Consider the following 130,819-nt stretch of genomic DNA (forward strand, 5'->3'; position numbering starts at 1 on the left):
CCCTCTGTTTCTCGCCCTCTGTTTCAGCCTCTCTGTTTCTCGCCCTCTGTTTCAGCCCCTCTGTTTCTCGCCCTCTGTTTCAGCCCCTCTGTTTCAGCCCCTCTGTTTCAGCCCATCTGTTTCTCGCCCTCTGTTTCAGCCCCTCTGTTTCTCGCCCTCTGTTTCAGCCCCTCTGTTTCAGTCCCTCTGTTTCTGCCCCTCTGTTTCAGCCCCTCTGTTTCTCGCCCTCTGTTTCAGCCCCTCTGTTTCAGCCCCTCTGTTTCAGCACATCCGATTCAGCCCCTCTGTTTCAGCACCCTCTGTTTCAGCCCCTCTGTTTCAGCCCCTCTGTTTCTCGCCCTCTGTTTCAGCCCCTCTGTTTCTCGCCCGCTGTTTCAGCCCCTCTGTTTCTCGCCCTCTGTTTCAGCCCCTCTGTTTCAGCCCCTCTGTTTCAGCCCCTCTGTTTCTCGCCCTCTGTTTCAGCCCCTCTGTTTCTCGCCCTCTGTTTCAGCCCCTCTGTTTCAGCCCCTCTGTATCTCGCCTTCTGTTTCTGCCCCTCTGTTTCTCGCCCTCTGTTTCAGCCCCTCTGTTTCTCGCCCTCTGTTTCAGCCCCTCTGTTTCTCGCCCTCTGTTTCAGCCCCTCTGTTTCAGCCCCTCTGTTTCAGCCCCTCTGTTTCTCGCCCTCTGTTTCAGCCCCTCTGTTTCTCGCCCTCTGTTTCAGCCCCTCTGTTTCAGCCCCTCAGTTTCAGGATCTCTGTTTCAGCCCGTCTGTTTCAGCCCGTCTGTTTCAGCCCCTCTGTTTCTCTCACTCTGTTTCTCGCCTGCTGTTTCAGTCCCTTAGTTTCTCGCCGACTGTTTCAGCCCCTCTGTTTCAGCCATTCTGATTCAGCCCCTCTGATTCAGCCCCTCTGTTTCTTGCTCTCTGTTTCAGCCCCTCTGTTTCAGCCCCTCTGATTCAGCCCCTCTGATTCAGCCCCTCTGTTTCTTGCTCTCTGTTTCAGCCCCTCTGTTTCAGCCCCTCTGTTTCAGCCCCTCCGATTCAGCCCCTCTGTTTCAGCCCCTCTGGTTCAGCCCCTCTGTTTCAGCCCCTCTGTTTCTCGCCCTCTGTTTCAGCCTCTCTGTTTGTAGCACTCTGTTTCAGCCCCTCTGTTTCTCGCCCTCTGTTTCAGCCCCTCTGTTTCAGCCCACAGTGTCAGCCCCTCTGTTTCAGCCCCTCTGTTTCTCACCCTCTGTTTCAGCCCCTCTGTTTCTCGCCCTCTGTTTCAGCCCCTCTGTTTCTCGCCCTCTGTTTCAGCCCCTCTGTTTCAGCTCCACTGTTTCAGTCCCTCTGTTTCTCGCCCTCTGTTTCTCGCCCTCTGTTTCAGCCCCTCTGTTTCTCGCCCTCTGTTTCAGCCCCTCTGTTTCTCGCCCTCTGTTTCAGCCCCTCTGTTTCAGCCCCTCTGTTTCTCGCCCTCTGTTTCAGCCCCTCTGTTTCTTGCCCTCTGTTTCAGCCCCTCTGTTTCAGCCCCTCTGTTTCAGCCCCTCTGTTTCAGCCCCTCTGTTTCTCGCCCTCTGTTTCAGCCCCTCTGTTACTCGCCCTCTGTTTCAGCCCCTCTGTTTCTCACCCTCTGTTTCAGCCCCTCTGATTCTGCCCCTCTGTTTCAGCCCCTCTGATTCATCCCGTCTGTTTCAGCCCATCTATTTCAGCCCCTCTGTTTCAGCCCTTCTGATTCAGCCCCTCTGTTTCAGGCTCTCTGTTTCAGCCCGTCTGTTTCAGCCCCTCTGTTTCAGCCCCTCTGTTTCTCGCACTCTGTTTCTCGCCCGCTGTTTCAGTCCCTTAGATTCTCGCCCACTGTTTCAGCCCCTCTGTTTCAGCCCCTCTGATTCAGCCCCTCTGATTCAGCCCCTCTGTTTCTCGCCCTCTGTTTCAGCCCCTCTGTTTCAGCCCCTCTGTTTCTGCCCCTCTGTTTCAGCCCCTCTGTTTCTCGCGCTCTGTTTCAGCCCCTCTGTTTCAGCCCCTCTGTTTCAGCCCCTCTGTTTCTCGCCCTCTGTTTCAGCCCCTCTGTTTCAGCCCCTCTGTTTCAGCCCCTCTGTTTCAGCACCTCCGATTCAGCCCCTCTGTTTCAGCCCCTCTGTTTCAGCCCCTCTGTTTCAGCCCCTCTGTTTCTCGCCCTCTGTTTCAGCCCCTCTGTTTCTCGCCCTCTGTTTCAGCCCCTCTGTTTCTCGCCCTCTGTTTCAGCCCCTCTGTTTCAGCCCCTCTGTTTCAGCCCCTCTGATTCAGCCCCTCTGATTCAGCCCCTTTCTTTCTCGCCCTCTGTTTCAGCCCCTCTGTTTCAGCCCTTCTGTTTCAGCCCCTATGTTTCAGCCCCTCTGTTTCTCGCCTTCTGTTTCTGCCCCTCTGTTTCTCGCCCTCTGTTTCAGCCTCTCTGTTTCTCGCCTTCTGTTTCAGCCCCTCTGATTCAGCCCCTCTGTTTCAGCCCCTCTGATTCAGCCCCTCTGATTCAGCCCCTTTCTTTCTCGCCCTCTGTTTCAGCCCCTCTGTTTCAGCCCTTCTGTTTCAGCCACTCTGTTTCAGCCCCTCTGTTTCTTGCTCTCTTTTTCAGCCCCTCTGATTCTCGCCTTCTGTTTCAGCCCCTCTGTTTCTCGCCCTCTGTTTCAGCCCCTCTGATTCACACTCTCTGTTTCAGCACCTCTTTTTCAGCCCCTCTGTTTCAGCCCCTCTGTTTCTCGCCCTCTGTTTCAGCCCCTCTGTTTCTTGCCCTCTGTTTCAGCCCCTCTGTTTCAGCCCCTCTGTTTCAGCCTCTCTGTTTCAGCCCCTCTGTTTCTCGCCCTCTGTTTCAGCCCCTCTGTTTCTCGCCCTCTGTTTCAGCCCCTCTGATTCAGCCCCTCTGTTTCAGCCCCTCTGATTCATCCCTCTGTTTCAGCCCATCTATTTCAGCCCCTCTGTTTCAGCCCTTCTGATTCAGCCCCTCTGTTTCAGGCTCTCTGTTTCAGCCCGTCTGTTTCAGCCCCTCTGTTTCAGCCCCTCTGTTTCTCGCACTCTGTTTCTCGACCGCTGTTTCAGTCCCTTAGTTTCTCGCCCACTGTTTCAGCCCCTCTGTTTCAGCCCCTCTGATTCAGCCCCTCTGATTCAGCCCCTCTGTTTCTCGCCCTCTGTTTCAGCCCCTCTGTTTCAGCCCCTCTGTTTCTGCCCCTCTGTTTCAGCACCTCTGTTTCTCGCCCTCTGTTTCAGCCATCTGTTTCAGCCCCTCTGTTTCAGCCCCTCCGATTCAGCCCCTCTGATTCAGCCCCTCTGTTTCAGCCCATCTGTTTCAGCCCCTCTGTTTCTCGCCCTCTGTTTCAGCCTCTCTGTTTCTCGCCCTCTGTTTCAGCCCCTCTGTTTCTCGCCCTCTGTTTCAGCCCCTCTGTTTCAGCCCCTCTGTTTCAGCCCCTCTGTTTCTCGCCCACTGTTTCAGCCCCTCTGTTTCTCGCCCTCTGTTTCAGCCCCTCTGTTTCAGTCCCTCTGTTTCTGCCCCTCTGTTTCAGCCCCTCTGTTTCTCACCCTCTGTTTCAGCCCCTCTGTTTCAGCCCCTCTGTTTCAGCACATCCGATTCAGCCCCTCTGTTTCAGCACCCTCTGTTTCAGCCCCTCTGTTTCAGCCCCTCTGTTTCTCGCCCTCTGTTTCAGCCCCTCTGTTTCTCGCCCTCTGTTTCAGCCCCTCTGTTTCAGCCCCTCTGTTTCAGCCCCTCTGTTTCTCGCCCTCTGTTTCAGCCCCTCTGTTTCTCGCCCTCTGTTTCAGCCCCTCTGTTTCAGCCCCTCTGTATCTCGCCTTCTGTTTCTGCCCCTCTGTTTCTCGCCCTCTGTTTCAGCCTCTCTGTTTCTCGCCTTCTGTTTCAGCCCCTCTGATTCAGCCCCTCTGTTTCAGCCCCTCTGATTCAGCCCCTCTGATTCAGCCCCACTATTTCTCGCCCTCTGTTTCAGCCCCTCTGTTTCAGCCCTTCTGTTTCAGCCACTCTGTTTCAGCCCCTCTGTTTCTTGCCCTCTGTTTCAGCCCCTCTGTTTCTCACCCTCTGTTTCAGCCCCTCTGTTTCTCGCCCTCTGTTTCAGCCCCTCTGTTTCTCGCCCTCTGTTTCAGCCCCTCTGTTTCAGCTCCACTGTTTCAGTCCCTCTGTTTCTCGCCCTCTGTTTCTCGCCCTCTGTTTCAGCCCCTCTGTTTCTCGCCCTCTGTTTCAGCCCCTCTGTTTCTCGCCCTCTGTTTCAGCCCCTCTGTTTCGGCCCCTCTGTTTCTCGCCCTCTGTTTCAGCCCCTCTGTTTCTTGCCCTCTGTTTCAGCCCCTCTGTTTCAGCCCCTCTGTTTCAGCCCCTCTGTTTCAGCCCCTCTGTTTCTCGCCCTCTGTTTCAGCCCCTCTGTTACTCGCCCTCTGTTTCAGCCCCTCTGTTTCTCACCCTCTGTTTCAGCCCCTCTGATTCTGCCCCTCTGTTTCAGCCCCTCTGATTCATCCCGTCTGTTTCAGCCCATCTATTTCAGCCCCTCTGTTTCAGCCCTTCTGATTCAGCCCCTCTGTTTCAGGCTCTCTGTTTCAGCCCGTCTGTTTCAGCCCCTCTGTTTCAGCCCCTCTGTTTCTCGCACTCTGTTTCTCGCCCGCTGTTTCAGTCCCTTAGATTCTCGCCCACTGTTTCAGCCCCTCTGTTTCAGCCCCTCTGATTCAGCCCCTCTGATTCAGCCCCTCTGTTTCTCGCCCTCTGTTTCAGCCCCTCTGTTTCAGCCCCTCTGTTTCTGCCCCTCTGTTTCAGCCCCTCTGTTTCTCGCCCTCTGTTTCAGCCCCTCTGTTTCAGCCCCTCTGTTTCAGCCCCTCTGTTTCTCGCCCTCTGTTTCAGCCCCTCTGTTTCAGCCCCTCTGTTTCAGCCCCTCTGTTTCAGCACCTCCGATTCAGCCCCTCTGTTTCAGCCCCTCTGTTTCAGCCCCTCTGTTTCAGCCCCTCTGTTTCTCGCCCTCTGTTTCAGCCCCTCTGTTTCTCGCCCTCTGTTTCAGCCCGTCTGTTTCTCGCCCTCTGTTTCAGCCCCTCTGTTTCAGCCCCTCTGTTTCAGCCCCTCTGATTCAGCCCCTCTGATTCAGCCCCTTTCTTTCTCGCCCTCTGTTTCAGCCCCTCTGTTTCAGCCCTTCTGTTTCAGCCCCTATGTTTCAGCCCCTCTGTTTCTCGCCTTCTGTTTCTGCCCCTCTGTTTCTCGCCCTCTGTTTCAGCCTCTCTGTTTCTCGCCTTCTGTTTCAGCCCCTCTGATTCAGCCCCTCTGTTTCAGCCCCTCTGATTCAGCCCCTCTGATTCAGCCCCTTTCTTTCTCGCCCTCTGTTTCAGCCCCTCTGTTTCAGCCCTTCTGTTTCAGCCACTCTGTTTCAGCCCCTCTGTTTCTTGCTCTCTTTTTCAGCCCCTCTGATTCTCGCCTTCTGTTTCAGCCCCTCTGTTTCTCGCCCTCTGTTTCAGCCCCTCTGATTCACACTCTCTGTTTCAGCACCTCTTTTTCAGCCCCTCTGTTTCAGCCCCTCTGTTTCTCGCCCTCTGTTTCAGCCCCTCTGTTTCTTGCCCTCTGTTTCAGCCCCTCTGTTTCAGCCCCTCTGTTTCAGCCTCTCTGTTTCAGCCCCTCTGTTTCTCGCCCTCTGTTTCAGCCCCTCTGTTTCTCGCCCTCTGTTTCAGCCCCTCTGTTTCTCGCCCTCTGTTTCAGCCCCTCTGATTCAGCCCCTCTGTTTCAGCCCCTCTGATTCATCCCTCTGTTTCAGCCCATCTATTTCAGCCCCTCTGTTTCAGCCCTTCTGATTCAGCCCCTCTGTTTCAGGCTCTCTGTTTCAGCCCGTCTGTTTCAGCCCCTCTGTTTCAGCCCCTCTGTTTCTCGCACTCTGTTTCTCGACCGCTGTTTCAGTCCCTTAGTTTCTCGCCCACTGTTTCAGCCCCTCTGTTTCAGCCCCTCTGATTCAGCCCCTCTGATTCAGCCCCTCTGTTTCTCGCCCTCTGTTTCAGCCCCTCTGTTTCAGCCCCTCTGTTTCTGCCCCTCTGTTTCAGCACCTCTGTTTCTCGCCCTCTGTTTCAGCCATCTGTTTCAGCCCCTCTGTTTCAGCCCCTCCGATTCAGCCCCTCTGATTCAGCCCCTCTGTTTCAGCCCATCTGTTTCAGCCCCTCTGTTTCTCGCCCTCTGTTTCAGCCTCTCTGTTTCTCGCCCTCTGTTTCAGCCCCTCTGTTTCTCGCCCTCTGTTTCAGCCCCTCTGTTTCAGCCCCTCTGTTTCAGCCCCTCTGTTTCTCGCCCACTGTTTCAGCCCCTCTGTTTCTCGCCCTCTGTTTCAGCCCCTCTGTTTCAGTCCCTCTGTTTCTGCCCCTCTGTTTCAGCCCCTCTGTTTCTCACCCTCTGTTTCAGCCCCTCTGTTTCAGCCCCTCTGTTTCAGCACATCCGATTCAGCCCCTCTGTTTCAGCACCCTCTGTTTCAGCCCCTCTGTTTCAGCCCCTCTGTTTCTCGCCCTCTGTTTCAGCCCCTCTGTTTCTCGCCCTCTGTTTCAGCCCCTCTGTTTCTCGCCCTCTGTTTCAGCCCCTCTGTTTCAGCCCCTCTGTTTCAGCCCCTCTGTTTCTCGCCCTCTGTTTCAGCCCCTCTGTTTCTCGCCCTCTGTTTCAGCCCCTCTGTTTCAGCCCCTCTGTATCTCGCCTTCTGTTTCTGCCCCTCTGTTTCTCGCCCTCTGTTTCAGCCTCTCTGTTTCTCGCCTTCTGTTTCAGCCCCTCTGATTCAGCCCCTCTGTTTCAGCCCCTCTGATTCAGCCCCTCTGATTCAGCCCCACTATTTCTCGCCCTCTGTTTCAGCCCCTCTGTTTCAGCCCTTCTGTTTCAGCCACTCTGTTTCAGCCCCTCTGTTTCTTGCCCTCTGTTTCAGCCCCTCTGTTTCTCGCCCTCTGTTTCAGCCCCTCTGTTTCTCGCCCTCTGTTTTAGCCCCTCTGATTCACACTCTCTGTTTCAGCCCCTCTGTTTCAGCCCCTCTGTTTCTGCCCGTCTGTCTCTCGCCCTCTGTTTCAACCCCTCTGTATCTCAACCTCTGTTTCAGCCCATCTGTTTCAGCCCCTCTGATTCATCCCTCTGTTTCAGCCCATCTATTTCAGCCCCTCTGTTTCAGCCCTTCTGATTCAGCCCCTCTGTTTCAGGCTCTCTGTTTCAGACGGTCTGTTTCAGCCCCTCTGTTTCAGCCCCTCTGTTTCTCGCACTCTGTTTCTCGCCCGCTGTTTCAGTCCCTTAGTTTCTCGCCCACTGTTTCAGCCCCTCTGATTCAGCCCCTCTGATTCAGCCCCTCTGTTTCAGCCCCTCTGTTTCAGCCCCTCTGTTTCTGCCCCTCTGTTTCAGCCCCTCTGTTTCTCGCCCTCTGTTTCAGCCCCTCTGTTTCAGCCCCTCTGTTTCAGCCCCTCCGATTCAGCCCCTCTGATTCAGCCCCTCTGTTTCAGCCCCTCTGTTTCAGCCCCTCTGTTTCTCGCCCTCTGTTTCAGCCTCTCTGTTTCTCGCCCTCTGTTTCAGCCCCTCTGTTTCTCACCCTCTGTTTCAACCCCTCTGTTTCAGCCCCTCTGTTTCAGCCCCTCTGTTTCTCGCCCTCTGTTTCAGCCCCTCTGTTTCTCGCCCTCTGTTTCAGCCCCTCTGTTTCAGTCCCTCTGTTTCTGCCCCTCTGTTTCAGCCCCTCTGTTTCTCGCCCTCTGTTTCAGCCCCTCTGATTCTGCCCCTCTGTTTCAGCCCCTCTGATTCATCCCGTCTGTTTCAGCCCATCTATTTCAGCCCCTCTGTTTCAGCCCTTCTGATTCAGCCCCTCTGTTTCAGCCCCTCTGTTTCTGCCCCTCTGTTTCAGCCCCTCTGTTTCTTGCCCTCTGTTTCAGCCCCTCTGTTTCAGCCCCTCTGTTTCAGCCCCTCCGATTCAGCCCCTCTGATTCAGCCCATCTGTTTCAGCCCCTCTGTTTCAGCCCCTCTGATTCTCGCCCTCTGTTTCAGCCTCTCTGTTTCTCGCCCTCTGTTTCAGCCCCTCTGTTTCTCGCCCTCTGTTTCAGCCCCTCTGTTTCAGCCCCTCTGTTTCTCGCCCTCTGTTTCAGCCCCTCTGTTTCTCGCCCTCTGTTTCAGCCCCTCTGTTTCTGCCCCTCTGTTTCTGCCCCTCTGTTTCAGCCCCTCTGTTTCTCGCCCTCTGTTTCAGCCCCTCTGTTTCAGCCCCTCTGTTTCAGCACATCCGATTCAGCCCCTCTGTTTCAGCCCCTCTGTTTCAGCCCCTCTGTTTCTCGCCCTCTGTTTCAGCCCCTCTGTTTCTCGCCCTCTGTTTCAGCCTCTCTGTTTCTCGCCCTCTGTTTCAGCCCCTCTGTTTCAGCCCCTCTGTTTCAGCCCCTCTGATTCAGCCCCTCTGATTCAGCCCCTTTCTTTCTCGCCCTCTGTTTCAGCCCCTCTGTTTCAGCCCTTCTGTTTCAGCCCCTCTGTTTCAGCCCCTCTGTTTCTCGCCTTCTGTTTCTGCCCCTCTGTTTCTCGCCCTCTGTTTCAGCCTCTCTGTTTCTCGCCTTCTGTTTCAGCCCCTCTGATTCAGCCCCTCTGTTTCAGCCCCACTGATTCAGCCCCTCTGATTCAGCCCCTCTGTTTCTCGCCCTCTGTTTCAGCCCCTCTATTTCAGCCCTTCTGTTTCAGCCACTCTGTTTCAGCCCCTCTGTTTCTTGCACTCTGTTTCAGCCCCTCTGATTCTCGCCTTCTGTTTCAGCCCCTCTGTTTCTCGCCCTCTGTTTCAGACCCTCTGATTCACACTCTCTGTTTCAGCACCTCTTTTTCAGCCCCTCTGTTTCAGCCCCTCTGTTTCTCGCACTCTGTTTCAGCCCCTCTGTTTCTTGCCCTCTGTTTCAGCCCCTCTGTTTCAGCCCTTCTGTTTCAGCCCCTCTGTTTCAGCCCCTCTGTTTCTCGCCCTCTGTTTCAGCCCCTCTGTTTCTCACCCTCTGGTTCAGCCCCTCTGTTTCAGCCCCTCTGTTTCAGCCCCTCTGTTTCTCGCCCTCTGTTTCAGCCCCTCTGTTTCTCGCCCTCTGTTTCAGCCCCTCTGTTTCAGTCCCTCTGTTTCTGCCCCTCTGTTTCAGCCCCTCTGTTTCTCGCCCTCTGTTTCAGCCCCTCTGTTTCAGCCCCTCTGTTTCAGCACATCCGATTCAGCCCCTCTGTTTCAGCACCCTCTGTTTCAGCCCCTCTGTTTCAGCCCCTCTGTTTCTCGCCCTCTGTTTCAGCCCCTCTGTTTCTCGCCCTCTGTTTCAGCCCCTCTGTTTCTCGCCCTCTGTTTCAGCCTCTCTGTTTCAGCCACTCTGTTTCAGCCCCTCTGTTTCTCGCCCTCTGTTTCAGCCCCTCTGTTTCTCGCCCTCTGTTTCAGCCCCTCTGTTTCAGCCCCTCTGTATCTCGCCTTCTGTTTCTGCCCCTCTGTTTCTCGCCCTCTGTTTCAGCCTCTCTGTTTCTCGCCTTCTGTTTCAGCCCGTCTGATTCAGTCCCACTGTTTCAGCCCCTCTGATTCAGCCCCTCTGATTCAGCCCCACTGTTTCTCGCCCTCTGTTTCAGCCCCTCAGTTTCAGCCCTTCTGTTTCAGCCACTCTGTTTCAGCCCCTCTGTTTCTTGCCCTCTGTTTCAGCCCCTCTGATTCTCGCCCTCTGTTTCAGCCCCTCTGTTTCTCGCCCTCTGTTTCAGCCCCTCTGATTCACACTCTCTGTTTCAGCCCCTCTGTTTCAGCCCCTCTGTTTCTGCCCCTCTGTCTCTCGCTCTCTGTTTCAACCCCTCTGTATCTCGCCCTCTGTTTCAGCCCGTCTGATCCAGCCCCTCTGTTTCAGCCCCTCTGATTCAGCCCCTCTGTTTCAGCCACTCTGTTTCAGCCCCTCTGTTTCTCGCCCTCTATTTCAGCCCCTCTGTTTCTCACCCTCTGTTTCAGCCCCTCTGTTTCAGCCCCTCTGTTTCTCGCCCTCTGTTTCAGCCCCTCTGTTTCTCGCCCTCTGTTTCAGCCCCTCTGATTCAGCCCCTCTGATTCAGCCCATCTGTTTCTACCCCTCTGTTTCAGCCTCTTTGTTTCTCGCCCTCTGTTTCAGCCCCTCTGTTTCTCGCCCTCTGTTTCAGCCCCTCTGTTTCAGCCCCTCTGTTTCAGCCCCTCTGTTTCTCGCCCTCTGTTTCAGCCCCTCTGTTTCCCGCCCTCTGTTTCAGCCCCTCTGTTTCTGCCCCTCTGTTTCTGCCCCTCTGTTTCAGCCCCTCTGTTTCTCGCCCTCTGTTTCAGCCCCTCTGTTTCAGCCCCTCTGTTTCAGCACCTCGGATTCAGCCCCTCTGTTTCAGCCCCTCTGTTTCAGCCCCTCTGTTTCTCGCCCTCTGTTTCAGCCCCTCTGTTTCTCGCCCTCTGTTTCAGCCCCTCTGTTTCTCGCCCTCTGTTTCAGCCCCTCTGTTTCAGCCCCTCTGTTTCAGCCCCTCTGTTTCTTGCCCTCTGTTTCAGCCACTCTGTTTCTCGCCCTCTGTTTCAGCCCCTCTGTTTCAGCCCCTCTGTTTCTCGCCTTCTGTTTCTGCACCTCTGTTTCTCGCCCTCTGTTTCAGCCTCTCTGTTTCTCGCCTTCTGTTTCAGCCCCTCTGATTCAGCCCCTCTGTTTCAGCCCCTCTGATTCAGCCCCTCTGATTCAGCCCCTCTGTTTCTCGCCCTCTGTTTCAGCCCCTCTGTTTCAGCCCTTCTGTTTCAGCCACTCTGCTTCAGCCCCTCTGTTTCTTGCCCTCTGTTTCAGACCCTCTGATTCTCGCCTTCTGTTTCAGCCCCTCTGTTTCTCGCCCTCTGTTTCAGCCCCTCTGATTCACACTCTCTGTTTCAGCACCTCTTTTTCAGCCCCTCTGTTTCAGCCCCTCTGTTTCTCGCCCTCTGTTTCAGCCCCTCTGTTTCTTGCCCTCTGTTTCAGCCCCTCTGTTTCAGCCCCTCTGTTTCAGCCTCTCTGTTTCAGCCCCTCTGTTTCTCACCCTCTGGTTCAGCCCCTCTGTTTCAGCCCCTCTGTTTCAGCCCCTCTGTTTCTCGCCCTCTGTTTCAGCCCCTCTGTTTCTCGCCCTCTGTTTCAGCCCCTCTGTTTCAGTCCCTCTGTTTCTGCCCCTCTGTTTCAGCCCCTCTGTTTCTCGCCCTCTGTTTCAGCCCCTCTGTTTCAGCCCCTCTGTTTCAGCACATCCGATTCAGCCCCTCTGTTTCAGCACCCTCTGTTTCAGCCCCTCTGTTTCAGCCCCTCTGTTTCTCGCCCTCTGTTTCAGCCCCTCTGTTTCTCGCCCTCTGTTTCAGCCCCTCTGTTTCTCGCCCTCTGTTTCAGCCCCTCTGTTTCAGCCACTCTGTTTCAGCCCCTCTGTTTCTCGCCCTCTGTTTCAGCCCCTCTGTTTCTCGCCCTCTGTTTCAGCCCCTCTGTTTCAGCCCCTCTGTATCTCGCCTTCTGTTTCTGCCCCTCTGTTTCTCGCCCTCTGTTTCAGCCTCTCTGTTTCTCGCCTTCTGTTTCAGCCCGTCTGATTCAGTCCCACTGTTTCAGCCCCTCTGATTCAGCCCCTCTGATTCAGCCCCACTGTTTCTCGCCCTCTGTTTCAGCCCCTCAGTTTCAGCCCTTCTGTTTCAGCCACTCTGTTTCAGCCCCTCTGTTTCTTGCCCTCTGTTTCAGCCCCTCTGATTCTCGCCCTCTGTTTCAGCCCCTCTGTTTCTCGCCCTCTGTTTCAGCCCCTCTGATTCACACTCTCTGTTTCAGCCCCTCTGTTTCAGCCCCTCTGTTTCTGCCCCTCTGTCTCTCGCTCTCTGTTTCAACCCCTCTGTATCTCGCCCTCTGTTTCAGCCCGTCTGATCCAGCCCCTCTGTTTCAGCCCCTCTGATTCAGCCCCTCTGTTTCAGCCCCTCTGTTTCAGCCCCTCTGTTTCTCGCCCTCTGTTTCAGCCCCTCTGTTTCTCACCCTCTGTTTCAGCCCCTCTGTTTCAGCCCCTCTGTTTCTCGCCCTCTGTTTCAGCCCCTCTGTTTCTCGCCCTCTGTTTCAGCCCCTCTGATTCAGCCCCTCTGATTCAGCCCATCTGTTTCTACCCCTCTGTTTCAGCCTCTTTGTTTCTCGCCCTCTGTTTCAGCCCCTCTGTTTCTCGCCCTCTGTTTCAGCCCCTCTGTTTCAGCCCCTCTGTTTCAGCCCCTCTGTTTCTCGCCCTCTGTTTCAGCCCCTCTGTTTCCCGCCCTCTGTTTCAGCCCCTCTGTTTCTGCCCCTCTGTTTCTGCCCCTCTGTTTCAGCCCCTCTGTTTCTCGCCCTCTGTTTCAGCCCCTCTGTTTCAGCCCCTCTGTTTCAGCACCTCGGATTCAGCCCCTCTGTTTCAGCCCCTCTGTTTCAGCCCCTCTGTTTCTCGCCCTCTGTTTCAGCCCCTCTGTTTCTCGCCCTCTGTTTCAGCCCCTCTGTTTCTCGCCCTCTGTTTCAGCCCCTCTGTTTCAGCCCCTCTGTTTCAGCCCCTCTGTTTCTTGCCCTCTGTTTCAGCCCCTCTGTTTCTCGCCCTCTGTTTCAGCCCCTCTGTTTCAGCCCCTCTGTTTCTCGCCTTCTGTTTCTGCCCCTCTGTTTCTCGCCCTCTGTTTCAGCCTCTCTGTTTCTCGCCTTCTGTTTCAGCCCCTCTGATTCAGCCCCTCTGTTTCAGCCCCTCTGATTCAGCCCCTCTGATTCAGCCCCTCTGTTTCTCGCCCTCTGTTTCAGCCCCTCTGTTTCAGCCCTTCTGTTTCAGCCACTCTGCTTCAGCCCCTCTGTTTCTTGCCCTCTGTTTCAGACCCTCTGATTCTCGCCTTCTGTTTCAGCCCCTCTGTTTCTCGCCCTCTGTTTCAGCCCCTCTGATTCACACTCTCTGTTTCAGCACCTCTTTTTCAGCCCCTCTGTTTCAGCCCCTCTGTTTCTCGCCCTCTGTTTCAGCCCCTCTGTTTCTTGCCCTCTGTTTCAGCCCCTCTGTTTCAGCCCCTCTGTTTCAGCCTCTCTGTTTCAGCCCCTCTGTTTCTCGCCCTCTGTTTCAGCCCCTCTGTTTCTCGCCCTCTGTTTCAGCCCCTCTGTTTCTCGCCCTCTGTTTCAGCCCCTCAGAATCAGCCCCTCTGTTTCAGCCCCTCTGATTCATCCCTCTGTTTCAGCCCATCTATTTCAGACCCTCTGTTTCAGCCCTTCTGATTCAGCCCCTCTGTTTCAGGCTCTCTGTTTCAGCCCGTCTGTTTCAGCCCCTCTGTTTCAGCCCCTTTGTTTCTCGCACTCTGTTTCTCGCCCGCTGTTTCAGTCCCTTAGTTTCTGGCCTACTGTTTCAGCCCCTCTGTTTCAGCCCCTCTGATTCAGCCCCTCTGATCAGCCCCTCTGTTTCAGCCCCTCTGTTTCTGCCCCTCTGTTTCAGCCCCTCTGTTTCTCGCCCTCTGTTTCAGCCCCTCTGTTTCAGCCCCTCTGTTTCAGCCCCTCCGATTCAGCCCCTCTGATTCAGCCCCTCTGTTTCAGCCCCTCTGTTTCAGCCCCTCTGTTTCTCGCCCTCTGTTTCAGCCTCTCTGTTTCTCGCCCTCTGTTTCAGCCCCTCTGTTTCTCACCCTCTGTTTCAGCCCCTCTGTTTCAGCCGCTCTGTTTCAGCCCCTCTGTTTCTCGCCCTCTGTTTCAGCCCCTCTGTTTCTCGCCCTCTGTTTCAGCCCCTCTGTTTCAGTCCCTCCGTTTCTGCCCCTCTGTTTCAGCCCCTCTGTTTCTCGCCCTCTGTTTCAGCCCCTCTGGTTCAGCCCCTCTGTTTCAGCACATCCGATTCAGCCCCTCTGTTTCAGCACGCTCCGTTTCAGCCCCTCTGTATCAGCCCCTCTGTTTCTCGCCCTCTGTTTCTGCCCCTCTGTTTCTCGCCCTCTGTTTCAGCCCCTCTGTTTCTCGCCCTCTGTTTCAGCCCCTCTGTTTCAGCCCCTCTGTTCAGCCCCTCTGTTTCTCGCCCTCTGTTTCAGCCCCTCTGATTCATCCCTCTGTTTCAGCCCATCTATTTCAGCCCCTCTGTTTCAGCCCTTCTGATTCAGCCCCTCTGTTTCAGGCTCTCTGTTTCAGCCCGTCTGTTTCAGCCCCTCTGTTTCAGCCCCTCTGTTTCTCGCACTCTGTTTCTCGCCCGCTGTTTCAGTCCCTTAGTTTCTCGCCCACTGTTTCAGCCCCTCTGTTTCAGCCCCTCTGATTCAGCCCCTCTGATTCAGCCCCTCTGTTTCTCGCCCTCTGTTTCAGCCCCTCTGTTTCAGCCCCTCTGTTTCTGCCCCTCTGTTTCAGCCCCTCTGTTTCTCGCCCTCTGTTTCAGCCCCTCTGTTTCAGCCCCTCTGTTTCAGCCCCTCCGATTCAGCCCCTCTGATTCAGCCCCTCTGTTTCAGCCCCTCTGTTTCAGCCCCTCTGTTTCTCGCCCTCTGTTTCAGCCTCTCTGTTTCTCGCCCTCTGTTTCAGCCCCTCTGTTTCAGCCCCTCTGTTTCAGCCCCTCTGTTTCTCGCCCTCTGTTTCAGCCCCTCTGTTTCTCGCCCTCTGTTTCAGCCCCTCTGTTTCAGTCCCTCTGTTTCTGCCCCTCTGTTTCAGCCCCTCTGTTTCTCACCCTCTGTTTCAGCCCCTCTGTTTCAGCACATCCGATTCAGCCCCTCTGTTTCAGCACCCTCTGTTTCAGCCCCTCTGTTTCAGCCCCTCTGTTTCTCGCCCTCTGTTTCAGCCCCTCTGTTTCTCGCCCTCTGTTTCAGCCCCTCTGTTTCTCGCCCTCTGTTTCAGCCCCTCTGTTTCAGCCCCTCTGTTTCAGCCCCTCTGTTTCTCGCCCTCTGTTTCAGCCCCTCTGTTTCTCGCCCTCTGTTTCAGCCCCTCTGTTTCAGCCCCTCTGTATCTCGCCTTCTGTTTCTGCCCCTCTGTTTCTCGCCCTCTGTTTCAGCCTCTCTGTTTCTCGCCTTCTGTTTCAGCCCCTCTGATTCAGCCCCTCTGTTTCAGCCCCTCTGATTCAGCCCCTCTGATTCAGCCCCACTATTTCTCGCCCTCTGTTTCAGCCCCTCTGTTTCAGCCCTTCTGTTTCAGCCACTCTGTTTCAGCCCCTCTGTTTCTTGCCCTCTGTTTCAGCCCCTCTGTTTCTCGCCCTCTGTTTCAGCCCCTCTGTTTCTCGCCCTCTGTTTTAGCCCCTCTGATTCACACTCTCTGTTTCAGCCCCTCTGTTTCAGCCCCTCTGTTTCTGCCCGTCTGTCTCTCGCCCTCTGTTTCAACCCCTCTGTATCTCAACCTCTGTTTCAGCCCATCTGTTTCAGCCCCTCTGATTCATCCCTCTGTTTCAGCCCATCTATTTCAGCCCCTCTGTTTCAGTCCCTCTGTTTCAGCCCCTCTGTTTCTCGCACTCTGTTTCTCGCCCGCTGTTTCAGTCCCTTAGTTTCTCGCCCACTGTTTCAGCCCCTCTGTTTCAGCCCCTCTGATTCAGCCCCTCTGATTCAGCCCCTCTGTTTCTGCCCCTCTGTTTCAGCCCCTCTGTTTCTCGCCCTCTGTTTCAGCCCCTCTGTTTCAGCCCCTCTGTTTCAGCCCCTCCGATTCAGCCCCTCTGATTCAGCCCCTCTGTTTCAGCCACTCTGTTTCAGCCCCTCTGTTTCTCGCCCTCTGTTTCAGCCTCTCTGTTTCTCGCCCTCTGTTTCAGCCCCTCTGTTTCTCACCCTCTGTTTCAGCCCCTCTGTTTCAGCCCCTCTGTTTCAGCCCCTCTGTTCCTCGCCCTCTGTTTCAGCCCCTCTGTTTCTCGCCCTCTGTTTCAGCCCCTCTGTTTCAGTCCCTCTGTTTCTGCCCCTCTGTTTCAGCCCCTCTGTTTCTCGCCCTCTGTTTCAGCCCCTCTGATTCTGCCCCTCTGTTTCAGCCCCTCTGATTCATCCCGTCTGTTTCAGCCCATCTATTTCAGCCCCTCTGTTTCAGCCCTTCTGATTCAGCCCCTCTGTTTCAGGCTCTCTGTTTCAGCCCGTCTGTTTCAGCCCCTCTGTTTCAGCCCCTCTGTTTCTCGCACTCTGTTTCTCGCCCGCTGTTTCAGTCCCTTAGTTTCTCGCCCACTGTTTCAGCCCCTCTGTTTCAGCCCCTCTGATTCAGCCCCTCTGATTCAGCCCCTCTGTTTCTCGCCCTCTGTTTCAGCCCCTCTGTTTCAGCCCCTCTGTTTCTGCCCCTCTGTTTCAGCCCCTCTGTTTCTCGCCCTCTGTTTCAGCCCCTCTGTTTCAGCCCCTCTGTTTCAGCCCCTCCGATTCAGCCCCTCTGATTCAGCCCATCTGTTTCAGCCCCTCTGTTTCAGCCCCTCTGTTTCTCGCCCTCTGTTTCAGCCTCTCTGTTTCTCGCCCTCTGTTTCAGCCCCTCTGTTTCTCGCCCTCTGTTTCAGCCCCTCTGTTTCAGCCCCTCTGTTTCTCGCCCTCTGTTTCAGCCCCTCTGTTTCTCGCCCTCTGTTTCAGCCCCTCTGTTTCTGCCCCTCTGTTTCTGCCCGTCTGTTTCAGCCCCTCTGTTTCTCGCCCTCTGTTTCAGCCCCTCTGTTTCAGCCCCTCTGTTTCAGCACATCCGATTCAGCCCCTCTGTTTCAGCCCCTCTGTTTCAGCCCCTCTGTTTCAGCCCCTCTGTTTCTCGCCCACTGTTTCAGCCCCTCTGTTTCTCGCCCTCTGTTTCAGCCCCTCTGTTTCTCGCCCTCTGTTTCAGCCCCTCTGTTTCAGCCCCTCTGTTTCAGCCCCTCTGATTCAGCCCCTCTGATTCAGCCCCTTTCTTTCTCGCACTCTGTTTCAGCCCCTCTGTTTCAGCCCTTCTGTTTCAGCCCCTCTGTTTCAGCCCCTTTCTGTTTCTCGCCTTCTGTTTCTGCCCCTCTGTTTCTCGCCCTCTGTTTCAGCCTCTCTGTTTCTCGCCTTCTGTTTCAGCCCCTCTGATTCAGCCCCTCTGTTTCAGCCCCTCTGATTCAGCCCCTCTGATTCAGCCCCTTTCTTTCTCGCCCTCTGTTTCAGCCCCTCTGTTTCAGCCCTTCTGTTTCAGCCACTCTGTTTCAGCCCCCCCGGTTTCTTGCACTCTGTTTTAGCCCCTCTGATTCTCGCCTTCTGTTTCAGCCCCTCTGTTTCTCGCCCTCTGTTTCAGCCCCTCTGATTCACACTCTCTGTTTCAGCACCTCTTTTTCAGCCCCTCTGTTTCAGCCCCTCTGTTTCTCGCCCTCTGTTTCAGCCCCTCTGTTTCTTGCCCTCTGTTTCAGCCCCTCTGTTTCAGCCCTTCTGTTTCAGCCCCTCTGTTTCAGCCCCTCTGTTTCAGCCCCTCTGTTTCTCGCCCTCTGTTTCAGCCTCTCTGTTTCTCGCCCTCTGTTTCAGCCCCTCTGTTTCTCACCCTCTGGTTCAGCCCCTCTGTTTCAGCCCCTCTGTTTCAGCCCCTCTGTTTCTCGCCCTCTGTTTCAGCCCCTCTGTTTCTCGCCCTCTGTTTCAGCCCCTCTGTTTCAGTCCCTCTGTTTCTGCCCCTCTGTTTCAGCCCCTCTGTTTCTCGCCCTCTGTTTCAGCCCCTCTGTTTCAGCCCCTCTGTTTCAGCACATCCGATTCAGCCCCTCTGTTTCAGCCCCTCTGTTTCTCGCCCTCTGTTTCAGCCCCTCTGTTTCTCGCCCTCTGTTTCAGCCCCTCTGTTTCAGTCCCTCTGTTTCTGCCCCTCTGTTTCAGCCCCTCTGTTTCTCGCCCTCTGTTTCAGCCCCTCTGTTTCAGCCCTTCTGTTTCAGCCCCTCTGTTTCTGCCCCTGTGTTTCAGCCCCTCTGTTTCTCGCCCTCTGTTTCAGCCCCTCTGTTTCTCGCCCTCTGTTTCAGCCCCTCTGTTTCTCGCCCTCTGTTTCAGCCCCTCTGTTTCAGCCACTCTGTTTCAGCCCCTCTGTTTCTCGCCCTCTGTTTCAGCCCCTAAGTTTCTCGCCCTCTGTTTCAGCCCCTCTGTTTCAGCCCCTCTGTATCTCGCCTTCTGTTTCTGCCCCTCTGTTTCTCGCCCTCTGTTTCAGCCTCTCTGTTTCTCGCCTTCTGTTTCAGCCCGTCTGATTCAGTCCCACTGTTTCAGCCCCTCTGATTCAGCCCCTCTGATTCAGCCCCACTGTTTCTCTCCCTCTGTTTCAGCCCCTCAGTTTCAGCCCTTCTGTTTCAGCCACTCTGTTTCAGCCCCTCTGTTTCTTGCCCTCTGTTTCAGCCCCTCTGATTCTCGCCCTCTGTTTCAGCCCCTCTGTTTCTCGCCCTCTGTTTCAGCCCCTCTGATTCACACTCTCTGTTTCAGCCCCTCTGTTTCAGCCCCTCTGTTTCTGCCCCTCTGTCTCTCGCCCTCTGTTTCAACCCCTCTGTATCTCGCCCTCTGTTTCAGCCCGTCTGATCCAGCCCCTCTGTTTCAGCCCCTCTGATTCAGCCCCTCTGTTTCAGCCCCTCTGTTTCAGCCCCTCTGTTTCTCGCCCTCTGTTTCAGCCCCTCTGTTTCTCACCCTCTGTTTCAGCCCCTCTGTTTCAGCCCCTCTGTTTCTCGCCCTCTGTTTCAGCCCCTCTGTTTCTCGCCCTCTGTTTCAGCCCCTCTGATTCAGCCCCTCTGATTCAGCCCATCTGTTTCAACCCCTCTGTTTCAGCCCCTCTGTTTCTCGCCCTCTGTTTCAGCCTCTCTGTTTCTCGCCCTCTGTTTCAGCCCCTCTGTTTCTCGCACTCTGTTTCAGCCCCTCTGTTTCAGCCCCTCTGTTTCAGCCCCTCTGTTTCTCGCCCTCTGTTTCAGCCCCTCTGTTTCTCGCCCTCTGTTTCAGCCCCTCTGTTTCTGCCCCTCTGTTTCTGCCCCTCTGTTTCAGCCCCTCTGTTTCTCGCCCTCTGTTTTCGCCCCTCTGTTTCAGCCCCTCTGTTTCAGCACCTCCGATTCAGCCCCTCTGTTTCAGCCCCTCTGTTTCAGCCCCTCTGTTTCTCGCCCTCTGTTTCAGCCCCTCTGTTTCTCGCCCTCTGTTTCAGCCCCTCTGTTTCTCGCCCTCTGTTTCAGCCCCTCTGTTTCAGCCCCTCTGTTTCAGCCCCTCTGTTTCTTGCCCTCTGTTTCAGCCCCTCTGTTTCTCGCCCTCTGTTTCAGCCCCTCTGTTTCAGCCCCTCTGTTTCTCGCCTTCTGTTTCTGCCCCTCTGTTTCTCGCCCTCTGTTTCAGCCTCTCTGTTTCTCGCCTTCTGTTTCAGCCCCTCTGATTCAGCCCCTCTGTTTCAGCCCCTCTGATTCAGCCCCTCTGATTCAGCCCCTCTGTTTCTCGCCCTCTGTTTCAGCCCCTCTGTTTCAGCCCCTCTGTTTCTCGCACTCTGTTTCTCGCCCGCTGTTTCAGTCCCTTAGTTTCTCGCCCACTGTTTCAGCCCCTCTGTTTCAGCCCCTCTGATTCAGCCCCTCTGATTCAGCCCCTCTGTTTCTCGCCCTCTGTTTCAGCCCCTCTGTTTCAGCACCTCTGTTTCTGCCCCTCTGTTTCAGCCCCTCTGTTTCTCGCCCTCTGTTTCAGCCCCTCTGTTTCAGCCCCTCTGTTTCAGCCCCTCCGATTCAGCCCCTCTGATTCAGCCCATCTGTTTCAGCCCCTCTGTTTCAGCCCCTCTGTTTCTCGCCCTCTGTTTCAGCCTCTCTGTTTCTCGCCCTCTGTTTCAGCCCCTCTGTTTCTCGCCCTCTGTTTCAGCCCCTCTGTTTCAGCCCCTCTGTTTCTCACCCTCTGTTTCAGCCCCTCTGTTTCTCGCCCTCTGTTTCAGCCCCTCTGTTTCTGCCCCTCTGTTTCTGCCCCTCTGTTTCAGCCCCTCTGTTTCTCGCCCTCTGTTTCAGCCCCTCTGTTTCAGCCCCTCTGTTTCAGCACATCCGATTCAGCCCCTCTGTTTCAGCCCCTCTGTTTCAGCCCCTCTGTTTCAGCCCCTCTGTTTCTCGCCCACTGTTTCAGCCCCTCTGTTTCTCGCCCTCTGTTTAAGCCCCTCTGTTTCTCGCCCTCTGTTTCAGCCCCTCTGTTTCAGCCCCTCTGTTTCAGCCCCTCTGATTCAGCCCCTCTGATTCAGCCCCTTTCTTTCTCGCCCTCTGTTTCAGCCCCTCTGTTTCAGCCCTTCTGTTTCAGCCCCTCTGTTTCAGCCCCTCTGTTTCTCGCCTTCTGTTTCTGCCCCTCTGTTTCTCGCCCTCTGTTTCAGCCTCTCTGTTTCTCGCCTTCTGTTTCAGCCCCTCTGATTCAGCCCCTCTGTTTCAGCCCCTCTGATTCAGCCCCTCTGATTCAGCCCCTTTCTTTCTCGCCCTCTGTTTCAGCCCCTCTGTTTCAGCCCTTCTGTTTCAGCCACTCTGTTTCAGTCCCCCCGGTTTCTTGCACTCTGTTTCAGCCCCTCTGATTCTCGCCTTCTGTTTCAGCCCCTCTGTTTCTCGCCCTCTGTTTCAGCCCCTCTGATTCACACTCTCTGTTTCAGCACCTCTTTTTCAGCCCCTCTGTTTCAGCCCCTCTGTTTCTCGCCCTCTGTTTCAGCCCCTCTGTTTCTTGCCCTCTGTTTCAGCCCCTCTGTTTCAGCCCTTCTGTTTCAGCCCCTCTGTTTCAGCCCCTCTGTTTCAGCCCCTCTGTTTCTCGCCCTCTGTTTCAGCCTCTCTGTTTCTCGCCCTCTGTTTCAGCCCCTCTGTTTCTCACCCTCTGGTTCAGCCCCTCTGTTTCAGCCCCTCTGTTTCAGCCCCTCTGTTTCTCGCCCTCTGTTTCAGCCCCTCTGTTTCTCGCCCTCTGTTTCAGCCCCTCTGTTTCAGTCCCTCTGTTTCTGCCCCTCTGTTTCAGCCCCTCTGTTTCTCGCCCTCTGTTTCAGCCCCTCTGTTTCAGCCCCTCTGTTTCAGCACATCCGATTCAGCCCCTCTGTTTCAGCACCCTCTGTTTCAGCCCCTCTGTTTCAGCCCCTCTGTTTCTCGCCCTCTGTTTCAGCCCCTCTGTTTCTCGCCCTCTGTTTCAGCCCCTCTGTTTCTCGCCCTCTGTTTCAGCCCCTCTGTTTCAGCCACTCTGTTTCAGCCCCTCTGTTTCTCGCCCTCTGTTTCAGCCCCTCTGTTTCTCGCCCTCTGTTTCAGCCCCTCTGTTTCAGCCCCTCTGTATCTCGCCTTCTGTTTCTGCCCCTCTGTTTCTCGCCCTCTGTTTCAGCCTCTCTGTTTCTCGCCTTCTGTTTCAGCCCGTCTGATTCAGTCCCACTGTTTCAGCCCCTCTGATTCAGCCCCTCTGATTCAGCCCCACTGTTTCTCTCCCTCTGTTTCAGCCCCTCAGTTTCAGCCCTTCTGTTTCAGCCACTCTGTTTCAGCCCCTCTGTTTCTTGCCCTCTGTTTCAGCCCCTCTGATTCTCGCCCTCTGTTTCAGCCCCTCTGTTTCTCGCCCTCTGTTTCAGCCCCTCTGATTCACACTCTCTGTTTCAGCCCCTCTGTTTCAGCCCCTCTGTTTCTGCCCCTCTGTCTCTCGCCCTCTGTTTCAACCCCTCTGTATCTCGCCCTCTGTTTCAGCCCGTCTGATCCAGCCCCTCTGTTTCAGCCCCTCTGATTCAGCCCCTCTGTTTCAGCCCCTCTGTTTCAGCCCCTCTGTTTCTCGCCCTCTGTTTCAGCCCCTCTGTTTCTCACCCTCTGTTTCAGCCCCTCTGTTTCAGCCCCTCTGTTTCTCGCCCTCTGTTTCAGCCCCTCTGTTTCTCGCCCTCTGTTTCAGCCCCTCTGATTCAGCCCCTCTGATTCAGCCCATCTGTTTCAACCCCACTGTTTCAGCCCCTCTGTTTCTCGCCCTCTGTTTCAGCCTCTCTGTTTCTCGCCCTCTGTTTCAGCCCCTCTGTTTCTCGCCCTCTGTTTCAGCCCCTCTGTTTCAGCCCCTCTGTTTCAGCCCCTCTGTTTCTCGCCCTCTGTTTCAGCCCCTCTGTTTCTCGCCCTCTGTTTCAGCCCCTCTGTTTCTGCCCCTCTGTTTCTGCCCCTCTGTTTCAGCCCCTCTGTTTCTCGCCCTCTGTTTTAGCCCCTCTGTTTCAGCCCCTCTGTTTCAGCACCTCCGATTCAGCCCCTCTGTTTCAGCCCCTCTGTTTCAGCCCCTCTGTTTCTCGCCCTCTGTTTCAGCCCCTCTGTTTCTCGCCCTCTGTTTCAGCCCCTCTGTTTCTCGCCCTCTGTTTCAGCCCCTCTGTTTCAGCCCCTCTGTTTCAGCCCCTCTGTTTCTTGCCCTCTGTTTCAGCCCCTCTGTTTGTCGCCCTCTGTTTCAGCCCCTCTGTTTCAGCCCCTCTGTTTCTCGCCTTCTGTTTCTGCCCCTCTGTTTCTCGCCCTCTGTTTCAGCCTCTCTGTTTCTCGCCTTCTGTTTCAGCCCCTCTGATTCAGCCCCTCTGTTTCAGCCCCTCTGATTCAGCCCCTCTGATTCAGCCCCTCTGTTTCTCGCCCTCTGTTTCAGCCCCTCTGTTTCAGCCCTTCTGTTTCAGCCACTCTGCTTCAGCCCCTCTGTTTCTTGCCCTCTGTTTCTGCCCCTCTGATTCTCGCCTTCTGTTTCAGCCCCTCTGTTTCTCGCCCTCTGTTTCAGCCCCTCTGATTCACACTCTCTGTTTCAGCACCTCTTTTTCAGCCACTCTGTTTCAGCCCCTCTGTTTCTCGCCCTCTGTTTCAGCCCCTCTGTTTCTTGCCCTCTGTTTCAGCCCCTCTGTTTCAGCCCCTCTGTTTCAGCCTCGCTGTTTCAGCCCCTCTGTTTCTCGCCCTCTGTTTCAGCCCCTCTGTTTCAGCCCCTCTGTTTCTCGCCTTCTGTTTCTGCCCCTCTGTTTCTCGCCCTCTGTTTCAGCCTCTCTGTTTCTCGCCTTCTGTTTCAGCCCCTCTGATTCAGCCCCTCTGTTTCAGCCCCTCTGATTCAGCCCCTCTGATTCAGCCCCTCTGTTTCTCGCCCTCTGTTTCAGCCCCTCTGATTCTCGCCCTCTGTTTCAGCCCCTCTGTTTCTCGCCCTCTGTTTCAGCCCCTCTGATTCACACTCTCTGTTTCAGCCCCTCTGTTTCAGCCCCTCTGTTTCTGCCCCTCTGTCTCTCGCCCTCTGTTTCAACCCCTCTGTATCTCGCCCTCTGTTTCAGCCCGTCTGATCCAGCCCCTCTGTTTCAGCCCCTCTGATTCTGCCCCTCTGTTTCAGCCCCTCTGTTTCTCACCCTCTGTTTCAGCCCCTCTGTTTCAGCCCCTCTGTTTCTCGCCCTCTGTTTCAGCCCCTCTGTTTCTCGCCCTCTGTTTCAGCCCCTCTGATTCAGCCCCTCTGATTCAGCCCATCTGTTTCAACCCCTCTGTTTCAGCCCCTCTGTTTCTCGCCCTCTGTTTCAGCCTCTCTGTTTCTCGCCCTCTGTTTCAGCCCCTCTGTTTCTCGCCCTCTGTTTCAGCCCCTCTGTTTCAGCCCCTCTGTTTCAGCCCCTCTGTTTCTCGCCCTCTGTTTCAGCCCCTCTGTTTCCCGCCCTCTGTTTCAGCCCCTCTGTTTCTGCCCCTCTGTTTCTGCCCCTCTGTTTCAGCCCCTCTGTTTCTCGCCCTCTGTTTTAGCCCCTCTGTTTCAGCCCCTCTGTTTCAGCACCTCCGATTCAGCCCCTCTGTTTCAGCCCCTCTGTTTCAGCCCCTCTGTTTCTCGCCCTCTGTTTCAGCCCCTCTGTTTCTCGCCCTCTGTTTCAGCCCCTCTGTTTCTCGCCCTCTGTTTCAGCCCCTCTGTTTCAGCCCCTCTGTTTCAGCCCCTCTGTTTCTTGCCCTCTGTTTCAGCCCCTCTGTTTCTCGCCCTCTGTTTCAGCCCCTCTGTTTCAGCCCCTCTGTTTCTCGCCTTCTGTTTCTGCCCCTCTGTTTCTCGCCCTCTGTTTCAGCCTCTCTGTTTCTCGCCTTCTGTTTCAGCCCCTCTGATTCAGCCCCTCTGTTTCAGCCCCTCTGATTCAGCCCCTCTGATTCAGCCCCTCTGTTTCTCGCCCTCTGTTTCAGCCCCTCTGTTTCAGCCCTTCTGTTTCAGCCACTCTGCTTCAGCCCCTCTGTTTCTTGCCCTCTGTTTCAGCCCCTCTGATTCTCGCCTTCTGTTTCAGCCCCTCTGTTTCTCGCCCTCTGTTTCAGCCCCTCTGATTCACACTCTCTGTTTCAGCACCTCTTTTTCAGCCCCTCTGTTTCAGCCCCTCTGTTTCTCGCCCTCTGTTTCAGCCCCTCTGTTTCTTGCCCTCTGTTTCAGCCCCTCTGTTTCAGCCCCTCTGTTTCAGCCTCTCTGTTTCAGCCCCTCTGTTTCTCGCCCTCTGTTTCAGCCCCTCTGTTTCTCGCCTTCTGTTTCTGCCCCTCTGTTTCTCGCCCTCTGTTTCAGCCTCTCTGTTTCTCGCCTTCTGTTTCAGCCCCTCTGATTCAGCCCCTCTGTTTCAGCCCCTCTGATTCAGCCCCTCTGATTCAGCCCCTCTGTTTCTCGCCCTCTGTTTCAGCCCCTCTGTTTCAGCCCTTCTGTTTCAGCCACTCTGCTTCAGCCCCTCTGTTTCTTGCCCTCTGTTTCAGCCCCTCTGATTCTCGCCTTCTGTTTCAGCCCCTCTGTTTCTCGCCCTCTGTTTCAGCCCCTCTGATTCACACTCTCTGTTTCAGCACCTCTTTTTCAGCCCCTCTGTTTCAGCCCCTCTGTTTCTCGCCCTCTGTTTCAGCCCCTCTGTTTCTTGCCCTCTGTTTCAGCCCCTCTGTTTCAGCCCCTCTGTTTCAGCCTCTCTGTTTCAGCCCCTCTGTTTCTCGCCCTCTGTTTCAGCCCCTCTGTTTCTCGCCCTCTGTTTCAGCCCCTCTGTTTCTCGCCCTCTGTTTCAGCCCCTCTGAATCAGCCCCTCTGTTTCAGCCCCTCTGATTCATCTTTCTGTTTCAGCCCATCTATTTCAGCCCCTCTGTTTCAGCCCTTCTGATTCAGCCCCTCTGTTTCAGGCTCTCTGTTTCAGCCCGTCTGTTTCAGCCACTCTGTTTCAGCCCCTTTGTTTCTCGCACTCTGTTTCTCGCCCGCTGTTTCAGTCCCTTAGTTTCTCGCCTACTGTTTCAGCCCATCTGTTTCAGCCCCTCTGATTCAGCCCCTCTGATCAGCCCCTCTGTTTCTTGCCCTCTGTTTCAGCCCCTCTGTTTCAGCCCCTCTGTTTCTGCCCCTCTGTTTCAGCCCCTCTGTTTCTCGCCCTCTGTTTCAGCCCCTCTGTTTCAGCCCCTCTGTTTCAGCCCCTCCGATTCAGCCCCTCTGATTCAGCCCCTCTGTTTCTCGCCCTCTGTTTCAGCCCCTCTGTTTCAGTCCCTCTGTTTCTGCCCCTCTGTTTCAGCCCCTCTGTTTCTCGCCCTCTGTTTCAGCCCCTCTGGTTCAGCCCCTCTGTTTCAGCACATCCGATTCAGCCCCTCTGTTTGAGCACGCTCCGTTTCAGCCCCTCTGTATCAGCCCCTCTGTTTCTCGCCCTCTGTTTCTGCCCCTCTGTTTCTCGCCCTCTGTTTCAGCCCCTCTGTTTCTCGCCCTCTGTTTCAGCCCCTCTGTTTCAGCCCCTCTGTTTCAGCCCCTCTGTTTCTCGCCCTCTGTTTCAGACCCTCTGTTTCTCGCCCTCTGTTTCAGCCCCTCTGTTTCAGCCCCTCTGTATCTCGCCTTCTGTTTCTGCCCCTCTGTTTCTCGCCCTCTGTTTCAGCCTCTCTGTTTCTCGCCTTCTGTTTCAGCCCCTCTGATTCAGCCCCTCTGTTTCAGCCCCTCTGATTCAGCCCCTCTGATTCAGCCCCACTGTTTCTCGCCCTCTGTTTCAGCCCCTCTGTTTCAGCCCTTCTGTTTCAGCCACTCTGTTTCAGCCCCTCTGTTTCTTGCCCTCTGTTTCAGCCCCTCTGATTCTCGCCCTCTGTTTCAGCCCCTCTGTTTCTCGCCCTCTGTTTCAGCCCCTCAGATTCACACTCTCTGTTTCAGCCCCTCTGTTTCTCGCCCTCTGTTTCAGCCCCTCTGTTTCAGCCCCTCTGTTTCAGCACATCCGATTCAGCCCCTCTGTTTCAGCACCCTCTGTTTCAGCCCCTCTGTTTCAGCCCCTCTGTTTCTCGCCCTCTGTTTCAGCCCCTCTGTTTCTCGCCCTCTGTTTCAGCCCCTCTGTTTCTCGCCCTCTGTTTCAGCCCCTCTGTTTCAGCCCCTCTGTTTCAGCCCCTCTGTTTCTCGCCCTCTGTTTCAGCCCCTCTGTTTCTCGCCCTCTGTTTCAGCCCCTCTGTTTCAGCCCCTCTCTTTCTCGCCCCCTGTTTCAGCCCCTCTGTTTCTCGCCCTCTGTTTCAGCCCCTCTGTTTCAGCCCCTCTGTATCTCGCCTTCTGTTTCTGCCCATCTGTTTCTCGCCCTCTGTTTCAGCCTCTCTGTTTCTCGCCTTCTGTTTCAGCCCCTCTGATTCAGCCCCTCTGTTTCAGCCCCTCTGATTCAGCCCCTCTGATTCAGCCCCACTGTTTCTCGCCCTCTGTTTCAGCCCCTCTGTTTCAGCCCTTCTGTTTCAGCCACTCTGTTTCAGCCCCTTTGTTTCTTGCCCTCTGTTTCAGCCCCTCTGATTCTCGCCCTCTGTTTCAGCCCCTCTGTTTCTCGCCCTCTGTTTCAGCCCCTCAGATTCACACTCTCTGTTTCAGCCCCTCTGTTTCAGCCCCTCTGTTTCTGCCCCTCTGTCTCTCGCCCTCTGTTTCAACCCCTCTGTATCTCGCCCTCTGTTTCCGCCCCTCTGTTTCAGCCCCTCTGATTCAGCCCCTCTGTTTCAGCCCCTCTGATTCAGCCCCTCTGTTTCAGCCCCTCTGTTTCAGCCCCTCTGTTTCTCGCCCTCTGTTTCAGCCCCTCTGTTTCTCACCCTCTGTTTCAGCCCCTCTGTTTCAGCCCCTCTGTTTCTCGCCCTCTGTTTCAGCCCCTCTGATTCAGCCCCTCTGTTTCTCGCCCTCTGTTTCAGCCCCTCTGTTTCTCGCCCTCTGTTTCAGCCCCTCTGTTTCTCGCCCTCAGTTTCAGCCCCTCTGTTTCAGCCCCTCTGTTTCAGCCCCTCTGTTTCTCGCCCTCTGTTTCAGCCCCTCTGTTTCTCGCCCTCTGTTTCAGCCCCTCTATTCCTCGCCCTCTGTTTCAGCCCCTCTGTTTCAGCCCCACTGTTTCAGCCCCTTTGTTTCAGCCCCGCTGTTTCTCGCCCTCTGTTTCAGCCGCTCTGTTTCACGCCCTCTGTTTCAGAACCTCTGTTTCAGCCCCTCTGTTTCAGTCCCTCTGTTTCTCGCCCTCTGTTTCTGGCCCTCTGTTTCAGCCCCTCTGTTTCTCGCCCTCTGTTTCAGCCCTTCTGGTTCAGCCCCTCTGTTTCAGCCCCTCTGTTTCAGCCCCTCTGTTTCAGCCCCTCTGTTTCTCGCCCTCTGTTTCAGCCCCTCTGTTTCTTGCCCTCTGTTTCAGCCACTCTGTTTCTCGCCCTCTGTTTCAGCCTCTCTGTTTCTCGCCCTCTGTTTCAGCTCCTCTGTTTCAGCCCCTCTGTTTCAGCCCCTCTGTTTCTCGCCCTCTGTTTCAGCCGCTCTGTTTCAGCCCCTCTGTTTCAGCCCCTCTGTTTCTCGCCCTCTGTTTCAGCCCCTCTGTTTCTCGCCCTCTCTTTCAGCCTCTCTGTTACTCGCCCTCTGTTTCAGCTCCTCTGTTTCAGCCCTGCTGTTTCAGCCCCTCTGTTTCTCGCCCTCTGTTTCAGCCCCTCTGTTTCAGCTCCTCTGTTTCAGCCCCTCTGTTTCAACCCCTCTGTTTCTCGCCCTCTGTTTCAGCCCCTCTGTTTCAGCCCCTCTATTTCTCGCCCTCTGTTTCAGCCCCTCTGTTTCTCGCCCTCTGTCTCTCGCCCACTGTTTCAGCCCCTCTGTTTCTCGCCCTCTGTTTCAGCCCCTCTGTTTCTCGCTCTCGGTTTCAGCCCCTCTGTTTCAGCCCCTCTGATTCAGCCCCTCTCATTCAGCCCCTCTGTTTCTCGCCCTCTGTTTCAGCCCCTTTGTTTCAGCCCTTCTGTTTCAGCCACTCTGCTTCAGCCCCTCTGTTTCTTGCCCTCTGTTTCAGCCCCTCTGATTCTCGCCTTCTGTTTCAGCCCCTCTGTTTCTCGCCCTCTGTTTCAGCCCCTCTGATTCACACTCTCTGTTTCAGCACCTCTTTTTCAGCCCCTCTGTTTCAGCCCCTCTGTTTCTCGCCCTCTGTTTCAGCCCCTCTGTTTCTTGCCCTCTGTTTCAGCCCCTCTGTTTCAGCCCCTCTGTTTCAGCCTCTCTGTTTCAGCCCCTCTGTTTCTCGCCCACTGTTTCAGCCCCTCTGTTTCTCGCCCTCTGTTTCAGCCCCTCTGTTTCTCGCCCTCTGTTTCAGCCCCTCTGATTCAGCCCCTCTGTTTCAGCCCCTCTGATTCATCCCTCTGTTTCAGCCCATCTATTTCAGCCCCTCTGTTTCAGCCCTTCTGATTCAGCCCCTCTGTTTCAGGCTCTCTGTTTCAGCCCGTCTGTTTCAGCCACTCTGTTTCAGCTCCTTTGTTTCTCGCACTCTGTTTCTCGCCCGCTGTTTCAGTCCCTTAGTTTCTGGCCTACTGTTTCAGCCCCTCTGTTTCAGCCCCTCTGATTCAGCCCCTCTGATCAGCCCCTCTGTTTCTTGCCCTCTGTTTCAGCCCCTCTGTTTCAGCCCCTCTGTTTCTGCCCCTCTGTTTCAGCCCCTCTGTTTCTCGCCCTCTGTTTCAGCCCCTCTGTTTCAGCCCCTCTGTTTCAGCCCCTCCGATTCAGCCCCTCTGATTCAGCCCCTCTGTTTCTCGCCCTCTGTTTCAGCCCCTCTGTTTCAGTCCCTCTGTTTCTGCCCCTCTGTTTCAGCCCCTCTGTTTCTCGCCCTCTGTTTCAGCCCCTCTGGTTCAGCCCCTCTGTTTCAGCACATCCGATTCAGCCCCTCTGTTTGAGCACGCTCCGTTTCAGCCCCTCTGTATCAGCCCCTCTGTTTCTCGCCCTCTGTTTCTGCCCCTCTGTTTCTCGCCCTCTGTTTCAGCCCCTCTGTTTCTCGCCCTCTGTTTCAGCCCCTCTGTTTCAGCCCCTCTGTTTCAGCCCCTCTGTTTCTCGCCCTCTGTTTCAGCCCCTCTGTTTCTCGCCCTCTGTTTCAGCCCCTCTGTTTCAGCCCCTCTGTATCTCGCCTTCTGTTTCTGCCCCTCTGTTTCTCGCCCTCTGTTTCAGCCTCTCTGTTTCTCGCCTTCTGTTTCAGCCCCTCTGATTCAGCCCCTCTGTTTCAGCCCCTCTGATTCAGCCCCTCTGATTCAGCCCCACTGTTTCTCGCCCTCTGTTTCAGCCCCTCTGTTTCAGCCCTTCTGTTTCAGCCACTCTGTTTCAGCCCCTCTGTTTCTTGCCCTCTGTTTCAGCCCCTCTGATTCTCGCCCTCTGTTTCAGCCCCTCTGTTTCTCGCCCTCTGTTTCAGCCCCTCAGATTCACACTCTCTGTTTCAGCCCCTCTGTTTCTCGCCCTCTGTTTCAGCCCCTCTGTTTCAGCCCCTCTGTTTCAGCACATCCGATTCAGCCCCTCTGTTTCAGCACCCTCTGTTTCAGCCCCTCTGTTTCAGCCCCTCTGTTTCTCGCCCTCTGTTTCAGCCCCTCTGTTTCTCGCCCTCTGTTTCAGCCCCTCTGTTTCTCGCCCTCTGTTTCAGCCCCTCTGTTTCAGCCCCTCTGTTTCAGCCCCTCTGTTTCTCGCCCTCTGTTTCAGCCCCTCTGTTTCTCGCCCCCTGTTTCAGCCCCTCTGTTTCTCGCCCTCTGTTTCAGCCCCTCTGTTTCTCGCCCTCTGTTTCAGCCCCTCTGTTTCAGCCCCTCTGTATCTCGCCTTCTGTTTCTGGCCATCTGTTTCTCGCCCTCTGTTTCAGCCTCTCTGTTTCTCGCCTTCTGTTTCAGCCCCTCTGATTCAGCCCCTCTGTTTCAGCCCCTCTGATTCAGCCCCTCTGATTCAGCCCCACTGTTTCTCGCCCTCTGTTTCAGCCCCTCTGTTTCAGCCCTTCTGTTTCAGCCACTCTGTTTCAGCCCCTTTGTTTCTTGCCCTCTGTTTCAGCCCCTCTGATTCTCGCCCTCTGTTTCAGCCCCTCTGTTTCTCGCCCTCTGTTTCAGCCCCTCAGATTCACACTCTCTGTTTCAGCCCCTCTGTTTCAGCCCCTCTGTTTCTGCCCCTCTGTCTCCCCCCTCTGTTTCAACCCCTCTGTATCTCGCCCTCTGTTTCAGCCCCTCTGTTTCAGCCCCTCTGATTCAGCCCCTCTGTTTCAGCCCCTCTGATTCAGCCCCTCTGTTTCAGCCCCTCTGTTTCTCGCCCTCTGTTTCAGCCCCTCTGTTTCTCGCCCTCTGTTTCAGCCCCTCTATTCCTCGCCCTCTGTTTCAGCCCCTCTGTTTCAGCCCCACTGTTTCAGCCCCTTTGTTTCAGCCCCGCTGTTTCTCGCCCTCTGTTTCAGCCGCTCTGTTTCACGCCCTCTGTTTCAGAACCTCTGTTTCAGCCCCTCTGTTTCAGTCCCTCTGTTTCTCGCCCTCTGTTTCTGGCCCTCTGTTTCAGCCCCTCTGTTTCTCGCCCTCTGTTTCAGCCCTTCTGGTTCAGCCCCTCTGTTTCAGCCCCTCTGTTTCAGCCCCTCTGTTTCAGCCCCTCTGTTTCTCGCCCTCTGTTTCAGCCCCTCTGTTTCTTGCCCTCTGTTTCAGCCACTCTGTTTCTCGCCCTCTGTTTCAGCCTCTCTGTTTCTCGCCCTCTGTTTCAGCTCCTCTGTTTCAGCCCCTCTGTTTCAGCCCCTCTGTTTCTCGCCCTCTGTTTCAGCCGCTCTGTTTCAGCCCCTCTGTTTCAGCCCCTCTGTTTCTCGCCCTCTGTTTCAGCCCCTCTGTTTCTCGCCCTCTCTTTCAGCCTCTCTGTTACTCGCCCTCTGTTTCAGCTCCTCTGTTTCAGCCCTGCTGTTTCAGCCCCTCTGTTTCTCGCCCTCTGTTTCAGCCCCTCTGTTTCAGCTCCTCTGTTTCAGCCCCTCTGTTTCAACCCCTCTGTTTCTCGCCCTCTGTTTCAGCCCCTCTGTTTCAGCCCCTCTATTTCTCGCCCTCTGTTTCAGCCCCTCTGTTTCTCGCCCTCTGTCTCTCGCCCACTGTTTCAGCCCCTCTGTTTCTCGCCCTCTGTTTCAGCCCCTCTGTTTCTCGCTCTCGGTTTCAGCCCCTCTGTTTCAGCCCCTCTGATTCAGCCCCTCTCATTCAGCCCCTCTGTTTCTCGCCCTCTGTTTCAGCCCCTTTGTTTCAGCCCTTCTGTTTCAGCCACTCTGCTTCAGCCCCTCTGTTTCTTGCCCTCTGTTTCAGCCCCTCTGATTCTCGCCTTCTGTTTCAGCCCCTCTGTTTCTCGCCCTCTGTTTCAGCCCCTCTGATTCACACTCTCTGTTTCAGCACCTCTTTTTCAGCCCCTCTGTTTCAGCCCCTCTGTTTCTCGCCCTCTGTTTCAGCCCCTCTGTTTCTTGCCCTCTGTTTCAGCCCCTCTGTTTCAGCCCCTCTGTTTCAGCCTCTCTGTTTCAGCCCCTCTGTTTCTCGCCCACTGTTTCAGCCCCTCTGTTTCTCGCCCTCTGTTTCAGCCCCTCTGTTTCTCGCCCTCTGTTTCAGCCCCTCTGATTCAGCCCCTCTGTTTCAGCCCCTCTGATTCATCCCTCTGTTTCAGCCCATCTATTTCAGCCCCTCTGTTTCAGCCCTTCTGATTCAGCCCCTCTGTTTCAGGCTCTCTGTTTCAGCCCGTCTGTTTCAGCCACTCTGTTTCAGCTCCTTTGTTTCTCGCACTCTGTTTCTCGCCCGCTGTTTCAGTCCCTTAGTTTCTGGCCTACTGTTTCAGCCCCTCTGTTTCAGCCCCTCTGATTCAGCCCCTCTGATCAGCCCCTCTGTTTCTTGCCCTCTGTTTCAGCCCCTCTGTTTCAGCCCCTCTGTTTCTGCCCCTCTGTTTCAGCCCCTCTGTTTCTCGCCCTCTGTTTCAGCCCCTCTGTTTCAGCCCCTCTGTTTCAGCCCCTCCGATTCAGCCCCTCTGATTCAGCCCCTCTGTTTCTCGCCCTCTGTTTCAGCCCCTCTGTTTCAGTCCCTCTGTTTCTGCCCCTCTGTTTCAGCCCCTCTGTTTCTCGCCCTCTGTTTCAGCCCCTCTGGTTCAGCCCCTCTGTTTCAGCACATCCGATTCAGCCCCTCTGTTTGAGCACGCTCCGTTTCAGCCCCTCTGTATCAGCCCCTCTGTTTCTCGCCCTCTGTTTCTGCCCCTCTGTTTCTCGCCCTCTGTTTCAGCCCCTCTGTTTCTCGCCCTCTGTTTCAGCCCCTCTGTTTCAGCCCCTCTGTTTCAGCCCCTCTGTTTCTCGCCCTCTGTTTCAGCCCCTCTGTTTCTCGCCCTCTGTTTCAGCCCCTCTGTTTCAGCCCCTCTGTATCTCGCCTTCTGTTTCTGCCCCTCTGTTTCTCGCCCTCTGTTTCAGCCTCTCTGTTTCTCGCCTTCTGTTTCAGCCCCTCTGATTCAGCCCCTCTGTTTCAGCCCCTCTGATTCAGCCCCTCTGATTCAGCCCCACTGTTTCTCGCCCTCTGTTTCAGCCCCTCTGTTTCAGCCCTTCTGTTTCAGCCACTCTGTTTCAGCCCCTCTGTTTCTTGCCCTCTGTTTCAGCCCCTCTGATTCTCGCCCTCTGTTTCAGCCCCTCTGTTTCTCGCCCTCTGTTTCAGCCCCTCAGATTCACACTCTCTGTTTCAGCCCCTCTGTTTCTCGCCCTCTGTTTCAGCCCCTCTGTTTCAGCCCCTCTGTTTCAGCACATCCGATTCAGCCCCTCTGTTTCAGCACCCTCTGTTTCAGCCCCTCTGTTTCAGCCCCTCTGTTTCTCGCCCTCTGTTTCAGCCCCTCTGTTTCTCGCCCTCTGTTTCAGCCCCTCTGTTTCTCGCCCTCTGTTTCAGCCCCTCTGTTTCAGCCCCTCTGTTTCAGCCCCTCTGTTTCTCGCCCTCTGTTTCAGCCCCTCTGTTTCTCGCCCCCTGTTTCAGCCCCTCTGTTTCTCGCCCTCTGTTTCAGCCCCTCTGTTTCTCGCCCTCTGTTTCAGCCCCTCTGTTTCAGCCCCTCTGTATCTCGCCTTCTGTTTCTGGCCATCTGTTTCTCGCCCTCTGTTTCAGCCTCTCTGTTTCTCGCCTTCTGTTTCAGCCCCTCTGATTCAGCCCCTCTGTTTCAGCCCCTCTGATTCAGCCCCTCTGATTCAGCCCCACTGTTTCTCGCCCTCTGTTTCAGCCCCTCTGTTTCAGCCCTTCTGTTTCAGCCACTCTGTTTCAGCCCCTTTGTTTCTTGCCCTCTGTTTCAGCCCCTCTGATTCTCGCCCTCTGTTTCAGCCCCTCTGTTTCTCGCCCTCTGTTTCAGCCCCTCAGATTCACACTCTCTGTTTCAGCCCCTCTGTTTCAGCCCCTCTGTTTCTGCCCCTCTGTCTCCCCCCTCTGTTTCAACCCCTCTGTATCTCGCCCTCTGTTTCAGCCCCTCTGTTTCAGCCCCTCTGATTCAGCCCCTCTGTTTCAGCCCCTCTGATTCAGCCCCTCTGTTTCAGCCCCTCTGTTTCAGCCCCTCTGTTTCTCGCCCTCTGTTTCAGCCCCTCTGTTTCTCACCCTCTGTTAAGGCCCCTCTGTTTCAGCCCCTCTGTTTCTCGCCCTCTGTTTCAGCCCCTCTGTTTCTCGCCCTCTGTTTCAGCCCCTCTGATTCAGCCCCTCTGTTTCTCGCCCTCTGTTTCTGCCCCTCTGTTTCTCGCCCTCTGTTTCAGCCCCTCTGTTTCTCGCCCTCAGTTTCAGCCCCTCTGTTTCAGCCCCTCTGTTTCAGCCCCTCTGTTTCTCGCCCTCTGTTTCAGCCCCTCTGTTTCTCGCCCTCTGTTTCACCCCTCTATTCCTCGCCCTCTGTTTCAGCCCCTCTGTTTCAGCCCCACTGTTTCAGCCCCTTTGTTTCAGCCCCGCTGTTTCTCGCCCTCTGTTTCAGCCGCTCTGTTTCACGCCCTCTGTTTCAGAACCTCTGTTTCAGCCCCTCTGTTTCAGTCCCTCTGTTTCTCGCCCTCTGTTTCTGGCCCTCTGTTTCAGCCCCTCTGTTTCTCGCCCTCTGTTTCAGCCCTTCTGGTTCAGCCCCTCTGTTTCAGCCCCTCTGTTTCAGCCCCTCTGTTTCAGCCCCTCTGTTTCTCGCCCTCTGTTTCAGCCCCTCTGTTTCTTGCCCTCTGTTTCAGCCACTCTGTTTCTCGCCCTCTGTTTCAGCCTCTCTGTTTCTCGCCCTCTGTTTCAGCTCCTCTGTTTCAGCCCCTCTGTTTCAGCCCCTCTGTTTCTCGCCCTCTGTTTCAGCCGCTCTGTTTCAGCCCCTCTGTTTCAGCCCCTCTGTTTCTCGCCCTCTGTTTCAGCCCCTCTGTTTCTCGCCCTCTCTTTCAGCCTCTCTGTTACTCGCACTCTGTTTCAGCTCCTCTGTTTCAGCCCTGCTGTTTCAGCCCCTCTGTTTCTCGCCCTCTGTTTCAGCCCCTCTGTTTCAGCTCCTCTGTTTCAGCCCCTCTGTTTCAACCCCTCTGTTTCTCGCCCTCTGTTTCAGCCCCTCTGTTTCAGCCCCTCTATTTCTCGCCCTCTGTTTCAGCCCCTCTGTTTCTCGCCCTCTGTCTCTCGCCCACTGTTTCAGCCCCTCTGTTTCTCGCCCTCTGTTTCAGCCCCTCTGTTTCTCGCTCTCGGTTTCAGCCCCTCTGTTTCAGCCCTTCTGTTTCAGACCCTCCGATTCAGCCCCTCTGTTTCAGCCCCTCTGTTTCAGCCCCTCTGTTTCAGCCCCTCTGTTTCAGCCCCTCTGTTTCTCGCCCTCTGTTTCAGCCCCTCTGTTTCTCGCCCTCTGTTTCAGCCCCTCTGGTTCAGCCCCTCTGTTTCGGCCCCTCTGTTTCTCGCCCTCTGTTTCAGCCCCTCTGTTTCTCGCCCTCTGTTTCAGCCCCTCTGCTTCAGCCCCTCTGTTTCTCGCCTTCTGTTTCTGCCCCTCTGTTTCTTGCCCACTGTTTCAGCCCCTCTGTTTCTCGCCTTCTGTTTCAGCCCCTCTGATTCAGCCCCTCTGTTTCAGCCCCTCTGATTCAGCCCCTCCGTTTCAGCCCCTCTGATTCACACTCTCTGTTTCAGCCCCTCTGTTTCTGCCCCTCTGTCTCTCGCCCTCTGTTTCAGCTCCTCTGTTTCTCGCCCTCTGTCTCTCACCCTCTGTTTCAGCCTCTCTCTTTCTCGCCCTCTGTTTCAGCCCCTCTGTTTCTCGCCCTCTGTTTCAGCCCCTCTGTTTCTCGCCCTCTGTTTCAGCCCCTCTGTTTCAGCCCCTCTGTTTCAGCCCCTCTGTTTCTCGCCCTCTGTTTCAGCCCCTCTGTTTCTCGCCCTCTGTTTCAGCCCCTCTGTTTCTTGCCCTCTGTTTCAGCCACTCTGTTTCTCGCCCTCTGTTTCAGCCTCTCTCTTTCTCGCCCTCTGTTTCAGCCCCTCTGTTTCAGCCCCTCTGTTTCAGCCCCTCTGTTTCTCGCCCTCTGTTTCAGCCCCTCTGTTTCTCGCCCTCTGTTTCAGCCCCTCTGTTTCTCGCCCTCTGTTTCAACCCCTCTGTTTCTTGCCCTCTGTTTCTTGCCCTCTGTTTCAGCCCCTGTTTTTCAGCCCCTCTGTTTCAGCCCTTCTGTTTCAGCCCCTCTGTTTCTCGCCATGTTTCAGCGACTCTGTTTCTCGCCCTCTGTTTCAGCCCCTCTGTTTCTCGCCCTCTGTTTCAGCCCCTCTGTTTCAGCTCCTCTGATTCAGCCCCTCTGATTCAGCCCCTCTGTTTCTCGCCCTCGGTTTCAGCCCCTCTGTTTCAGCCCCTCTGTTTCTCGCCCTCTGTTTCAGCCCCTCTGTTTCTCGCCGTCTGTTTCAGCCCCTCTGTTTCTCGCCCTCTGTTTCAGTCCCTCTGTTTTGCGCTCTCTGTGTCAGCCCCTCTGTTTCAGCCCCTCTGTTTCTCGCCCTCTGTTTCTGCCCGTCTGTTTCTCGCCCTCTGTTTCAGCCACTCTGTTTCTCGCCCTCTGTTTCAGCCCCTCTGATTCAGCCCCTCTGTTTCAGCCCCTCTGAATCAGCCCCTCTGATTCAGCCCCTCTGTTTCAGCCCCTCTGTTTCAGCCCCTCTGTTTCTCGCCCTCTGTTTAATCCCCTCTGTTTCTCACCATCTGTTTCAGCCCCTCTGTTTCAGCCCCTCTGTTTATCTCCCTCTGTTTCAGCCCCTCTGATTCAGCCCCTCTGTTTCTCGCCCTCTGTTTCAGCCCCTCTGATTCTCGCCCTCTGTTTCAGCCCCTCAGTTTCTCGCCCTCTTTTTCAGCACCTATGTTTCAGCCACTCTGTTTCAGCCCCTCTGTTTCGCGCCCTCTGTTTCAGCCCCTCTGTTTCTCGCGCTCTGTTTCAACCCCTCTGTTTCTCGCCCTCTGTTTCAGCCCCTCTATTTCTCGCCCTCTGTTTCAGCCCCTCTGTTTCAGCCCCTCTGTTTCAGCCCCTCTGTTTCAGCCCCACTGTTTCTCGCTCTCTGTTTCAGTCCCTCTGTTTCTCGCCCTCTGTTTCAGCCCCTCTGTTTCTCGCCCGCTGTTTCAGCCCCTCTGTTTCAGCCCCTCTGTTTCAGTCCCTCTGTTTCTCGCCCTCTGTTTCTCGCCCTCCGTTTCAGCCCCTCTGTTTCTCGCCCTCTGTTTCAGCCCCTCTGTTTCTCGCCCTCTGTTTCAACCCCTCTGTTTCTTGCCCTCTGTTTCTTGCCCTCTGTTTCAGCCCCTGTTTTTCAGCCCCTCTGTTTCAGCCCTTCTGTTTCAGCCCCTCTGTTTCTCGCCATGTTTCAGCGACTCTGTTTCTCGCCCTCTGTTTCAGCCTCTCTGTTTCTCACCCTCTGTATCAGCCGCTTTGTTTCAGCCTCTCTGTATCTCGCCCTCTGTTTCTCGCCCTCTGTTTCAGCCCCTCTGTTTCTCGCCCTCTGTTTCAGCCCCTCTGTTTCAGCTCCTCTGATTCAGCCCCTCTGATTCAGCCCCTCTGTTTCTCGCCCTCTGTTTCAGCCCCTCTGTTTCAGCCCTTCTGTTTCAGCCACTCAGTTTCAGCCCCTCTGTTTCTTGCCCTCTGTTTCAGCCCCTCTGTTTCTCGCCCTCTGTTTCAGCCCCTCTGTTTCTCGCCGTCTGTTTCAGCCCCTCTGTTTCTCGCCCTCTGTTTCAGTCCCTCTGTTTTGCGCTCTCTGTGTCAGCCCCTCTGTTTCAGCCCCACTGTTTCTCGCCCTCTGTTTCTGCCCGTCTGTTTCTCGCCCTCTGTTTCAGCCACTCTGTTTCTCGCCCTCTGTTTCAGCCCCTCTGATTCAGCCCCTCTGTTTCTGCCCCTCTGAATCAGCCCCTCTGATTCAGCCCCTCTGTTTCAGCCCCTCTGTTTCAGCCCCTCTGTTTCTCGCCCTCTGTTTAATCCCCTCTGTTTCTCACCATCTGTTTCAGCCCCTCTGTTTCAGCCCCTCTGTTTCTCGCCCTCTGTTTCAGCCTTTCTGTTTCTCGCCCTCTGTTTCAGCCCCTCTGATTCAGCCCCTCTGTTTCTCGCCCTCTGTTTCAGCCCCTCTGATTCTCGCCCTCTGTTTCAGCCCCTCAGTTTCTCGCCCTCTTTTTCAGCACCTCTGTTTCAGCCACTCTGTTTCAGCCCCTCTGTTTCGCGCCCTCTGTTTCAGCGCCTCTGTTTCTCGCGCTCTGTTTCAGCCCCTCTGTTTCTCGCCCTCTGTTTCAGCCCCTCTATTTCTCGCCCTCTGTTTCAGCCCCTCTGTTTCAGCCCCACTGTTTCAGCCCCTCTGTTTCAGCCCCTCTGTTTCAGCCCCTCTGTTTCTCGCCCTCTGTTTCAGCCCCTCTGTTTCAGCTCCTCTGATTCAGCCCCTCTGATTCAGCCCCTCTGTTTCTCGCCCTCTGTTTCAGCCCCTCTGTTTCAGCCCTTCTGTTTCAGCCACTCAGTTTCAGCCCCTCTGTTTCTTGCCCTCTGTTTCAGCCCCTCTGTTTCTCGCCCTCTGTTTCAGCCCCTCTGTTTCTCGCCGTCTGTTTCAGCCCCTCTGTTTCTCGCCCTCTGTTTCAGTCCCTCTGTTTTGCGCTCTCTGTGTCAGCCCCTCTGTTTCAGCCCCTCTGTTTCAGCCCACAGTGTCAGCCCCTCTGTTTCAGCCCCTCCGTTTCTCGCCCTCTGTTTAAGCCCCTCTGTTTCTCGCCCTCTGTTTCAGCCCCTCTGTTTCTCGCCCTCTGTTTCAGCCCCTCTGTTTCTTGCCCTCTGTTTCAGCCACTCTGTTTCTCGCCCTCTGTTTCAGCCTCTCTCTTTCTCGCCCTCTGTTTCAGCCCCTCTGTTTCAGCCCCTCTGTTTCTCGCCCTCTGTTTCAGCCCCTCTGTTTCTCGCCCTCTGTTTCAGCCCCTCTGTTTCTCGCCCTCTGTTTCAACCCCTCTGTTTCTTGCCCTCTGTTTCTTGCCCTCTGTTTCAGCCCCTGTTTTTCAGCCCCTCTGTTTCAGCCCTTCTGTTTCAGCCCCTCTGTTTCTCGCCATGTTTCAGCGACTCTGTTTCTCGCCCTCTGTTTCAGCCCCTCTGTTTCTCGCCCTCTGTTTCAGCCCCTCTGTTTCAGCTCCTCTGATTCAGCCCCTCTGATTCAGCCCCTCTGTTTCTCGCCCTCGGTTTCAGCCCCTCTGTTTCAGCCCTTCTGTTTCAGCCACGCAGTTTCAGCCCCTCTGTTTCTTGCCCTCTGTTTCAGCCCCTCTATTTCTCGCCCTCTGTTTCAGCCCCTCTGTTTCTCGCCGTCTGTTTCAGCCCCTCTGTTTCTCGCCCTCTGTTTCAGTCCCTCTGTTTTGCGCTCTCTGTGTCAGCCCCTCTGTTTCAGCCCCTCTGTTTCTCGCCCTCTGTTTCTGCCCGTCTGTTTCTCGCCCTCTGTTTCAGCCACTCTGTTTCTCGCCCTCTGTTTCAGCCCCTCTGATTCAGCCCCTCTGTTTCAGCCCCTCTGAATCAGCCCCTCTGATTCAGCCCCTCTGTTTCAGCCCCTCTGTTTCAGCCCCTCTGTTTCTCGCCCTCTGTTTAATCCCCTCTGTTTCTCACCATCTGTTTCAGCCCCTCTGTTTCAGCCCCTCTGTTTATCTCCCTCTGTTTCAGCCCCTCTGATTCAGCCCCTCTGTTTCTCGCCCTCTGTTTCAGCCCCTCTGATTCTCGCCCTCTGTTTCAGCCCCTCAGTTTCTCGCCCTCTTTTTCAGCACCTATGTTTCAGCCACTCTGTTTCAGCCCCTCTGTTTCGCGCCCTCTGTTTCAGCCCCTCTGTTTCTCGCGCTCTGTTTCAGCCCCTCTGTTTCTCGCCCTCTGTTTCAGCCCCTCTATTTCTCGCCCTCTGTTTCAGCCCCTCTGTTTCAGCCCCACTGTTTCAGCCCCTCTGTTTCAGCCCCTCTGTTTCTCGCTCTCTGTTTCAGTCCCTCTGTTTCACGCCCTCTGTTTCAGCCCCTCTGTTTCTCGCCCGCTGTTTCAGCCCCTCTGTTTCAGCCCCTCTGTTTCAGTCCCTCTGTTTCTCGCCCTCTGTTTCTCGCCCTCCGTTTCAGCCCCTCTGTTTCTCGCCCTCTGTTTCAGCCCCTCTGTTTCTCGCCCTCTGTTTCAACCCCTCTGTTTCTTGCCCTCTGTTTCTTGCCCTCTGTTTCAGCCCCTGTTTTTCAGCCCCTCTGTTTCAGCCCTTCTGTTTCAGCCCCTCTGTTTCTCGCCATGTTTCAGCGACTCTGTTTCTCGCCCTCTGTTTCAGCCTCTCTGTTTCTCACCCTCTGTATCAGCCGCTTTGTTTCAGCCTCTCTGTTTCTCGCCCTCTGTTTCTCGCCCTCTGTTTCAGCCCCTCTGTTTCTCGCCCTCTGTTTCAGCCCCTCTGTTTCAGCTCCTCTGATTCAGCCCCTCTGATTCAGCCCCTCTGTTTCTCGCCCTCTGTTTCAGCCCCTCTGTTTCAGCCCTTCTGTTTCAGCCCCTCTGTTTCTCGCCGTCTGTTTCAGCCCCTCTGTTTCTCGCCCTCTGTTTCAGTCCCTCTGTTTTGCGCTCTCTGTGTCAGCCCCTCTGTTTCAGCCCCTCTGTTTCTCGCCCTCTGTTTCTGCCCGTCTGTTTCTCGCCCTCTGTTTCAGCCACTCTGTTTCTCGCCCTCTGTTTCAGCCCCTCTGATTCAGCCCCTCTGTTTCTGCCCCTCTGAATCAGCCCCTCTGATTCAGCCCCTCTGTTTCAGCCCCTCTGTTTCAGCCCCTCTGTTTCTCGCCCTCTGTTTAATCCCCTCTGTTTCTCACCATCTGTTTCAGCCCCTCTGTTTCAGCCCCTCTGTTTCTCGCCCTCTGTTTCAGCCTTTCTGTTTCTCGCCCTCTGTTTCAGCCCCTCTGATTCAGCCCCTCTGATTCTCGCCCTCTGTTTCAGCCCCTCAGTTTCTCGCCCTCTTTTTCAGCTCCTCTGTTTCAGCCACTCTGTTTCAGCCCCTCTGTTTCGCGCCCTCTGTTTCAGCCCCTCTGTTTCTCGCGCTCTGTTTCAGCCCCTCTGTTTCTCGCCCTCTGTTTCAGCCCCTCTATTTCTCGCCCTCTGTTTCAGCCCCTCTGTTTCAGCCCCACTGTTTCAGCCCCTCTGTTTCAGCCCCTCTGTTTCAGCCCCTCTGTTTCTCGCCCTCTGTTTCAGCCCCTCTGTTTCAGCTCCTCTGATTCAGCCCCTCTGATTCAGCCCCTCTGTTTCTCGCCCTCTGTTTCAGCCCCTCTGTTTCAGCCCTTCTGTTTCAGCCACTCAGTTTCAGCCCCTCTGTTTCTTGCCCTCTGTTTCAGCCCCTCAGTTTCTCGCCCTCTGTTTCAGCCCCTCTGTTTCTCGCCGTCTGTTTCAGCCCCTCTGTTTCTCGCCCTCTGTTTCAGTCCCTCTGTTTTGCGCTCTCTGTGTCAGCCCCTCTGTTTCAGCCCCTCTGTTTCTCGCCCTCTGTTTCTGCCCGTCTGTTTCTCGCCCTCTGTTTCAGCCACTCTGTTTCTCGCCCTCTGTTTCAGCCCCTCTGATTCAGCCCCTCTGTTTCAGCCCCTCTGTTTCAGCCCCTCTGTTTCTCGCCCTCTGTTTAATCCCCTCTGTTTCTCACCATCTGTTTCAGCCCCTCTGTTTCAGCCCCTCTGTTTCTCGCCCTCTGTTTCAGCCTTTCTGTTTCTCGCCCTCTGTTTCAGCCCCTCTGATTCAGCCCCTCTGTTTCTCACCCTCTGTTTCAGCCCCTCTGATTCTCGCCCTCTGTTTCAGCCCCTCAGTTTCTCGCCCTCTTTTTCAGCACCTCTGTTTCAGCCACTCTGTTTCAGCCCCTCTGTTTCGCGCCCTCTGTTTCAGCCCCTCTGTTTCTCGCGCTCTGTTTCAGCCCCTCTGTTTCTCGCCCTCTGTTTCAGCCCCTCTATTTCTCGCCCTCTGTTTCAGCCCCTCTGTTTCAGCCCCACTGTTTCAGCCCCTCTGTTTCAGCCCCTCTGTTTCTCGCTCTCTGTTTCAGTCCCTCTGTTTCTCGCCCTCTGTTTCAGCCCCTCTGTTTCTCGCCCTCTGTTTCAGCCCCTCTGTTTCAGCCCCTCTGTTTCAGTCCCTCTGTTTCTCGCCCTCTGTTTCTCGCCCTCCGTTTCAGCCCCTCTGTTTCTCGCCCTCTGTTTCAGCCCCTCTGTTTCTCGCCCTCTGTTTCAGCCCCTCTGTTTCATCAACCCTGTTTCTCGCCCTCTGTTTAAGCCCCTCTGTTTTTCGCCCTCTGTTTCAGCCCCTCTGTTTCTCGCCCACTGTTTCAGGCTCTCTGTTTCAGCCCGTCTGTTTCAGCCCCTCTGTTTCAGCCCCTCTGTTTCTGGCCCTCTGTTTCTCGCTCGCTGTTTCAGCCCCTTTGTTTCTCGCTCTCTGTTTCAGCCCATCTGTTTCAGCCCCTCTGATTCAGCCCCTCTGATTCAGCCCCTCTGTTTCTTGCCCTCTGTTTCAGCCCCTCTGTTTCTCGCCCTCTGTTTCAGCCCCTCTGTTTCACGCCCTCTGTTTCAGCCCCTCCGTTTCAGCACCTCTGTTTCAGCCACTCTGTTTCAGCCACCCTGTTTCAGCCCCTCTGTTTCAGCCCCTCTGTTTCAGCCCCTCTGTTTCACCCCCTCTGTTTCTCGCCCACTGTTTCAGCCCCTCTGTTTTTCGCCCTCTTTTTCAGCCCCTCTGTTTCAGCCCTCTGTTTCAGCCCCTCTGTTTCTCACCCTCTGTTTCAGCCCCTCTGATTCAGCCCCTCTGTTTCTCGCCCTCTGTTTCAGCCACTCTGTTTCGCGCCCTCTGTTTCAGCCCCCCTGTTTCTCGCCCTCTGTTTCAGCCCCACTGTTTCAGCCCCTCTGTTTCAGCCCCTCTGTTTCAACCCCTCTGTTTCAGCCCCTCTGTTTCTAGCCCTCTGTTTCAGCCACTCTGTTTCTCGCCCTCTGTTTCAGCCCCTCTGTTTCCGCCCCTCAGTTTCTAGCCCTCTGTTTCAACCCCGCTGATTCAGCCCCTCTGTTTCAGCCCCTCTGATTCATCCCCTCTGTTTCAGCCCCTCTATTTCAGCCCCTCTGTTTCAGCCCCTCTGATTCAGCCCCTCTGTTTCAGGCTCTCTGTTTCAGCCCGTCTGTTTCAGCCCCTCTGTTTCAGCCCCTCTATTTCTCGCAATCTGTTTCTCGCCCGCTGTTTCAGTCCCTTAGTTTCTCGCCGACTGTTTCAGCCCCTCTGTTTCAGCCCCTCTGATTCAGCCCCTCTGATTCAGCCCCTCTGTTTCTCGCTCTCTGTTTCAGCCCCTCTGTTTCAGCCCCTCTGTTTCAGCCCCTCCGATTCAGCCCCTCTGTTTCAGCCCCTCTGTTTCAGCCCCTCTGTTTCAGCCCCTCTGTTTCTCGCCCTCTGTTTCAGCCCCTCTGTTTCTCGCCCTCTGTTTCAGCCCCTCTGTTTCTCACCCTCTGTTTCAGCCCCTCTGTTTCAGCCCCACTGTGTCAGCCCCTCTGTTTCAGCCCCTCTGTTTCTCGCCCCCTGTTTCAGCCCCTCTGTTTCTCACCCTCTGTTTCAGCCCCTCTGTTACAGCCCCTCTGTTTCAGTCCCTCTGTTTCTCGCACTCTGTTTCTCGCCCTCCGTTTCAGCCCCTCTGTTTCTCGCCCTCTGTTTCAGCCCCTCTGTTTCTCGCCCTCTGTTTCAGCCCCTCTGTTTCATCCCCTCTGTTTCATGCCCTCTGTTTCAGCCCGTCTGTTTTTCGCCCTCTGTTTCAGCCCCTCTGTTTCTCGCCCTCTGTTTCAGCCCCTCCGATTCAGACCCTCTGTTTCAGCCCCTCTGTTTCTCGTCCTCTGTTTCAGCCCCTCTGTTTCAGCTCCACTGTTTCAGTCCCTCTGTTTCTCACCCTCTGTTTCTCGCCCTTTGTTTCAGCCCCTCTGTTTCAGCCCCTCTGTTTCTGGCCCTCTGTTTCTCGCCCGCTGTTTCAGCCCCTTTGTTTCTCGCCCTCTGTTTCAGCCCATCTGTTTCAGCCCCTCTGATTCAGCCCCTCTGTTTCAGCCCCTCTGTTTCAGCCCCTCTGTTTCAGCCCCTCTGTTTCTCGCCCTCTGTTTCAGCCCCTCTGTTTCTCGCCCTCTGTTTCAGACCCTCTGTTTCTCGCCCTCTGTTTCAGCCCCTCTGTTTCAGCCCCACTGTGTCAGCCCCTCTGTTTCAGCCCCTCTGTTTCTCGCCCTCTGTTTCAGCCCCTCCGATTCAGACCCTCTGTTTCAGCCCCTCTGTTTCTCGCCCTCTGTTTCAGCCACTCTGTTTCAGCCCCTCTGTTTCGCGCCCTCTGTTTCAGCCCCTCTGTTTCTCGAGCTCTGTTTCAGCCCCTCTGTTTCTCGCCCTCTGTTTCAGCCCCTCTATTTCTCGCCCTCTGTTTCAGCCCCTCTGTTTCAGCCCCACTGTTTCAGCCCCTCTGTTTCAGCCCCTCTGTTTCTCGCTCTCTGTTTCAGTCCCTCTGTTTCTCGCCCTCTGTTTCAGCCCCTCTGTTTCTCGCCCGCTGTTTCAGCCCCTCTGTTTCAGCCCCTCTGTTTCAGTCCCTCTGTTTCTCGCCCTCTGTTTCTCGCCCTCCGTTTCAGCCCCTCTGTTTCTCGCCCTCTGTTTCAGCCCCTCTGTTTCTCGCCCTCTGTTTCAACCCCTCTGTTTCTTGCCCTCTGTTTCTTGCCCTCTGTTTCAGCCCCTGTTTTTCAGCCCCTCTGTTTCAGCCCTTCTGTTTCAGCCCCTCTGTTTCTCGCCATGTTTCAGCGACTCTGTTTCTCGCCCTCTGTTTCAGCCTCTCTGTTTCTCACCCTCTGTATCAGCCGCTTTGTTTCAGCCTCTCTGTTTCTCGCCCTCTGTTTCTCGCCCTCTGTTTCAGCCCCTCTGTTTCTCGCCCTCTGTTTCAGCCCCTCTGTTTCAGCTCCTCTGATTCAGCCCCTCTGATTCAGCCCCTCTGTTTCTCGCCCTCTGTTTCAGCCCCTCTGTTTCAGCCCTTCTGTTTCAGCCACTCAGTTTCAGCCCCTCTGTTTCTTGCCCTCTGTTTCAGCCCCTCTGTTTCTCGCCCTCTGTTTCAGCCCCTCTGTTTCTCGCCGTCTGTTTCAGCCCCTCTGTTTCTCGCCCTCTGTTTCAGTCCCTCTGTTTTGCGCTCTCTGTGTCAGCCCCTCTGTTTCAGCCCCTCTATTTCAGCCCCTCTGTTTCAGCCCCTCTGATTCAGCCCCTCTGTTTCAGGCTCTCTGTTTCAGCCCGTCTGTTTCAGCCCCTCTGTTTCAGCCCCTCTATTTCTCGCAATCTGTTTCTCGCCCGCTGTTTCAGTCCCTTAGTTTCTCGCCGACTGTTTCAGCCCCTCTGTTTCAGCCCCTCTGATTCAGCCCCTCTGATTCAGCCCCTCTGTTTCTCGCTCTCTGTTTCAGCCCCTCTGTTTCAGCCCCTCTGTTTCAGCCCCTCCGATTCAGCCCCTCTGTTTCAGCCCCTCTGTTTCAGCCCCTCTGTTTCAGCCCCTCTGTTTCTCGCCCTCTGTTTCAGCCCCTCTGTTTCTCGCCCTCTGTTTCAGCCCCTCTGTTTCTCACCCTCTGTTTCAGCCCCTCTGTTTCAGCCCCACTGTGTCAGCCCCTCTGTTTCAGCCCCTCTGTTTCTCGCCCCCTGTTTCAGCCCCTCTGTTTCTCACCCTCTGTTTCAGCCCCTCTGTTACAGCCCCTCTGTTTCAGTCCCTCTGTTTCTCGCACTCTGTTTCTCGCCCTCCGTTTCAGCCCCTCTGTTTCTCGCCCTCTGTTTCAGCCCCTCTGTTTCTCGCCCTCTGTTTCAGCCCCTCTGTTTCATCCCCTCTGTTTCATGCCCTCTGTTTCAGCCCGTCTGTTTTTCGCCCTCTGTTTCAGCCCCTCTGTTTCTCGCCCTCTGTTTCAGCCCCTCCGATTCAGACCCTCTGTTTCAGCCCCTCTGTTTCTCGTCCTCTGTTTCAGCCCCTCTGTTTCAGCTCCACTGTTTCAGTCCCTCTGTTTCTCACCCTCTGTTTCTCGCCCTTTGTTTCAGCCCCTCTGTTTCAGCCCCTCTGTTTCTGGCCCTCTGTTTCTCGCCCGCTGTTTCAGCCCCTTTGTTTCTCGCCCTCTGTTTCAGCCCATCTGTTTCAGCCCCTCTGATTCAGCCCCTCTGTTTCAGCCCCTCTGTTTCAGCCCCTCTGTTTCAGCCCCTCTGTTTCTCGCCCTCTGTTTCAGCCCCTCTGTTTCTCGCCCTCTGTTTCAGACCCTCTGTTTCTCGCCCTCTGTTTCAGCCCCTCTGTTTCAGCCCCACTGTGTCAGCCCCTCTGTTTCAGCCCCTCTGTTTCTCGCCCTCTGTTTCAGCCCCTCCGATTCAGACCCTCTGTTTCAGCCCCTCTGTTTCTCGCCCTCTGTTTCAGCCACTCTGTTTCAGCCCCTCTGTTTCGCGCCCTCTGTTTCAGCCCCTCTGTTTCTCGAGCTCTGTTTCAGCCCCTCTGTTTCTCGCCCTCTGTTTCAGCCCCTCTATTTCTCGCCCTCTGTTTCAGCCCCTCTGTTTCAGCCCCACTGTTTCAGCCCCTCTGTTTCAGCCCCTCTGTTTCTCGCTCTCTGTTTCAGTCCCTCTGTTTCTCGCCCTCTGTTTCAGCCCCTCTGTTTCTCGCCCGCTGTTTCAGCCCCTCTGTTTCAGCCCCTCTGTTTCAGTCCCTCTGTTTCTCGCCCTCTGTTTCTCGCCCTCCGTTTCAGCCCCTCTGTTTCTCGCCCTCTGTTTCAGCCCCTCTGTTTCTCGCCCTCTGTTTCAACCCCTCTGTTTCTTGCCCTCTGTTTCTTGCCCTCTGTTTCAGCCCCTGTTTTTCAGCCCCTCTGTTTCAGCCCTTCTGTTTCAGCCCCTCTGTTTCTCGCCATGTTTCAGCGACTCTGTTTCTCGCCCTCTGTTTCAGCCTCTCTGTTTCTCACCCTCTGTATCAGCCGCTTTGTTTCAGCCTCTCTGTTTCTCGCCCTCTGTTTCTCGCCCTCTGTTTCAGCCCCTCTGTTTCTCGCCCTCTGTTTCAGCCCCTCTGTTTCAGCTCCTCTGATTCAGCCCCTCTGATTCAGCCCCTCTGTTTCTCGCCCTCTGTTTCAGCCCCTCTGTTTCAGCCCTTCTGTTTCAGCCACTCAGTTTCAGCCCCTCTGTTTCTTGCCCTCTGTTTCAGCCCCTCTGTTTCTCGCCCTCTGTTTCAGCCCCTCTGTTTCTCGCCGTCTGTTTCAGCCCCTCTGTTTCTCGCCCTCTGTTTCAGTCCCTCTGTTTTGCGCTCTCTGTGTCAGCCCCTCTGTTTCAGCCCCTCTGTTTCTCGCCCTCTGTTTCTGCCCGTCTGTTTCTCGCCCTCTGTTTCAGCCACTCTGTTTCTCGCCCTCTGTTTCAGCCCCTCTGATTCAGCCCCTCTGTTTCTGCCCCTCTGAATCAGCCCCTCTGATTCAGCCCCTCTGTTTCAGCCCCTCTGTTTCAGCCCCTCTGTTTCTCGCCCTCTGTTTAATCCCCTCTGTTTCTCACCATCTGTTTCAGCCCCTCTGTTTCAGCCCCTCTGTTTCTCGCCCTCTGTTTCAGCCTTTCTGTTTCTCGCCCTCTGTTTCAGCCCCTCTGATTCAGCCCCTCTGTTTCTCGCCCTCTGTTTCAGCCCCTCTGTTTCTCGCCCTCTGTTTCAGCCCCTCTGTTTCTCGCCCTCTGTTTCAGCCCCTCTATTCCTCGCCCTCTGTTTCAGCCCCTCTGTTTCAGCCCCACTGTTTCAGCCCCTTTGTTTCAGCCCCGCTGTTTCTCGCCCTCTGTTTCAGCCGCTCTGTTTCACGCCCTCTGTTTCAGAACCTCTGTTTCAGCCCCTCTGTTTCAGTCCCTCTGTTTCTCGCCCTTTGTTTCTGGCCCTCTGTTTCAGCCCCTCTGTTTCTCGCCCTCTGTTTCAGCCCTTCTGGTTCAGCCCCTCTGTTTCAGCCCCTCTGTTTCAGCCCCTCTGTTTCAGCCCCTCTGTTTCTCGCCCTCTGTTTCAGCCACTCTGTTTCTCGCCCTCTGTTTCAGCCTCTCTGTTTCTCGCCCTCTGTTTCAGCTCCTCTGTTTCAGCCCCTCTGTTTCAGCCCCTCTGTTTCTCGCCCTCTGTTTCAGCCGCTCTGTTTCAGCCCCTCTGTTTCAGCCCCTCTGTTTCTCGCCCTCTGTTTCAGCCCCTCTGTTTCTCGCCCTCTCTTTCAGCCTCTCTGTTACTCGCCCTCTGTTTCAGCTCCTCTGTTTCAGCCCTGCTGTTTCAGCCCCTCTGTTTCTCGCCCACTGTGTCAGCCCCTCTGTTTCAGCCCCTCTGTTTCTCGCCCCCTGTTTCAGCCCCTCTGTTTCTCACCCTCTGTTTCAGCCCCTCTGTTACAGCCCCTCTGTTTCAGTCCCTCTGTTTCTCGCACTCTGTTTCTCGCCCTCCGTTTCAGCCCCTCTGTTTCTCGCCCTCTGTTTCAGCCCCTCTGTTTCTCGCCCTCTGTTTCAGCCCCTCTGTTTCATCCCCTCTGTTTCATGCCCTCTGTTTCAGCCCGTCTGTTTTTCGCCCTCTGTTTCAGCCCCTCTGTTTCTCGCCCTCTGTTTCAGCCCCTCTGTTTCTCGCCCTCTGTTTCAGCCCCTCTGTTTCTCGCCCTCTGTTTCAGCCCCTCTGGTTCAGCCCCTCTGTTTCGGCCCCTCTGTTTCTCGCCCTCTGTTTCAGCCCCTCTGTTTCTCGCCCTCTGTTTCAGCCCCTCTGCTTCAGCCCCTCTGTTTCTCGCCTTCTGTTTCTGCCCCTCTGTTTCTTGCCCACTGTTTCAGCCCCTCTGTTTCTCGCCTTCTGTTTCAGCCCCTCTGATTCAGCCCCTCTGTTTCAGCCCCTCTGATTCAGCCCCTCCGTTTCAGCCCCTCTGATTCACACTCTCTGTTTCAGCCCCTCTGTTTCAGCCCCTCTGTTTCTCGCCCTCTGTTTCTGCCCCTCTGTCTCTCGCCCTCTGTTTCAGCTCCTCTGTTTCTCGCCCTCTGTCTCTCGCCCTCTGTTTCAGCCTCTCTCTTTCTCGCCCTCTGTTTCAGCCCCTCTGTTTCTCGCCCTCTGTTTCAGCCCCTCTGTTTCAGCCCCTCTGTTTCAGCCCCTCCGTTTCTCGCCTCTGTTTCAGCCCCTCTGTTTCTCGCCCTCTGTTTCAGCCCCTCTGTTTCTCGCCCTCTGTTTCAGCCCCTCTGTTTCTTGCCCTCTGTTTCAGCCACTCTGTTTCTCGCCCTCTGTTTCAGCCTCTCTCTTTCTCGCCCTCTTTTTCTGCCCCTCTGTTTCAGCCCCTCTGTTTCAGCCCCTCTGTTTCTCGCCCTCTGTTTCAGCCCCTCTGTTTCTCGCCCTCTGTTTCAGCCCCTCTGTTTCTCGCCCTCTGTTTCAACCCCTCTGTTTCTTGCCCTCTGTTTCTTGCCCTCTGTTTCAGCCCCTGTTTTTCAGCCCCTCTGTTTCAGCCCTTCTGTTTCAGCCCCTCTGTTTCTCGCCATGTTTCAGCGACTCTGTTTCTCGCCCTCTGTTTCAGCCCCTCTGTTTCTCGCCCTCTGTTTCAGCCCCTCTGTTTCAGCTCCTCTGATTCAGCCCCTCTGATTCAGCCCCTCTGTTTCTCGCCCTCTGTTTCAGCCCCTCTGTTTCAGCCCTTCTGTTTCAGCCACTCAGTTTCAGCCCCTCTGTTTCTTGCCCTCTGTTTCAGCCCCTCTGTTTCTCGCCCTCTGTTTCAGCCCCTCTGTTTCTCGCCGTCTGTTTCAGCCCCTCTGTTTCTCGCCCTCTGTTTCAGTCCCTCTGTTTTGCGCTCTCTGTGTCAGCCCCTCTGTTTCAGCCCCTCTGTTTCTCGCCCTCTGTTTCTGCCCGTCTGTTTCTCGCCCTCTGTTTCAGCCACTCTGTTTCTCGCCCTCTGTTTCAGCCCCTCTGATTCAGCCCCTCTGTTTCAGCCCCTCTGAATCAGCCCCTCTGATTCAGCCCCTCTGTTTCAGCCCCTCTGTTTCAGCCCCTCTGTTTCTCGCCCTCTGTTTAATCCCCTCTGTTTCTCACCATCTGTTTCAGCCCCTCTGTTTCAGCCCCTCTGTTTATCTCCCTCTGTTTCAGCCCCTCTGATTCAGCCCCTCTGTTTCTCGCCCTCTGTTTCAGCCCCTCTGATTCTCGCCCTCTGTTTCAGCCCCTCAGTTTCTCGCCCTCTTTTTCAGCACCTATGTTTCAGCCACTCTGTTTCAGCCCCTCTGTTTCGCGCCCTCTGTTTCAGCCCCTCTGTTTCTCGCGCTCTGTTTCAACCCCTCTGTTTCTCGCCCTCTGTTTCAGCCCCTCTATTTCTCGCCCTCTGTTTCAGCCCCTCTGTTTCAGCCCCTCTGTTTCAGCCCCTCTGTTTCAGCCCCACTGTTTCTCGCTCTCTGTTTCAGTCCCTCTGTTTCTCGCCCTCTGTTTCAGCCCCTCTGTTTCTCGCCCGCTGTTTCAGCCCCTCTGTTTCAGCCCCTCTGTTTCAGTCCCTCTGTTTCTCGCCCTCTGTTTCTCGCCCTCCGTTTCAGCCCCTCTGTTTCTCGCCCTCTGTTTCAGCCCCTCTGTTTCTCGCCCTCTGTTTCAACCCCTCTGTTTCTTGCCCTCTGTTTCTTGCCCTCTGTTTCAGCCCCTGTTTTTCAGCCCCTCTGTTTCAGCCCTTCTGTTTCAGCCCCTCTGTTTCTCGCCATGTTTCAGCGACTCTGTTTCTCGCCCTCTGTTTCAGCCTCTCTGTTTCTCACCCTCTGTATCAGCCGCTTTGTTTCAGCCTCTCTGTATCTCGCCCTCTGTTTCTCGCCCTCTGTTTCAGCCCCTCTGTTTCTCGCCCTCTGTTTCAGCCCCTCTGTTTCAGCTCCTCTGATTCAGCCCCTCTGATTCAGCCCCTCTGTTTCTCGCCCTCTGTTTCAGCCCCTCTGTTTCAGCCCTTCTGTTTCAGCCACTCAGTTTCAGCCCCTCTGTTTCTTGCCCTCTGTTTCAGCCCCTCTGTTTCTCGCCCTCTGTTTCAGCCCCTCTGTTTCTCGCCGTCTGTTTCAGCCCCTCTGTTTCTCGCCCTCTGTTTCAGTCCCTCTGTTTTGCGCTCTCTGTGTCAGCCCCTCTGTTTCAGCCCCTCTGTTTCTCGCCCTCTGTTTCTGCCCGTCTGTTTCTCGCCCTCTGTTTCAGCCACTCTGTTTCTCGCCCTCTGTTTCAGCCCCTCTGATTCAGCCCCTCTGTTTCTGCCCCTCTGAATCAGCCCCTCTGATTCAGCCCCTCTGTTTCAGCCCCTCTGTTTCAGCCCCTCTGTTTCTCGCCCTCTGTTTAATCCCCTCTGTTTCTCACCATCTGTTTCAGCCCCTCTGTTTCAGCCCCTCTGTTTCTCGCCCTCTGTTTCAGCCTTTCTGTTTCTCGCCCTCTGTTTCAGCCCCTCTGATTCAGCCCCTCTGTTTCTCGCCCTCAGTTTCAGCCCCTCTGATTCTCGCCCTCTGTTTCAGCCCCTCAGTTTCTCGCCCTCTTTTTCAGCACCTCTGTTTCAGCCACTCTGTTTCAGCCCCTCTGTTTCGCGCCCTCTGTTTCAGCCCCTCTGTTTCTCGCGCTCTGTTTCAGCCCCTCTGTTTCTCGCCCTCTGTTTCAGCCCCTCTATTTCTCGCCCTCTGTTTCAGCCCCTCTGTTTCAGCCCCACTGTTTCAGCCCCTCTGTTTCAGCCCCTCTGTTTCAGCCCCTCTGTTTCTCGCCCTCTGTTTCAGCCCCTCTGTTTCAGCTCCTCTGATTCAGCCCCTCTGATTCAGCCCCTCTGTTTCTCGCCCTCTGTTTCAGCCCCTCTGTTTCAGCCCTTCTGTTTCAGCCACTCAGTTTCAGCCCCTCTGTTTCTTGCCCTCTGTTTCAGCCCCTCTGTTTCTCGCCCTCTGTTTCAGCCCCTCTGTTTCTCGCCGTCTGTTTCAGCCCCTCTGTTTCTCGCCCTCTGTTTCAGTCCCTCTGTTTTGCGCTCTCTGTGTCAGCCCCTCTGTTTCAGCCCCTCTGTTTCAGCCCACAGTGTCAGCCCCTCTGTTTCAGCCCCTCCGTTTCTCGCCCTCTGTTTCAGCCCCTCTGTTTCTCGCCCTCTGTTTCAGCCCCTCTGTTTCTCGCCCTCTGTTTCAGCCCCTCTGTTTCTTGCCCTCTGTTTCAGCCACTCTGTTTCTCGCCCTCTGTTTCAGCCTCTCTCTTTCTCGCCCTCTGTTTCAGCCCCTCTGTTTCAGCCCCTCTGTTTCAGCCCCTCTGTTTCTCGCCCTCTGTTTCAGCCCCTCTGTTTCTCGCCCTCTGTTTCAGCCCCTCTGTTTCTCGCCCTCTGTTTCAACCCCTCTGTTTCTTGCCCTCTGTTTCTTGCCCTCTGTTTCAGCCCCTGTTTTTCAGCCCCTATGTTTCAGCCCTTCTGTTTCAGCCCCTCTGTTTCTCACCATGTTTCAGCGACTCTGTTTCTCGCCCTCTGTTTCAGCCCCTCTGTTTCTCGCCCTCTGTTTCAGCCCCTCTGTTTCAGCTCCTCTGATTCAGCCCCTCTGATTCAGCCCCTCTGTTTCTCGCCCTCGGTTTCAGCCCCTCTGTTTCAGCCCTTCTGTTTCAGCCACTCAGTTTCAGCCCCTCTGTTTCTTGCCCTCTGTTTCAGCCCCTCTGTTTCTCGCCCTCTGTTTCAGCCCCTCTGTTTCTCGCCGTCTGTTTCAGCCCCTCTGTTTCTCGCCCTCTGTTTCAGTCCCTCTGTTTTGCGCTCTCTGTGTCAGCCCCTCTGTTTCAGCCCCTCTGTTTCTCGCCCTCTGTTTCAGCCCGTCTGTTTCAGCCCCTCTGTTTCAGCCACTCTGTTTCTCGCCCTCTGTTTCAGCCCCTCTTATTCAGCCCCTCTGTTTCAGCCCCTCTGAATCAGCCCCTCTGATTCAGCCCCTCTGTTTCAGCCCCTCTGTTTCAGCCCCTCTGTTTCTCGCCCTCTGTTTAATCCCCTCTGTTTCTCACCATCTGTTTCAGCCCCTCTGTTTCAGCCCCTCTGTTTATCTCCCTCTGTTTCAGCCCCTCTGATTCAGCCCCTCTGTTTCTCGCCCTCTGTTTCAGCCCCATTGATTCTCGCCCTCTGTTTCAGCCCCTCAGTTTCTCGCCCTCTTTTTCAGCACCTATGTTTCAGCCACTCTGTTTCAGCCCCTCTGTTTCGCGCCCTCTGTTTCAGCCCCTCTGTTTCTCGCGCTCTGTTTCAGCCCCTCTGTTTCTCGCCCTCTGTTTCAGCCCCTCTATTTCTCGCCCTCTGTTTCAGCCCCTCTGTTTCAGCCCCACTGTTTCAGCCCCTCTGTTTCAGCCCCTCTGTTTCTCGCTCTCTCTTTCAGTCCCTCTGTTTCTCGCCCTCTGTTTCAGCCCCTCTGTTTCTCGCCCGCTGTTTCAGCCCCTCTGTTTCAGCCCCTCTGTTTCAGTCCCTCTGTTTCTCGCCCTCTGTTTCTCGCCCTCCGTTTCAGCCCCTCTGTTTCTCGCCCTCTGTTTCAGCCCCTCTGTTTCTCGCCCTCTGTTTCAACCCCTCTGTTTCTTGCCCTCTGTTTCTTGCCCTCTGTTTCAGCCCCTGTTTTTCAGCCCCTCTGTTTCAGCCCTTCTGTTTCAGCCCCTCTGTTTCTCGCCATGTTTCAGCGACTCTGTTTCTCGCTCTCTGTTTCAGCCTCTCTGTTTCTCACCCTCTGTATCAGCCGCTTTGTTTCAGCCTCTCTGTTTCTCGCCCTCTGTTTCTCGCCCTCTGTTTCAGCCCCTCTGTTTCTCGCCCTCTGTTTCAGCCCCTCTGTTTCAGCTCCTCTGATTCAGCCCCTCTGATTCAGCCCCTCTGTTTCTCGCCCTCTGTTTCAGCCCCTCTGTTTCAGCCCTTCTGTTTCAGCCACTCAGTTTCAGCCCCTCTGTTTCTTGCCCTCTGTTTCAGCCCCTCTGTTTCTCGCCCTCTGTTTCAGCCCCTCTGTTTCTCGCCCTCTGTTTCAGTCCCTCTGTTTTGCGCTCTCTGTGTCAGCCCCTCTGTTTCAGCCCCTCTGTTTCTCGCCCTCTGTTTCTGCCCGTCTGTTTCTCGCCCTCTGTTTCAGCCACTCTGTTTCTCGCCCTCTGTTTCAGCCCCTCTGATTCAGCCCCTCTGTTTCTGCCCCTCTGAATCAGCCCCTCTGATTCAGCCCCTCTGTTTCAGCCCCTCTGTTTCAGCCCCTCTGTTTCTCGCCCTCTGTTTAATCCCCTCTGTTTCTCACCATCTGTTTCAGCCCCTCTGTTTCAGCCCCTCTGTTTCTCGCCCTCTGTTTCAGCCTTTCTGTTTCTCGCCCTCTGTTTCAGCCCCTCTGATTCAACCCCTCTGATTCTCGCCCTCTGTTTCAGCCCCTCAGTTTCTCGCCCTCTTTTTCAGCACCTCTGTTTCAGCCACTCTGTTTCAGCCCCTCTGTTTCGCGCCCTCTGTTTCAGCCCCTCTGTTTCTCGCGCTCTGTTTCAGCCCCTCTGTTTCTCGCCCTCTGTTTCAGCCCCTCTATTTCTCGCCCTCTGTTTCAGCCCCTCTGTTTCAGCCCCACTGTTTCAGCCCCTCTGTTTCAGCCCCTCTGTTTCAGCCCCTCTGTTTCTCGCCCTCTGTTTCAGCCCCTCTGTTTCAGCTCCTCTGATTCAGCCCCTCTGATTCAGCCCCTCTGTTTCTCGCCCTCTGTTTCAGCCCCTCTGTTTCAGCCCTTCTGTTTCAGCCACTCAGTTTCAGCCCCTCTGTTTCTTGCCCTCTGTTTCAGCCCCTCTGTTTCTCGCCCTCTGTTTCAGCCCCTCTGTTTCTCGCCGTCTGTTTCAGCCCCTCTGTTTCTCGCCCTCTGTTTCAGTCCCTCTGTTTTGCGCTCTCTGTGTCAGCCCCTCTGTTTCAGCCCCTCTGTTTCTCGCCCTCTGTTTCTGCCCGTCTGTTTCTCGCCCTCTGTTTCAGCCCCTCTGATTCAGCCCCTCTGTTTCTGCCCCTCTGAATCAGCCCCTCTGATTCAGCCCCTCTGTTTCAGCTCCTCTGTTTCAGCCCCTCTGTTTCTCGCCCTCTGTTTAATCCCCTCTGTTTCTCACCATCTGTTTCAGCCCCTCTGTTTCAGCCCCTCTGTTTCTCGCCCTCTGTTTCAGCCTTTCTGTTTCTCGCCCTCTGTTTCAGCCCCTCTGATTCAGCCCCTCTGTTTCTCGCCCTCTGTTTCAGCCCCTCTGATTCTCGCCCTCTGTTTCAGCCCCTCAGTTTCTCGCCCTCTTTTTCAGCACCTCTGTTTCAGCCACTCTGTTTCAGCCCCTCTGTTTCGCGCCCTCTGTTTCAGCCCCTCTGTTTCTCGCGCTCTGTTTCAGACCCTCTGTTTCTCGCCCTCTGTTTCAGCCCCTCTATTTCTCGCCCTCTGTTTCAGCCCCTCTGTTTCAGCCCCACTGTTTCAGCCCCTCTGTTTCAGCCCCTCTGTTTCTCGCTCTCTGTTTCAGTCCCTCTGTTTCTCGCCCTCTGTTTCAGCCCCTCTGTTTCTCGCCCTCTGTTTCAGCCCCTCTGTTTCAGCCCCTCTGTTTCAGTCCCTCTGTTTCTCGCCCTCTGTTTCTCGCCCTCCGTTTCAGCCCCTCTGTTTCTCGCCCTCTGTTTCAGCCCCTCTGTTTCTCGCCCTCTGTTTCAGCCCCTCTGTTTCATCAACCCTGTTTCTCGCCCTCTGTTTCAGCCCCTCTGTTTTTCGCCCTCTGTTTCAGCCCCTCTGTTTCTCGCCCTCTGTTTCTCGCTCTCTGTTTCAGCCCATCTGTTTCAGCCCCTCTGATTCAGCCCCTCTGATTCAGCCCCTCTGTTTCTTGCCCTCTGTTTCAGCCCCTCTGTTTCTCGCCCTCTGTTTCAGCCCCTCTGTTTCTCGCCCTCTGTTTCAGCCCCTCTGTTTCAGCACCTCTGTTTCAGCCACTCTGTTTCAGCCACCCTGTTTCAGCCCCTCTGTTTCAGCCCCTCTGTTTCAGCCCCTCTGTTTCACCCCCTCTGTTTCTCGCCCTCTGTTTCAGCCCCTCTGTTTTTCGCCCTCTTTTTCAGCCCCTCTGTTTCAGCCCTCTGTTTCAGCCCCTCTGTTTCTCACCCTCTGTTTCAGCCCCTCTGATTCAGCCCCTCTGTTTCTCGCCCTCTGTTTCAGCCACTCTGTTTCGCGCCCTCTGTTTCAGCCCCCCTGTTTCTCGCCCTCTGTTTCAGCCCCACTGTTTCAGCCCCTCTGTTTCAGCCCCTCTGTTTCAACCCCTCTGTTTCAGCCCCTCTGTTTCTAGCCCTCTGTTTCAGCCACTCTGTTTCTCGCCCTCTGTTTCAGCCCCTCTGTTTCCGCCCCTCAGTTTCTAGCCCTCTGTTTCAACCCCGCTGATTCAGCCCCTCTGTTTCAGCCCCTCTGATTCATCCCCTCTGTTTCAGCCCCTCTATTTCAGCCCCTCTGTTTCAGCCCCTCTGATTCAGCCCCTCTGTTTCAGGCTCTCTGTTTCAGCCCGTCTGTTTCAGCCCCTCTGTTTCAGCCCCTCTATTTCTCGCAATCTGTTTCTCGCCCGCTGTTTCAGTCCCTTAGTTTCTCGCCGACTGTTTCAGCCCCTCTGTTTCAGCCCCTCTGATTCAGCCCCTCTGATTCAGCCCCTCTGTTTCTCGCTCTCTGTTTCAGCCCCTCTGTTTCAGCCCCTCTGTTTCAGCCCCTCCGATTCAGCCCCTCTGTTTCAGCCCCTCTGTTTCAGCCCCTCTGTTTCAGCCCCTCTGTTTCTCGCCCTCTGTTTCAGCCCCTCTGTTTCTCGCCCTCTGTTTCAGCCCCTCTGTTTCTCACCCTCTGTTTCAGCCCCTCTGTTTCAGCCCCACTGTGTCAGCCCCTCTGTTTCAGCCCCTCTGTTTCTCGCCCCCTGTTTCAGCCCCTCTGTTTCTCACCCTCTGTTTCAGCGCCTCTGTTTCAGCCCCTCTGTTTCAGTCCCTCTGTTTCTCGCACTCTGTTTCTCGCCCTCCGTTTCAGCCCCTCTGTTTCTCGCCCTCTGTTTCAGCCCCTCTGTTTCTCGCCCTCTGTTTCAGCCCCTCTGTTTCATCCCCTCTGTTTCATGCCCTCTGTTTCAGCCCCTCTGTTTTTCGCCCTCTGTTTCAGCCCCTCTGTTTCTCGCCCTCTGTTTCAGCCCCTCCGATTCAGACCCTCTGTTTCAGCCCCTCTGTTTCTCGCCCTCTGTTTCAGCCCCTCTGTTTCAGCTCCACTGTTTCAGTCCCTCTGTTTCTCACCCTCTGTTTCTCGCCCTCTGTTTCAGCCCCTCTGTTTCAGCCCCTCTGTTTCTGGCCCTCTGTTTCTCGCACGCTGTTTCAGCCCCTTTGTTTCTCGCCCTCTGTTTCAGCCCATCTGTTTCAGTCCCTCTGATTCAGCCCCTCTGTTTCAGCCCCTCTGTTTCAGCCCCTCTGTTTCAGCCCCTCTGTTTCTCGCCCTCTGTTTCAGCCCCTCTGTTTCTCGCCCTCTGTTTCAGACCCTCTGTTTCTCGCCCTCTGTTTCAGCCCCTCTGTTTCAGCCCCACTGTGTCAGCCCCTCTGTTTCAGCCCCTCTGTTTCTCGCCCTCTGTTTCAGCCCCTCCGATTCAGACCCTCTGTTTCAGCCCCTCTGTTTCTCGCCCTCTGTTTCAGCCACTCTGTTTCAGCCCCTCTGTTTCGCACCCTCTGTTTCAGCCCCTCTGTTTCTCGAGCTCTGTTTCAGCCCCTCTGTTTCTCGCCCTCTGTTTCAGCCCCTCTATTTCTCGCCCTCTGTTTCAGCCCCTCTGTTTCAGCCCCACTGTTTCAGCCCCTCTGTTTCAGCCCCTCTGTTTCTCGCTCTCTGTTTCAGTCCCTCTGTTTCTCGCCCTCTGTTTCAGCCCCTCTGTTTCTCGCCCGCTGTTTCAGCCCCTCTGTTTCAGCCCCTCTGTTTCAGTCCCTCTGTTTCTCGCCCTCTGTTTCTCGCCCTCCGTTTCAGCCCCTCTGTTTCTCGCCCTCTGTTTCAGCCCCTCTGTTTCTCGCCCTCTGTTTCAACCCCTCTGTTTCTTGCCCTCTGTTTCTTGCCCTCTGTTTCAGCCCCTGTTTTTCAGCCCCTCTGTTTCAGCCCTTCTGTTTCAGCCCCTCTGTTTCTCGCCATGTTTCAGCGACTCTGTTTCTCGCCCTCTGTTTCAGCCTCTCTGTTTCTCACCCTCTGTATCAGCCGCTTTGTTTCAGCCTCTCTGTTTCTCGCCCTCTGTTTCTCGCCCTCTGTTTCAGCCCCTCTGTTTCTCGCCCTCTGTTTCAGCCCCTCTGTTTCAGCTCCTCTGATTCAGCCCCTCTGATTCAGCCCCTCTGTTTCTCGCCCTCTGTTTCAGCCCCTCTGTTTCAGCCCTTCTGTTTCAGCCACTCAGTTTCAGCCCCTCTGTTTCTTGCCCTCTGTTTCAGCCCCTCTGTTTCTCGCCCTCTGTTTCAGCCCCTCTGTTTCTCGCCGTCTGTTTCAGCCCCTCTGTTTCTCGCCCTCTGTTTCAGACCCTCTGTTTTGCGCTCTCTGTGTCAGCCCCTCTGTTTCAGCCCCTCTGTTTCTCGCCCTCTGTTTCTGCCCGTCTGTTTCTCGCCCTCTGTTTCAGCCACTCTGTTTCTCGCCCTCTGTTTCAGCCCCTCTGATTCAGCCCCTCTGTTTCTGCCCCTCTGAATCAGCCCCTCTGATTCAGCCCCTCTGTTTCAGCCCCTCTGTTTCAGCCCCTCTGTTTCTCGCCCTCTGTTTAATCCCCTCTGTTTCTCACCATCTGTTTCAGCCCCTCTGTTTCAGCCCCTCTGTTTCTCGCCCTCTGTTTCAGCCTTTCTGTTTCTCGCCCTCTGTTTCAGCCCCTCTGATTCAGCCCCTCTGTTTCTCGCCCTCTGTTTCAGCCCCTCTGATTCTCGCCCTCTGTTTCAGCCCCTCAGTTTCTCGCCCTCTTTTTCAGCACCTCTGTTTCAGCCACTCTGTTTCAGCCCCTCTGTTTCGCGCACTCTGTTTCAGCCCCTCTGTTTCTCGCGCTCTGTTTCAGCCCCTCTATTTCTCGCCCTCTGTTTCAGCCCCTGTGTTTCAGCCCCACTGTTTCAGCCCCTCTGTTTCAGCCCCTCTGTTTCAGCCCCTCTGTTTCTCGCCCTCTGTTTCAGCCCCTCTGTTTCAGCTCCTCTGATTCAGCCCCTCTGATTCAGCCCCTCTGTTTCTCGCCCTCTGTTTCAGCCCCTCTGTTTCAGCCCTTCTGTTTCAGCCACTCAGTTTCAGCCCCTCTGTTTCTTGCCCTCTGTTTCAGCCCCTCTGTTTCTCGCCCTCTGTTTCAGCCCCTCTGTTTCTCGCCGTCTGTTTCAGCCCCTCTGTTTCTCGCCCTCTGTTTCAGTCCCTCTGTTTTGCGCTCTCTGTGTCAGCCTCTCTGTTTCAGCCCCTCTGTTTCTCGCCCTCTGTTTCTGCCCGTCTGTTTCTCGCCCTCTGTTTCAGCCACTCTGTTTCTCGCCCTCTGTTTCAGCCCCTCTGATTCAGCCCCTCTGTTTCTGCCCCTCTGAATCAGCCCCTCTGATTCAGCCCCTCTGTTTCAGCCCCTCTGTTTCAGCCCCTCTGTTTCTCGCCCTCTGTTTAATCCCCTCTGTTTCTCACCATCTGTTTCAGCCCCTCTGTTTCAGCCCCTCTGTTTCTCGCCCTCTGTTTCAGCCTTTCTGTTTCTCGCCCTCTGTTTCAGCCCCTCTGATTCAGCCCCTCTGTTTCTCGCCCTCTGTTTCAGCCCCTCTGATTCTCGCCCTCTGTTTCAGCCCCTCAGTTTCTCGCCCTCTTTTTCAGCACCTCTGTTTCAGCCACTCTGTTTCAGCCCCTCTGTTTCGCGCCCTCTGTTTCAGCCCCTCTGTTTCTCGCGCTCTGTTTCAGCCCCGGTGTTTCTCGCCCTCTGTTTCAGCCCCTCTATTTCTCGCCCTCTGTTTCAGCCCCTCTGTTTCAGCCCCACTGTTTCAGCCCCTCTGTTTCAGCCCCTCTGTTTCTCGCTCTCTGTTTCAGTCCCTCTGTTTCTCGCCCTCTGTTTCAGCCCCTCTGTTTCTCGCCCTCTGTTTCAGCCCCTCTGTTTCAGCCCCTCTGTTTCAGTCCCTCTGTTTCTCGCCCTCCGTTTCAGCCCCTCTGTTTCTCGCCCTCTGTTTCAGCCCCTCTGTTTCTCGCCCTCTGTTTCAGCCCCTCTGTTTCATCAACCCTGTTTCTCGCCCTCTGTTTCAGCCCCTCTGTTTTTCGCCCTCTGTTTCAGCCCCTCTGTTTCTCGCCCTCTGTTTCAGGCTCTCTGTTTCAGCCCGTCTGTTTCAGCCCCTCTGTTTCAGCCCCTCTGTTTCTGGCCCTCTGTTTCTCGCCCGCTGTTTCAGCCCCTTTGTTTCTCGCTCTCTGTTTCAGCCCATCTGTTTCAGCCCCTCTGATTCAGCCCCTCTGATTCAGCCCCTCTGTTTCTTGCCCTCTGTTTCAGCCCCTCTGTTTCTCGCCCTCTGTTTCAGCCCCTCTGTTTCTCCCCCTCTGTTTCAGCCCCTCTGTTTCAGCACCTCTGTTTCAGCCACTCTGTTTCAGACACCCTGTTTCAGCCCCTCTGTTTCAGCCCCTCTGTTTCACCCCCTCTGTTTCTCGCCCTCTGTTTCAGCCCCTCTGTTTTTCGCCCTCTTTTTCAGCCCCTCTGTTTCAGCCCTCTGTTTCAGCCCCTCTGTTTCTCACCCTCTGATTCAGCCCCTCTGTTTCTCGCCCTCTGTTTCAGCCACTCTGTTTCGCGCCCTCTGTTTCAGCCCCCCTGTTTCTCGCCCTCTGTTTCAGCCCCACTGTTTCAGCCCCTCTGTTTCAGCCCCTCTGTTTCAACCCCTCTGTTTCAGCCCCTCTGTTTCTAGCCCTCTGTTTCAGCCACTCTGTTTCTCGCCCTCTGTTTCAGCCCCTCTGTTTCCGCCCCTCAGTTTCTAGCCCTCTGTTTCAACCCCGCTGATTCAGCCCCTCTGTTTCAGCCCCTCTGATTCATCCCCTCTGTTTCAGCCCCTCTATTTCAGCCCCTCTGTTTCAGCCCCTCTGATTCAGCCCCTCTGTTTCAGGCTCTCTGTTTCAGCCCGTCTGTTTCAGCCCCTCTGTTTCAGCCCCTCTATTTCTCGCAATCTGTTTCTCGCCCGCTGTTTCAGTCCCTTAGTTTCTCGCCGACTGTTTCAGCCCCTCTGTTTCAGCCCCTCTGATTCAGCCCCTCTGATTCAGCCCCTCTGTTTCTCGCTCTCTGTTTCAGCCCCTCTGTTTCAGCCCCTCTGTTTCAGCCCCTCCGATTCAGCCCCTCTGTTTCAGCCCCTCTGTTTCAGCCCCTCTGTTTCAGCCCCTCTGTTTCTCGCCCTCTGTTTCAGCCCCTCTGTTTCTCGCCCTCTGTTTCAGCCCCTCTGTTTCTCACCCTCTGTTTCAGCCCCTCTGTTTCAGCCCCACTGTGTCAGCCCCTCTGTTTCAGCCCCTCTGTTTCTCGCCCTCTGTTTCAGCCCCTCTGTTTCTCACCCTCTGTTTCAGCCCCTCTGTTTCAGCCCCTCTGTTTCAGTCCCTCTGTTTCTCGCACTCTGTTTCTCGCCCTCCGTTTCAGCCCCTCTGTTTCTCGCCCTCTGTTTCAGCCCCTCTGTTTCTCGCCCTCTGTTTCAGCCCCTCTGTTTCATCCCCTCTGTTTCATGCCCTCTGTTTCAGCCCGTCTGTTTTTCGCCCTCTGTTTCAGCCCCTCTGTTTCTCGCCCTCTGTTTCAGCCCCTCCGATTCAGACCCTCTGTTTCAGCCCCTCTGTTTCTCGCCCTCTGTTTCAGCCCCTCTGTTTCAGCTCCACTGTTTCAGTCCCTCTGTTTCTCACCCTCTGTTTCTCGCCCTCTGTTTCAGCCCCTCTGTTTCAGCCCCTCTGTTTCTGGCCCTCTGTTTCTCGCCCGCTGTTTCAGCCCCTTTGTTTCTCGCCCTCTGTTTCAGCCCATCTGTTTCAGCCCCTCTGATTCAGCCCCTCTGTTTCAGCCCCTCTGTTTTAGCCCCTCTGTTTCAGCCCCTCTGTTTCTCGCCCTCTGTTTCAGCCCCTCTGTTTCTCGCCCTCTGTTTCAGACCCTCTGTTTCTCGCCCTCTGTTTCAGCCCCTCTGTTTCAGCCCCACTGTGTCAGCCCCTCTGTTTCAGCCCCTCTGTTTCTCGCCCTCTGTTTCAGCCCCTCCGATTCAGACCCTCTGTTTCAGCCCCTCTGTTTCTCGCCCTCTGTTTCAGCCCCTCTGTTTCAGCTCCACTGTTTCAGTCCCTCTGTTTCTCACCCTCTGTTTCTCGCCCTCTGTTTCAGCCCCTCTGTTTCTCGCCCTCTGTTTCAGCCCCTCTGTTTCTCGCCCTCTGTTTCAGCCCCTCTGTTTCAGCCCCTCTGTTTCTCGCCCTCTGTTTCAGCCCCTCTGTTTCTTGCCCTTTTTTCCGCCCCTCTGTTTCAGCCCCTCTGTTTCTCGACCTCTGTTTCAGCCCCTCTGTTTCTCGCCCACTGTTTCAGCCCCTCTGTTTCTCGCCCTCTGTTTCCGCCCCTCTGATTCTGCCCCTCTGTTTCAGCCCCTCTGATTCATCCCGTCTGTTTCAGCCCATCTATTTCAGCCCCTCTGTTTCAGCCCTTCTGATTCAGCCCCTCTGTTTCAGGCTCTCTGTTTCAGGCCGTCTGTTTCAGCCCCTCTGTTTCAGCCCCTCTGTTTCTCGCACTCTGTTTCTCGCCCGCTGTTTCAGTCCCTTAGTTTCTCGCCCACTGTTTCAACCCCTCTGTTTCAGCCCCTCTGATTCAGCCCCTCTGATTCAGCCCCTCTGTTTCTCGCCCTCTGTTTCAGCCCCTCTGTTTCAGCCCCTCTGTTTCTGCCCCTCTGTTTCAGCCCCTCTGTTTCTCGCCCTCTGTTTCTGCCCCTCTGTTTCAGCCCCTCTGTTTCTCGCCCTCTGTTTCAGCCTCTCTGTTTCAGCCCCTCTGTTTCAGCCCCTCCGATTCAGCCCCTCTGATTCAGCCCCTCTGTTTCAGCCCCTCTGTTTCAGCCCCTCTGTTTCTCGCCCTCTGTTTCAGCCTCTCTGTTTCTCGCCCTCTGTTTCAGCCCCTCTGTTTCTCGCCCTCTGTTTCAGCCCCTCTGTTTCAGCCCCTCTGTTTCTCGCGCTCTGTTTCAGCCTCTCTGTTTCTCGCCCTCTGTTTCAGCCCCTCTGTTTCTCGCCCTCTGTTTCAGCCCCTCTGTTTCTCGCCCTCTGTTTCAGCCCCTCTGTTTCTCGCCCTCTGTTTCAGCCCCTCTATTTCAGCCCCTCTGTTTCTCGCCTCCTGTTTCTGCCCCTCTGTTTCTCGCCCTCTGTTTCAGCCTCTCTGTTTCTCGCCTTCTGTTTCAGCCCCTCTGATTCAGCCCCTCTGTTTCAGCCCCTCTGATTCAGCCCCTCTGATTCAGCCCCTCTGTTTCTCGCCCTCTGTTTCAGCCCCTCTGTTTCAGCCCTTCTGTTTCAGCCACTCTGTTTCAGCCCCTCTGTTTCTTGCCCTCTGTTTCAGCCCCTCTGATTCTCGCCCTCTGTTTCAGCCCCTCTGTTTCTCGCCCTCTGTTTCAGCCCCTCTGATTCACACTCTCTGTTTCAGCACCTCTTTTTCAGCCCCTCTGTTTCAGCCCCTCTGTTTCTCGCCCTCTGTTTCAGCCCCTCTGTTTCTTGCCCTCTGTTTCAGCCCCTCTGTTTCAGCCCCTCTGTTTCAGCCTCTCTGTTTCAGCCTATCTGTTTCTCGCCCTCTGTTTCAGCCCCTTTGTTTCTCGCCCTCTGTTTCAGCCCCTCTGATTCAGCCCCTCTGTTTCAGCCCCTCTGATTCATCCCGTCTGTTTCAGCCCATCTATTTCAGCCCCTCTGTTTCAGCCCTTCTGATTCAGCCCCTCTGTTTCAGGCTCTCTGTTTCAGCCCGTCTGTTTCAGCCCCTCTGTTTCAGCCCTTCTGTTTCTCGCACTCTGTTTCTCGCCCGCTGTTTCAGTCCCTTAGTTTCTCGCCCACTGTTTCAGCCCCTCTGTTTCAGCCCCTCTGATTCAGCCCCTCTGATTCAGCCCCTCTGTTTCTCGCCCTTTGTTTCAGCCCCTCTGTTTCAGCCCCTCTCTTTCTGCCCCTCTGTTTCAGCCCCTCTGTTTCTCGCCCTCTGTTTCAGCCCCTCTGTTTCAGCCCCTCTGTTTCAGCCCCTCCGATTCAGCCCCTCTGATTCAGCCCCTCTGTTTCAGCCCCTCTGTTTCTCGCCCTCTGTTTCAGCCCCTCTGTTTCAGCCCCTCTGTTTCAGCCCCTCCGATTCAGCCCCTCTGTTTCTCGCCCTCTTTTTCAACCTCTCTGTTTCTCGCCCTCTGTTTCGGCCCCTCTGTTTCAGCCCCTCTGTTTCAGCCCCTCTGTTTCAGCCCCTCTGTTTCTCACCCTCTGTTTCAGCCCCTCTGTTTCAGCCCCTCTGTTTCTCACCCTCTGTTTCAGCCCCTCTGTTTCAGCCCCTCTGTTTCTGCTCCTCTGTTTCAGCCCCTCTGTTTCTCGCCCTCTGTTTCAGCCCCTCTGTTTCAGCCCCTCTGTTTCAGCACCTCCGATTCAGCCCCTCTGTTTCAGCCCCTCTGTTTCAGCCCCTCTGTTTCAGCCCCTCTGTTTCTCGCCCTCTGTTTCAGTCCCTCTGTTTCTCGCCCTCTGTTTCAGCCCCTCTGTTTCAGCCCCTCTGTTTCAGCCCCTCTGTTTCTCGCCCTATGTTTCAGCCCCTCTGTTTCTCGCTCTCTGATTCAGCCCCTCTGTTTCAGCCCCTCTGTATCTCGCCTTCTGTATCTGCCCCTCTGTTTCTCGCCCTCTGTTTCAGCCTCTCTGTTTCTCGCCTTCTGTTTCAGCCCCTCTGATTCAGCCCCTCTGTTTCAGCCCCTCTGATTCAGCCCCTCTGATTCAGCCACTCTGTTTCTCGCCCTCTGTTTCAGCCCCTCTGTTTCAGCCCTTCTGTTTCAGCCACTCTGTTTCAGCCCCTCTGTTTCTTGCCCTCTGTTTCAGCCCCTCTGATTCTCGCCCTCTGTTTCAGCCCCTCTGTTTCTAGCCCTCTGTTTCAGCCCCTCTGATTCACACTCTCTGTTTCAGCCCCTCTGTTTCAGCCCCTCTGTTTCTGCCCCTCTGTCTCTCGCCCTCCGTTTCGGCCCCTCTGTTTCTCGCCCTCTGTTTCAGCCCGTCTGATTCAGCCCCTCTGTTTCAGCCCCTCTGATTCAGCCCCTCTGTTTCAGCCCCTCTGTTTCAGCCCCTCTGTTTCTCGCCCTCTGTTTCAGCCCCTCTGTTTCTCACCCTCTGTTTCAGCCCCTCTGTTTCAGCCTCTCTGTTTCTCGCCCTCTGTTTCAGCCCCTCTGTTTCTCGCCCTCTGTTTCAGCCCCTCTGATTCAGCCCCTCTGTTTCTCGCCCTCTGTTTCAGCCCCTCTGTTTCTCGCCCTCTGTTTCAGCCCCTCTGTTTCTCGCCCTCTGTTTCAGCCCCTCTGTTTCAGCCCCTCTGTTTCAGCCCCTCTGTTTCTCGCCCTCTGTTTCAGCCCCTCTGTTTCTCGCCCTCTGTTTCAGCCCCTCTGTTTCAGCACCTCTGTTTGAGCCCCTCTGTTTCAGCCACCCTGTTTCAGCCCCTCAGTTTCAGCCCCTCTGTTTCAGCCCCTCTGTTTCACCCCCTCTGTTTCTCGCCCTCTGTTTCAGCCCCTCTGTTTTTCGCCCTCTTTTTCAGCCCATCTGTTTCAGCCCTCTGTTTCAGCCCCTCTGTTTCTCACCCTCTGTTTCAGCCCCTCTGATTCAGCCCCTCTGTTTCTCGCCCTCTGTTTCAGCCCCTCTGTTTCGCGCCCTCTGTTTCAGCCCCTCTGTTTCTCGCCCTCTGTTTCAGCCCCACTGTTTCAGCCCCTCTGTTTCAGCCCCTCTGTTTCAACCCCTCTGTTTCAGCCCCTCTGTTTCTAGCCCTCTGTTTCAGCCACTCTGTTTCTCGCCCTCTGTTTCAGCCCCTCTGTTTCAGCCCCACAGTTTCTAGCCCTCTGTTTCAACCCCGCTGATTCAGCCCCTCTGTTTCAGCCCCTCTGATTCATCCCCTCTGTTTCAGCCCCTCTATTTCAGCCCCTCTGTTTCAGCCCCTCTGATTCAGCCCCTCTGTTTCAGGCTCTCTGTTTCAGCCCATCTGTTTCAGCCCCTCTGTTTCAGCCCCTCCGATTCAGCCCCTCTGTTTCAGCCCCTCTGTTTCAGCCCCTCTGTTTCAGCCCCTCTGTTTCTCGCCCTCTGTTTCAGCCCCTCTGTTTCTCGCCCTCTGTTTCAGCCCCTCTGTTTCTCGCCCTCTGTTTCAGCCCCTCTGTTTCAGCCCCACTGTGTCAGCCCCTCTGTTTCAGCCCCTCTGTTTCTCGCCCTCTGTTTCAGCCCCTCTGTTTCTCACCCTCTGTTTCAGCCCCTCTGTTTCAGCCCCTCTGTTTCAGTCCCTCTGTTTCTCGCACTCTGTTTCTCGCCCTCCGTTTCAGCCCCTCTGTTTCTCGCCCTCTGTTTCAGCCCCTCTGTTTCATCCCCTCTGTTTCTCGCCCTCTGTTTCAGCCCCTCTGTATTTCGCCCTCTGTTTCAGCCCCTCTGTTTCTCGCCCTCTGTTTCAGGCTCTCTGTTTCAGCCCGTCTGTTTCAGCCCCTCTGTTTCAGCCCCTCTGTTTCTGGCCCTCTGTTTCTCGCCCGCTGTTTCAGCCCCTTTGTTTCTCGCCCTCTGTTTCAGCCCATCTGTTTCAGCCCCTCTGTTTCAGCCCCTCTGTTTCAGCCCCTCTGTTTCAGCCCCTTTGTTTCTCGCCCTCTGTTTCAGCCCCTCTGTTTCTCGCCCTCTGTTTCAGCCCCTCTGTTTCTCGCCCTCTGTTTCAGCCCCTCTGTTTCAGCCCCACTGTGTCAGCCCCTCTGTTTCAGCCCCTCTGTTTCTCGCCCTCTGTTTCAGCCCCTCTGTTTCTCGCCCTCTGTTTCAGCCCCTCTGTTTCTCGCCCTCTGTTTCAGCCCCTCTGTTTCAGCTCCACTGTTTCAGTCCCTCTGTTTCTCGTACTCTGTTTCTCGCCCTCTGTTTCAGCCCCTCTGTTTCTCGCCCTCTGTTTCAGCCCCTCTGTTTCTCGCCCTCTGTTTCAGCCCCTCTGTTTCAGCCCCTCTGTTTCTCGCCCTCTGTTTCAGCCCCTCTGTTTCTTGCCCTCTGTTTCAGCCCCTCTGTTTCAGCCCCTCTGTTTCAGCCTCTCTGTTTCAGCCCCTCTGTTTCTCGCCCTCTGTTTCAGCCCCTCTGTTTCTCGCCCACTGTTTCAGCCCCTCTGTTTCTCGCCCTCTGTTTCAGCCCCTCTGATTCTGCCCCTCTGTTTCAGCCCCTCTGATTCATCCCGTCTGTTTCAGCCCATCTATTTCAGCCCCTCTGTTTCAGCCCTTCTGATTCAGCCCCTCTGTTTCAGGCTCTCTGTTTCAGGCTGTCTGTTTCAGCCCCTCTGTTTCAGCCCCTCTGTTTCTCGCACTCTGTTTCTCGCCCGCTGTTTCAGTCCCTTAGTTTCTCGCCCACTGTATCAGCCCCTCTGTTTCAGCCCCTCTGATTCAGCCCCTCTGATTCAGCCCCTCTGTTTCTCGCCCTCTGTTTCAGCCCCTCTGTTTCAGCCCCTCTGTTTCTGCCCCTCTGTTTCAGCCCCTCTGTTTCTCGCCCTCTGTTTCTGCCCCTCTGTTTCAGCCCCTCTGTTTCTCGCCCTCTGTTTCAGCCACTCTGTTTCAGCCCCTCTGTTTCAGCCCCTCCGATTCAGCCCATCTGATTCAGCCCCTGCGTTTCAGCCCCTCTGTTTCAGCCCCTCTGTTTCTCGCCCTCTGTTTAATCCCCTCTGTTTCTCACCATCTGTTTCAGCCCCTCTGTTTCTCGCCCTCTGTTTCAGCCTTTCTGTTTCTCACCCTCTGTTTCAGCCCCTCTGATTCAGCCCCTCTGTTTCTCGCCCTCTGTTTCAGCCCCTCTGATTCTCGCCCTCTGTTTCAGCACCTCTGTTTCAGCCACTCTGTTTCAGCCCCTCTGTTTCGCGCCCTCTGTTTCAGCCCCTCTGTTTCTCGCCCTCTGTTTCAGCCCCTCTGTTTCTCGCCCTCTGTTTCAGCCCCTCTGATTCAGCCCCTCTGATTCAGCCCCTCTGTTTCTCGCCCTTTGTTTCAGCCCCTCTGTTTCAGCCCCTCTGTTTCTGCCCCTCTGTTTCAGACCCTCTGTTTCTCGCCCTCTGTTTCTCGCCCTCTGTTTCAGCCATTCTGTTTCTCGACCTCTGTTTCAGCCCCTCTGTTTCTCGCCCCGTGTTTCAGCCCCTCTGTTTCAGCCCCTCTGTTTCTCGCCCTCTGTTTCAGCCCCTCTGTTTCTTGCCCTCTGTTTCAGCCCCTCTGTTTCAGCCCCTCTGTTTCAGCCACTCTGTTTCAGCCCCTCTGTTTCTCGCCCTCTGTTTCAGCCCCTCTGTTTCAGCCCCTCTGTTTCAGCCCCTCTGTTTCAGCCCCTCTGTTTCTCGCCCTCTGTTTCAGCCCCTCTGTTTCTCGCCCTCTGTTTCAGCCCCTCTGATTAAGCCCCTCTGTTTCAGCCCCTCTGATTCATCCCCTCTGTTTCAGCCCATCTATTTCAGCCCCTCTGTTTCAGCCCCTCTGATTCAGCCCCTCTGTTTCTGGCTCTCTGTTTCAGCCCCTCTGTTTCAGCCCCACTGTTTCAGTCCCGCTGTTTCTCGCCCTCTGTTTCTCGCCCTCTGTTTCAGTCCCTCTGTTTCTCGCCCTCTGTTTCAGCCCCTCTGTTTCTCGCCCTCTGTTTCAGCCCCTCTGTTTCAGCCCCTCTGTTTCAGCCCCTCTGTTTCTCGCCCTCTGTTTCAGCCCCTCTGTTTCTCGCCCTCTGTTTCAGCCCCTCTGTTTCAGCCCCTCTGTTTCAGCCCCTCTGTTTCAGCCCCTCTGTTTCAGCCCCTCTGTTTCTCGCCCTCTGTTTCAGCCCCTCTGTTTCTCGCCCTCTGTTTCAGCCCCTCTGTTTCTCGCCCTCTGTTTCAGCCCCTCTGATTCAGCCCCTCTGTTTCAGCCCCTCTCATTCATCCCCTCTGTTTCAGCCCATCTATTTCAGCCCCTCTGTTTCAGCCCCTCTGATTCAGCCCCTCTGTTTCAGGCTCTCTGTTTCAGCCCATCTGTTTCAGCCCCTCTGTTTCTCGCACTCTGTTTCTCGCCCGCTGTTTCAGTCCCTTAGTTTCTCGCCCACTGTTTCAGCCCCTCTGTTTCAGCCCCTCTGATTCAGCCCCTCTGATTCAGCCCCTCTCTTTCTCGCCCGCTGTTTCTGCCCCTCTGTTTCAGCCCCTCAGTTTCTCGCCCTCTGTTTCAGCCCCTCCCGTTCATCCCCTCTGTTTCAGCCCCTCTATTTCAGCCCCGGTGTTTCAGCCCCTCTGATTCAGCCCCTCTGTTTCAGGCTCTCTGTTTCAGCCCGTCTGTTTCAGCCCCTCTGTTTCAGCCCCTCTGTTTCTCGCACTCTGTTTCTCGCCCGCTGTTTCAGTCCCTTAGTTTCTCGCCGACTGTTTCAGCCCCTCTGTTTCAGCCCCTCTGATTCAGCCCCTCTGATTCAGCCCCTCTGTTTCTCGCCCTCTGTTTCACCCCCTCTGTTTCAGCCCCTGTGTTTCAGCCCCTCCGATTCAGCCCCTCTGTTTCTTGCCCTCTGTTTCAGCCCCTCAGTTTCTCGCCCTCTGTTTCAGCCCGTCTGTTTCTCACCCTCTGTTTCAGCCACTCTGTTTCAGCCCCACTGTGTCAGCCCCTCTGTTTCAGCCCCTCTGTTTCTCGCCCTCTGTTTAAGCCCCTCTGTTTCTCGCCCTCTGTTTCAGCCCCTCTATTTCTCGCCCTCTGTTTCAGCCCCTCTGTTTCAGCCCCACTGTTTCAGTCCCTCTGTTTCTCGCCCTCTGTTTCTCGCCCTCTGTTTCAGCCCCTCTGTTTCTCGCCCTCTGTTTCAGCCCCTCTGTTTCTCGCCCTCTGTTTCAGTCCCTCTGTTTCAGCCCCTCTGTTTCAGCCCCTCTGTTTCTCGCCCTCTGTTTCAGCCCCTCTGTTTCTTGCCCTCTGTTTCAGCCCCTCTGTTTCAGCCCCTCTGTTTCAGCCCCTCTGTTTCACCCCGTCTGTTTCTCGCCCGCTGTTTCAGCCCCTCTGTTTCTCGCCCTCTGTTTCAGCCCCTCTGTTTCTCGCCCTCTGTTTCAGCCCCTCTGTTTCTCGCCCTCTGTTTCAGCGCCTCTGATTCATCCCCTCTGTTTCAGCCCATCTATTTCAGCCCCTCTGTTTCAGCCCCTCTGATTCAGCCCCTCTGTTTCAGGCTCTCTGTTTCAGCCCGTCTGTTTCAGCCCCTCTGTTTCTCGCACTCTGTTTCTCGCCCGCTGTTTCAGTCCCTTAGTTTCTCGCCCACTGTTTCAGCCCCTCTGTTTCAGCCCCTCTGATTCAGCCCCTCTGTTTCAGCCCCTCTGTTTCTGCCCCTCTGTTTCTGCCCCTCTGTTTCAGCCCCTCTGCTTCTCGCCCTCTGTTTCAGTCCCTCTGTTTCAGCCCCTCTGTTTCAGCCCATCCGATTCAGCCCCTCTGATTCAGCCCCTCTGTTTCAGCCCCTCTGTTTCAGCCCCTCTGTTTCTCGCCCTCTGTTTCAGCCCCTCTGTTTATCGCCCTCTGTTTCAGCCCCTCTGTTTCAGCCCCTCTGTTTCTGCCCCTCTGTTTCAGCCCCTCTGTTTCTCGCCCTCTGTTTCAGCCCCTCTGTTTCAGCCCCTCTGTTTCAGCCCCTCCGATTCAGCCCCTCTGTTTCAGCCCCTCTGTTTCAGCCCCTCCGTTTCAGCCCCTCTGTTTCTCGCCCTCTGTTTCAGCCCCTCTGTTTCTCGCCCTCTGTTTCAGCCCCTCTGTTTCTCGCCCTCTGTTTCAGCCCCTCTGTTTCAGCCCCTCTGTTTCAGCCCCTCTGTTTCTCGCCCTCTGTGTCAGCCCCTCTGTTTCAGCCCCTCTGTTTCTCGCCTTCTATTTCTGCCCCTCTGTTTCTCGCCCTCTGTTTCAGCCCCTCTGTTTCTCGCCCTCTGTTTCAGCCCCTCTGTTTCAGCCCCTCTGTTTCAGCCCCTCTGTTTCAGCCCCTCTGTTTCAGCCCCTCTGTTTCTCGCCCTCTGTTTCAGCCCCTCTGTTTCTCGCCCTCTGTTTCAGCCCCTCTGTTTCTCGCCCTCTGTTTCAGCCCCTCTGATTCAGCCCCTCTGTTTCAGCCCCTCTCATTCATCCCCTCTGTTTCAGCCCATCTATTTCAGCCCCTCTGTTTCAGCCCCTCTGATTCAGCCCCTCTGTTTCAGGCTCTCTGTTTCAGCCCATCTGTTTCAGCCCCTCTGTTTCTCGCACTCTGTTTCTCGCCCGCTGTTTCAGTCCCTTAGTTTCTCGCCCACTGTTTCAGCCCCTCTGTTTCAGCCCCTCTGATTCAGCCCCTCTGATTCAGCCCCTCTGTTTCTCGCCCGCTGTTTCTGCCCCTCTGTTTCAGCCCCTCAGTTTCTCGCCCTCTGTTTCAGCCCCTCCCGTTCATCCCCTCTGTTTCAGCCCCTCTATTTCAGCCCCTGTGTTTCAGCCCCTCTGATTCAGCCCCTCTGTTTCAGGCTCTCTGTTTCAGCCCGTCTGTTTCAGCCCCTCTGTTTCAGCCCCTCTGTTTCTCGCACTCTGTTTCTCGCCCGCTGTTTCAGTCCCTTAGTTTCTCGCCGACTGTTTCAGCCCCTCTGTTTCAGCCCCTCTGTTTCTCGCCCTCTGTTTCACCCCCTCTGTTTCAGCCCCTGTGGTTCAGCCCCTCCGATTCAGCCCCTCTGTTTCTTGCCCTCTGTTTCAGCCCCTCTGTTTCTCGCCCTCTGTTTCAGCCCCTCTGTTTCTCACCCTCTGTTTCAGCCACTCTGTTTCAGCCCCACTGTGTCAGCCCCTCTGTTTCAGCCCCTCTGTTTCTCGCCCTCTGTTTAAGCCCCTCTGTTTCTCGCCCTCTGTTTCAGCCCCTCTATTTCTCGCCCTCTGTTTCAGCCCCTCTGTTTCAGCCCCACTGTTTCAGTCCCTCTGTTTCTCGCCCTCTGTTTCTCGCCCTCTGTTTCAGCCCCTCTGTTTCTCGCCCTCTGTTTCAGCCCCTCTGTTTCTTGCCCTCTGTTTCAGTCCCTCTGTTTCAGCCCCTCTGTTTCAGCCCCTCTGTTTCTCGCCCTCTGTTTCAGCCCCTCTGTTTCTTGCCCTCTGTTTCAGCCCCTCTGTTTCAGCCCCTCTGTTTCAGCCCCTCTGTTTCACCCCGTCTGTTTCTCGCCCTCTGTTTCAGCCCCTCTGTTTCTCGCCCTCTGTTTCCGCCCCTCTGTTTCTCGCCCTCTGTTTCAGCCCCTCTGTTTCTCGCCCTCTGTTTCAGCGCCTCTGATTCATCCCCTCTGTTTCAGCCCATCTATTTCAGCCCCTCTGTTTCAGCCCCTCTGATTCAGCCCCTCTGTTTCAGGCTCTCTGTTTCAGCCCGTCTGTTTCAGCCCCTCTGTTTCTCACACTCTGTTTCTCGCCCGCTGTTTCAGTCCCTTAGTTTCTCGCCCACTGTTTCAGCCCCTCTGTTTCAGCCCCTCTGATTCAGCCCCTCTGTTTCAGCCCCTCTGTTTCTGCCCCTCTGTTTCTGCCCCTCTGTTTCAGCCCCTCTGCTTCTCGCCCTCTGTTTCAGTCCCTCTGTTTCAGCCCCTCTGTTTCAGCCCATCCGATTCAGCCCCTCTGATTCAGCCCCTCTGTTTCAGCCCCTCTGTTTCAGCCCCTCTGTTTCTCGCCCTCTGTTTCAGCCCCTCTGTTTATCGCCCTCTGTTTCAGCCCCTCTGTTTCAGCCCCTCTGTTTCTGCCCCTCTGTTTCAGCCCCTCTGTTTCTCGCCCTCTGTTTCAGCCCCTCTGTTTCAGCCCCTCTGTTTCAGCCCCTCCGATTCAGCCCCTCTGTTTCAGCCCCTCTGTTTCAGCCCCTCCGTTTCAGCCCCTCTGTTTCTCGCCCTCTGTTTCAGCCCCTCTGTTTCTCGCCCTCTGTTTCAGCCCCTCTGTTTCTCGCCCTCTGTTTCAGCCCCTCTGTTTCAGCCCCTCTGTTTCAGCCCCTCTGTTTCTCGCCCTCTGTGTCAGCCCCTCTGTTTCAGCCCCTCTGTTTCTCGCCTTCTATTTCTGCCCCTCTGTTTCTCGCCCACTGTTTCAGCCCCTCTGTTTCTCGCCTTCTGTTTCAGCCCCTCTGAATCAGCCCCTCTGTTTCAGCACCTCTGATTCAGCCCCTCTGATTCAGCCACTCTGTTTCTCGCCCTCTGTTTCAGCCCCTCTGTTTCAGCCCTTCTGTTTCAGCCACTCTGTTTCAGCCCCTCTGTTTCTTGCCCTCTGTTTCAGCCCCTCTGATTCTCGCCCTCTGTTTCAGCCCCTCTGTTTCTCGCCCTCTGTTTCAGCCCCTCTGATTCGCACTCTCTGTTTCAGCCCCTCTTTTTCAGCCCCTCTGTTTCTCACCCTCTGTTTCTGCCCCTCTGTTTCTCGCCCTCTCTTTCAGCCCCTCTGTTTCTCGACCTCTGTTTCAGCCCCTCTGATTCAGCACCTCTGTTTCAGCCCCTCTGAATCAGCCCCTCTGTTTCAGCCCCTCTGTTTCAGCCCCTCTGTTTCTCGCCCTCTGTTTCAGCCCCTCTGTTTCTCACCCTCTGTTTCAGCCCCTCTGTTTCAGCCCCTCTGTTTCTCGCCCTCTGTTTCAGCCCCCCTGTTTCTCGCCCTCTGTTTCAGCCCCTCTGATTCAGCCCCTCTGTTTCTCGCCCTCTGTTTCAGCCCCTCTGTTTCTCGCCCTCTGTTTCAGCCACTCTGTTTCTCGCCCTCTGATTCAGCCCCTCTGTTTCAGCCCCTCTGTTTCAGCCCCTCAGTTTCTCGCCCTCTGTTTCAGCCCCGCTGATTCAGCCCCTCTGTTTCAGCCCCTCTGATTCATCCCCTCTGTTTCAGCCCCTCTATTTCAGCCCCTCTGTTTCAGCCCCTCTCATTCATCCCCTCTGTTTCAGCCCATCTATTTCAGCCCCTCTGTTTCAGCCCCTCTGATTCAGCCCCTCTGTTTCAGGCTCTCTGTTTCAGCCCATCTGTTTCAGCCCCTCTGTTTCTCGCACTCTGTTTCTCGCCCGCTGTTTCAGTCCCTTAGTTTCTCGCCCACTGTTTCAGCCCCTCTGTTTCAGCCCCTCTGATTCAGCCCCTCTGATTCAGCCCCTCTGTTTCTCGCCCGCTGTTTCTGCCCCTCTGTTTCAGCCCCTCAGTTTCTCGCCCTCTGTTTCAGCCCCTCCCGTTCATCCCCTCTGTTTCAGCCCCTCTATTTCAGCCCCTGTGTTTCAGCCCCTCTGATTCAGCCCCTCTGTTTCAGGCTCTCTGTTTCAGCCCGTCTGTTTCAGCCCCTCTGTTTCAGCCCCTCTGTTTCTCGCACTCTGTTTCTCGCCCGCTGTTTCAGTCCCTTAGTTTCTCGCCGACTGTTTCAGCCCCTCTGTTTCAGCCCCTCTGTTTCTCGCCCTCTGTTTCACCCCCTCTGTTTCAGCCCCTGTGGTTCAGCCCCTCCGATTCAGCCCCTCTGTTTCTTGCCCTCTGTTTCAGCCCCTCTGTTTCTCGCCCTCTGTTTCAGCCCCTCTGTTTCTCAGCCTCTGTTTCAGCCACTCTGTTTCAGCCCCACTGTGTCAGCCCCTCTGTTTCAGCCCCTCTGTTTCTCGCCCTCTGTTTAAGCCCCTCTGTTTCTCGCCCTCTGTTTCAGCCCCTCTATTTCTCGCCCTCTGTTTCAGCCCCTCTGTTTCAGCCCCACTGTTTCAGTCCCTCTGTTTCTCGCCCTCTGTTTCTCGCCCTCTGTTTCAGCCCCTCTGTTTCTCGCCCTCTGTTTCAGCCCCTCTGTTTCTTGCCCTCTGTTTCAGTCCCTCTGTTTCAGCCCCTCTGTTTCAGCCCCTCTGTTTCTCGCCCTCTGTTTCAGCCCCTCTGTTTCTTGCCCTCTGTTTCAGCCCCTCTGTTTCAGCCCCTCTGTTTCAGCCCCTCTGTTTCACCCCGTCTGTTTCTCGCCCTCTGTTTCAGCCCCTCTGTTTCTCGCCCTCTGTTTCCGCCCCTCTGTTTCTCGCCCTCTGTTTCAGCCCCTCTGTTTCTCGCCCTCTGTTTCAGCGCCTCTGATTCATCCCCTCTGTTTCAGCCCATCTATTTCAGCCCCTCTGTTTCAGCCCCTCTGATTCAGCCCCTCTGTTTCAGGCTCTCTGTTTCAGCCCGTCTGTTTCAGCCCCTCTGTTTCTCGCACTCTGTTTCTCGCCCGCTGTTTCAGTCCCTTAGTTTCTCGCCCACTGTTTCAGCCCCTCTGTTTCAGCCCCTCTGATTCAGCCCCTCTGTTTCAGCCCCTCTGTTTCTGCCCCTCTGTTTCTGCCCCTCTGTTTCAGCCCCTCTGCTTCTCGCCCTCTGTTTCAGTCCCTCTGTTTCAGCCCCTCTGTTTCAGCCCATCCGATTCAGCCCCTCTGATTCAGCCCCTCTGTTTCAGCCCCTCTGTTTCAGCCCCTCTGTTTCTCGCCCTCTGTTTCAGCCCCTCTGTTTATCGCCCTCTGTTTCAGCCCCTCTGTTTCAGCCCCTCTGTTTCTGCCCCTCTGTTTCAGCCCCTCTGTTTCTCGCCCTCTGTTTCAGCCCCTCTGTTTCAGCCCCTCTGTTTCAGCCCCTCCGATTCAGCCCCTCTGTTTCAGCCCCTCTGTTTCAGCCCCTCCGTTTCAGCCCCTCTGTTTCTCGCCCTCTGTTTCAGCCCCTCTGTTTCTCGCCCTCTGTTTCAGCCCCTCTGTTTCTCGCCCTCTGTTTCAGCCCCTCTGTTTCAGCCCCTCTGTTTCAGCCCCTCTGTTTCTCGCCCTCTGTGTCAGCCCCTCTGTTTCAGCCCCTCTGTTTCTCGCCTTCTATTTCTGCCCCTCTGTTTCTCGCCCACTGTTTCAGCCCCTCTGTTTCTCGCCTTCTGTTTCAGCCCCTCTGAATCAGCCCCTCTCTTTCAGCACCTCTGATTCAGCCCCTCTGATTCAGCCACTCTGTTTCTCGCCCTCTGTTTCAACCCCTCTGTTTCAGCCCTTCTGTTTCAGCCACTCTGTTTCAGCCCCTCTGTTTCTTGCCCTCTGTTTCAGCCCCTCCGATTCTCGCCCTCTGTTTCAGCCCCTCTGTTTCTCGCCCTCTGTTTCAGCCCCTCTGATTCGCACTCTCTGTTTCAGCCCCTCATTTTCAGCCCCTCTGTTTCTCACCCTCTGTTTCTGCCCCTCTGTTTCTCGCCCTCTCTTTCAGCCCCTCTGTTTCTCGACCTCTGTTTCAGCCCCTCTGATTCAGCACCTCTGTTTCAGCCCCTCTGAATCAGCCCCTCTGTTTCAGCCCCTCTGTTTCAGCCCCTCTGTTTCTCGCCCTCTGTTTCAGCCCCTCTGTTTCTCACCCTCTGTTTCAGCCCCTCTGTTTCAGCCCCTCTGTTTCTCGACCTCTGTTTCAGCCCCCCTGTTTCTCGCCCTCTGTTTCAGCCCCTCTGATTCAGCCCCTCTGTTTCTCGCCCTCTGTTTCAGCCCCTCTGTTTCTCGCCCTCTGTTTCAGCCACTCTGTTTCTCGCCCTCTGATTCAGCCCCTCTGTTTCAGCCCCTCTGTTTCAGCCCCTCAGTTTCTCGCCCTCTGTTTCAGCCCCGCTGATTCAGCCCCTCTGTTTCAGCCCCTCTGATTCATCCCCTCTGTTTCAGCCCCTCTATTTCAGCCCCTCTGTTTCAGCCCCTCTGATTCAGCCCCTCTGTTTCAGGCTCTCTGTTTCAGCCCGACTGTTTCAGCCCCACTGTTTCAGTCCCTCTGTTTCTCGCCCTCTGTTTCTCGCCCTCTGTTTCAGTCCCTCTGAAATTCTCGCCCTCTGTTTCAGCCCCTCTGTTTCTCGCCCTCTGTTTCAGCCCCTCTGTTTCAGCCCCTCTGTTTCTCGCCCTCTGTTTCAGCCCCTCTGTTTCTTGCCCTCTGTTTCAGCCCCTCTGTTTCTCGCCCTCTGTTTCAGCCCCTCTGTTTCTCGCCCTCTGTTTCAGCCCCTCTGTTTCTCGCCCTCTGTTTCAGCCCCTCTGATTCAGCCCCTCTGTTTCAGCCCCTCTGATTCATCCCCTCTGTTTCAGCCCATCTATTTCAGCCCCTCTGTTTCAGACCCTCTGATTCAGCCCCTCTGTTTCAGGCTCTCTGTTTCAGCCCCTCAGTTTCAGCCCCTCTGTTTCTCGCCCTCTGTTTCAGCCACTCTGTTTCTCGCCCTCTGATTCAGCCCCTCTGTTTCAGCCCCTCTGTTTCAGCCCCTCAGTTTCTCGCCCTCTGTTTCAGCCCCGCTGATTCAGCCCCTCTGTTTCAGCCCCTCTGATTCATCCCCTCTGTTTCAGCCCCTCTATTTCAGCCCCTCTGTTTCAGCCCCTCTCATTCATCCCCTCTGTTTCAGCCCATCTATTTCAGCCCCTCTGTTTCAGCCCCTCTGATTCAGCCCCTCTGTTTCAGGCTCTCTGTTTCAGCCCATCTGTTTCAGCCCCTCTGTTTCTCGCACTCTGTTTCTCGCCCGCTGTTTCAGTCCCTTAGTTTCTCGCCCACTGTTTCAGCCGCTCTGTTTCAGCCCCTCTGATTCAGCCCCTCTGATTTAGCCCCTCTGTTTCTCGCCCGCTGTTTCTGCCCCTCTGTTTCAGCCCCTCAGTTTCTCGCCCTCTGTTTCAGCCCCTCCCGTTCATCCCCTCTGTTTCAGCCCCTCTATTTCAGCCCCTGTGTTTCAGCCCCTCTGATTCAGCCCCTCTGTTTCAGGCTCTCTGTTTCAGCCCGTCTGTTTCAGCCCCTCTGTTTCAGCCCCTCTGTTTCTCGCACTCTGTTTCTCGCCCGCTGTTTCAGTCCCTTAGTTTCTCGCCGACTGTTTCAGCCCCTCTGTTTCAGCCCCTCTGTTTCTCGCCCTCTGTTTCAGCCCCTCTGTTTCAGCCCCTGTGGTTCAGCCCCTCCGATTCAGCCCCTCTGTTTCTTGCCCTCTGTTTCAGCCCCTCTGTTTCTCGCCCTCTGTTTCAGCCCCTCTGTTTCTCAGCCTCTGTTTCAGCCACTCTGTTTCAGCCCCACTGTGTCAGCCCCTCTGTTTCAGCCCCTCTGTTTCTCGCCCTCTGTTTAAGCCCCTCTGTTTCTCGCCCTCTGTTTCAGCCCCTCTATTTCTCGCCCTCTGTTTCAGCCCCTCTGTTTCAGCCCCACTGTTTCAGTCCCTCTGTTTCTCGCCCTCTGTTTCTCGCCCTCTGTTTCAGCCCCTCTGTTTCTCGCCCTCTGTTTCAGCCCCTCTGTTTCTTGCCCTCTGTTTCAGTCCCTCTGTTTCAGCCCCTCTGTTTCAGCCCCTCTGTTTCTCGCCCTCTGTTTCAGCCCCTCTGTTTCTTGCCCTCTGTTTCAGCCCCTCTGTTTCAGCCCCTCTGTTTCAGCCCCTCTGTTTCACCCCGTCTGTTTCTCGCCCTCTGTTTCAGCCCCTCTGTTTCTCGCCCTCTGTTTCCGCCCCTCTGTTTCTCGCCCTCTGTTTCAGCCCCTCTGTTTCTCGCCCTCTGTTTCAGCGCCTCTGATTCATCCCCTCTGTTTCAGCCCATCTATTTCAGCCCCTCTGTTTCAGCCCCTCTGATTCAGCCCCTCTGTTTCAGGCTCTCTGTTTCAGCCCGTCTGTTTCAGCCCCTCTGTTTCTCGCACTCTGTTTCTCGCCCGCTGTTTCAGTCCCTTAGTTTCTCGCCCACTGTTTCAGCCCCTCTGTTTCAGCCCCTCTGATTCAGCCCCTCTGTTTCAGCCCCTCTGTTTCTGCCCCTCTGTTTCTGCCCCTCTGTTTCAGCCCCTCTGCTTCTCGCCCTCTGTTTCAGTCCCTCTGTTTCAGCCCCTCTGTTTCAGCCCATCCGATTCAGCCCCTCTGATTCAGCCCCTCTGTTTCAGCCCCTCTGTTTCAGCCCCTCTGTTTCTCGCCCTCTGTTTCAGCCCCTCTGTTTATCGCCCTCTGTTTCAGCCCCTCTGTTTCAGCCCCTCTGTTTCTGCCCCTCTGTTTCAGCCCCTCTGTTTCTCGCCCTCTGTTTCAGCCCCTCTGTTTCAGCCCCTCTGTTTCAGCCCCTCCGATTCAGCCCCTCTGTTTCAGCCCCTCTGTTTCAGCCCCTCCGTTTCAGCCCCTCTGTTTCTCGCCCTCTGTTTCAGCCCCTCTGTTTCTCGCCCTCTGTTTCAGCCCCTCTGTTTCTCGCCCTCTGTTTCAGCCCCTCTGTTTCAGCCCCTCTGTTTCAGCCCCTCTGTTTCTCGCCCTCTGTGTCAGCCCCTCTGTTTCAGCCCCTCTGTTTCTCGCCTTCTATTTCTGCCCCTCTGTTTCTCGCCCACTGTTTCAGCCCCTCTGTTTCTCGCCTTCTGTTTCAGCCCCTCTGAATCAGCCCCTCTGTTTCAGCACCTCTGATTCAGCCCCTCTGATTCAGCCACTCTGTTTCTCGCCCTCTGTTTCAACCCCTCTGTTTCAGCCCTTCTGTTTCAGCCACTCTGTTTCAGCCCCTCTGTTTCTTGCCCTCTGTTTCAGCCCCTCTGATTCTCGCCCTCTGTTTCAGCCCCTCTGTTTCTCGCCCTCTGTTTCAGCCCCTCTGATTCGCACTCTCTGTTTCAGCCCCTCTTTTTCAGCCCCTCTGTTTCTCACCCTCTGTTTCTGCCCCTCTGTTTCTCGCCCTCTCTTTCAGCCCCTCTGTTTCTCGACCTCTGTTTCAGCCCCTCTGATTCAGCACCTCTGTTTCAGCCCCTCTGAATCAGCCCCTCTGTTTCAGCCCCTCTGTTTCAGCCCCTCTGTTTCTCGCCCTCTGTTTCAGCCCCTCTGTTTCTCACCCTCTGTTTCAGCCCCTCTGTTTCAGCCCCTCTGTTTCTCGACCTCTGTTTCAGCCCCCCTGTTTCTCGCCCTCTGTTTCAGCCCCTCTGATTCAGCCCCTCTGTTTCTCGCCCTCTGTTTCAGCCCCTCTGTTTCTCGCCCTCTGTTTCAGCCACTCTGTTTCTCGCCCTCTGATTCAGCCCCTCTGTTTCAGCCCCTCTGTTTCAGCCCCTCAGTTTCTCGCCCTCTGTTTCAGCCCCGCTGATTCAGCCCCTCTGTTTCAGCCCCTCTGATTCATCCCCTCTGTTTCAGCCCCTCTATTTCAGCCCCTCTGTTTCAGCCCCTCTGATTCAGCCCCTCTGTTTCAGGCTCTCTGTTTCAGCCCGACTGTTTCAGCCCCACTGTTTCAGTCCCTCTGTTTCTCGCTCTCTGTTTCTCGCCCTCTGTTTCAGTCCCTCTGAAATTCTCGCCCTCTGTTTCAGCCCCTCTGTTTCTCGCCCTCTGTTTCAGCCCCTCTGTTTCAGCCCCTCTGTTTCTCGCCCTCTGTTTCAGCCCCTCTGTTTCTTGCCCTCTGTTTCAGCCCCTCTGTTTCTCGCCCTCTGTTTCAGCCCCTCTGTTTCTCGCCCTCTGTTTCAGCCCCTCTGTTTCTCGCCCTCTGTTTCAGCCCCTCTGATTCAGCCCCTCTGTTTCAGCCCCTCTGATTCATCCCCTCTGTTTCAGCCCATCTATTTCAGCCCCTCTGTTTCAGACCCTCTGATTCAGCCCCTCTGTTTCAGGCTCTCTGTTTCAGCCCCTCAGTTTCAGCCCCTCTGTTTCTCGCACTCTGTTTCTCGCCCGTTGTTTCAGTCCCTTAGTTTCTCGCCCACTGTTTCAGCCCCTCTGTTTCAGCCCCTCTGATTCAGCCCCTCTGATTCAGCCCCTCTGTTTCTCGCCCGCTGTTTCTGCCCCTCTGTTTCAGCCCCTCAGTTTCTCGCCCTCTGTTTCAGCCCCGCTGATTCAGCCCCTCTGTTTCAGCCCCTCCCGTTCATCCCCTCTGTTTCAGCCCCTCTGATTCAGCCCGTCTGTTTCAGGCTCTCTGTTTCAGCCCGTCTGTTTCAGCCCCTCTGTTTCAGCCCCTCTGATTCAGCCCCTCAGTTTCTCGCCCTCTGTTTCAGCTCCTCTGTTTCAGCCCCTGTGTTTCAGCCCCTCCGATTCAGCCCCTCTGTTTCTTGCCCTCTGTTTCAGCCCCTCTGTTTCTCGCCCTCTGTTTCAGCCCCTCCGTTTCTCGCCCTCTGTTTCAGTCCCTCTGTTTCAGCCCCTCTGTTTCAGCCCCTCCGTTTCAGCCCCTCTGTTTCTCGCCCTCTGTTTCAGCCCCTCTGTTTCTCGCCCTCTGTTTCAGCCCCTCTGTTTCTCGCCCTCTGTTTCAGCCCCTCTGTTTCAGCCCCTCTGTTTCAGCCCCTCTGTTTCTCGCCCTCTGTGTCAGCCCCTCTGTTTCAGCCCCTCTGTTTCTCGCCTTCTATTTCTGCCCCTCTGTTTCTCGCCCACTGTTTCAGCCCCTCTGTTTCTCGCCTTCTGTTTCAGCCCCTCTGAATCAGCCCCTCTGTTTCAGCACCTCTGATTCAGCCCCTCTGATTCAGCCACTCTGTTTCTCGCCCTCTGTTTCAACCCCTCTGTTTCAGCCCTTCTGTTTCAGCCACTCTGTTTCAGCCCCTCTGTTTCTTGCCCTCTGTTTCAGCCCCTCCGATTCTCGCCCTCTGTTTCAGCCCCTCTGTTTCTCGCCCTCTGTTTCAGCCCCTCTGATTCGCACTCTCTGTTTCAGCCCCTCATTTTCAGCCCCTCTGTTTCTCACCCTCTGTTTCTGCCCCTCTGTTTCTCGCCCTCTCTTTCAGCCCCTCTGTTTCTCGACCTCTGTTTCAGCCCCTCTGATTCAGCACCTCTGTTTCAGCCCCTCTGAATCAGCCCCTCTGTTTCAGCCCCTCTGTTTCAGCCCCTCTGTTTCTCGCCCTCTGTTTCAGCCCCTCTGTTTCTCACCCTCTGTTTCAGCCCCTCTGTTTCAGCCCCTCTGTTTCTCGACCTCTGTTTCAGCCCCCCTGTTTCTCGCCCTCTGTTTCAGCCCCTCTGATTCAGCCCCTCTGTTTCTCGCCCTCTGTTTCAGCCCCTCTGTTTCTCGCCCTCTGTTTCAGCCACTCTGTTTCTCGCCCTCTGATTCAGCCCCTCTGTTTCAGCCCCTCTGTTTCAGCCCCTCAGTTTCTCGCCCTCTGTTTCAGCCCCGCTGATTCAGCCCCTCTGTTTCAGCCCCTCTGATTCATCCCCTCTGTTTCAGCCCCTCTATTTCAGCCCCTCTGTTTCAGCCCCTCTGATTCAGCCCCTCTGTTTCAGGCTCTCTGTTTCAGCCCGACTGTTTCAGCCCCACTGTTTCAGTCCCTCTGTTTCTCGCCCTCTGTTTCTCGCCCTCTGTTTCAGTCCCTCTGAAATTCTCGCCCTCTGTTTCAGCCCCTCTGTTTCTCGCCCTCTGTTTCAGCCCCTCTGTTTCAGCCCCTCTGTTTCTCGCCCTCTGTTTCAGCCCCTCTGTTTCTTGCCCTCTGTTTCAGCCCCTCTGTTTCTCGCCCTCTGTTTCAGCCCCTCTGTTTCTCGCCCTCTGTTTCAGCCCCTCTGTTTCTCGCCCTCTGTTTCAGCCCCTCTGATTCAGCCCCTCTGTTTCAGCCCCTCTGATTCATCCCCTCTGTTTCAGCCCATCTATTTCAGCCCCTCTGTTTCAGACCCTCTGATTCAGCCCCTCTGTTTCAGGCTCTCTGTTTCAGCCCCTCAGTTTCAGCCCCTCTGTTTCTCGCCCTCTGTTTCAGCCACTCTGTTTCTCGCCCTCTGATTCAGCCCCTCTGTTTCAGCCCCTCTGTTTCAGCCCCTCAGTTTCTCGCCCTCTGTTTCAGCCCCGCTGATTCAGCCCCTCTGTTTCAGCCCCTCTGATTCATCCCCTCTGTTTCAGCCCCTCTATTTCAGCCCCTCTGTTTCAGCCCCTCTCATTCATCCCCTCTGTTTCAGCCCATCTATTTCAGCCCCTCTGTTTCAGCCCCTCTGATTCAGCCCCTCTGTTTCAGGCTCTCTGTTTCAGCCCATCTGTTTCAGCCCCTCTGTTTCTCGCACTCTGTTTCTCGCCCGCTGTTTCAGTCCCTTAGTTTCTCGCCCACTGTTTCAGCCGCTCTGTTTCAGCCCCTCTGATTCAGCCCCTCTGATTTAGCCCCTCTGTTTCTCGCCCGCTGTTTCTGCCCCTCTGTTTCAGCCCCTCAGTTTCTCGCCCTCTGTTTCAGCCCCTCCCGTTCATCCCCTCTGTTTCAGCCCCTCTATTTCAGCCCCTGTGTTTCAGCCCCTCTGATTCAGCCCCTCTGTTTCAGGCTCTCTGTTTCAGCCCGTCTGTTTCAGCCCCTCTGTTTCAGCCCCTCTGTTTCTCGCACTCTGTTTCTCGCCCGCTGTTTCAGTCCCTTAGTTTCTCGCCGACTGTTTCAGCCCCTCTGTTTCAGCCCCTCTGTTTCTCGCCCTCTGTTTCAGCCCCTCTGTTTCAGCCCCTGTGGTTCAGCCCCTCCGATTCAGCCCCTCTGTTTCTTGCCCTCTGTTTCAGCCCCTCTGTTTCTCGCCCTCTGTTTCAGCCCCTCTGTTTCTCAGCCTCTGTTTCAGCCACTCTGTTTCAGCCCCACTGTGTCAGCCCCTCTGTTTCAGCCCCTCTGTTTCTCGCCCTCTGTTTAAGCCCCTCTGTTTCTCGCCCTCTGTTTCAGCCCCTCTATTTCTCGCCCTCTGTTTCAGCCCCTCTGTTTCAGCCCCACTGTTTCAGTCCCTCTGTTTCTCGCCCTCTGTTTCTGCCCCTCTGTTTCTCGCCCTCTGTTTCAGCCCCTCTGTTTCTCGCCCTCAGTTTCAGCCCCTCTGTTTCAGCCCCTCTGTTTCAGCCCCTCTGTTTCTCGCCCTCTGTTTCAGCCCCTCTGTTTCTCGCCCTCTGTTTCACCCCTCTATTCCTCGCCCTCTGTTTCAGCCCCTCTGTTTCAGCCCCACTGTTTCAGCCCCTTTGTTTCAGCCCCGCTGTTTCTCGCCCTCTGTTTCAGCCGCTCTGTTTCACGCCCTCTGTTTCAGAACCTCTGTTTCAGCCCCTCTGTTTCAGTCCCTCTGTTTCTCGCCCTCTGTTTCTGGCCCTCTGTTTCAGCCCCTCTGTTTCTCGCCCTCTGTTTCAGCCCTTCTGGTTCAGCCCCTCTGTTTCAGCCCCTCTGTTTCAGCCCCTCTGTTTCAGCCCCTCTGTTTCTCGCCCTCTGTTTCAGCCCCTCTGTTTCTTGCCCTCTGTTTCAGCCACTCTGTTTCTCGCCCTCTGTTTCAGCCTCTCTGTTTCTCGCCCTCTGTTTCAGCTCCTCTGTTTCAGCCCCTCTGTTTCAGCCCCTCTGTTTCTCGCCCTCTGTTTCAGCCGCTCTGTTTCAGCCCCTCTGTTTCAGCCCCTCTGTTTCTCGCCCTCTGTTTCAGCCCCTCTGTTTCTCGCCCTCTCTTTCAGCCTCTCTGTTACTCGCACTCTGTTTCAGCTCCTCTGTTTCAGCCCTGCTGTTTCAGCCCCTCTGTTTCTCGCCCTCTGTTTCAGCCCCTCTGTTTCAGCTCCTCTGTTTCAGCCCCTCTGTTTCAACCCCTCTGTTTCTCGCCCTCTGTTTCAGCCCCTCTGTTTCAGCCCCTCTATTTCTCGCCCTCTGTTTCAGCCCCTCTGTTTCTCGCCCTCTGTCTCTCGCCCACTGTTTCAGCCCCTCTGTTTCTCGCCCTCTGTTTCAGCCCCTCTGTTTCTCGCTCTCGGTTTCAGCCCCTCTGTTTCAGCCCTTCTGTTTCAGACCCTCCGATTCAGCCCCTCTGTTTCAGCCCCTCTGTTTCAGCCCCTCTGTTTCAGCCCCTCTGTTTCAGCCCCTCTGTTTCTCGCCCTCTGTTTCAGCCCCTCTGTTTCTCGCCCTCTGTTTCAGCCCCTCTGGTTCAGCCCCTCTGTTTCGGCCCCTCTGTTTCTCGCCCTCTGTTTCAGCCCCTCTGTTTCTCGCCCTCTGTTTCAGCCCCTCTGCTTCAGCCCCTCTGTTTCTCGCCTTCTGTTTCTGCCCCTCTGTTTCTTGCCCACTGTTTCAGCCCCTCTGTTTCTCGCCTTCTGTTTCAGCCCCTCTGATTCAGCCCCTCTGTTTCAGCCCCTCTGATTCAGCCCCTCCGTTTCAGCCCCTCTGATTCACACTCTCTGTTTCAGCCCCTCTGTTTCTGCCCCTCTGTCTCTCGCCCTCTGTTTCAGCTCCTCTGTTTCTCGCCCTCTGTCTCTCACCCTCTGTTTCAGCCTCTCTCTTTCTCGCCCTCTGTTTCAGCCCCTCTGTTTCTCGCCCTCTGTTTCAGCCCCTCTGTTTCTCGCCCTCTGTTTCAGCCCCTCTGTTTCAGCCCCTCTGTTTCAGCCCCTCCGATTCAGCCCCTCTGATTCAGCCCCTCTGTTTCTCGCCCTCTGTTTCAGCCCCTCTGTTTCAGTCCCTCTGTTTCTGCCCCTCTGTTTCAGCCCCTCTGTTTCTCGCCCTCTGTTTCAGCCCCTCTGGTTCAGCCCCTCTGTTTCAGCACATCCGATTCAGCCCCTCTGTTTGAGCACGCTCCGTTTCAGCCCCTCTGTATCAGCCCCTCTGTTTCTCGCCCTCTGTTTCTGCCCCTCTGTTTCTCGCCCTCTGTTTCAGCCCCTCTGTTTCTCGCCCTCTGTTTCAGCCCCTCTGTTTCAGCCCCTCTGTTTCAGCCCCTCTGTTTCTCGCCCTCTGTTTCAGACCCTCTGTTTCTCGCCCTCTGTTTCAGCCCCTCTGTTTCAGCCCCTCTGTATCTCGCCTTCTGTTTCTGCCCCTCTGTTTCTCGCCCTCTGTTTCAGCCTCTCTGTTTCTCGCCCTCTGTTTCAGCCCCTCTGTTTCTCGCCCTCAGTTTCAGCCCCTCTGTTTCAGCCCCTCTGTTTCAGCCCCTCTGTTTCTCGCCCTCTGTTTCAGCCCCTCTGTTTCTCGCCCTCTGTTTCACCCCTCTATTCCTCGCCCTCTGTTTCAGCCCCTCTGTTTCAGCCCCACTGTTTCAGCCCCTTTGTTTCAGCCCCGCTGTTTCTCGCCCTCTGTTTCAGCCGCTCTGTTTCACGCCCTCTGTTTCAGAACCTCTGTTTCAGCCCCTCTGTTTCAGTCCCTCTGTTTCTCGCCCTCTGTTTCTGGCCCTCTGTTTCAGCCCCTCTGTTTCTCGCCCTCTGTTTCAGCCCTTCTGGTTCAGCCCCTCTGTTTCAGCCCCTCTGTTTCAGCCCCTCTGTTTCAGCCCCTCTGTTTCTCGCCCTCTGTTTCAGCCCCTCTGTTTCTTGCCCTCTGTTTCAGCCACTCTGTTTCTCGCCCTCTGTTTCAGCCTCTCTGTTTCTCGCCCTCTGTTTCAGCTCCTCTGTTTCAGCCCCTCTGTTTCAGCCCCTCTGTTTCTCGCCCTCTGTTTCAGCCGCTCTGTTTCAGCCCCTCTGTTTCAGCCCCTCTGTTTCTCGCCCTCTGTTTCAGCCCCTCTGTTTCTCGCCCTCTCTTTCAGCCTCTCTGTTACTCGCACTCTGTTTCAGCTCCTCTGTTTCAGCCCTGCTGTTTCAGCCCCTCTGTTTCTCGCCCTCTGTTTCAGCCCCTCTGTTTCAGCTCCTCTGTTTCAGCCCCTCTGTTTCAACCCCTCTGTTTCTCGCCCTCTGTTTCAGCCCCTCTGTTTCAGCCCCTCTATTTCTCGCCCTCTGTTTCAGCCCCTCTGTTTCTCGCCCTCTGTCTCTCGCCCACTGTTTCAGCCCCTCTGTTTCTCGCCCTCTGTTTCAGCCCCTCTGTTTCTCGCTCTCGGTTTCAGCCCCTCTGTTTCAGCCCTTCTGTTTCAGACCCTCCGATTCAGCCCCTCTGTTTCAGCCCCTCTGTTTCAGCCCCTCTGTTTCAGCCCCTCTGTTTCAGCCCCTCTGTTTCTCGCCCTCTGTTTCAGCCCCTCTGTTTCTCGCCCTCTGTTTCAGCCCCTCTGGTTCAGCCCCTCTGTTTCGGCCCCTCTGTTTCTCGCCCTCTGTTTCAGCCCCTCTGTTTCTCGCCCTCTGTTTCAGCCCCTCTGCTTCAGCCCCTCTGTTTCTCGCCTTCTGTTTCTGCCCCTCTGTTTCTTGCCCACTGTTTCAGCCCCTCTGTTTCTCGCCTTCTGTTTCAGCCCCTCTGATTCAGCCCCTCTGTTTCAGCCCCTCTGATTCAGCCCCTCCGTTTCAGCCCCTCTGATTCACACTCTCTGTTTCAGCCCCTCTGTTTCTGCCCCTCTGTCTCTCGCCCTCTGTTTCAGCTCCTCTGTTTCTCGCCCTCTGTCTCTCACCCTCTGTTTCAGCCTCTCTCTTTCTCGCCCTCTGTTTCAGCCCCTCTGTTTCTCGCCCTCTGTTTCAGCCCCTCTGTTTCTCGCCCTCTGTTTCAGCCCCTCTGTTTCAGCCCCTCTGTTTCAGCCCCTCTGTTTCTCGCCCTCTGTTTCAGCCCCTCTGTTTCTCGCCCTCTGTTTCAGCCCCTCTGTTTCTTGCCCTCTGTTTCAGCCACTCTGTTTCTCGCCCTCTGTTTCAGCCTCTCTCTTTCTCGCCCTCTGTTTCAGCCCCTCTGTTTCAGCCCCTCTGTTTCAGCCCCTCTGTTTCTCGCCCTCTGTTTCAGCCCCTCTGTTTCTCGCCCTCTGTTTCAGCCCCTCTGTTTCTCGCCCTCTGTTTCAACCCCTCTGTTTCTTGCCCTCTGTTTCTTGCCCTCTGTTTCAGCCCCTGTTTTTCAGCCCCTCTGTTTCAGCCCTTCTGTTTCAGCCCCTCTGTTTCTCGCCATGTTTCAGCGACTCTGTTTCTCGCCCTCTGTTTCAGCCCCTCTGTTTCTCGCCCTCTGTTTCAGCCCCTCTGTTTCAGCTCCTCTGATTCAGCCCCTCTGATTCAGCCCCTCTGTTTCTCGCCCTCGGTTTCAGCCCCTCTGTTTCAGCCCCTCTGTTTCTCGCCCTCTGTTTCAGCCCCTCTGTTTCTCGCCGTCTGTTTCAGCCCCTCTGTTTCTCGCCCTCTGTTTCAGTCCCTCTGTTTTGCGCTCTCTGTGTCAGCCCCTCTGTTTCAGCCCCTCTGTTTCTCGCCCTCTGTTTCTGCCCGTCTGTTTCTCGCCCTCTGTTTCAGCCACTCTGTTTCTCGCCCTCTGTTTCAGCCCCTCTGATTCAGCCCCTCTGTTTCAGCCCCTCTGAATCAGCCCCTCTGATTCAGCCCCTCTGTTTCAGCCCCTCTGTTTCAGCCCCTCTGTTTCTCGCCCTCTGTTTAATCCCCTCTGTTTCTCACCATCTGTTTCAGCCCCTCTGTTTCAGCCCCTCTGTTTATCTCCCTCTGTTTCAGCCCCTCTGATTCAGCCCCTCTGTTTCTCGCCCTCTGTTTCAGCCCCTCTGATTCTCGCCCTCTGTTTCAGCCCCTCAGTTTCTCGCCCTCTTTTTCAGCACCTATGTTTCAGCCACTCTGTTTCAGCCCCTCTGTTTCGCGCCCTCTGTTTCAGCCCCTCTGTTTCTCGCGCTCTGTTTCAACCCCTCTGTTTCTCGCCCTCTGTTTCAGCCCCTCTATTTCTCGCCCTCTGTTTCAGCCCCTCTGTTTCAGCCCCTCTGTTTCAGCCCCTCTGTTTCAGCCCCACTGTTTCTCGCTCTCTGTTTCAGTCCCTCTGTTTCTCGCCCTCTGTTTCAGCCCCTCTGTTTCTCGCCCGCTGTTTCAGCCCCTCTGTTTCAGCCCCTCTGTTTCAGTCCCTCTGTTTCTCGCCCTCTGTTTCTCGCCCTCCGTTTCAGCCCCTCTGTTTCTCGCCCTCTGTTTCAGCCCCTCTGTTTCTCGCCCTCTGTTTCAACCCCTCTGTTTCTTGCCCTCTGTTTCTTGCCCTCTGTTTCAGCCCCTGTTTTTCAGCCCCTCTGTTTCAGCCCTTCTGTTTCAGCCCCTCTGTTTCTCGCCATGTTTCAGCGACTCTGTTTCTCGCCCTCTGTTTCAGCCTCTCTGTTTCTCACCCTCTGTATCAGCCGCTTTGTTTCAGCCTCTCTGTATCTCGCCCTCTGTTTCTCGCCCTCTGTTTCAGCCCCTCTGTTTCTCGCCCTCTGTTTCAGCCCCTCTGTTTCAGCTCCTCTGATTCAGCCCCTCTGATTCAGCCCCTCTGTTTCTCGCCCTCTGTTTCAGCCCCTCTGTTTCAGCCCTTCTGTTTCAGCCACTCAGTTTCAGCCCCTCTGTTTCTTGCCCTCTGTTTCAGCCCCTCTGTTTCTCGCCCTCTGTTTCAGCCCCTCTGTTTCTCGCCGTCTGTTTCAGCCCCTCTGTTTCTCGCCCTCTGTTTCAGTCCCTCTGTTTTGCGCTCTCTGTGTCAGCCCCTCTGTTTCAGCCCCACTGTTTCTCGCCCTCTGTTTCTGCCCGTCTGTTTCTCGCCCTCTGTTTCAGCCACTCTGTTTCTCGCCCTCTGTTTCAGCCCCTCTGATTCAGCCCCTCTGTTTCTGCCCCTCTGAATCAGCCCCTCTGATTCAGCCCCTCTGTTTCAGCCCCTCTGTTTCAGCCCCTCTGTTTCTCGCCCTCTGTTTAATCCCCTCTGTTTCTCACCATCTGTTTCAGCCCCTCTGTTTCAGCCCCTCTGTTTCTCGCCCTCTGTTTCAGCCTTTCTGTTTCTCGCCCTCTGTTTCAGCCCCTCTGATTCAGCCCCTCTGTTTCTCGCCCTCTGTTTCAGCCCCTCTGATTCTCGCCCTCTGTTTCAGCCCCTCAGTTTCTCGCCCTCTTTTTCAGCACCTCTGTTTCAGCCACTCTGTTTCAGCCCCTCTGTTTCGCGCCCTCTGTTTCAGCGCCTCTGTTTCTCGCGCTCTGTTTCAGCCCCTCTGTTTCTCGCCCTCTGTTTCAGCCCCTCTATTTCTCGCCCTCTGTTTCAGCCCCTCTGTTTCAGCCCCACTGTTTCAGCCCCTCTGTTTCAGCCCCTCTGTTTCAGCCCCTCTGTTTCTCGCCCTCTGTTTCAGCCCCTCTGTTTCAGCTCCTCTGATTCAGCCCCTCTGATTCAGCCCCTCTGTTTCTCGCCCTCTGTTTCAGCCCCTCTGTTTCAGCCCTTCTGTTTCAGCCACTCAGTTTCAGCCCCTCTGTTTCTTGCCCTCTGTTTCAGCCCCTCTGTTTCTCGCCCTCTGTTTCAGCCCCTCTGTTTCTCGCCGTCTGTTTCAGCCCCTCTGTTTCTCGCCCTCTGTTTCAGTCCCTCTGTTTTGCGCTCTCTGTGTCAGCCCCTCTGTTTCAGCCCCTCTGTTTCAGCCCACAGTGTCAGCCCCTCTGTTTCAGCCCCTCCGTTTCTCGCCCTCTGTTTAAGCCCCTCTGTTTCTCGCCCTCTGTTTCAGCCCCTCTGTTTCTCGCCCTCTGTTTCAGCCCCTCTGTTTCTTGCCCTCTGTTTCAGCCACTCTGTTTCTCGCCCTCTGTTTCAGCCTCTCTCTTTCTCGCCCTCTGTTTCAGCCCCTCTGTTTCAGCCCCTCTGTTTCTCGCCCTCTGTTTCAGCCCCTCTGTTTCTCGCCCTCTGTTTCAGCCCCTCTGTTTCTCGCCCTCTGTTTCAACCCCTCTGTTTCTTGCCCTCTGTTTCTTGCCCTCTGTTTCAGCCCCTGTTTTTCAGCCCCTCTGTTTCAGCCCTTCTGTTTCAGCCCCTCTGTTTCTCGCCATGTTTCAGCGACTCTGTTTCTCGCCCTCTGTTTCAGCCCCTCTGTTTCTCGCCCTCTGTTTCAGCCCCTCTGTTTCAGCTCCTCTGATTCAGCCCCTCTGATTCAGCCCCTCTGTTTCTCGCCCTCGGTTTCAGCCCCTCTGTTTCAGCCCTTCTGTTTCAGCCACGCAGTTTCAGCCCCTCTGTTTCTTGCCCTCTGTTTCAGCCCCTCTATTTCTCGCCCTCTGTTTCAGCCCCTCTGTTTCTCGCCGTCTGTTTCAGCCCCTCTGTTTCTCGCCCTCTGTTTCAGTCCCTCTGTTTTGCGCTCTCTGTGTCAGCCCCTCTGTTTCAGCCCCTCTGTTTCTCGCCCTCTGTTTCTGCCCGTCTGTTTCTCGCCCTCTGTTTCAGCCACTCTGTTTCTCGCCCTCTGTTTCAGCCCCTCTGATTCAGCCCCTCTGTTTCAGCCCCTCTGAATCAGCCCCTCTGATTCAGCCCCTCTGTTTCAGCCCCTCTGTTTCAGCCCCTCTGTTTCTCGCCCTCTGTTTAATCCCCTCTGTTTCTCACCATCTGTTTCAGCCCCTCTGTTTCAGCCCCTCTGTTTATCTCCCTCTGTTTCAGCCCCTCTGATTCAGCCCCTCTGTTTCTCGCCCTCTGTTTCAGCCCCTCTGATTCTCGCCCTCTGTTTCAGCCCCTCAGTTTCTCGCCCTCTTTTTCAGCACCTATGTTTCAGCCACTCTGTTTCAGCCCCTCTGTTTCGCGCCCTCTGTTTCAGCCCCTCTGTTTCTCGCGCTCTGTTTCAGCCCCTCTGTTTCTCGCCCTCTGTTTCAGCCCCTCTATTTCTCGCCCTCTGTTTCAGCCCCTCTGTTTCAGCCCCACTGTTTCAGCCCCTCTGTTTCAGCCCCTCTGTTTCTCGCTCTCTGTTTCAGTCCCTCTGTTTCACGCCCTCTGTTTCAGCCCCTCTGTTTCTCGCCCGCTGTTTCAGCCCCTCTGTTTCAGCCCCTCTGTTTCAGTCCCTCTGTTTCTCGCCCTCTGTTTCTCGCCCTCCGTTTCAGCCCCTCTGTTTCTCGCCCTCTGTTTCAGCCCCTCTGTTTCTCGCCCTCTGTTTCAACCCCTCTGTTTCTTGCCCTCTGTTTCTTGCCCTCTGTTTCAGCCCCTGTTTTTCAGCCCCTCTGTTTCAGCCCTTCTGTTTCAGCCCCTCTGTTTCTCGCCATGTTTCAGCGACTCTGTTTCTCGCCCTCTGTTTCAGCCTCTCTGTTTCTCACCCTCTGTATCAGCCGCTTTGTTTCAGCCTCTCTGTTTCTCGCCCTCTGTTTCTCGCCCTCTGTTTCAGCCCCTCTGTTTCTCGCCCTCTGTTTCAGCCCCTCTGTTTCAGCTCCTCTGATTCAGCCCCTCTGATTCAGCCCCTCTGTTTCTCGCCCTCTGTTTCAGCCCCTCTGTTTCAGCCCTTCTGTTTCAGCCCCTCTGTTTCTCGCCGTCTGTTTCAGCCCCTCTGTTTCTCGCCCTCTGTTTCAGTCCCTCTGTTTTGCGCTCTCTGTGTCAGCCCCTCTGTTTCAGCCCCTCTGTTTCTCGCCCTCTGTTTCTGCCCGTCTGTTTCTCGCCCTCTGTTTCAGCCACTCTGTTTCTCGCCCTCTGTTTCAGCCCCTCTGATTCAGCCCCTCTGTTTCTGCCCCTCTGAATCAGCCCCTCTGATTCAGCCCCTCTGTTTCAGCCCCTCTGTTTCAGCCCCTCTGTTTCTCGCCCTCTGTTTAATCCCCTCTGTTTCTCACCATCTGTTTCAGCCCCTCTGTTTCAGCCCCTCTGTTTCTCGCCCTCTGTTTCAGCCTTTCTGTTTCTCGCCCTCTGTTTCAGCCCCTCTGATTCAGCCCCTCTGATTCTCGCCCTCTGTTTCAGCCCCTCAGTTTCTCGCCCTCTTTTTCAGCTCCTCTGTTTCAGCCACTCTGTTTCAGCCCCTCTGTTTCGCGCCCTCTGTTTCAGCCCCTCTGTTTCTCGCGCTCTGTTTCAGCCCCTCTGTTTCTCGCCCTCTGTTTCAGCCCCTCTATTTCTCGCCCTCTGTTTCAGCCCCTCTGTTTCAGCCCCACTGTTTCAGCCCCTCTGTTTCAGCCCCTCTGTTTCAGCCCCTCTGTTTCTCGCCCTCTGTTTCAGCCCCTCTGTTTCAGCTCCTCTGATTCAGCCCCTCTGATTCAGCCCCTCTGTTTCTCGCCCTCTGTTTCAGCCCCTCTGTTTCAGCCCTTCTGTTTCAGCCACTCAGTTTCAGCCCCTCTGTTTCTTGCCCTCTGTTTCAGCCCCTCAGTTTCTCGCCCTCTGTTTCAGCCCCTCTGTTTCTCGCCGTCTGTTTCAGCCCCTCTGTTTCTCGCCCTCTGTTTCAGTCCCTCTGTTTTGCGCTCTCTGTGTCAGCCCCTCTGTTTCAGCCCCTCTGTTTCTCGCCCTCTGTTTCTGCCCGTCTGTTTCTCGCCCTCTGTTTCAGCCACTCTGTTTCTCGCCCTCTGTTTCAGCCCCTCTGATTCAGCCCCTCTGTTTCAGCCCCTCTGTTTCAGCCCCTCTGTTTCTCGCCCTCTGTTTAATCCCCTCTGTTTCTCACCATCTGTTTCAGCCCCTCTGTTTCAGCCCCTCTGTTTCTCGCCCTCTGTTTCAGCCTTTCTGTTTCTCGCCCTCTGTTTCAGCCCCTCTGATTCAGCCCCTCTGTTTCTCACCCTCTGTTTCAGCCCCTCTGATTCTCGCCCTCTGTTTCAGCCCCTCAGTTTCTCGCCCTCTTTTTCAGCACCTCTGTTTCAGCCACTCTGTTTCAGCCCCTCTGTTTCGCGCCCTCTGTTTCAGCCCCTCTGTTTCTCGCGCTCTGTTTCAGCCCCTCTGTTTCTCGCCCTCTGTTTCAGCCCCTCTATTTCTCGCCCTCTGTTTCAGCCCCTCTGTTTCAGCCCCACTGTTTCAGCCCCTCTGTTTCAGCCCCTCTGTTTCTCGCTCTCTGTTTCAGTCCCTCTGTTTCTCGCCCTCTGTTTCAGCCCCTCTGTTTCTCGCCCTCTGTTTCAGCCCCTCTGTTTCAGCCCCTCTGTTTCAGTCCCTCTGTTTCTCGCCCTCTGTTTCTCGCCCTCCGTTTCAGCCCCTCTGTTTCTCGCCCTCTGTTTCAGCCCCTCTGTTTCTCGCCCTCTGTTTCAGCCCCTCTGTTTCATCAACCCTGTTTCTCGCCCTCTGTTTAAGCCCCTCTGTTTTTCGCCCTCTGTTTCAGCCCCTCTGTTTCTCGCCCACTGTTTCAGGCTCTCTGTTTCAGCCCGTCTGTTTCAGCCCCTCTGTTTCAGCCCCTCTGTTTCTGGCCCTCTGTTTCTCGCTCGCTGTTTCAGCCCCTTTGTTTCTCGCTCTCTGTTTCAGCCCATCTGTTTCAGCCCCTCTGATTCAGCCCCTCTGATTCAGCCCCTCTGTTTCTTGCCCTCTGTTTCAGCCCCTCTGTTTCTCGCCCTCTGTTTCAGCCCCTCTGTTTCACGCCCTCTGTTTCAGCCCCTCCGTTTCAGCACCTCTGTTTCAGCCACTCTGTTTCAGCCACCCTGTTTCAGCCCCTCTGTTTCAGCCCCTCTGTTTCAGCCCCTCTGTTTCACCCCCTCTGTTTCTCGCCCACTGTTTCAGCCCCTCTGTTTTTCGCCCTCTTTTTCAGCCCCTCTGTTTCAGCCCTCTGTTTCAGCCCCTCTGTTTCTCACCCTCTGTTTCAGCCCCTCTGATTCAGCCCCTCTGTTTCTCGCCCTCTGTTTCAGCCACTCTGTTTCGCGCCCTCTGTTTCAGCCCCCCTGTTTCTCGCCCTCTGTTTCAGCCCCACTGTTTCAGCCCCTCTGTTTCAGCCCCTCTGTTTCAACCCCTCTGTTTCAGCCCCTCTGTTTCTAGCCCTCTGTTTCAGCCACTCTGTTTCTCGCCCTCTGTTTCAGCCCCTCTGTTTCCGCCCCTCAGTTTCTAGCCCTCTGTTTCAACCCCGCTGATTCAGCCCCTCTGTTTCAGCCCCTCTGATTCATCCCCTCTGTTTCAGCCCCTCTATTTCAGCCCCTCTGTTTCAGCCCCTCTGATTCAGCCCCTCTGTTTCAGGCTCTCTGTTTCAGCCCGTCTGTTTCAGCCCCTCTGTTTCAGCCCCTCTATTTCTCGCAATCTGTTTCTCGCCCGCTGTTTCAGTCCCTTAGTTTCTCGCCGACTGTTTCAGCCCCTCTGTTTCAGCCCCTCTGATTCAGCCCCTCTGATTCAGCCCCTCTGTTTCTCGCTCTCTGTTTCAGCCCCTCTGTTTCAGCCCCTCTGTTTCAGCCCCTCCGATTCAGCCCCTCTGTTTCAGCCCCTCTGTTTCAGCCCCTCTGTTTCAGCCCCTCTGTTTCTCGCCCTCTGTTTCAGCCCCTCTGTTTCTCGCCCTCTGTTTCAGCCCCTCTGTTTCTCACCCTCTGTTTCAGCCCCTCTGTTTCAGCCCCACTGTGTCAGCCCCTCTGTTTCAGCCCCTCTGTTTCTCGCCCCCTGTTTCAGCCCCTCTGTTTCTCACCCTCTGTTTCAGCCCCTCTGTTACAGCCCCTCTGTTTCAGTCCCTCTGTTTCTCGCACTCTGTTTCTCGCCCTCCGTTTCAGCCCCTCTGTTTCTCGCCCTCTGTTTCAGCCCCTCTGTTTCTCGCCCTCTGTTTCAGCCCCTCTGTTTCATCCCCTCTGTTTCATGCCCTCTGTTTCAGCCCGTCTGTTTTTCGCCCTCTGTTTCAGCCCCTCTGTTTCTCGCCCTCTGTTTCAGCCCCTCCGATTCAGACCCTCTGTTTCAGCCCCTCTGTTTCTCGTCCTCTGTTTCAGCCCCTCTGTTTCAGCTCCACTGTTTCAGTCCCTCTGTTTCTCACCCTCTGTTTCTCGCCCTTTGTTTCAGCCCCTCTGTTTCAGCCCCTCTGTTTCTGGCCCTCTGTTTCTCGCCCGCTGTTTCAGCCCCTTTGTTTCTCGCCCTCTGTTTCAGCCCATCTGTTTCAGCCCCTCTGATTCAGCCCCTCTGTTTCAGCCCCTCTGTTTCAGCCCCTCTGTTTCAGCCCCTCTGTTTCTCGCCCTCTGTTTCAGCCCCTCTGTTTCTCGCCCTCTGTTTCAGACCCTCTGTTTCTCGCCCTCTGTTTCAGCCCCTCTGTTTCAGCCCCACTGTGTCAGCCCCTCTGTTTCAGCCCCTCTGTTTCTCGCCCTCTGTTTCAGCCCCTCCGATTCAGACCCTCTGTTTCAGCCCCTCTGTTTCTCGCCCTCTGTTTCAGCCACTCTGTTTCAGCCCCTCTGTTTCGCGCCCTCTGTTTCAGCCCCTCTGTTTCTCGAGCTCTGTTTCAGCCCCTCTGTTTCTCGCCCTCTGTTTCAGCCCCTCTATTTCTCGCCCTCTGTTTCAGCCCCTCTGTTTCAGCCCCACTGTTTCAGCCCCTCTGTTTCAGCCCCTCTGTTTCTCGCTCTCTGTTTCAGTCCCTCTGTTTCTCGCCCTCTGTTTCAGCCCCTCTGTTTCTCGCCCGCTGTTTCAGCCCCTCTGTTTCAGCCCCTCTGTTTCAGTCCCTCTGTTTCTCGCCCTCTGTTTCTCGCCCTCCGTTTCAGCCCCTCTGTTTCTCGCCCTCTGTTTCAGCCCCTCTGTTTCTCGCCCTCTGTTTCAACCCCTCTGTTTCTTGCCCTCTGTTTCTTGCCCTCTGTTTCAGCCCCTGTTTTTCAGCCCCTCTGTTTCAGCCCTTCTGTTTCAGCCCCTCTGTTTCTCGCCATGTTTCAGCGACTCTGTTTCTCGCCCTCTGTTTCAGCCTCTCTGTTTCTCACCCTCTGTATCAGCCGCTTTGTTTCAGCCTCTCTGTTTCTCGCCCTCTGTTTCTCGCCCTCTGTTTCAGCCCCTCTGTTTCTCGCCCTCTGTTTCAGCCCCTCTGTTTCAGCTCCTCTGATTCAGCCCCTCTGATTCAGCCCCTCTGTTTCTCGCCCTCTGTTTCAGCCCCTCTGTTTCAGCCCTTCTGTTTCAGCCACTCAGTTTCAGCCCCTCTGTTTCTTGCCCTCTGTTTCAGCCCCTCTGTTTCTCGCCCTCTGTTTCAGCCCCTCTGTTTCTCGCCGTCTGTTTCAGCCCCTCTGTTTCTCGCCCTCTGTTTCAGTCCCTCTGTTTTGCGCTCTCTGTGTCAGCCCCTCTGTTTCAGCCCCTCTATTTCAGCCCCTCTGTTTCAGCCCCTCTGATTCAGCCCCTCTGTTTCAGGCTCTCTGTTTCAGCCCGTCTGTTTCAGCCCCTCTGTTTCAGCCCCTCTATTTCTCGCAATCTGTTTCTCGCCCGCTGTTTCAGTCCCTTAGTTTCTCGCCGACTGTTTCAGCCCCTCTGTTTCAGCCCCTCTGATTCAGCCCCTCTGATTCAGCCCCTCTGTTTCTCGCTCTCTGTTTCAGCCCCTCTGTTTCAGCCCCTCTGTTTCAGCCCCTCCGATTCAGCCCCTCTGTTTCAGCCCCTCTGTTTCAGCCCCTCTGTTTCAGCCCCTCTGTTTCTCGCCCTCTGTTTCAGCCCCTCTGTTTCTCGCCCTCTGTTTCAGCCCCTCTGTTTCTCACCCTCTGTTTCAGCCCCTCTGTTTCAGCCCCACTGTGTCAGCCCCTCTGTTTCAGCCCCTCTGTTTCTCGCCCCCTGTTTCAGCCCCTCTGTTTCTCACCCTCTGTTTCAGCCCCTCTGTTACAGCCCCTCTGTTTCAGTCCCTCTGTTTCTCGCACTCTGTTTCTCGCCCTCCGTTTCAGCCCCTCTGTTTCTCGCCCTCTGTTTCAGCCCCTCTGTTTCTCGCCCTCTGTTTCAGCCCCTCTGTTTCATCCCCTCTGTTTCATGCCCTCTGTTTCAGCCCGTCTGTTTTTCGCCCTCTGTTTCAGCCCCTCTGTTTCTCGCCCTCTGTTTCAGCCCCTCCGATTCAGACCCTCTGTTTCAGCCCCTCTGTTTCTCGTCCTCTGTTTCAGCCCCTCTGTTTCAGCTCCACTGTTTCAGTCCCTCTGTTTCTCACCCTCTGTTTCTCGCCCTTTGTTTCAGCCCCTCTGTTTCAGCCCCTCTGTTTCTGGCCCTCTGTTTCTCGCCCGCTGTTTCAGCCCCTTTGTTTCTCGCCCTCTGTTTCAGCCCATCTGTTTCAGCCCCTCTGATTCAGCCCCTCTGTTTCAGCCCCTCTGTTTCAGCCCCTCTGTTTCAGCCCCTCTGTTTCTCGCCCTCTGTTTCAGCCCCTCTGTTTCTCGCCCTCTGTTTCAGACCCTCTGTTTCTCGCCCTCTGTTTCAGCCCCTCTGTTTCAGCCCCACTGTGTCAGCCCCTCTGTTTCAGCCCCTCTGTTTCTCGCCCTCTGTTTCAGCCCCTCCGATTCAGACCCTCTGTTTCAGCCCCTCTGTTTCTCGCCCTCTGTTTCAGCCACTCTGTTTCAGCCCCTCTGTTTCGCGCCCTCTGTTTCAGCCCCTCTGTTTCTCGAGCTCTGTTTCAGCCCCTCTGTTTCTCGCCCTCTGTTTCAGCCCCTCTATTTCTCGCCCTCTGTTTCAGCCCCTCTGTTTCAGCCCCACTGTTTCAGCCCCTCTGTTTCAGCCCCTCTGTTTCTCGCTCTCTGTTTCAGTCCCTCTGTTTCTCGCCCTCTGTTTCAGCCCCTCTGTTTCTCGCCCGCTGTTTCAGCCCCTCTGTTTCAGCCCCTCTGTTTCAGTCCCTCTGTTTCTCGCCCTCTGTTTCTCGCCCTCCGTTTCAGCCCCTCTGTTTCTCGCCCTCTGTTTCAGCCCCTCTGTTTCTCGCCCTCTGTTTCAACCCCTCTGTTTCTTGCCCTCTGTTTCTTGCCCTCTGTTTCAGCCCCTGTTTTTCAGCCCCTCTGTTTCAGCCCTTCTGTTTCAGCCCCTCTGTTTCTCGCCATGTTTCAGCGACTCTGTTTCTCGCCCTCTGTTTCAGCCTCTCTGTTTCTCACCCTCTGTATCAGCCGCTTTGTTTCAGCCTCTCTGTTTCTCGCCCTCTGTTTCTCGCCCTCTGTTTCAGCCCCTCTGTTTCTCGCCCTCTGTTTCAGCCCCTCTGTTTCAGCTCCTCTGATTCAGCCCCTCTGATTCAGCCCCTCTGTTTCTCGCCCTCTGTTTCAGCCCCTCTGTTTCAGCCCTTCTGTTTCAGCCACTCAGTTTCAGCCCCTCTGTTTCTTGCCCTCTGTTTCAGCCCCTCTGTTTCTCGCCCTCTGTTTCAGCCCCTCTGTTTCTCGCCGTCTGTTTCAGCCCCTCTGTTTCTCGCCCTCTGTTTCAGTCCCTCTGTTTTGCGCTCTCTGTGTCAGCCCCTCTGTTTCAGCCCCTCTGTTTCTCGCCCTCTGTTTCTGCCCGTCTGTTTCTCGCCCTCTGTTTCAGCCACTCTGTTTCTCGCCCTCTGTTTCAGCCCCTCTGATTCAGCCCCTCTGTTTCTGCCCCTCTGAATCAGCCCCTCTGATTCAGCCCCTCTGTTTCAGCCCCTCTGTTTCAGCCCCTCTGTTTCTCGCCCTCTGTTTAATCCCCTCTGTTTCTCACCATCTGTTTCAGCCCCTCTGTTTCAGCCCCTCTGTTTCTCGCCCTCTGTTTCAGCCTTTCTGTTTCTCGCCCTCTGTTTCAGCCCCTCTGATTCAGCCCCTCTGTTTCTCGCCCTCTGTTTCAGCCCCTCTGTTTCTCGCCCTCTGTTTCAGCCCCTCTGTTTCTCGCCCTCTGTTTCAGCCCCTCTATTCCTCGCCCTCTGTTTCAGCCCCTCTGTTTCAGCCCCACTGTTTCAGCCCCTTTGTTTCAGCCCCGCTGTTTCTCGCCCTCTGTTTCAGCCGCTCTGTTTCACGCCCTCTGTTTCAGAACCTCTGTTTCAGCCCCTCTGTTTCAGTCCCTCTGTTTCTCGCCCTTTGTTTCTGGCCCTCTGTTTCAGCCCCTCTGTTTCTCGCCCTCTGTTTCAGCCCTTCTGGTTCAGCCCCTCTGTTTCAGCCCCTCTGTTTCAGCCCCTCTGTTTCAGCCCCTCTGTTTCTCGCCCTCTGTTTCAGCCACTCTGTTTCTCGCCCTCTGTTTCAGCCTCTCTGTTTCTCGCCCTCTGTTTCAGCTCCTCTGTTTCAGCCCCTCTGTTTCAGCCCCTCTGTTTCTCGCCCTCTGTTTCAGCCGCTCTGTTTCAGCCCCTCTGTTTCAGCCCCTCTGTTTCTCGCCCTCTGTTTCAGCCCCTCTGTTTCTCGCCCTCTCTTTCAGCCTCTCTGTTACTCGCCCTCTGTTTCAGCTCCTCTGTTTCAGCCCTGCTGTTTCAGCCCCTCTGTTTCTCGCCCACTGTGTCAGCCCCTCTGTTTCAGCCCCTCTGTTTCTCGCCCCCTGTTTCAGCCCCTCTGTTTCTCACCCTCTGTTTCAGCCCCTCTGTTACAGCCCCTCTGTTTCAGTCCCTCTGTTTCTCGCACTCTGTTTCTCGCCCTCCGTTTCAGCCCCTCTGTTTCTCGCCCTCTGTTTCAGCCCCTCTGTTTCTCGCCCTCTGTTTCAGCCCCTCTGTTTCATCCCCTCTGTTTCATGCCCTCTGTTTCAGCCCGTCTGTTTTTCGCCCTCTGTTTCAGCCCCTCTGTTTCTCGCCCTCTGTTTCAGCCCCTCTGTTTCTCGCCCTCTGTTTCAGCCCCTCTGTTTCTCGCCCTCTGTTTCAGCCCCTCTGGTTCAGCCCCTCTGTTTCGGCCCCTCTGTTTCTCGCCCTCTGTTTCAGCCCCTCTGTTTCTCGCCCTCTGTTTCAGCCCCTCTGCTTCAGCCCCTCTGTTTCTCGCCTTCTGTTTCTGCCCCTCTGTTTCTTGCCCACTGTTTCAGCCCCTCTGTTTCTCGCCTTCTGTTTCAGCCCCTCTGATTCAGCCCCTCTGTTTCAGCCCCTCTGATTCAGCCCCTCCGTTTCAGCCCCTCTGATTCACACTCTCTGTTTCAGCCCCTCTGTTTCAGCCCCTCTGTTTCTCGCCCTCTGTTTCTGCCCCTCTGTCTCTCGCCCTCTGTTTCAGCTCCTCTGTTTCTCGCCCTCTGTCTCTCGCCCTCTGTTTCAGCCTCTCTCTTTCTCGCCCTCTGTTTCAGCCCCTCTGTTTCTCGCCCTCTGTTTCAGCCCCTCTGTTTCAGCCCCTCTGTTTCAGCCCCTCCGTTTCTCGCCTCTGTTTCAGCCCCTCTGTTTCTCGCCCTCTGTTTCAGCCCCTCTGTTTCTCGCCCTCTGTTTCAGCCCCTCTGTTTCTTGCCCTCTGTTTCAGCCACTCTGTTTCTCGCCCTCTGTTTCAGCCTCTCTCTTTCTCGCCCTCTTTTTCTGCCCCTCTGTTTCAGCCCCTCTGTTTCAGCCCCTCTGTTTCTCGCCCTCTGTTTCAGCCCCTCTGTTTCTCGCCCTCTGTTTCAGCCCCTCTGTTTCTCGCCCTCTGTTTCAACCCCTCTGTTTCTTGCCCTCTGTTTCTTGCCCTCTGTTTCAGCCCCTGTTTTTCAGCCCCTCTGTTTCAGCCCTTCTGTTTCAGCCCCTCTGTTTCTCGCCATGTTTCAGCGACTCTGTTTCTCGCCCTCTGTTTCAGCCCCTCTGTTTCTCGCCCTCTGTTTCAGCCCCTCTGTTTCAGCTCCTCTGATTCAGCCCCTCTGATTCAGCCCCTCTGTTTCTCGCCCTCTGTTTCAGCCCCTCTGTTTCAGCCCTTCTGTTTCAGCCACTCAGTTTCAGCCCCTCTGTTTCTTGCCCTCTGTTTCAGCCCCTCTGTTTCTCGCCCTCTGTTTCAGCCCCTCTGTTTCTCGCCGTCTGTTTCAGCCCCTCTGTTTCTCGCCCTCTGTTTCAGTCCCTCTGTTTTGCGCTCTCTGTGTCAGCCCCTCTGTTTCAGCCCCTCTGTTTCTCGCCCTCTGTTTCTGCCCGTCTGTTTCTCGCCCTCTGTTTCAGCCACTCTGTTTCTCGCCCTCTGTTTCAGCCCCTCTGATTCAGCCCCTCTGTTTCAGCCCCTCTGAATCAGCCCCTCTGATTCAGCCCCTCTGTTTCAGCCCCTCTGTTTCAGCCCCTCTGTTTCTCGCCCTCTGTTTAATCCCCTCTGTTTCTCACCATCTGTTTCAGCCCCTCTGTTTCAGCCCCTCTGTTTATCTCCCTCTGTTTCAGCCCCTCTGATTCAGCCCCTCTGTTTCTCGCCCTCTGTTTCAGCCCCTCTGATTCTCGCCCTCTGTTTCAGCCCCTCAGTTTCTCGCCCTCTTTTTCAGCACCTATGTTTCAGCCACTCTGTTTCAGCCCCTCTGTTTCGCGCCCTCTGTTTCAGCCCCTCTGTTTCTCGCGCTCTGTTTCAACCCCTCTGTTTCTCGCCCTCTGTTTCAGCCCCTCTATTTCTCGCCCTCTGTTTCAGCCCCTCTGTTTCAGCCCCTCTGTTTCAGCCCCTCTGTTTCAGCCCCACTGTTTCTCGCTCTCTGTTTCAGTCCCTCTGTTTCTCGCCCTCTGTTTCAGCCCCTCTGTTTCTCGCCCGCTGTTTCAGCCCCTCTGTTTCAGCCCCTCTGTTTCAGTCCCTCTGTTTCTCGCCCTCTGTTTCTCGCCCTCCGTTTCAGCCCCTCTGTTTCTCGCCCTCTGTTTCAGCCCCTCTGTTTCTCGCCCTCTGTTTCAACCCCTCTGTTTCTTGCCCTCTGTTTCTTGCCCTCTGTTTCAGCCCCTGTTTTTCAGCCCCTCTGTTTCAGCCCTTCTGTTTCAGCCCCTCTGTTTCTCGCCATGTTTCAGCGACTCTGTTTCTCGCCCTCTGTTTCAGCCTCTCTGTTTCTCACCCTCTGTATCAGCCGCTTTGTTTCAGCCTCTCTGTATCTCGCCCTCTGTTTCTCGCCCTCTGTTTCAGCCCCTCTGTTTCTCGCCCTCTGTTTCAGCCCCTCTGTTTCAGCTCCTCTGATTCAGCCCCTCTGATTCAGCCCCTCTGTTTCTCGCCCTCTGTTTCAGCCCCTCTGTTTCAGCCCTTCTGTTTCAGCCACTCAGTTTCAGCCCCTCTGTTTCTTGCCCTCTGTTTCAGCCCCTCTGTTTCTCGCCCTCTGTTTCAGCCCCTCTGTTTCTCGCCGTCTGTTTCAGCCCCTCTGTTTCTCGCCCTCTGTTTCAGTCCCTCTGTTTTGCGCTCTCTGTGTCAGCCCCTCTGTTTCAGCCCCTCTGTTTCTCGCCCTCTGTTTCTGCCCGTCTGTTTCTCGCCCTCTGTTTCAGCCACTCTGTTTCTCGCCCTCTGTTTCAGCCCCTCTGATTCAGCCCCTCTGTTTCTGCCCCTCTGAATCAGCCCCTCTGATTCAGCCCCTCTGTTTCAGCCCCTCTGTTTCAGCCCCTCTGTTTCTCGCCCTCTGTTTAATCCCCTCTGTTTCTCACCATCTGTTTCAGCCCCTCTGTTTCAGCCCCTCTGTTTCTCGCCCTCTGTTTCAGCCTTTCTGTTTCTCGCCCTCTGTTTCAGCCCCTCTGATTCAGCCCCTCTGTTTCTCGCCCTCAGTTTCAGCCCCTCTGATTCTCGCCCTCTGTTTCAGCCCCTCAGTTTCTCGCCCTCTTTTTCAGCACCTCTGTTTCAGCCACTCTGTTTCAGCCCCTCTGTTTCGCGCCCTCTGTTTCAGCCCCTCTGTTTCTCGCGCTCTGTTTCAGCCCCTCTGTTTCTCGCCCTCTGTTTCAGCCCCTCTATTTCTCGCCCTCTGTTTCAGCCCCTCTGTTTCAGCCCCACTGTTTCAGCCCCTCTGTTTCAGCCCCTCTGTTTCAGCCCCTCTGTTTCTCGCCCTCTGTTTCAGCCCCTCTGTTTCAGCTCCTCTGATTCAGCCCCTCTGATTCAGCCCCTCTGTTTCTCGCCCTCTGTTTCAGCCCCTCTGTTTCAGCCCTTCTGTTTCAGCCACTCAGTTTCAGCCCCTCTGTTTCTTGCCCTCTGTTTCAGCCCCTCTGTTTCTCGCCCTCTGTTTCAGCCCCTCTGTTTCTCGCCGTCTGTTTCAGCCCCTCTGTTTCTCGCCCTCTGTTTCAGTCCCTCTGTTTTGCGCTCTCTGTGTCAGCCCCTCTGTTTCAGCCCCTCTGTTTCAGCCCACAGTGTCAGCCCCTCTGTTTCAGCCCCTCCGTTTCTCGCCCTCTGTTTCAGCCCCTCTGTTTCTCGCCCTCTGTTTCAGCCCCTCTGTTTCTCGCCCTCTGTTTCAGCCCCTCTGTTTCTTGCCCTCTGTTTCAGCCACTCTGTTTCTCGCCCTCTGTTTCAGCCTCTCTCTTTCTCGCCCTCTGTTTCAGCCCCTCTGTTTCAGCCCCTCTGTTTCAGCCCCTCTGTTTCTCGCCCTCTGTTTCAGCCCCTCTGTTTCTCGCCCTCTGTTTCAGCCCCTCTGTTTCTCGCCCTCTGTTTCAACCCCTCTGTTTCTTGCCCTCTGTTTCTTGCCCTCTGTTTCAGCCCCTGTTTTTCAGCCCCTATGTTTCAGCCCTTCTGTTTCAGCCCCTCTGTTTCTCACCATGTTTCAGCGACTCTGTTTCTCGCCCTCTGTTTCAGCCCCTCTGTTTCTCGCCCTCTGTTTCAGCCCCTCTGTTTCAGCTCCTCTGATTCAGCCCCTCTGATTCAGCCCCTCTGTTTCTCGCCCTCGGTTTCAGCCCCTCTGTTTCAGCCCTTCTGTTTCAGCCACTCAGTTTCAGCCCCTCTGTTTCTTGCCCTCTGTTTCAGCCCCTCTGTTTCTCGCCCTCTGTTTCAGCCCCTCTGTTTCTCGCCGTCTGTTTCAGCCCCTCTGTTTCTCGCCCTCTGTTTCAGTCCCTCTGTTTTGCGCTCTCTGTGTCAGCCCCTCTGTTTCAGCCCCTCTGTTTCTCGCCCTCTGTTTCAGCCCGTCTGTTTCAGCCCCTCTGTTTCAGCCACTCTGTTTCTCGCCCTCTGTTTCAGCCCCTCTTATTCAGCCCCTCTGTTTCAGCCCCTCTGAATCAGCCCCTCTGATTCAGCCCCTCTGTTTCAGCCCCTCTGTTTCAGCCCCTCTGTTTCTCGCCCTCTGTTTAATCCCCTCTGTTTCTCACCATCTGTTTCAGCCCCTCTGTTTCAGCCCCTCTGTTTATCTCCCTCTGTTTCAGCCCCTCTGATTCAGCCCCTCTGTTTCTCGCCCTCTGTTTCAGCCCCATTGATTCTCGCCCTCTGTTTCAGCCCCTCAGTTTCTCGCCCTCTTTTTCAGCACCTATGTTTCAGCCACTCTGTTTCAGCCCCTCTGTTTCGCGCCCTCTGTTTCAGCCCCTCTGTTTCTCGCGCTCTGTTTCAGCCCCTCTGTTTCTCGCCCTCTGTTTCAGCCCCTCTATTTCTCGCCCTCTGTTTCAGCCCCTCTGTTTCAGCCCCACTGTTTCAGCCCCTCTGTTTCAGCCCCTCTGTTTCTCGCTCTCTCTTTCAGTCCCTCTGTTTCTCGCCCTCTGTTTCAGCCCCTCTGTTTCTCGCCCGCTGTTTCAGCCCCTCTGTTTCAGCCCCTCTGTTTCAGTCCCTCTGTTTCTCGCCCTCTGTTTCTCGCCCTCCGTTTCAGCCCCTCTGTTTCTCGCCCTCTGTTTCAGCCCCTCTGTTTCTCGCCCTCTGTTTCAACCCCTCTGTTTCTTGCCCTCTGTTTCTTGCCCTCTGTTTCAGCCCCTGTTTTTCAGCCCCTCTGTTTCAGCCCTTCTGTTTCAGCCCCTCTGTTTCTCGCCATGTTTCAGCGACTCTGTTTCTCGCTCTCTGTTTCAGCCTCTCTGTTTCTCACCCTCTGTATCAGCCGCTTTGTTTCAGCCTCTCTGTTTCTCGCCCTCTGTTTCTCGCCCTCTGTTTCAGCCCCTCTGTTTCTCGCCCTCTGTTTCAGCCCCTCTGTTTCAGCTCCTCTGATTCAGCCCCTCTGATTCAGCCCCTCTGTTTCTCGCCCTCTGTTTCAGCCCCTCTGTTTCAGCCCTTCTGTTTCAGCCACTCAGTTTCAGCCCCTCTGTTTCTTGCCCTCTGTTTCAGCCCCTCTGTTTCTCGCCCTCTGTTTCAGCCCCTCTGTTTCTCGCCCTCTGTTTCAGTCCCTCTGTTTTGCGCTCTCTGTGTCAGCCCCTCTGTTTCAGCCCCTCTGTTTCTCGCCCTCTGTTTCTGCCCGTCTGTTTCTCGCCCTCTGTTTCAGCCACTCTGTTTCTCGCCCTCTGTTTCAGCCCCTCTGATTCAGCCCCTCTGTTTCTGCCCCTCTGAATCAGCCCCTCTGATTCAGCCCCTCTGTTTCAGCCCCTCTGTTTCAGCCCCTCTGTTTCTCGCCCTCTGTTTAATCCCCTCTGTTTCTCACCATCTGTTTCAGCCCCTCTGTTTCAGCCCCTCTGTTTCTCGCCCTCTGTTTCAGCCTTTCTGTTTCTCGCCCTCTGTTTCAGCCCCTCTGATTCAACCCCTCTGATTCTCGCCCTCTGTTTCAGCCCCTCAGTTTCTCGCCCTCTTTTTCAGCACCTCTGTTTCAGCCACTCTGTTTCAGCCCCTCTGTTTCGCGCCCTCTGTTTCAGCCCCTCTGTTTCTCGCGCTCTGTTTCAGCCCCTCTGTTTCTCGCCCTCTGTTTCAGCCCCTCTATTTCTCGCCCTCTGTTTCAGCCCCTCTGTTTCAGCCCCACTGTTTCAGCCCCTCTGTTTCAGCCCCTCTGTTTCAGCCCCTCTGTTTCTCGCCCTCTGTTTCAGCCCCTCTGTTTCAGCTCCTCTGATTCAGCCCCTCTGATTCAGCCCCTCTGTTTCTCGCCCTCTGTTTCAGCCCCTCTGTTTCAGCCCTTCTGTTTCAGCCACTCAGTTTCAGCCCCTCTGTTTCTTGCCCTCTGTTTCAGCCCCTCTGTTTCTCGCCCTCTGTTTCAGCCCCTCTGTTTCTCGCCGTCTGTTTCAGCCCCTCTGTTTCTCGCCCTCTGTTTCAGTCCCTCTGTTTTGCGCTCTCTGTGTCAGCCCCTCTGTTTCAGCCCCTCTGTTTCTCGCCCTCTGTTTCTGCCCGTCTGTTTCTCGCCCTCTGTTTCAGCCCCTCTGATTCAGCCCCTCTGTTTCTGCCCCTCTGAATCAGCCCCTCTGATTCAGCCCCTCTGTTTCAGCTCCTCTGTTTCAGCCCCTCTGTTTCTCGCCCTCTGTTTAATCCCCTCTGTTTCTCACCATCTGTTTCAGCCCCTCTGTTTCAGCCCCTCTGTTTCTCGCCCTCTGTTTCAGCCTTTCTGTTTCTCGCCCTCTGTTTCAGCCCCTCTGATTCAGCCCCTCTGTTTCTCGCCCTCTGTTTCAGCCCCTCTGATTCTCGCCCTCTGTTTCAGCCCCTCAGTTTCTCGCCCTCTTTTTCAGCACCTCTGTTTCAGCCACTCTGTTTCAGCCCCTCTGTTTCGCGCCCTCTGTTTCAGCCCCTCTGTTTCTCGCGCTCTGTTTCAGACCCTCTGTTTCTCGCCCTCTGTTTCAGCCCCTCTATTTCTCGCCCTCTGTTTCAGCCCCTCTGTTTCAGCCCCACTGTTTCAGCCCCTCTGTTTCAGCCCCTCTGTTTCTCGCTCTCTGTTTCAGTCCCTCTGTTTCTCGCCCTCTGTTTCAGCCCCTCTGTTTCTCGCCCTCTGTTTCAGCCCCTCTGTTTCAGCCCCTCTGTTTCAGTCCCTCTGTTTCTCGCCCTCTGTTTCTCGCCCTCCGTTTCAGCCCCTCTGTTTCTCGCCCTCTGTTTCAGCCCCTCTGTTTCTCGCCCTCTGTTTCAGCCCCTCTGTTTCATCAACCCTGTTTCTCGCCCTCTGTTTCAGCCCCTCTGTTTTTCGCCCTCTGTTTCAGCCCCTCTGTTTCTCGCCCTCTGTTTCTCGCTCTCTGTTTCAGCCCATCTGTTTCAGCCCCTCTGATTCAGCCCCTCTGATTCAGCCCCTCTGTTTCTTGCCCTCTGTTTCAGCCCCTCTGTTTCTCGCCCTCTGTTTCAGCCCCTCTGTTTCTCGCCCTCTGTTTCAGCCCCTCTGTTTCAGCACCTCTGTTTCAGCCACTCTGTTTCAGCCACCCTGTTTCAGCCCCTCTGTTTCAGCCCCTCTGTTTCAGCCCCTCTGTTTCACCCCCTCTGTTTCTCGCCCTCTGTTTCAGCCCCTCTGTTTTTCGCCCTCTTTTTCAGCCCCTCTGTTTCAGCCCTCTGTTTCAGCCCCTCTGTTTCTCACCCTCTGTTTCAGCCCCTCTGATTCAGCCCCTCTGTTTCTCGCCCTCTGTTTCAGCCACTCTGTTTCGCGCCCTCTGTTTCAGCCCCCCTGTTTCTCGCCCTCTGTTTCAGCCCCACTGTTTCAGCCCCTCTGTTTCAGCCCCTCTGTTTCAACCCCTCTGTTTCAGCCCCTCTGTTTCTAGCCCTCTGTTTCAGCCACTCTGTTTCTCGCCCTCTGTTTCAGCCCCTCTGTTTCCGCCCCTCAGTTTCTAGCCCTCTGTTTCAACCCCGCTGATTCAGCCCCTCTGTTTCAGCCCCTCTGATTCATCCCCTCTGTTTCAGCCCCTCTATTTCAGCCCCTCTGTTTCAGCCCCTCTGATTCAGCCCCTCTGTTTCAGGCTCTCTGTTTCAGCCCGTCTGTTTCAGCCCCTCTGTTTCAGCCCCTCTATTTCTCGCAATCTGTTTCTCGCCCGCTGTTTCAGTCCCTTAGTTTCTCGCCGACTGTTTCAGCCCCTCTGTTTCAGCCCCTCTGATTCAGCCCCTCTGATTCAGCCCCTCTGTTTCTCGCTCTCTGTTTCAGCCCCTCTGTTTCAGCCCCTCTGTTTCAGCCCCTCCGATTCAGCCCCTCTGTTTCAGCCCCTCTGTTTCAGCCCCTCTGTTTCAGCCCCTCTGTTTCTCGCCCTCTGTTTCAGCCCCTCTGTTTCTCGCCCTCTGTTTCAGCCCCTCTGTTTCTCACCCTCTGTTTCAGCCCCTCTGTTTCAGCCCCACTGTGTCAGCCCCTCTGTTTCAGCCCCTCTGTTTCTCGCCCCCTGTTTCAGCCCCTCTGTTTCTCACCCTCTGTTTCAGCGCCTCTGTTTCAGCCCCTCTGTTTCAGTCCCTCTGTTTCTCGCACTCTGTTTCTCGCCCTCCGTTTCAGCCCCTCTGTTTCTCGCCCTCTGTTTCAGCCCCTCTGTTTCTCGCCCTCTGTTTCAGCCCCTCTGTTTCATCCCCTCTGTTTCATGCCCTCTGTTTCAGCCCCTCTGTTTTTCGCCCTCTGTTTCAGCCCCTCTGTTTCTCGCCCTCTGTTTCAGCCCCTCCGATTCAGACCCTCTGTTTCAGCCCCTCTGTTTCTCGCCCTCTGTTTCAGCCCCTCTGTTTCAGCTCCACTGTTTCAGTCCCTCTGTTTCTCACCCTCTGTTTCTCGCCCTCTGTTTCAGCCCCTCTGTTTCAGCCCCTCTGTTTCTGGCCCTCTGTTTCTCGCACGCTGTTTCAGCCCCTTTGTTTCTCGCCCTCTGTTTCAGCCCATCTGTTTCAGTCCCTCTGATTCAGCCCCTCTGTTTCAGCCCCTCTGTTTCAGCCCCTCTGTTTCAGCCCCTCTGTTTCTCGCCCTCTGTTTCAGCCCCTCTGTTTCTCGCCCTCTGTTTCAGACCCTCTGTTTCTCGCCCTCTGTTTCAGCCCCTCTGTTTCAGCCCCACTGTGTCAGCCCCTCTGTTTCAGCCCCTCTGTTTCTCGCCCTCTGTTTCAGCCCCTCCGATTCAGACCCTCTGTTTCAGCCCCTCTGTTTCTCGCCCTCTGTTTCAGCCACTCTGTTTCAGCCCCTCTGTTTCGCACCCTCTGTTTCAGCCCCTCTGTTTCTCGAGCTCTGTTTCAGCCCCTCTGTTTCTCGCCCTCTGTTTCAGCCCCTCTATTTCTCGCCCTCTGTTTCAGCCCCTCTGTTTCAGCCCCACTGTTTCAGCCCCTCTGTTTCAGCCCCTCTGTTTCTCGCTCTCTGTTTCAGTCCCTCTGTTTCTCGCCCTCTGTTTCAGCCCCTCTGTTTCTCGCCCGCTGTTTCAGCCCCTCTGTTTCAGCCCCTCTGTTTCAGTCCCTCTGTTTCTCGCCCTCTGTTTCTCGCCCTCCGTTTCAGCCCCTCTGTTTCTCGCCCTCTGTTTCAGCCCCTCTGTTTCTCGCCCTCTGTTTCAACCCCTCTGTTTCTTGCCCTCTGTTTCTTGCCCTCTGTTTCAGCCCCTGTTTTTCAGCCCCTCTGTTTCAGCCCTTCTGTTTCAGCCCCTCTGTTTCTCGCCATGTTTCAGCGACTCTGTTTCTCGCCCTCTGTTTCAGCCTCTCTGTTTCTCACCCTCTGTATCAGCCGCTTTGTTTCAGCCTCTCTGTTTCTCGCCCTCTGTTTCTCGCCCTCTGTTTCAGCCCCTCTGTTTCTCGCCCTCTGTTTCAGCCCCTCTGTTTCAGCTCCTCTGATTCAGCCCCTCTGATTCAGCCCCTCTGTTTCTCGCCCTCTGTTTCAGCCCCTCTGTTTCAGCCCTTCTGTTTCAGCCACTCAGTTTCAGCCCCTCTGTTTCTTGCCCTCTGTTTCAGCCCCTCTGTTTCTCGCCCTCTGTTTCAGCCCCTCTGTTTCTCGCCGTCTGTTTCAGCCCCTCTGTTTCTCGCCCTCTGTTTCAGACCCTCTGTTTTGCGCTCTCTGTGTCAGCCCCTCTGTTTCAGCCCCTCTGTTTCTCGCCCTCTGTTTCTGCCCGTCTGTTTCTCGCCCTCTGTTTCAGCCACTCTGTTTCTCGCCCTCTGTTTCAGCCCCTCTGATTCAGCCCCTCTGTTTCTGCCCCTCTGAATCAGCCCCTCTGATTCAGCCCCTCTGTTTCAGCCCCTCTGTTTCAGCCCCTCTGTTTCTCGCCCTCTGTTTAATCCCCTCTGTTTCTCACCATCTGTTTCAGCCCCTCTGTTTCAGCCCCTCTGTTTCTCGCCCTCTGTTTCAGCCTTTCTGTTTCTCGCCCTCTGTTTCAGCCCCTCTGATTCAGCCCCTCTGTTTCTCGCCCTCTGTTTCAGCCCCTCTGATTCTCGCCCTCTGTTTCAGCCCCTCAGTTTCTCGCCCTCTTTTTCAGCACCTCTGTTTCAGCCACTCTGTTTCAGCCCCTCTGTTTCGCGCACTCTGTTTCAGCCCCTCTGTTTCTCGCGCTCTGTTTCAGCCCCTCTATTTCTCGCCCTCTGTTTCAGCCCCTGTGTTTCAGCCCCACTGTTTCAGCCCCTCTGTTTCAGCCCCTCTGTTTCAGCCCCTCTGTTTCTCGCCCTCTGTTTCAGCCCCTCTGTTTCAGCTCCTCTGATTCAGCCCCTCTGATTCAGCCCCTCTGTTTCTCGCCCTCTGTTTCAGCCCCTCTGTTTCAGCCCTTCTGTTTCAGCCACTCAGTTTCAGCCCCTCTGTTTCTTGCCCTCTGTTTCAGCCCCTCTGTTTCTCGCCCTCTGTTTCAGCCCCTCTGTTTCTCGCCGTCTGTTTCAGCCCCTCTGTTTCTCGCCCTCTGTTTCAGTCCCTCTGTTTTGCGCTCTCTGTGTCAGCCTCTCTGTTTCAGCCCCTCTGTTTCTCGCCCTCTGTTTCTGCCCGTCTGTTTCTCGCCCTCTGTTTCAGCCACTCTGTTTCTCGCCCTCTGTTTCAGCCCCTCTGATTCAGCCCCTCTGTTTCTGCCCCTCTGAATCAGCCCCTCTGATTCAGCCCCTCTGTTTCAGCCCCTCTGTTTCAGCCCCTCTGTTTCTCGCCCTCTGTTTAATCCCCTCTGTTTCTCACCATCTGTTTCAGCCCCTCTGTTTCAGCCCCTCTGTTTCTCGCCCTCTGTTTCAGCCTTTCTGTTTCTCGCCCTCTGTTTCAGCCCCTCTGATTCAGCCCCTCTGTTTCTCGCCCTCTGTTTCAGCCCCTCTGATTCTCGCCCTCTGTTTCAGCCCCTCAGTTTCTCGCCCTCTTTTTCAGCACCTCTGTTTCAGCCACTCTGTTTCAGCCCCTCTGTTTCGCGCCCTCTGTTTCAGCCCCTCTGTTTCTCGCGCTCTGTTTCAGCCCCGGTGTTTCTCGCCCTCTGTTTCAGCCCCTCTATTTCTCGCCCTCTGTTTCAGCCCCTCTGTTTCAGCCCCACTGTTTCAGCCCCTCTGTTTCAGCCCCTCTGTTTCTCGCTCTCTGTTTCAGTCCCTCTGTTTCTCGCCCTCTGTTTCAGCCCCTCTGTTTCTCGCCCTCTGTTTCAGCCCCTCTGTTTCAGCCCCTCTGTTTCAGTCCCTCTGTTTCTCGCCCTCCGTTTCAGCCCCTCTGTTTCTCGCCCTCTGTTTCAGCCCCTCTGTTTCTCGCCCTCTGTTTCAGCCCCTCTGTTTCATCAACCCTGTTTCTCGCCCTCTGTTTCAGCCCCTCTGTTTTTCGCCCTCTGTTTCAGCCCCTCTGTTTCTCGCCCTCTGTTTCAGGCTCTCTGTTTCAGCCCGTCTGTTTCAGCCCCTCTGTTTCAGCCCCTCTGTTTCTGGCCCTCTGTTTCTCGCCCGCTGTTTCAGCCCCTTTGTTTCTCGCTCTCTGTTTCAGCCCATCTGTTTCAGCCCCTCTGATTCAGCCCCTCTGATTCAGCCCCTCTGTTTCTTGCCCTCTGTTTCAGCCCCTCTGTTTCTCGCCCTCTGTTTCAGCCCCTCTGTTTCTCCCCCTCTGTTTCAGCCCCTCTGTTTCAGCACCTCTGTTTCAGCCACTCTGTTTCAGACACCCTGTTTCAGCCCCTCTGTTTCAGCCCCTCTGTTTCACCCCCTCTGTTTCTCGCCCTCTGTTTCAGCCCCTCTGTTTTTCGCCCTCTTTTTCAGCCCCTCTGTTTCAGCCCTCTGTTTCAGCCCCTCTGTTTCTCACCCTCTGATTCAGCCCCTCTGTTTCTCGCCCTCTGTTTCAGCCACTCTGTTTCGCGCCCTCTGTTTCAGCCCCCCTGTTTCTCGCCCTCTGTTTCAGCCCCACTGTTTCAGCCCCTCTGTTTCAGCCCCTCTGTTTCAACCCCTCTGTTTCAGCCCCTCTGTTTCTAGCCCTCTGTTTCAGCCACTCTGTTTCTCGCCCTCTGTTTCAGCCCCTCTGTTTCCGCCCCTCAGTTTCTAGCCCTCTGTTTCAACCCCGCTGATTCAGCCCCTCTGTTTCAGCCCCTCTGATTCATCCCCTCTGTTTCAGCCCCTCTATTTCAGCCCCTCTGTTTCAGCCCCTCTGATTCAGCCCCTCTGTTTCAGGCTCTCTGTTTCAGCCCGTCTGTTTCAGCCCCTCTGTTTCAGCCCCTCTATTTCTCGCAATCTGTTTCTCGCCCGCTGTTTCAGTCCCTTAGTTTCTCGCCGACTGTTTCAGCCCCTCTGTTTCAGCCCCTCTGATTCAGCCCCTCTGATTCAGCCCCTCTGTTTCTCGCTCTCTGTTTCAGCCCCTCTGTTTCAGCCCCTCTGTTTCAGCCCCTCCGATTCAGCCCCTCTGTTTCAGCCCCTCTGTTTCAGCCCCTCTGTTTCAGCCCCTCTGTTTCTCGCCCTCTGTTTCAGCCCCTCTGTTTCTCGCCCTCTGTTTCAGCCCCTCTGTTTCTCACCCTCTGTTTCAGCCCCTCTGTTTCAGCCCCACTGTGTCAGCCCCTCTGTTTCAGCCCCTCTGTTTCTCGCCCTCTGTTTCAGCCCCTCTGTTTCTCACCCTCTGTTTCAGCCCCTCTGTTTCAGCCCCTCTGTTTCAGTCCCTCTGTTTCTCGCACTCTGTTTCTCGCCCTCCGTTTCAGCCCCTCTGTTTCTCGCCCTCTGTTTCAGCCCCTCTGTTTCTCGCCCTCTGTTTCAGCCCCTCTGTTTCATCCCCTCTGTTTCATGCCCTCTGTTTCAGCCCGTCTGTTTTTCGCCCTCTGTTTCAGCCCCTCTGTTTCTCGCCCTCTGTTTCAGCCCCTCCGATTCAGACCCTCTGTTTCAGCCCCTCTGTTTCTCGCCCTCTGTTTCAGCCCCTCTGTTTCAGCTCCACTGTTTCAGTCCCTCTGTTTCTCACCCTCTGTTTCTCGCCCTCTGTTTCAGCCCCTCTGTTTCAGCCCCTCTGTTTCTGGCCCTCTGTTTCTCGCCCGCTGTTTCAGCCCCTTTGTTTCTCGCCCTCTGTTTCAGCCCATCTGTTTCAGCCCCTCTGATTCAGCCCCTCTGTTTCAGCCCCTCTGTTTTAGCCCCTCTGTTTCAGCCCCTCTGTTTCTCGCCCTCTGTTTCAGCCCCTCTGTTTCTCGCCCTCTGTTTCAGACCCTCTGTTTCTCGCCCTCTGTTTCAGCCCCTCTGTTTCAGCCCCACTGTGTCAGCCCCTCTGTTTCAGCCCCTCTGTTTCTCGCCCTCTGTTTCAGCCCCTCCGATTCAGACCCTCTGTTTCAGCCCCTCTGTTTCTCGCCCTCTGTTTCAGCCCCTCTGTTTCAGCTCCACTGTTTCAGTCCCTCTGTTTCTCACCCTCTGTTTCTCGCCCTCTGTTTCAGCCCCTCTGTTTCTCGCCCTCTGTTTCAGCCCCTCTGTTTCTCGCCCTCTGTTTCAGCCCCTCTGTTTCAGCCCCTCTGTTTCTCGCCCTCTGTTTCAGCCCCTCTGTTTCTTGCCCTTTTTTCCGCCCCTCTGTTTCAGCCCCTCTGTTTCTCGACCTCTGTTTCAGCCCCTCTGTTTCTCGCCCACTGTTTCAGCCCCTCTGTTTCTCGCCCTCTGTTTCCGCCCCTCTGATTCTGCCCCTCTGTTTCAGCCCCTCTGATTCATCCCGTCTGTTTCAGCCCATCTATTTCAGCCCCTCTGTTTCAGCCCTTCTGATTCAGCCCCTCTGTTTCAGGCTCTCTGTTTCAGGCCGTCTGTTTCAGCCCCTCTGTTTCAGCCCCTCTGTTTCTCGCACTCTGTTTCTCGCCCGCTGTTTCAGTCCCTTAGTTTCTCGCCCACTGTTTCAACCCCTCTGTTTCAGCCCCTCTGATTCAGCCCCTCTGATTCAGCCCCTCTGTTTCTCGCCCTCTGTTTCAGCCCCTCTGTTTCAGCCCCTCTGTTTCTGCCCCTCTGTTTCAGCCCCTCTGTTTCTCGCCCTCTGTTTCTGCCCCTCTGTTTCAGCCCCTCTGTTTCTCGCCCTCTGTTTCAGCCTCTCTGTTTCAGCCCCTCTGTTTCAGCCCCTCCGATTCAGCCCCTCTGATTCAGCCCCTCTGTTTCAGCCCCTCTGTTTCAGCCCCTCTGTTTCTCGCCCTCTGTTTCAGCCTCTCTGTTTCTCGCCCTCTGTTTCAGCCCCTCTGTTTCTCGCCCTCTGTTTCAGCCCCTCTGTTTCAGCCCCTCTGTTTCTCGCGCTCTGTTTCAGCCTCTCTGTTTCTCGCCCTCTGTTTCAGCCCCTCTGTTTCTCGCCCTCTGTTTCAGCCCCTCTGTTTCTCGCCCTCTGTTTCAGCCCCTCTGTTTCTCGCCCTCTGTTTCAGCCCCTCTATTTCAGCCCCTCTGTTTCTCGCCTCCTGTTTCTGCCCCTCTGTTTCTCGCCCTCTGTTTCAGCCTCTCTGTTTCTCGCCTTCTGTTTCAGCCCCTCTGATTCAGCCCCTCTGTTTCAGCCCCTCTGATTCAGCCCCTCTGATTCAGCCCCTCTGTTTCTCGCCCTCTGTTTCAGCCCCTCTGTTTCAGCCCTTCTGTTTCAGCCACTCTGTTTCAGCCCCTCTGTTTCTTGCCCTCTGTTTCAGCCCCTCTGATTCTCGCCCTCTGTTTCAGCCCCTCTGTTTCTCGCCCTCTGTTTCAGCCCCTCTGATTCACACTCTCTGTTTCAGCACCTCTTTTTCAGCCCCTCTGTTTCAGCCCCTCTGTTTCTCGCCCTCTGTTTCAGCCCCTCTGTTTCTTGCCCTCTGTTTCAGCCCCTCTGTTTCAGCCCCTCTGTTTCAGCCTCTCTGTTTCAGCCTATCTGTTTCTCGCCCTCTGTTTCAGCCCCTTTGTTTCTCGCCCTCTGTTTCAGCCCCTCTGATTCAGCCCCTCTGTTTCAGCCCCTCTGATTCATCCCGTCTGTTTCAGCCCATCTATTTCAGCCCCTCTGTTTCAGCCCTTCTGATTCAGCCCCTCTGTTTCAGGCTCTCTGTTTCAGCCCGTCTGTTTCAGCCCCTCTGTTTCAGCCCTTCTGTTTCTCGCACTCTGTTTCTCGCCCGCTGTTTCAGTCCCTTAGTTTCTCGCCCACTGTTTCAGCCCCTCTGTTTCAGCCCCTCTGATTCAGCCCCTCTGATTCAGCCCCTCTGTTTCTCGCCCTTTGTTTCAGCCCCTCTGTTTCAGCCCCTCTCTTTCTGCCCCTCTGTTTCAGCCCCTCTGTTTCTCGCCCTCTGTTTCAGCCCCTCTGTTTCAGCCCCTCTGTTTCAGCCCCTCCGATTCAGCCCCTCTGATTCAGCCCCTCTGTTTCAGCCCCTCTGTTTCTCGCCCTCTGTTTCAGCCCCTCTGTTTCAGCCCCTCTGTTTCAGCCCCTCCGATTCAGCCCCTCTGTTTCTCGCCCTCTTTTTCAACCTCTCTGTTTCTCGCCCTCTGTTTCGGCCCCTCTGTTTCAGCCCCTCTGTTTCAGCCCCTCTGTTTCAGCCCCTCTGTTTCTCACCCTCTGTTTCAGCCCCTCTGTTTCAGCCCCTCTGTTTCTCACCCTCTGTTTCAGCCCCTCTGTTTCAGCCCCTCTGTTTCTGCTCCTCTGTTTCAGCCCCTCTGTTTCTCGCCCTCTGTTTCAGCCCCTCTGTTTCAGCCCCTCTGTTTCAGCACCTCCGATTCAGCCCCTCTGTTTCAGCCCCTCTGTTTCAGCCCCTCTGTTTCAGCCCCTCTGTTTCTCGCCCTCTGTTTCAGTCCCTCTGTTTCTCGCCCTCTGTTTCAGCCCCTCTGTTTCAGCCCCTCTGTTTCAGCCCCTCTGTTTCTCGCCCTATGTTTCAGCCCCTCTGTTTCTCGCTCTCTGATTCAGCCCCTCTGTTTCAGCCCCTCTGTATCTCGCCTTCTGTATCTGCCCCTCTGTTTCTCGCCCTCTGTTTCAGCCTCTCTGTTTCTCGCCTTCTGTTTCAGCCCCTCTGATTCAGCCCCTCTGTTTCAGCCCCTCTGATTCAGCCCCTCTGATTCAGCCACTCTGTTTCTCGCCCTCTGTTTCAGCCCCTCTGTTTCAGCCCTTCTGTTTCAGCCACTCTGTTTCAGCCCCTCTGTTTCTTGCCCTCTGTTTCAGCCCCTCTGATTCTCGCCCTCTGTTTCAGCCCCTCTGTTTCTAGCCCTCTGTTTCAGCCCCTCTGATTCACACTCTCTGTTTCAGCCCCTCTGTTTCAGCCCCTCTGTTTCTGCCCCTCTGTCTCTCGCCCTCCGTTTCGGCCCCTCTGTTTCTCGCCCTCTGTTTCAGCCCGTCTGATTCAGCCCCTCTGTTTCAGCCCCTCTGATTCAGCCCCTCTGTTTCAGCCCCTCTGTTTCAGCCCCTCTGTTTCTCGCCCTCTGTTTCAGCCCCTCTGTTTCTCACCCTCTGTTTCAGCCCCTCTGTTTCAGCCTCTCTGTTTCTCGCCCTCTGTTTCAGCCCCTCTGTTTCTCGCCCTCTGTTTCAGCCCCTCTGATTCAGCCCCTCTGTTTCTCGCCCTCTGTTTCAGCCCCTCTGTTTCTCGCCCTCTGTTTCAGCCCCTCTGTTTCTCGCCCTCTGTTTCAGCCCCTCTGTTTCAGCCCCTCTGTTTCAGCCCCTCTGTTTCTCGCCCTCTGTTTCAGCCCCTCTGTTTCTCGCCCTCTGTTTCAGCCCCTCTGTTTCAGCACCTCTGTTTGAGCCCCTCTGTTTCAGCCACCCTGTTTCAGCCCCTCAGTTTCAGCCCCTCTGTTTCAGCCCCTCTGTTTCACCCCCTCTGTTTCTCGCCCTCTGTTTCAGCCCCTCTGTTTTTCGCCCTCTTTTTCAGCCCATCTGTTTCAGCCCTCTGTTTCAGCCCCTCTGTTTCTCACCCTCTGTTTCAGCCCCTCTGATTCAGCCCCTCTGTTTCTCGCCCTCTGTTTCAGCCCCTCTGTTTCGCGCCCTCTGTTTCAGCCCCTCTGTTTCTCGCCCTCTGTTTCAGCCCCACTGTTTCAGCCCCTCTGTTTCAGCCCCTCTGTTTCAACCCCTCTGTTTCAGCCCCTCTGTTTCTAGCCCTCTGTTTCAGCCACTCTGTTTCTCGCCCTCTGTTTCAGCCCCTCTGTTTCAGCCCCACAGTTTCTAGCCCTCTGTTTCAACCCCGCTGATTCAGCCCCTCTGTTTCAGCCCCTCTGATTCATCCCCTCTGTTTCAGCCCCTCTATTTCAGCCCCTCTGTTTCAGCCCCTCTGATTCAGCCCCTCTGTTTCAGGCTCTCTGTTTCAGCCCATCTGTTTCAGCCCCTCTGTTTCAGCCCCTCCGATTCAGCCCCTCTGTTTCAGCCCCTCTGTTTCAGCCCCTCTGTTTCAGCCCCTCTGTTTCTCGCCCTCTGTTTCAGCCCCTCTGTTTCTCGCCCTCTGTTTCAGCCCCTCTGTTTCTCGCCCTCTGTTTCAGCCCCTCTGTTTCAGCCCCACTGTGTCAGCCCCTCTGTTTCAGCCCCTCTGTTTCTCGCCCTCTGTTTCAGCCCCTCTGTTTCTCACCCTCTGTTTCAGCCCCTCTGTTTCAGCCCCTCTGTTTCAGTCCCTCTGTTTCTCGCACTCTGTTTCTCGCCCTCCGTTTCAGCCCCTCTGTTTCTCGCCCTCTGTTTCAGCCCCTCTGTTTCATCCCCTCTGTTTCTCGCCCTCTGTTTCAGCCCCTCTGTATTTCGCCCTCTGTTTCAGCCCCTCTGTTTCTCGCCCTCTGTTTCAGGCTCTCTGTTTCAGCCCGTCTGTTTCAGCCCCTCTGTTTCAGCCCCTCTGTTTCTGGCCCTCTGTTTCTCGCCCGCTGTTTCAGCCCCTTTGTTTCTCGCCCTCTGTTTCAGCCCATCTGTTTCAGCCCCTCTGTTTCAGCCCCTCTGTTTCAGCCCCTCTGTTTCAGCCCCTTTGTTTCTCGCCCTCTGTTTCAGCCCCTCTGTTTCTCGCCCTCTGTTTCAGCCCCTCTGTTTCTCGCCCTCTGTTTCAGCCCCTCTGTTTCAGCCCCACTGTGTCAGCCCCTCTGTTTCAGCCCCTCTGTTTCTCGCCCTCTGTTTCAGCCCCTCTGTTTCTCGCCCTCTGTTTCAGCCCCTCTGTTTCTCGCCCTCTGTTTCAGCCCCTCTGTTTCAGCTCCACTGTTTCAGTCCCTCTGTTTCTCGTACTCTGTTTCTCGCCCTCTGTTTCAGCCCCTCTGTTTCTCGCCCTCTGTTTCAGCCCCTCTGTTTCTCGCCCTCTGTTTCAGCCCCTCTGTTTCAGCCCCTCTGTTTCTCGCCCTCTGTTTCAGCCCCTCTGTTTCTTGCCCTCTGTTTCAGCCCCTCTGTTTCAGCCCCTCTGTTTCAGCCTCTCTGTTTCAGCCCCTCTGTTTCTCGCCCTCTGTTTCAGCCCCTCTGTTTCTCGCCCACTGTTTCAGCCCCTCTGTTTCTCGCCCTCTGTTTCAGCCCCTCTGATTCTGCCCCTCTGTTTCAGCCCCTCTGATTCATCCCGTCTGTTTCAGCCCATCTATTTCAGCCCCTCTGTTTCAGCCCTTCTGATTCAGCCCCTCTGTTTCAGGCTCTCTGTTTCAGGCTGTCTGTTTCAGCCCCTCTGTTTCAGCCCCTCTGTTTCTCGCACTCTGTTTCTCGCCCGCTGTTTCAGTCCCTTAGTTTCTCGCCCACTGTATCAGCCCCTCTGTTTCAGCCCCTCTGATTCAGCCCCTCTGATTCAGCCCCTCTGTTTCTCGCCCTCTGTTTCAGCCCCTCTGTTTCAGCCCCTCTGTTTCTGCCCCTCTGTTTCAGCCCCTCTGTTTCTCGCCCTCTGTTTCTGCCCCTCTGTTTCAGCCCCTCTGTTTCTCGCCCTCTGTTTCAGCCACTCTGTTTCAGCCCCTCTGTTTCAGCCCCTCCGATTCAGCCCATCTGATTCAGCCCCTGCGTTTCAGCCCCTCTGTTTCAGCCCCTCTGTTTCTCGCCCTCTGTTTAATCCCCTCTGTTTCTCACCATCTGTTTCAGCCCCTCTGTTTCTCGCCCTCTGTTTCAGCCTTTCTGTTTCTCACCCTCTGTTTCAGCCCCTCTGATTCAGCCCCTCTGTTTCTCGCCCTCTGTTTCAGCCCCTCTGATTCTCGCCCTCTGTTTCAGCACCTCTGTTTCAGCCACTCTGTTTCAGCCCCTCTGTTTCGCGCCCTCTGTTTCAGCCCCTCTGTTTCTCGCCCTCTGTTTCAGCCCCTCTGTTTCTCGCCCTCTGTTTCAGCCCCTCTGATTCAGCCCCTCTGATTCAGCCCCTCTGTTTCTCGCCCTTTGTTTCAGCCCCTCTGTTTCAGCCCCTCTGTTTCTGCCCCTCTGTTTCAGACCCTCTGTTTCTCGCCCTCTGTTTCTCGCCCTCTGTTTCAGCCATTCTGTTTCTCGACCTCTGTTTCAGCCCCTCTGTTTCTCGCCCCGTGTTTCAGCCCCTCTGTTTCAGCCCCTCTGTTTCTCGCCCTCTGTTTCAGCCCCTCTGTTTCTTGCCCTCTGTTTCAGCCCCTCTGTTTCAGCCCCTCTGTTTCAGCCACTCTGTTTCAGCCCCTCTGTTTCTCGCCCTCTGTTTCAGCCCCTCTGTTTCAGCCCCTCTGTTTCAGCCCCTCTGTTTCAGCCCCTCTGTTTCTCGCCCTCTGTTTCAGCCCCTCTGTTTCTCGCCCTCTGTTTCAGCCCCTCTGATTAAGCCCCTCTGTTTCAGCCCCTCTGATTCATCCCCTCTGTTTCAGCCCATCTATTTCAGCCCCTCTGTTTCAGCCCCTCTGATTCAGCCCCTCTGTTTCTGGCTCTCTGTTTCAGCCCCTCTGTTTCAGCCCCACTGTTTCAGTCCCGCTGTTTCTCGCCCTCTGTTTCTCGCCCTCTGTTTCAGTCCCTCTGTTTCTCGCCCTCTGTTTCAGCCCCTCTGTTTCTCGCCCTCTGTTTCAGCCCCTCTGTTTCAGCCCCTCTGTTTCAGCCCCTCTGTTTCTCGCCCTCTGTTTCAGCCCCTCTGTTTCTCGCCCTCTGTTTCAGCCCCTCTGTTTCAGCCCCTCTGTTTCAGCCCCTCTGTTTCAGCCCCTCTGTTTCAGCCCCTCTGTTTCTCGCCCTCTGTTTCAGCCCCTCTGTTTCTCGCCCTCTGTTTCAGCCCCTCTGTTTCTCGCCCTCTGTTTCAGCCCCTCTGATTCAGCCCCTCTGTTTCAGCCCCTCTCATTCATCCCCTCTGTTTCAGCCCATCTATTTCAGCCCCTCTGTTTCAGCCCCTCTGATTCAGCCCCTCTGTTTCAGGCTCTCTGTTTCAGCCCATCTGTTTCAGCCCCTCTGTTTCTCGCACTCTGTTTCTCGCCCGCTGTTTCAGTCCCTTAGTTTCTCGCCCACTGTTTCAGCCCCTCTGTTTCAGCCCCTCTGATTCAGCCCCTCTGATTCAGCCCCTCTCTTTCTCGCCCGCTGTTTCTGCCCCTCTGTTTCAGCCCCTCAGTTTCTCGCCCTCTGTTTCAGCCCCTCCCGTTCATCCCCTCTGTTTCAGCCCCTCTATTTCAGCCCCGGTGTTTCAGCCCCTCTGATTCAGCCCCTCTGTTTCAGGCTCTCTGTTTCAGCCCGTCTGTTTCAGCCCCTCTGTTTCAGCCCCTCTGTTTCTCGCACTCTGTTTCTCGCCCGCTGTTTCAGTCCCTTAGTTTCTCGCCGACTGTTTCAGCCCCTCTGTTTCAGCCCCTCTGATTCAGCCCCTCTGATTCAGCCCCTCTGTTTCTCGCCCTCTGTTTCACCCCCTCTGTTTCAGCCCCTGTGTTTCAGCCCCTCCGATTCAGCCCCTCTGTTTCTTGCCCTCTGTTTCAGCCCCTCAGTTTCTCGCCCTCTGTTTCAGCCCGTCTGTTTCTCACCCTCTGTTTCAGCCACTCTGTTTCAGCCCCACTGTGTCAGCCCCTCTGTTTCAGCCCCTCTGTTTCTCGCCCTCTGTTTAAGCCCCTCTGTTTCTCGCCCTCTGTTTCAGCCCCTCTATTTCTCGCCCTCTGTTTCAGCCCCTCTGTTTCAGCCCCACTGTTTCAGTCCCTCTGTTTCTCGCCCTCTGTTTCTCGCCCTCTGTTTCAGCCCCTCTGTTTCTCGCCCTCTGTTTCAGCCCCTCTGTTTCTCGCCCTCTGTTTCAGTCCCTCTGTTTCAGCCCCTCTGTTTCAGCCCCTCTGTTTCTCGCCCTCTGTTTCAGCCCCTCTGTTTCTTGCCCTCTGTTTCAGCCCCTCTGTTTCAGCCCCTCTGTTTCAGCCCCTCTGTTTCACCCCGTCTGTTTCTCGCCCGCTGTTTCAGCCCCTCTGTTTCTCGCCCTCTGTTTCAGCCCCTCTGTTTCTCGCCCTCTGTTTCAGCCCCTCTGTTTCTCGCCCTCTGTTTCAGCGCCTCTGATTCATCCCCTCTGTTTCAGCCCATCTATTTCAGCCCCTCTGTTTCAGCCCCTCTGATTCAGCCCCTCTGTTTCAGGCTCTCTGTTTCAGCCCGTCTGTTTCAGCCCCTCTGTTTCTCGCACTCTGTTTCTCGCCCGCTGTTTCAGTCCCTTAGTTTCTCGCCCACTGTTTCAGCCCCTCTGTTTCAGCCCCTCTGATTCAGCCCCTCTGTTTCAGCCCCTCTGTTTCTGCCCCTCTGTTTCTGCCCCTCTGTTTCAGCCCCTCTGCTTCTCGCCCTCTGTTTCAGTCCCTCTGTTTCAGCCCCTCTGTTTCAGCCCATCCGATTCAGCCCCTCTGATTCAGCCCCTCTGTTTCAGCCCCTCTGTTTCAGCCCCTCTGTTTCTCGCCCTCTGTTTCAGCCCCTCTGTTTATCGCCCTCTGTTTCAGCCCCTCTGTTTCAGCCCCTCTGTTTCTGCCCCTCTGTTTCAGCCCCTCTGTTTCTCGCCCTCTGTTTCAGCCCCTCTGTTTCAGCCCCTCTGTTTCAGCCCCTCCGATTCAGCCCCTCTGTTTCAGCCCCTCTGTTTCAGCCCCTCCGTTTCAGCCCCTCTGTTTCTCGCCCTCTGTTTCAGCCCCTCTGTTTCTCGCCCTCTGTTTCAGCCCCTCTGTTTCTCGCCCTCTGTTTCAGCCCCTCTGTTTCAGCCCCTCTGTTTCAGCCCCTCTGTTTCTCGCCCTCTGTGTCAGCCCCTCTGTTTCAGCCCCTCTGTTTCTCGCCTTCTATTTCTGCCCCTCTGTTTCTCGCCCTCTGTTTCAGCCCCTCTGTTTCTCGCCCTCTGTTTCAGCCCCTCTGTTTCAGCCCCTCTGTTTCAGCCCCTCTGTTTCAGCCCCTCTGTTTCAGCCCCTCTGTTTCTCGCCCTCTGTTTCAGCCCCTCTGTTTCTCGCCCTCTGTTTCAGCCCCTCTGTTTCTCGCCCTCTGTTTCAGCCCCTCTGATTCAGCCCCTCTGTTTCAGCCCCTCTCATTCATCCCCTCTGTTTCAGCCCATCTATTTCAGCCCCTCTGTTTCAGCCCCTCTGATTCAGCCCCTCTGTTTCAGGCTCTCTGTTTCAGCCCATCTGTTTCAGCCCCTCTGTTTCTCGCACTCTGTTTCTCGCCCGCTGTTTCAGTCCCTTAGTTTCTCGCCCACTGTTTCAGCCCCTCTGTTTCAGCCCCTCTGATTCAGCCCCTCTGATTCAGCCCCTCTGTTTCTCGCCCGCTGTTTCTGCCCCTCTGTTTCAGCCCCTCAGTTTCTCGCCCTCTGTTTCAGCCCCTCCCGTTCATCCCCTCTGTTTCAGCCCCTCTATTTCAGCCCCTGTGTTTCAGCCCCTCTGATTCAGCCCCTCTGTTTCAGGCTCTCTGTTTCAGCCCGTCTGTTTCAGCCCCTCTGTTTCAGCCCCTCTGTTTCTCGCACTCTGTTTCTCGCCCGCTGTTTCAGTCCCTTAGTTTCTCGCCGACTGTTTCAGCCCCTCTGTTTCAGCCCCTCTGTTTCTCGCCCTCTGTTTCACCCCCTCTGTTTCAGCCCCTGTGGTTCAGCCCCTCCGATTCAGCCCCTCTGTTTCTTGCCCTCTGTTTCAGCCCCTCTGTTTCTCGCCCTCTGTTTCAGCCCCTCTGTTTCTCACCCTCTGTTTCAGCCACTCTGTTTCAGCCCCACTGTGTCAGCCCCTCTGTTTCAGCCCCTCTGTTTCTCGCCCTCTGTTTAAGCCCCTCTGTTTCTCGCCCTCTGTTTCAGCCCCTCTATTTCTCGCCCTCTGTTTCAGCCCCTCTGTTTCAGCCCCACTGTTTCAGTCCCTCTGTTTCTCGCCCTCTGTTTCTCGCCCTCTGTTTCAGCCCCTCTGTTTCTCGCCCTCTGTTTCAGCCCCTCTGTTTCTTGCCCTCTGTTTCAGTCCCTCTGTTTCAGCCCCTCTGTTTCAGCCCCTCTGTTTCTCGCCCTCTGTTTCAGCCCCTCTGTTTCTTGCCCTCTGTTTCAGCCCCTCTGTTTCAGCCCCTCTGTTTCAGCCCCTCTGTTTCACCCCGTCTGTTTCTCGCCCTCTGTTTCAGCCCCTCTGTTTCTCGCCCTCTGTTTCCGCCCCTCTGTTTCTCGCCCTCTGTTTCAGCCCCTCTGTTTCTCGCCCTCTGTTTCAGCGCCTCTGATTCATCCCCTCTGTTTCAGCCCATCTATTTCAGCCCCTCTGTTTCAGCCCCTCTGATTCAGCCCCTCTGTTTCAGGCTCTCTGTTTCAGCCCGTCTGTTTCAGCCCCTCTGTTTCTCACACTCTGTTTCTCGCCCGCTGTTTCAGTCCCTTAGTTTCTCGCCCACTGTTTCAGCCCCTCTGTTTCAGCCCCTCTGATTCAGCCCCTCTGTTTCAGCCCCTCTGTTTCTGCCCCTCTGTTTCTGCCCCTCTGTTTCAGCCCCTCTGCTTCTCGCCCTCTGTTTCAGTCCCTCTGTTTCAGCCCCTCTGTTTCAGCCCATCCGATTCAGCCCCTCTGATTCAGCCCCTCTGTTTCAGCCCCTCTGTTTCAGCCCCTCTGTTTCTCGCCCTCTGTTTCAGCCCCTCTGTTTATCGCCCTCTGTTTCAGCCCCTCTGTTTCAGCCCCTCTGTTTCTGCCCCTCTGTTTCAGCCCCTCTGTTTCTCGCCCTCTGTTTCAGCCCCTCTGTTTCAGCCCCTCTGTTTCAGCCCCTCCGATTCAGCCCCTCTGTTTCAGCCCCTCTGTTTCAGCCCCTCCGTTTCAGCCCCTCTGTTTCTCGCCCTCTGTTTCAGCCCCTCTGTTTCTCGCCCTCTGTTTCAGCCCCTCTGTTTCTCGCCCTCTGTTTCAGCCCCTCTGTTTCAGCCCCTCTGTTTCAGCCCCTCTGTTTCTCGCCCTCTGTGTCAGCCCCTCTGTTTCAGCCCCTCTGTTTCTCGCCTTCTATTTCTGCCCCTCTGTTTCTCGCCCACTGTTTCAGCCCCTCTGTTTCTCGCCTTCTGTTTCAGCCCCTCTGAATCAGCCCCTCTGTTTCAGCACCTCTGATTCAGCCCCTCTGATTCAGCCACTCTGTTTCTCGCCCTCTGTTTCAGCCCCTCTGTTTCAGCCCTTCTGTTTCAGCCACTCTGTTTCAGCCCCTCTGTTTCTTGCCCTCTGTTTCAGCCCCTCTGATTCTCGCCCTCTGTTTCAGCCCCTCTGTTTCTCGCCCTCTGTTTCAGCCCCTCTGATTCGCACTCTCTGTTTCAGCCCCTCTTTTTCAGCCCCTCTGTTTCTCACCCTCTGTTTCTGCCCCTCTGTTTCTCGCCCTCTCTTTCAGCCCCTCTGTTTCTCGACCTCTGTTTCAGCCCCTCTGATTCAGCACCTCTGTTTCAGCCCCTCTGAATCAGCCCCTCTGTTTCAGCCCCTCTGTTTCAGCCCCTCTGTTTCTCGCCCTCTGTTTCAGCCCCTCTGTTTCTCACCCTCTGTTTCAGCCCCTCTGTTTCAGCCCCTCTGTTTCTCGCCCTCTGTTTCAGCCCCCCTGTTTCTCGCCCTCTGTTTCAGCCCCTCTGATTCAGCCCCTCTGTTTCTCGCCCTCTGTTTCAGCCCCTCTGTTTCTCGCCCTCTGTTTCAGCCACTCTGTTTCTCGCCCTCTGATTCAGCCCCTCTGTTTCAGCCCCTCTGTTTCAGCCCCTCAGTTTCTCGCCCTCTGTTTCAGCCCCGCTGATTCAGCCCCTCTGTTTCAGCCCCTCTGATTCATCCCCTCTGTTTCAGCCCCTCTATTTCAGCCCCTCTGTTTCAGCCCCTCTCATTCATCCCCTCTGTTTCAGCCCATCTATTTCAGCCCCTCTGTTTCAGCCCCTCTGATTCAGCCCCTCTGTTTCAGGCTCTCTGTTTCAGCCCATCTGTTTCAGCCCCTCTGTTTCTCGCACTCTGTTTCTCGCCCGCTGTTTCAGTCCCTTAGTTTCTCGCCCACTGTTTCAGCCCCTCTGTTTCAGCCCCTCTGATTCAGCCCCTCTGATTCAGCCCCTCTGTTTCTCGCCCGCTGTTTCTGCCCCTCTGTTTCAGCCCCTCAGTTTCTCGCCCTCTGTTTCAGCCCCTCCCGTTCATCCCCTCTGTTTCAGCCCCTCTATTTCAGCCCCTGTGTTTCAGCCCCTCTGATTCAGCCCCTCTGTTTCAGGCTCTCTGTTTCAGCCCGTCTGTTTCAGCCCCTCTGTTTCAGCCCCTCTGTTTCTCGCACTCTGTTTCTCGCCCGCTGTTTCAGTCCCTTAGTTTCTCGCCGACTGTTTCAGCCCCTCTGTTTCAGCCCCTCTGTTTCTCGCCCTCTGTTTCACCCCCTCTGTTTCAGCCCCTGTGGTTCAGCCCCTCCGATTCAGCCCCTCTGTTTCTTGCCCTCTGTTTCAGCCCCTCTGTTTCTCGCCCTCTGTTTCAGCCCCTCTGTTTCTCAGCCTCTGTTTCAGCCACTCTGTTTCAGCCCCACTGTGTCAGCCCCTCTGTTTCAGCCCCTCTGTTTCTCGCCCTCTGTTTAAGCCCCTCTGTTTCTCGCCCTCTGTTTCAGCCCCTCTATTTCTCGCCCTCTGTTTCAGCCCCTCTGTTTCAGCCCCACTGTTTCAGTCCCTCTGTTTCTCGCCCTCTGTTTCTCGCCCTCTGTTTCAGCCCCTCTGTTTCTCGCCCTCTGTTTCAGCCCCTCTGTTTCTTGCCCTCTGTTTCAGTCCCTCTGTTTCAGCCCCTCTGTTTCAGCCCCTCTGTTTCTCGCCCTCTGTTTCAGCCCCTCTGTTTCTTGCCCTCTGTTTCAGCCCCTCTGTTTCAGCCCCTCTGTTTCAGCCCCTCTGTTTCACCCCGTCTGTTTCTCGCCCTCTGTTTCAGCCCCTCTGTTTCTCGCCCTCTGTTTCCGCCCCTCTGTTTCTCGCCCTCTGTTTCAGCCCCTCTGTTTCTCGCCCTCTGTTTCAGCGCCTCTGATTCATCCCCTCTGTTTCAGCCCATCTATTTCAGCCCCTCTGTTTCAGCCCCTCTGATTCAGCCCCTCTGTTTCAGGCTCTCTGTTTCAGCCCGTCTGTTTCAGCCCCTCTGTTTCTCGCACTCTGTTTCTCGCCCGCTGTTTCAGTCCCTTAGTTTCTCGCCCACTGTTTCAGCCCCTCTGTTTCAGCCCCTCTGATTCAGCCCCTCTGTTTCAGCCCCTCTGTTTCTGCCCCTCTGTTTCTGCCCCTCTGTTTCAGCCCCTCTGCTTCTCGCCCTCTGTTTCAGTCCCTCTGTTTCAGCCCCTCTGTTTCAGCCCATCCGATTCAGCCCCTCTGATTCAGCCCCTCTGTTTCAGCCCCTCTGTTTCAGCCCCTCTGTTTCTCGCCCTCTGTTTCAGCCCCTCTGTTTATCGCCCTCTGTTTCAGCCCCTCTGTTTCAGCCCCTCTGTTTCTGCCCCTCTGTTTCAGCCCCTCTGTTTCTCGCCCTCTGTTTCAGCCCCTCTGTTTCAGCCCCTCTGTTTCAGCCCCTCCGATTCAGCCCCTCTGTTTCAGCCCCTCTGTTTCAGCCCCTCCGTTTCAGCCCCTCTGTTTCTCGCCCTCTGTTTCAGCCCCTCTGTTTCTCGCCCTCTGTTTCAGCCCCTCTGTTTCTCGCCCTCTGTTTCAGCCCCTCTGTTTCAGCCCCTCTGTTTCAGCCCCTCTGTTTCTCGCCCTCTGTGTCAGCCCCTCTGTTTCAGCCCCTCTGTTTCTCGCCTTCTATTTCTGCCCCTCTGTTTCTCGCCCACTGTTTCAGCCCCTCTGTTTCTCGCCTTCTGTTTCAGCCCCTCTGAATCAGCCCCTCTCTTTCAGCACCTCTGATTCAGCCCCTCTGATTCAGCCACTCTGTTTCTCGCCCTCTGTTTCAACCCCTCTGTTTCAGCCCTTCTGTTTCAGCCACTCTGTTTCAGCCCCTCTGTTTCTTGCCCTCTGTTTCAGCCCCTCCGATTCTCGCCCTCTGTTTCAGCCCCTCTGTTTCTCGCCCTCTGTTTCAGCCCCTCTGATTCGCACTCTCTGTTTCAGCCCCTCATTTTCAGCCCCTCTGTTTCTCACCCTCTGTTTCTGCCCCTCTGTTTCTCGCCCTCTCTTTCAGCCCCTCTGTTTCTCGACCTCTGTTTCAGCCCCTCTGATTCAGCACCTCTGTTTCAGCCCCTCTGAATCAGCCCCTCTGTTTCAGCCCCTCTGTTTCAGCCCCTCTGTTTCTCGCCCTCTGTTTCAGCCCCTCTGTTTCTCACCCTCTGTTTCAGCCCCTCTGTTTCAGCCCCTCTGTTTCTCGACCTCTGTTTCAGCCCCCCTGTTTCTCGCCCTCTGTTTCAGCCCCTCTGATTCAGCCCCTCTGTTTCTCGCCCTCTGTTTCAGCCCCTCTGTTTCTCGCCCTCTGTTTCAGCCACTCTGTTTCTCGCCCTCTGATTCAGCCCCTCTGTTTCAGCCCCTCTGTTTCAGCCCCTCAGTTTCTCGCCCTCTGTTTCAGCCCCGCTGATTCAGCCCCTCTGTTTCAGCCCCTCTGATTCATCCCCTCTGTTTCAGCCCCTCTATTTCAGCCCCTCTGTTTCAGCCCCTCTGATTCAGCCCCTCTGTTTCAGGCTCTCTGTTTCAGCCCGACTGTTTCAGCCCCACTGTTTCAGTCCCTCTGTTTCTCGCCCTCTGTTTCTCGCCCTCTGTTTCAGTCCCTCTGAAATTCTCGCCCTCTGTTTCAGCCCCTCTGTTTCTCGCCCTCTGTTTCAGCCCCTCTGTTTCAGCCCCTCTGTTTCTCGCCCTCTGTTTCAGCCCCTCTGTTTCTTGCCCTCTGTTTCAGCCCCTCTGTTTCTCGCCCTCTGTTTCAGCCCCTCTGTTTCTCGCCCTCTGTTTCAGCCCCTCTGTTTCTCGCCCTCTGTTTCAGCCCCTCTGATTCAGCCCCTCTGTTTCAGCCCCTCTGATTCATCCCCTCTGTTTCAGCCCATCTATTTCAGCCCCTCTGTTTCAGACCCTCTGATTCAGCCCCTCTGTTTCAGGCTCTCTGTTTCAGCCCCTCAGTTTCAGCCCCTCTGTTTCTCGCCCTCTGTTTCAGCCACTCTGTTTCTCGCCCTCTGATTCAGCCCCTCTGTTTCAGCCCCTCTGTTTCAGCCCCTCAGTTTCTCGCCCTCTGTTTCAGCCCCGCTGATTCAGCCCCTCTGTTTCAGCCCCTCTGATTCATCCCCTCTGTTTCAGCCCCTCTATTTCAGCCCCTCTGTTTCAGCCCCTCTCATTCATCCCCTCTGTTTCAGCCCATCTATTTCAGCCCCTCTGTTTCAGCCCCTCTGATTCAGCCCCTCTGTTTCAGGCTCTCTGTTTCAGCCCATCTGTTTCAGCCCCTCTGTTTCTCGCACTCTGTTTCTCGCCCGCTGTTTCAGTCCCTTAGTTTCTCGCCCACTGTTTCAGCCGCTCTGTTTCAGCCCCTCTGATTCAGCCCCTCTGATTTAGCCCCTCTGTTTCTCGCCCGCTGTTTCTGCCCCTCTGTTTCAGCCCCTCAGTTTCTCGCCCTCTGTTTCAGCCCCTCCCGTTCATCCCCTCTGTTTCAGCCCCTCTATTTCAGCCCCTGTGTTTCAGCCCCTCTGATTCAGCCCCTCTGTTTCAGGCTCTCTGTTTCAGCCCGTCTGTTTCAGCCCCTCTGTTTCAGCCCCTCTGTTTCTCGCACTCTGTTTCTCGCCCGCTGTTTCAGTCCCTTAGTTTCTCGCCGACTGTTTCAGCCCCTCTGTTTCAGCCCCTCTGTTTCTCGCCCTCTGTTTCAGCCCCTCTGTTTCAGCCCCTGTGGTTCAGCCCCTCCGATTCAGCCCCTCTGTTTCTTGCCCTCTGTTTCAGCCCCTCTGTTTCTCGCCCTCTGTTTCAGCCCCTCTGTTTCTCAGCCTCTGTTTCAGCCACTCTGTTTCAGCCCCACTGTGTCAGCCCCTCTGTTTCAGCCCCTCTGTTTCTCGCCCTCTGTTTAAGCCCCTCTGTTTCTCGCCCTCTGTTTCAGCCCCTCTATTTCTCGCCCTCTGTTTCAGCCCCTCTGTTTCAGCCCCACTGTTTCAGTCCCTCTGTTTCTCGCCCTCTGTTTCTCGCCCTCTGTTTCAGCCCCTCTGTTTCTCGCCCTCTGTTTCAGCCCCTCTGTTTCTTGCCCTCTGTTTCAGTCCCTCTGTTTCAGCCCCTCTGTTTCAGCCCCTCTGTTTCTCGCCCTCTGTTTCAGCCCCTCTGTTTCTTGCCCTCTGTTTCAGCCCCTCTGTTTCAGCCCCTCTGTTTCAGCCCCTCTGTTTCACCCCGTCTGTTTCTCGCCCTCTGTTTCAGCCCCTCTGTTTCTCGCCCTCTGTTTCCGCCCCTCTGTTTCTCGCCCTCTGTTTCAGCCCCTCTGTTTCTCGCCCTCTGTTTCAGCGCCTCTGATTCATCCCCTCTGTTTCAGCCCATCTATTTCAGCCCCTCTGTTTCAGCCCCTCTGATTCAGCCCCTCTGTTTCAGGCTCTCTGTTTCAGCCCGTCTGTTTCAGCCCCTCTGTTTCTCGCACTCTGTTTCTCGCCCGCTGTTTCAGTCCCTTAGTTTCTCGCCCACTGTTTCAGCCCCTCTGTTTCAGCCCCTCTGATTCAGCCCCTCTGTTTCAGCCCCTCTGTTTCTGCCCCTCTGTTTCTGCCCCTCTGTTTCAGCCCCTCTGCTTCTCGCCCTCTGTTTCAGTCCCTCTGTTTCAGCCCCTCTGTTTCAGCCCATCCGATTCAGCCCCTCTGATTCAGCCCCTCTGTTTCAGCCCCTCTGTTTCAGCCCCTCTGTTTCTCGCCCTCTGTTTCAGCCCCTCTGTTTATCGCCCTCTGTTTCAGCCCCTCTGTTTCAGCCCCTCTGTTTCTGCCCCTCTGTTTCAGCCCCTCTGTTTCTCGCCCTCTGTTTCAGCCCCTCTGTTTCAGCCCCTCTGTTTCAGCCCCTCCGATTCAGCCCCTCTGTTTCAGCCCCTCTGTTTCAGCCCCTCCGTTTCAGCCCCTCTGTTTCTCGCCCTCTGTTTCAGCCCCTCTGTTTCTCGCCCTCTGTTTCAGCCCCTCTGTTTCTCGCCCTCTGTTTCAGCCCCTCTGTTTCAGCCCCTCTGTTTCAGCCCCTCTGTTTCTCGCCCTCTGTGTCAGCCCCTCTGTTTCAGCCCCTCTGTTTCTCGCCTTCTATTTCTGCCCCTCTGTTTCTCGCCCACTGTTTCAGCCCCTCTGTTTCTCGCCTTCTGTTTCAGCCCCTCTGAATCAGCCCCTCTGTTTCAGCACCTCTGATTCAGCCCCTCTGATTCAGCCACTCTGTTTCTCGCCCTCTGTTTCAACCCCTCTGTTTCAGCCCTTCTGTTTCAGCCACTCTGTTTCAGCCCCTCTGTTTCTTGCCCTCTGTTTCAGCCCCTCTGATTCTCGCCCTCTGTTTCAGCCCCTCTGTTTCTCGCCCTCTGTTTCAGCCCCTCTGATTCGCACTCTCTGTTTCAGCCCCTCTTTTTCAGCCCCTCTGTTTCTCACCCTCTGTTTCTGCCCCTCTGTTTCTCGCCCTCTCTTTCAGCCCCTCTGTTTCTCGACCTCTGTTTCAGCCCCTCTGATTCAGCACCTCTGTTTCAGCCCCTCTGAATCAGCCCCTCTGTTTCAGCCCCTCTGTTTCAGCCCCTCTGTTTCTCGCCCTCTGTTTCAGCCCCTCTGTTTCTCACCCTCTGTTTCAGCCCCTCTGTTTCAGCCCCTCTGTTTCTCGACCTCTGTTTCAGCCCCCCTGTTTCTCGCCCTCTGTTTCAGCCCCTCTGATTCAGCCCCTCTGTTTCTCGCCCTCTGTTTCAGCCCCTCTGTTTCTCGCCCTCTGTTTCAGCCACTCTGTTTCTCGCCCTCTGATTCAGCCCCTCTGTTTCAGCCCCTCTGTTTCAGCCCCTCAGTTTCTCGCCCTCTGTTTCAGCCCCGCTGATTCAGCCCCTCTGTTTCAGCCCCTCTGATTCATCCCCTCTGTTTCAGCCCCTCTATTTCAGCCCCTCTGTTTCAGCCCCTCTGATTCAGCCCCTCTGTTTCAGGCTCTCTGTTTCAGCCCGACTGTTTCAGCCCCACTGTTTCAGTCCCTCTGTTTCTCGCTCTCTGTTTCTCGCCCTCTGTTTCAGTCCCTCTGAAATTCTCGCCCTCTGTTTCAGCCCCTCTGTTTCTCGCCCTCTGTTTCAGCCCCTCTGTTTCAGCCCCTCTGTTTCTCGCCCTCTGTTTCAGCCCCTCTGTTTCTTGCCCTCTGTTTCAGCCCCTCTGTTTCTCGCCCTCTGTTTCAGCCCCTCTGTTTCTCGCCCTCTGTTTCAGCCCCTCTGTTTCTCGCCCTCTGTTTCAGCCCCTCTGATTCAGCCCCTCTGTTTCAGCCCCTCTGATTCATCCCCTCTGTTTCAGCCCATCTATTTCAGCCCCTCTGTTTCAGACCCTCTGATTCAGCCCCTCTGTTTCAGGCTCTCTGTTTCAGCCCCTCAGTTTCAGCCCCTCTGTTTCTCGCACTCTGTTTCTCGCCCGTTGTTTCAGTCCCTTAGTTTCTCGCCCACTGTTTCAGCCCCTCTGTTTCAGCCCCTCTGATTCAGCCCCTCTGATTCAGCCCCTCTGTTTCTCG

The sequence above is a fragment of the Chiloscyllium punctatum genome, unplaced genomic scaffold, assembly GCF_047496795.1.
Source record: "Chiloscyllium punctatum isolate Juve2018m unplaced genomic scaffold, sChiPun1.3 scaffold_54, whole genome shotgun sequence".
NCBI lineage: Eukaryota > Metazoa > Chordata > Chondrichthyes > Orectolobiformes > Hemiscylliidae > Chiloscyllium > Chiloscyllium punctatum.